The sequence below is a fragment of the Scleropages formosus genome, chromosome 22, assembly GCF_900964775.1.
Source record: "Scleropages formosus chromosome 22, fSclFor1.1, whole genome shotgun sequence".
In the NCBI taxonomy this organism is placed as follows: Eukaryota; Metazoa; Chordata; class Actinopteri; order Osteoglossiformes; family Osteoglossidae; genus Scleropages; species Scleropages formosus.
This window is the reverse complement of record NC_041827.1, coordinates 8,966,991-9,094,880: the sequence shown is the minus strand read 5'-3', so window position 1 is coordinate 9,094,880 and position 127,890 is coordinate 8,966,991. Positions and strand designations below refer to the sequence as shown.

The following is a 127,890-nucleotide window of genomic DNA, read 5'->3' as shown; positions in this document are numbered from 1 at the left end:
CCAGGATGGGACGCCAGTCCACTGCAAGTCACCCCAAGCAGGACTCAAACCCCAGATCCACCGGAGAGCAGGACCTGGTCAAATCCACTGTGCCACCATGCCCCCCATCATGCCTAAATACACACACACATTTTCTGAACCGCGTGTCCCATACGGGGTTGCAGGGAACCGGAGCTTACCCGGCAACACAGGGCGTAAGGCTGGAGGGAGAGGGGACACACCCAGGACGGGACGCCAGTCCGTTGCAAGGCACCCCAAGCGGGACTTGAAGCCCAGACCCACTGGAGAGCAGGACTTGGTCCAACCCACTACGCTACCGCGCCCCCCCATGCCTAAATATTGTTGAGTAAATCTGAAATAGTACAGTACCTTGAAAAGAAAAATGTTCAGTGTAATGAATGTCTTAATAATTATTACAAATCAGTGGATTGATTGCAGATCAGTAGAGTGCTGCTAATGAAAGAGTTTACTGTCAGCTCACAATCTCGTAGAAGAAAATAGGCCAATACAGAACCTTTAAAAAATCTGGCCTACAGAAAAAGTTTATAAATCTTTGGAATTATCTGGAATTCTCTTAAAATGTGATCAAATCTTCATCTAAGTCATAATAATAAAAAAAGACAAACAACATGCACAATATCTTTATTGAACAAATATTTTAAACAGTCAAGGTCATTGCTGAATAAAGTATAACATCAGAATTTAGATTTCCCAGTTTATCGAGAAGTACGTCTTTGGACTGTGACAAGAATCCCAAGTGAAAATGGGAAGAACATGCAAATCGTACACAGATTCAGGCGAATTTAAATTCATGTGCAAATGTACAGCCCAGGTGCTATAAGGAATCTGCACTATTCACTACACTATGATGCCACCCTATCAGTGTTTGTACTATACACACGTAGATACACATATAAGTATGGCATCCTATCACGTGTCTTCTGGCACTTTCTGAAGTCCTATTTTCGAAAGTTGTGGAATTTCACAGAAAGAGAAGCTGTTATCTCTGCAGGTGGCTTGGTGTACCTCAAAGCTTGAGCAGTGTTGCCTTATATGGGCAGAGTTACAAGTTTTAGGATCCAAGAGGAGGAGTTTCAGGTCACATAAGGAAAGTGCTAAAATACAAGGACTTGAATGACCCTTGGGTTGCTGGAGCAGACATCGAGGTAAGGACAAGAAAGAAGTGCAGAGTGCTGGCTGCAGTGGGGCAGGAAGAGTCCTGGCTTCAGCACAGCATGGTGGTGGGCACAATGGCTTCTGAAAGAGCAGGTTTAGGATTAGACAGAAGAGGAGGTGCACACAGCAATGGAGGAAGAACAGATGGCTAGGATGTAAGGGATGCCGAAGCACAAAACATGGACTAGGTGGAAACAAGCTCTGGAACTTAAAGTCTTGGTTTAAACACACAACATGTTCAATGAAATAATATGCTAATTATATCTGGTACTAATAATATGTAAAACAGGCGAAAGGCTAGGTAGCGATAACCACTCATCTCAGCAGGCCAATATAAAAGTTGCTATAGTAACCCTGCTTTACTGCTCAATTTGTGACCATTTAAAAACCACAAAAACCTTTCATACGGCTGCTCTTCATGCCGAACTTTACCGACATAACATGGTCAATTATTGTTGTATTTTGTCCAGTTCAGTAAAAGTCTAACTTACCATTGGTTTGTAACCTTTTTTGTAACTGAAAGTGGTAAATTAGGCATTGTAAAATTCACATCCTATAACATTTTAATTTCTTGCAATTTAAATTGTGGTTCAGTTTACATTAGTAATGTTAGTTTACTACAAATTTAATGTTTTCTGTATTAGAACCACATACCAAGAAATCTATGCATGTATGCATACTTAGTGTAATTACATACATGCATAACTATTTAAATAAGTAAAATAAAACCATTTTACATGGATTGAGAGAAATAATGTATTTATGCATTATGTCTGTGAGCTTATTGCTTGCAATGCACTTGTCTGAAGGTCAGTACACTGTTTGTTGAACTTTAAAGTGATCTAACTGCTGAACAAGACTATGACATAAAACACTTACACTGCATGAACTTAAGTTTAAGAAATTATGTAATAAAGGTTTGTTTCGGTAGACCAAACAAAATAAAAGGCCGATTAAACACTGTCAAATGAACAGAAACCTGGATGTTTGAAATGATTCATGTTGTTTTTCACTAACACCTTTTTATAAAACTGTAGTGTAACCTGTTCTGCCACCGTCACTGCCCTTAATTTAAAACCATGCCTTAAACGGACACCATAATGCCATTATCTGAAAATTTAATCATGAAAATATTTTGTTTTAATGCTGTTATTGTCCATGTTGAACTCAGACTGATAAAAACAATTCATGCTTATTTCATGACATATAGGCCTACACACCCAACTGATAATGGACAGCATAATTAAGTGACCTAATATGATTTGTAATTAATTGTTCAAGTGTCTATAATACATGTTTTATTTGTACGCACTGCCCTTCTACTTGAATCATTGCTGCTATTCAAAGTTTTCTTAAAAATACAATTAATATATACTGCAAAAAAGGACACGATTATGACATATCTTCTTGTTTTTCAGTTTAATGTCTTTATGCATTGACGACAAATTAATCAGTTCTAGTCAGGCACTAGCATTTTAAAGTTTGTTTGAGACCTTTAGTTTTCAGTGCCCGACACAACCACAGCACCGCCAAAAAAAAAAAAAAAAAAAAATCTCATCGCGATACGGAAGCGGAAGTGACGTATCCGGTGAGCTGTGACATGCGCAGTATGTTTTGGTCCTGTTCTCAGACGCTTAGTACCGCTGCAGTTAGTAACTTACGTTGTACGCAGTGCAAATTCAGTACAGATGCATACAAAGAGCTGTCGAAGTTACGTAAAGGATTTAATAAATCCGGCAAATTACTTGGGATTAGCATCGTATAAAGTGGGGTTGGATTAGCTTCAGTGTATCAAGATTCTTTGATAGTACGTAGTATTGTCAACTTAAATGATCAATGATCCTCTGCAAATTTTATGTCGCATATGTGTGTGATCGGTGGGAATACTTTGGAGGGTCATCAACAAAAAATTGTTTTTGTTGTAGTTACCAACACCACTGAGGTATCCGTATCCTTTGGCTTTTGTGTTGTATAGGACTCAAGTAAAGCAGGCTACCGAAATAATCATAATGCATACTCTCCCGAGTGATGTGGCTATGTCATGTGTTCATTCATTGTATATGAAATGCGTACTATTCATGTTTAGACCTGCTGTGTGTTTTTGCTTGGTTGTATTACTCTCTGGACTAACAAATTATAAATTAAAAGGTGTTGTAGGTAATGGAGATACTCTCGAAATGGTGTGCCGTGTGGGGCCTTTTTGTAAAAGGCGGATCTATTGATGTCCACCACTTTTTATGATTCTGTCTCGTGCTGTATTATACAAGCAACATGGAGAGTGGGGTCGGGATCAGATGCTGCAAAGAGAGCGCTGCTATCGGGCGCAAAGATATATAAAAGGAAAATGATCACCTGATTCACGACTAACTTGAAATTCAACAAATATTTATATAGAGCCCATCCAAAAATGTTGTCTCTGAACGTTTAATAATCGTATGCGCTTAACACAAAGCATGGACTTAGAATAATAATAATACTTAGAAGGGAAGCTCCAGCCAGGATCCTGGACAATGTTGGCTCCGCATGTTCAGAGCACATTGCAACTGAACTGGGTGTAATCTTAACTCTCCGGGTCTTACTGCAAAGTCATACCATACTGAAATCCGCACAGCGGTTACAGCCGAGCTAGGATTGTTATAAATATGCATTTAAAAAATCCCTATTCCATAATATAATAATGCACACACACACACACACACGGCTTACAAAAATGTTGTGCCCGCCCATGCAACAAAAAAGAAAGTGGCTTCACAGTATTTTAACATATTTTCTATCTAAGGTAGCTTATGTGGTTCAGTACTTAAGTTGTTTAGCCTACCTGTAAAACCTTTATGAGTTAAGAGACTTTCCTAAACGATGCAACAGCGGTCGGTGTGTTTAATGCGTTAATCGAAATGGCCAGCAGATGTCAGGCTCTCCCTTCACCGTTTTCTCTCAGGACCACAAATACAAGCAAGTCGACTTTCACGGTACAGTAATTCAACAGTACAGAGGACCTCCGCTGTACGGCGAACTCTCGTTCGTTATTTGTGAGCACGAGTCACTTTAACCCCGCATATATGAAGAGCAGAGCATCAAAAATAAATATTTTCACAGTAAAAATCATTAAAAGTTTAACAATAACTTTGCATTGTACAGGAGGAGATGGGAAGCCGCGTCCCTCCCGTGATGCATTGCGGCTGTGAAGTTCCTCTCTTTTTGCGTTCTTTATAGTCTTTGCTGTTCTTGTTTCACTCTGAGTGTATGTTTATTTGTTCAAAATGTAGTTCTTCTTAGTGATTTGCTTCGTTGTTATAAGGTCTTTTAGTGTTTTGGCCAACTTCATGAACTCCGTCGACGTCGACCCCGCACTGTTCCACATGATGCCGCTAACTTACAGTTATTTTGGCTGAAATAATAAATACTAAATAGTTGTAGGACTGACGACCAGTACGTTTCCGCGTCTGAGCGAGGAAAAAAAAGTTTTGTCCACGTCGTCAGTAGTGGATAATGTCCAGTTTGTGGTTTTACGATAACATTTAGAAATGCATTTCAGCAAGACAGAGGGAGACACAGATGACATGTAGACACAAGGTTCTGGAAGTCACCGAAGTGCAATCAGTTTGTGTGATGTCACTATTTAAACCAGCATACATTACATGGGTAGCTGTGTGTAGAATTGGTAGCGAGTACAATTTAAAACAGATAACATGAACAATAATATTACATGAGTAGCAGCATATATAGTTGATAGGAAATACAAAGGTAAATTTATGGGCTAGATTGGAGATCCAGAGAGAAAGGAGTCCAAAGGAGATGTTTTGAGATTCTTCTTGAAAGTCCAACATGACTGAGACAGGTGGATGTGGACAACTTGGTGAAGGAATTGACTTTTTCTCCGAAGAACAAGGCAAGATCACGTGTTGTGAGGGAGGAAGAGGAGGCCAGAAGAGGGAGGAAAAAGTGCTTCAAATGTGGTGTTGGTTGTAGGGTGCAGACTGTAGTTTGCGCTGGAGGAAGGTGGTTTTTGCTGAGTTAAGACTTCAAAGTGAACGGATGTAAGGGAGCACCGGCTAAACTGCTAACTTTGGTGGGACTTTTCTGCCATTGCTGTTCCGCAGTGTGGGGTTTGGGTTTCTTCACACAGAGTAGATCTTATGGGCTGGATTTGAGGCGTGCTGGTGTGGAAGTTGTATAAGACACATTTTCTCAGCCCATATTGTTATTGTACAGATGGGATCCTTTGTATTCACTGTCTGTAAGAAATGCTCATTGTTCTTGGTGCTTACCCATACAGTTTTTCTTGTTTTGCAAATACCTAATGTGTATATTTAAACTACTCACTCAAATTTATTAACTACATGTCCTGGACAGGGTTGCAGTGGTCCGGAGCCTAAATCAGAATCGCTGGATACCCTGTATGAGATGCCAGTCTATCGCAGATAACCAAAACACAAAGACAGACAGCAAGAGCAATGTAGAGTCACCAATTCACCTGGAAGGCAGGTCTTTGGACTGGGAAGAACCCAATGCAAACATGGGGAGAACCTGGAAACTCGACACAGACTGATTTCTCAAAGTTTATTTAGGTGTAATTTCAGTTTTCTCAGATGAAAACACCTGTGTTTTATGGGCTGCATAACTGATCTTCTGCCAGTATTTGATGTAATCTTAAAAAACTATTAATATTTTTACTAGCCTTGGATATATGCATATAAATGTCATATTTTTGTTTTTCTGCGTTGAATGTTTGTTGTACAGTGGTTCAGTGTTTCCTCTGGTTGTTTTTATGTTAAGGTACACAAAATATAAAGGTTTAAATCGTACCTCTAGCTATAGCACCCTTGAGCAAGGTACTTACCCTGAATGCTGCTCCAGAAAAATTACCCAGCTTTATAAATAAGTAAATAACTGTAAGTAACTTCTCACTATAAGTTGTTTTGGAGAAAAGTATCAGTTTTAAAAAAAGATGCTTGGCTTATACAATAGATTTGGCATTATATGTACTCTTCAGTGTTCATTGGCTACAGCTCCTCTAGGTTTGCGTGTTGGTCTCATAATGGGGAGAGACAACACCCAGGTCTCAGAGTAAATATGGAACATCGCACCTTCCTGCAAATGTCCTCATACCACAGTATCCTCTTGTTCAAACTGTTTACAAATTCTCAATGACTCTGATTCCTGCTATTGTTATAAGCATTATCTTTCATTGTTTGTGATTTATGATTTGACAACAGGCTAAGGTTGTTTACTTTTTGTCTCCACCTTAAATATTAAAGTAAATCAAAGTAAATAAATATAATACATATATCATAATACATAATATTATAATAATATATATAAAATATAACAGTAAATCAAGACACACAAAGCCATTCGTAATGACATTGCCTTTCAGAAAATGTATTGCACATATGATATGATATTGTATTTTCTATTAGATGTACGTCGCTTTGGAGAATGGAGCGTCTGCTGAATAAAGAAATGTAAATGTACTGTGCGCTTTATGACAATACGTTTCAACCAGACAGGTAAAGATTTCCGCTCCATGCGTTGGGGGTGCGGCTCAGCTTGTGTGGTGCCTGACGTCACCAGGCTCGTGCTGTTATACCTCGGTGTGAATTATCACTGTTAATAACAGCACACACGTGGTCGCTATCGATAACCGCTGGTTGAAATGCGGTCTGCGGTCTGGAGCCTAGACCGAGATACAGGGCCGGCGCCAAGCCACACAGTCACAGTGCGAACTTTAGAGCACAAATCAAATTGCATGTCCTTCTAAGTTCGAATTCTGGTAAAAATTAAGAGTTTCTTATGCAGGAAGAGAGTGTGTTTGAAGTGTTCAAAGTCCCACCGTTGTCAGCTTATTTTGTTTCACCTCTCTATATATATTATATATTCCGCGTCGTAAGTATATACTAGACTAGTATGACTCACAGCGATAGTTACTGTGGTAACGATAATTAAACCAAATGGGGTTTGAAGGTGTGTAAATACTATATATCTCCTCGCACTTCATGAACCCGGCGAATAAAAATAAATTTATTTTTTAATCTTAAGTGTTTAAAGGGAAGTGTTTCGTGTTCACATACATAGATAGATAGCCTAGTTTGTACTCTTTTCCGGAGTCGGAATTCCATGCTCGAAACGGTAGCTTTTCCATTATATTTTACATGGTCTTTTACGTTGCATTTGGAAACGTTCATACCGTAGGACATGATAATTAACACACGTGTGTTTGCGTCTAATTATGTCGCGGACGGACACGCGCGTTCATCGAAAACGGTTTACATTGAACGTTTACGTTACTGGGACATCGAGAGGCGGTAGACAAATCGTTTAAACGGCTGTCGTGGCAGCAGTGGTGGAAAAATCCGGCTCATTTTGCAATTTTAGATCGTACTTCTGCGTTGCGAAGTTGCAGCCAACGCGGCGGACGGGGCGAGCGAACGAAACGCCCACTATTGAGGCAGCGATTCCCTCCCATGACCGGGCGAAACTCCATTTCAAGGTCTCGCCCACAGCGAACTAGAGAGAAATCTCTAGCGACACTTGGGCTCTTTGCGGTCTCGCCACAGCATATATATTAACATTGTCCGCCTTGAGAGACAAGACCTGTGGAGAAAATGCACTCGGGAACTCTGGAGAGAGTGAACACACCGAGGAAACGGTCTTTATCTCGGGGAATGAGTGAGGATGAGTCACTTCGACACATAATAAAAGAGGTTAGTGACCGAGCAGCATTTTACTCGAACTGCTGCGTTCACATCTAGACTATGTTTCTAGCTCAGGCGCATAAAGCTGCTTTAAGTGGAAGTAAAGCCAGTTAGTATTGAATATTAATGTACAACTTCACTTGCTAATGTTGCTACAGAAGCAGGGAGTTGAAGCAAGACTTTACTGATGCTCCTGCGGTGCAGGCGACTTCCCAAAAATGGTTATTTACGTTATCATTTTGGTTTTTCTTTTACAAATACCGCATTTCTTTAAAAAGAACTCCCTTTGCTTTGCACAGACAGAAACACAGTGACGGTACTTGCTTTTTAGTCATGATTTCGTACGTCAGGCTGTAGTTCTACCTAAAATTGTAGCGCGTTTCAGGAAGTGAGCGCTGCGCCGGCGTTACTGGTTAAAACAACGACAGGGGCGAAGTAAACACAATGGTTTTTTACAGGCATCCGCGGAACAAGCCACAAGGTTTTTTTTTTTTTTTTTTTTTTTTTTCCTTTTTCTTTCTTTTTTTCCCCGCTGAATTTGGGGAATTACAACTGTGGCAGTGTTTGCGTGGACGTGCTGGTCAACACCGGCCTCGCGCGGTGATCGCGGTGCGCGTGCCTCCCAGCAGCGAGCGTTTGCGTGCGCGCGGCGCTCCCTTTAGTTTAAAAAAGACGGCTGCGGAAATTCCCGCTCAGTTAGCACTTCGGCATGAAGCGTGGGAAGTAAGAGTAGAGCAGTGCTGTCGCTTTTAAAACTGACTGGGCCTCATTCGTGTTTTGAGAAAGTCGCTGTGAATATATATATAATATATAATATATATATGCATCGCATTAGTTGAAGTATTAAGTTTCAAGGTGCGTTCACATGCATTGTTTCATTGAAAGGCCTAAGGCTTATGATCGATAACTGAGTCATCTGACACTGTGTAACACTGCGGTGATTTATGACACAAAAGCAGCCTCCACCACCCCCTTCAACAGTTTTCGCTACTGATACCAGTTTTAGCTTGTAGGTGATTTTCAAGTTTCACTCGATTTCGTTTATCTTCAGGGTTTATGACCAACCACTTCTTTCCTGTCACTATCCCACACAGTCAGGTTAACATCCTCTTTAAAATGGTATTTCTGATATATATTGGAGCCCTCATTTATTCGTTAAGCATCCTTACCCCAGGGTATGCTGCCAGGCAGCAATGTGTATTAAAATATTTATGATGTGTAGTGGTCATTCAAGTAGTTTTATTTCCTGAACGGTGTTGGAATATTTGTAATTATCATGAATTACCATTGTCGTGCAGCGCTCCAGTAAAGCCTCTGTTGTTCCTTATTACTATACCAACAACCATAGTTTACAGAGACTGTATTTCTCTGTTTGTCAGGCCAGAGTTGTGTTCCGTAGAAGCGTATTTAAATTTATAAAGGCGGTCATCCTCCAGCCAAGTGCACAACTTCCCCTGGAATGTCCACAAATTTTTGTGCTCGTGATATCTTGTGTGGTTTGATTCAGTAGTTAACTGAGTCAGTTATGTTCCAAGGAATATTAATTTTACTTTTAAACCTCATTTCACTCTGATTTACACTAAAATGGAGATGGACAGGAGTGATTGATCTGATAGACTTGTATATATTCTCTGATGCGTTAGTCACTGTTCCTGTGTTCTTCTATGACTGAGTTTACAGGTACAAAATGTTTTCTTATAAATGTGTATAATTACTTTGATGGTTGTTTAGGCTGCAAAGCAGGTTGTTGGTTATTGTTATGTAGATGCATGTTTTGAAGCATGTCTTTCTGCCATGTCACGTTCTTGGCACCAGGCAGAGAGCTCTGCCAGACGCCTGTCACGCGCAGATAGTCGGGTGGGCTCTATCAAGAAGCTGGACAGAGGAGAAAGTCAGGTAAATTGCATAGTTCTTGCATTGCTGTGTAAATGGGTTTATGGTACCTCTCTTACTCAGACAAAGTTGTTTCAGTGTTTATGTGCATATGTTAAATCAACAAAAAAGATGCGTAACAACTTTCCAATGGCAGAGTGAAGAGGACTTGGTTACAAGGATTCCTGAAATGGTAAATATTTTCTTTCTCGTTAATGAACCTGAAAGGCTTCACTAAGTCATTTAACATTTCTAAACGATATAAATGTATTATAAATCTCGCAGAGCTGGGATTTAAGTGTTGAATGAAGCACATATACGGTATATCTGTGTGACATGTTCCACTAGCTAAAATTGGTCATGGATATTTTACCTCACTGACATTTTGCTGCCTATGAAAATTGATAGTTGGAAGAAGTTGACAGGTCATATTTTTATTTATTTATTTATTTTTTTTTTGGGTACTGCTGCTGCTGTTCCACAGATTGCGTGGATATAGGTAGAAAGCTTGTTGTGCATTATGGCAAGTGGTATGGTGAGTCTCAGCCGTAATGTTTTCCGTCTGCAGCTGGACCTCCAGGAGGCGTACAATGAAGCGATGCAGGATGTTCGACAACTGGAGCTCCATCGAGAGGTGCTGATTTTTCAGGTTGGCTGCCTGCAGGATGCCCTCGAAGGGGCGGAAGAGATGCTTGCCGAAGCACAAAGGGAAGCCAGCGACGCTAATTTGGTACATGGTGTCAATTATACTGTAGGGTAAAAATCACTGTAGAAGTCTACAGGTATTTGAGGGTAAATCACTAAGGTGCCTTAACTTCGTGGCATGTACCCCTATAGGAGCTGGAGCGAGAGAGGCTGGCGAAGAGAAACCTGGAAGTCAAAGTGGACTCACTCATGCAGGAGTTGGAGAAACTAAGACAGGTTGGAACAAGATATTACACAGGCATACATACACATAGATGGCACATTTCTGTGTTTATCCTGGCCACATTAGTCTAAGCTGTAGTTACATGCTGTCAGAATCCACTGAAAATGTTATGTTTGTTTTGATAGGAGTGTGGCGTAGTGCGAGGGATAGACAGTTCCGGTGGCATGGAGAATGTTTCTCCGGTATACACAATTCACATTCCTTATTTGCTCAATTGTTGTTGTTTATGCAGAAACTGGTTGGTTGACTTTTGGAAGAGAAAAATCAATTTATGTACATAAGTAGCATTATATTGATTTTTAAGAGTTCAGGCATTCAACTGAAATGTTTTAAAACCCAGATAATGTTTTTACAAACTGATAAATACAATTTTTGGAAGTTGTTTCAAAATCTGAATACTTTTGTATTGTCTGCAATTACACGATTAATTTTTCTATTCTCGTTAACCAAGTGATGATTTAGTATGGAGATAAACTGGTGCCATGTTAACATTTTTGAAAATCTTGTGTAAAATCTATAATAAGCAGTTGTGCTCTTGAAAGAAAACAGCTAAATATTTTTAAAAGTTCTAATAAATGATTAATTGTGTTCCATTTTCCAGAAACTAACATTAAGAGCAAAATTACCTATTCAGCTATTAAGGCAATGACAATTTCCATTTATTTTTAGATGTCTTTTAGTTCTGTGATAAGGTGCTTTAGAAATTAAGTTTATTTCCCCCCAGAAATTGCTCACCCCCCCCACTTGTACTATAGTTGATTTAACATTTCAGCATTTAAAATGTGTTCACAGGAGAGGATGACCATATCAACAGTCCCTGTTGACATCCAAGTCAGGAATTCAGAACAGGAAAGCAACGTTGATGTGACAGATGAGGGGATGAGGGAAGAGGGTGATAGCAGAGGGCCTTTGACTCTAAATGAGGATCTGAAGAATAGGATATCTGCAGAAGAAGCTCTGCTCTCCATTGTACACCTGGATAATACCCCAAGTCCCTCAAGCCTTATACCTGTAGAAGGAGTAAATGAGACTCCAGAGAAGATGTCATCAAAGAAAGCTCCTGATGGTGTGTTCAGTTCCTTCCTCAGGAAACGAAACGAAGAACAGTCCCCAATGGAAGAAAGCAGTTCACACCCACCTCCACTTGGCTCATCTCATCTGGAGTCATCTGTGGACTCAGAGGAGGCTGACAATGAAAAGGAGAGTAAAAATGCTGAAGAAACAAAGGTGAACATTGAAAGCCCACTTGCTAAATTTCAGAGAATAGTCAACAAGACCTTTGCTCAGATGTCTTCTTTAGCTATTACTACCAGCCCTTCACAGGATGGGATCTTCAGGAGTGCTTCTGTAAGTCAAGGGAACTTGTTGTCAAACAAAAAAGTGATGAGGGACACTACTCCAGAACAGACTGATGCTGTGCCCCATGTAGATGCCCTGTCGGATGCCCAGTCTGAAACACTGGAAAATACACCCGATGTTGACACATCATTAACGCAGCCCAAACTACATGAGGAACCAGACCCTGCTAAAGTGGGCAATGAAGATAATGGGGCAGGTGTTCCCTACACTGTACCTGAAGAGCCTTTGGGCCAAAAACATGATATTGACAGCAGGGATCCTAAGAACCCCGATTCCTGTACTCTGTCCTGAAAACTGGCTTCTCTTATTGTACCACAGCATAATTAATGCTGCTAGGTATCATAGCCAAATAGAACTAGGAAAAAAAGTCTTTCATGTGTAGTGTTGAGCTAATACAACTTTTTTTTTTTTTTTTTGCTGCTGGTTAACTCACTATAGAAACACATTTTCCTGACTTTATATTGTCCAAAAAAAGGAAACTATTACACAAAATAGATAAGGTCCTCTAAATACTTTGAGATGCTGTAATGATTAATTCTATGAACAAAACAGACTGTGCATGCTAAGTGGTATATTGAAGTGTAGCATGTACTGTATGCATTTTAAGCATTCACGTTGATCCACACTGCTTTTTGAATTTTTACTTGCACAAACTCATGCACAGCTGTTGTGAAACTACTGAAAAAAGGAAAACCTTTTATCAAACATTGCTGGACTGAGCTGTTTTTCCTTTTGCCCTTTGAGCTTTCCACAGGGCACGCTTGTCGACACTATTTGTTTTCAGGGTTGTACTGCAAGTTTGTACTGAATCATCAGAAGCTGTATTTCCCTTGGAGGGAGGGTAAAATCCTCTAAACAAATTTTGCTGGAAACTGTGTATTCATTTTCAAAAGGGCCAAACATGATGTTTCAATGAAAAAGGACACAAGTAGAGCTGATTATAGTGTCTTATGTACTTTTTGGTATTGATATTAAATCTGAATGTACAGTATCTTCAAGTGCTATGGCCTTTGAATGTGTTAATACTAAAATAGGTCTGTTTGAAACACTGTTGAAAGGGTTGTCAGAATAGAAATATGGATATAAAGATGCAAACAGTGATGTGGGCTGGTAGTTCTGCACTAGTGACATAGCAGTAGACTGCATTCCAAAGTAGTTTTGTATGTCTTACGTAAACATTTTTTCCCATTTATTTACATTTTTCCTTAGATGGAATGTGAAGTATGTCTGATTAGATTGTGGTTTGCACTTGAAATCCAGATCTGTTCCACAAGGTAACACTATTTCACCAGTCATTTTTAATTGGATGCTATAACACAAATGGAACACACAATTTTTGCCTGGAAGATAACTGCTCTTAAGCATTTATATTAATAAAAGGGCTTAGTAAATGAACTGTTTTGCATCTATGCATTTTTAAATGTGATTTTTTTTTTTTAATGCAATAATGTTACATTACCAGGCTTGTATAGTTAGTTTTACATGTAGTAGTATCATGACATATGGGGGAAGTATGTTCCACAGAGGTGTTATGTCAAATATTACAATGCTGTTTGTAATGGATTAAAATGCTCATCTGTATGTCTTCTGCTGACTGGGACTAAAAGTGCAGTAGCAGCATGACTCATCAAAGCTGGCATTATTCCCCAGCATGTTATGCTTAAGTGAATACCACACTTTACTCAGATGCTCTTTATCAGCTCTACATCTGACCATAGCAGTCACGTATAGGTGGACATGCCTGGTTCACCAGTATACTTAAACCAGTACCAACTAAACACAAAACACAGTTATGAAAGGCAGTTTATTTTCATACAAGACAGGACTTGAGATTATTTTTTTTTTTAAACTTACATTAAATACCTAATGGAAATGTAATCAGCTTCCCCTTGACTTCCTGTTCTTAACCAAGGCAGGTGCTTTCTTTTGTATTTTTAAGCAGTTTATACACCATATTTAGTAAAGAAACCATAAACTGTAAATACTGTGCAGTATAAAAGTTAAAATACTGCAGTACCTCCCAATTATTTCTTCATGGGCAAATCCATTGTACATTAGTTATTGTAATATGCCTATTCCCTGTGGTAACTAAACACAACACATGTAGTAATACAATTTTTGAGTGATACATTTGCTTTTACACCAGTAGTTTGTAAATTGATTCTGTACATAATATGCATACTGGTAGTTATAGTTCAATTTTAGTTTGGGTCTCACTGCTAAAACCATAATTATTAATATTGCATAACAAATTTATGACATTGAATGTGGGGAAAACTATGGACTGGAAATAAGGATATAAAGCAGTTGATTAGCTATAAATACATTTTACCTATTATCTTGAAACTAACTGCAAATACATTTATTGTCCCTGTATGCTATGCAAGGTTCTAAATTTTGAGTTTGGTATTGGGGCAAAGCTGGGAACAAAGAATAAAATTAATTTTCCAAGACATAATTTTGCAGGAGATAAAATGTTTTTAGTTGTGAATCTATAGTTTTTGCCATCTGTTCCATTATTTAAAATAATTGCATTGACCAGTATCGTGACAAAACTGCATGCATCATTACCAAACTGCAATATTTCCAAAGTAGCCAAATGCAACTACAGTGGCTGTTAACGCTACTAAAGTAGAGGATGACCCTTTAGAGTAAAAATGGAGTGCTTCCAGGACTGTGTGTGCTTTAGTGCAAATATGCATTGGAGCTGTGCCTTTAATCCCTTTGTTATTTGTAACCATCTCTACCTGACTACCACATCTGGAAATGTGCATTTATAGGCTTCTTCTCACTACCTTGTCACTGAACTGTAATGCACCCATTTTTCATGTGTCTGCCACAAACTCTGCCGTCATATGACTGCTATTTGCACTTTTCCAGCGTGTTAAACTTGACGTGGATAAAATGTGACTAGGCAGGCAATCAGTTTTCACAATGATGATGGCATCGCATATGATTGTGAAGAGTAGTTTCAGACTTTACCCATGGCCTCCATCCACAAACCTCATCCAGCAAGAACAAATTTGTTATGGAATTATCTACAATAGTTCTATGCTCCACGATCACACCTGCTTCCATCCTCTCAGAATTGAAAAATAGGACCAACAAAGAAACCAATTATCCACTCAAACATGGTCAACTTCAAAATTTCCAAATTTTTAACAGTACAGTTGTTACTGCAATAAGCATTTCAATTCTGATATCATTGGTGAAGTTGAGGTTTAGATTACTGGCATCCACTTCGACAATGACCCGGGGGAGAAAAAGCGGACATGAAATTTCAGAAGGCATGTAGCTTCAAAGACATTTTAACCAACCATGAAGAAACCCAAAGGTGTTTCTTCCAAAAAGTGTTGCACAGACACAGAGATCAGGGTGAGTACTTGATAGTGTCTCCTGTCATTTCTTGAGGTCCATACTTCAGTAGACACAGCTGTTCCCAAAAGTCACATTCTTCCTTTACCAATCTGTGCCTAAAGATATCTGGTCAACTGCACTTTGGTAAAGGAGCTCAGGTGCACTGAGTCACAGGAGACCTCAGTTTGGGGGCATAATGTGAGACACCTAAATTTGTTCCCATCGCACATTCTCTTGCCGCCAAACCAGACATACAACATCCACCTGTCCCTCTCCTCCCACCCTCCCACAGTGTCCTCTTAGTTCCCACAGCACTGGCTCTTGTTGGCCTGGCTGGGCTGGTTCAGATCCACACCTGCTCGGCTACCCCGGCCTGCCACACCCCCTGCTCCAGCCTGGGGCTCACTTTTTGGCAATTTCTTGGCTAAAACCAAGAAAAACAACAATCAGTGGAAAAACAAAACACAACAATGCATCCACCAACTTCAACAATGCTTGAACTTTTGGTAACCTAAAATAATGTCATTGCAATTACATCAAAGATACAGGGAAACATTTTGTGGTACATAAAATGTACTACACAACACTATTTTACACAGGCATAAGATGACACTATATGGTATAGCGTGTCAATAGTTATTTCAAAAATTAGACTTGGGCAACACCTCGACATCACATTACATTTCAAGTAAGAAGTGATGACAAGTTAAAATCTAATGCTTGCATCATTAATGATGGCAAATCATTAAGTACAAAATAGCTCAACTGTTGTGGTCACATGCATAGAGAATGAAGGGAAAGTTTATCATGTTTCTAATCTGAGCAAACTAAGAACCGACACCTGTGCCACTACCAAAATGAGTTTAATCATGCATGTATGTATGTAACTGCATTGCTAAGAACTTGCCATAGCGAGGATATCGCATGCCTCCTAAACTGTGACAGCCAAATACATGGAAACAATGAAAATAAGAAAACACATTCTAATATTCTTTTCCTGTAACTTCATATACATTTTATTTGGAAACCATTCTGCCCTTCAAGATTTGTGGAAGGTCTTACCAATGGCTAGGAAAAGGTCATTGACATTCATGGCAGTCTTGGCAGAAGTTTCCATGAACAGCAGGCTGTTGTCATCTGCATAGGCTTGAGCTTCCTGCCAGAACCACAGTGGAAGTCAGACCCAAGCGAGCCGAGAAAAAATGTGTGTGAAAAGCTAGTTTGAACTGCAGCATCGCTTTAGCTTATCTATAGCATGCAAGCTGTCACGTCAAAAATCACTTGTTCCCGAAAATAAATGAATAAATAAAAGTTCTCTAACAGAGGACTTCAGTACATTTTAAACATATGCCTTACAGCTTCCCTAACTCGTAACAGCGAAGGATAGACAGCAGTGCACCTCATACTCCACCGCTCTCTTGGCAGACAGATCAGCCTTGTTTCCAGCCAGAGCGATAACAATGTTGGGGCTGGCTTGTCTCTGAAGTTCCTTCACCCAGGTCTTGGCTCGGCCAAATGTCTCCTTGCAAGGCGCCATACACAAAGATTCAAATGAGGAGGATTTGCTGGATTCTTATAAGCTACTGTTCAAACTTTATCCAATTGCCTAATCAAGCCATTATAGAGTGCACAATAAAAAAAATGGCAAAGCTGAACTGCATTTTCTTTTTCCATTTAACTGATGCCTTTCTCCAAAGCGATTTACAATATCAAGTTATACACACACACATTGACTGAAACCGCTGGTCGTGGTGAACTGGAGCCTAACCCAGCAACCTGGGGCTCAAGGCTGGGGAGACGCACGCACGCACACACCTAACCAGGACGGGATGCCAGTCCGCCACAAGGCACCCCAAGCAGGACTCGAACCCCAGACCCACCAGATGGCAGGCCCCAGCCAAACCCGCTGTGCCACCACACCCCCTAATATTAAGCTACTTAGTTGTTTACCCATTTATACAGTTGGGCAACTTTAGTGGAACAATTTTAGGGGAAGTACCTTACTCAAGAGTACTACAGCTGGAGGGGAGACTAGAACCTGCGATCTTTGGGTCCAAAGGCAGCAGCTCTAAGCACTACACTACCAGCTGTCCAAATTATTACTAATATACCAAGTACAATAGATGATACATGTACCTCTCTTGTCCATCACAACTGGAGCAATCTGAGCTACCCTGCCCAATAAATCCTATGTTCTCACAACACAAGAGTACCAGCTATGATGGACTGCTGTGGTGTTCCTGTAACAATGCAAATAATCACCAATGGGACAATGATACAGGCTACACTTAGGAACAGTGCCTATGAAAAAACTAAACTTCTAAGATTTTAAGGTTATCTTGAATAAAACAGTTCTGTACATAGTTGAGCAAATTAAAAAACATAGAAGAGGAGATGAGGTGTTGTAGTCCTACCGTATTGGTGATGTCAAACACTACGATGGCTGCCTGAGCTCCTCTATAATACATTGGGGCCAAACTGTGATAGCGCTCTTGTCCTGCTGTGTCCCAGATCTCAAACTTCACTGTGGTATCATCCAGGCACACAGACTGGGTCAGGAATGCAGCTTAGAAGATGCAGCAGCAGCAGGATGGAAATGCATCGAAAGAAAGAGGGGGGAAAAAAAAGTATGGTATGGTTAAAGAGGGAACAAAATATGAAGAGGAACTGAAGAGATTGACAGAAAAACTAGGATAACCAGTAACGAAATTGAGAAATCACTGCTTTTATCTGGAAAGAATTTTTTATTAACTATAAAACATTATTTGCAATAATGCTACATTATAAACTTGTTTTAAGGGCTTTAAGCATGAAATGCAAAAAAACTGAGGTTCTGCTTCAATTCAGATTTGTGTTACCATTCATACCTCCAATGGTGCTCTCCTGGTACTCATGAAATTGCCCTTTGACAAAGCGCAGCACCAAGCTGGACTTGCCGACTGCAGACTCCCCCAGAAGCACCAGCTTGAACTGGCAGACCTTGCTGGGCTGAGGCTGGCCGTTGGGGCGCACGGGGCGTCCTGCCATTTGGGTCGGGGGACGCTCTGGAGCTCACAGGGGAAATCCACGGGATCCACCTGGAAGGGCTTTTGGTGGCTGTCGGAGTCAGGAGAAAAGCAAAGAAGAAACATCATGATCCTACTGTAAATTCCAAGGCAGAGTCTGACAAATATAAAATAAAGATCTGTGCGCAAAAGGGGAGGGGGAAAAAAAAAAAAAAAAAAAAAAAAAACCATGCAGTCATCACCATGCTCTTAATCATAAATAAGATTTCTGAACTGCTTGAGGAAGACCTGCAGGTGAAGTTCACATTGAATATTTCATGGGGCGGCATGGTGGCACAGCGAGTAGCACTGCTGTCTCACAGCGCCTGGGTTGTGTGAGAGAACATGGGTTTGATCCCCGCTCAGTCTGTGTAAAGTTTGCATGTTCACCCCATGTCTATGTGGGTTTCTTGTAGGTGCTCTGGTTTCCTCCCACAGTCCAAAGACATGCTGCTGTTCAGGTTCCTCCATAGTGAGTGACAGAGAGAGAGTGTGTTCCACTGATGTGTGGGTGAGTGACCCAGTGTAAGTAGTGTATCTACCAGTGTAAGTCACTGCAGTGAATAAGGTGTGTGGTCTCATAACACTACATAGAGTTCATTGGAAGTCGCTTTGGAGAAAAGTGTCAGCTAAATAAATTAAATGTAAACTGAAATGTCAAAGTTCAAGCAGGAGCAATGAGTCAATTTAATTACTCCACACAAACAAAGTCAATGAAATCCAGTGGCGGTGGCCTGTCTCACCTGTACGACTTGCTGCTTCCCTCGAAAACAGCTGGTTTCGGCTCAGTCTCAGGAGTTGGGCTGGATGTTCTCTCACTCACTGCAGCAGCAGCAGCAGGTCTCTGTCACAAACAGAACAACACAGGCAGGACATCATCACTCAACACGGACACGGCGGACACAACACACTCACCAGCAGCAGCAGCAGGGAGTTGGGTGCCCCTCCGCTGCACCCCCGAGCGAATATGTTCACTCTTAGCACGTTGCTGCTCCCTTTCGAATACACACACTCCACTCCTCCTCTGGCTCCAGCAGCGGCCCCGCGCTGCGCTCCTAAGACTGCTGCTGGACCGGACGTGTGTCGGTAGCAATGACGACCTGAGCCCGCGACGCGCCGTCGGCGTTGCTCCGTCTCTAATTCTACTGATTGTGTGTGTTGCGGTGACAGAAATTAAACACGACCCCCACCCCGCCAGTCCGCCACAACAGGAGCTCAGCACCCCACCCCTCCTGAAGCCTGCGCAAAGACGGCACCGAGACTAGACGTGGGAACACGACTGAACACCTGGCATACGGGTATACGAGCGAACCCTTCAAACCAAAAAAAAACCACAAACAGTCTTTCTTACTCACCACTCGGCTGCTTTCTTTCCCCCGTCGTTTAAACGTCTGGGCCGCGACGTTTCTCTGCGTCTTCCGACGTGCTGGGTGGTGACTGACAGACAATTACTTCCACCAATAGGAGCGACCTTCTTCTTCAATTAGTTATTATAGTGTAGTGAAGGTACTCCAGCTCTCTGCTGCCCTCTACAGTACTGGAGGTCTGTGTACCAGTAGGGGAAAAACGGTGACCACTGTCAATAGAACGTTTTGATCAAGTAAATCAAATAATTAAAAAGGTATAAAATGCCCAAAAATCTATTGCATGCTACTGTGACTACAGTATATAACAGCTTCACAAAACTTAGCCGTTGTGCCTAAAATTTCATATGCTACATCAGAAAACAAAGTAGAACCATTTTAATTCAGCTGTCATTGCAGATGCAGCATAAAAAACCACGATGAATTCTCTTGGAAGAGCAGTTCAAAGTTGGGTGATAAATAAAACACTAAAAATAATTGGTTTAAATTAGGACATGACTGTTCAGTACTGGACTGAACACATATTTGGTCACAGTACTACTCATCTTACTGGGCTTTAGGGATGATCCTGCACAATGAACTGTTTTCTAATCTCTCACCAGGACCATAAAACAATGAAATTACTACAATGATTTATACAACCCAGCTGTGAACTTTCCCATAAAGCAGCATAGTAAAATGTCATAATATGAGGATAAATTAATCATAATGGGTTGACACAAAGTCATTGAAATGGCATGAAACAACCTATATATTCATATATTCTGCTCTATATCCACACATAATGTAGATCACTGTTTACACTTATGCTGCACTTGCGGAAATGGACGTGGGTCCAGAACTGGCCTGAACAATGTGTGGTGTATGTCAACACTAATTTTACCTTCAAAAAAGAAACTATGATCTGTTTGGTATGCCATAAATCCTTTTTGTCTTACTTTTTAGTAGTCCAAAAATTAATCACGTTGTTTGAGAATCTCGATTAATTAAAACGATGACTTTTATTTTTACATTATTTTTCCTGGTATTTAAAAATTGCGCATTATTCTCAAAAAGGCTTTGAAACGTAGGCTGCGCAATTAAAATAAAGACGTAAGGATATTCACTGTTTTCAGTGGTTTTATGTCTCAGATTGTCTCAGATGCTGAATTATTCTGGGAAAATTACTTTTCTTTTAAGTTTAAATAAGGTTGGTTGAGCGCTGCCGGGTTTTTTTTTTTTTTTTTATAAATACAAAAATAAAAAAAAAACACCAACAAACCCGGGACAGAGAGCGCTCTTGTTGGCCCATTCAGGCTCATGCTTTATCGAAACACAGAGAACCGACACGATGCTCATTGGATGGTAGCATTTCTAATAAACCAATCAACGTTCAGTGTCGGGAGGCCATCGTGAGCTCATTGAATGAGACTTCATTTAAAACATGAACGAGCGCAGCGCAGGTAGGGGTTTAAGAATTAGGACCAGAATTGGTATCGATGTATATAGTTGAATATCTCCCCCTTTATTTTTAATAGACTAATCAACAAAGATCAGTGTATAAATGTAATATAGTCTTGAAAATTATAAAATAAATACAGATCATTGTGCGAAAGTTATTCTCAATGTTTTCTACTTGTGAACTAAAATGGCGGACGTGTTTTGAGGGGTTAGTCACTAACTAAGTGTTTCGTGGATTTCCTGAGCCATTCTAGATGAGGATACATGGAAAATATTTATTAAATATATGAAATATTGTTATCCTAGTCCTACTAACTCGAGCGATGGAAAGTAACAAACTAGGTGTGCAGCTATGTGTCTAGTGCACAGATTATTTTCGCTGATGACATCATCATGTGTACGTCGCTTTGGAGAAAAGCGTCTGCTAAATGAAGAAATGTAACTGTAAAACCAAATGCGTACCGTTTGCGTGCAGACTAGTCATAAGCTGCGCTCAATCAATCAAACACGATCAGCGCGGTTTCACTGACTCTCATGTTTCCATTTTTGTAATCGATCAAATCGGTGTAGTGATGCCTGCTGGTCAGGCTAGAAGCGAATGTTTTCTTGTTCTGTTTTAATTTCCCCCTATAACTAAGAGCGGGAAAATGTGAAGCGCGTGGGAAGAGGCGCACGTGCTCGACGCCGGCATTGCAGTCACGTGTGTGAACAAAGTCGCATTGTAGCGAATATTATATAGTTGGTGTTTGTTTTTTTTTTAAACTCGGTATTAAAATGATTGTATTAGTATAATAATATATGTTTGCTGCTGCTAGTGTAAAATACGGAAATACAATACGGAGCGAGCGCATGGGGGTTACGTGAGGATACCTGCTGGTATGGTGGTTAGCGTTGCTGCCTCTAGGCCCAAAGGTCGCAGGTTCGAATCCTACCTCTAGGAGTAGTACCCTTGAGCAACATATTTACCTCCAAGGGCTCCAGTAAAATTATCCTCCTCTATAAAAGGGTACATAAGTGTAGGTATCCTAACATTATTGTAAGTCACATTGGAGAAATGCCACCAGCTAAAGCAATAAATGTTTGCTAATTTTGGATTTATCGCTGCTCTGAGTCACCTGGGATACATTTGATATGTGCTGATTATCCTACTTGTCATGCACCGTGTTCAGAAGCATCCATGCTTGGTAAAAGGATTTATTTATTAAAATTAAATTGGGAGTCACGTACACAACACAATAGGTGCAAATCCACCATGTGTCTGTTAAGGTCAGTGGCGTTGAGTGGGAGGTTGTGGATTGGGCATGTTTTTTATTTTCAGTATTTTAAAACAATTTTTATGTATTTACAGCTAATTTTAAAAAGAAATTAAACAAATGCTGCACTGCAATATGGTGTCATGTCTGTGGTCGACCTGCGTGCTTCCCAGGTTCAGCAGACGAGGAGAGCCAGCGCTGGACGCATGGTTATTTACTAATGGCTGGATTGGAGTGTTACAGAGGATTAATTATAGCTTTGCCTTTGCGTTTTACTTTACATTACTTCATTTCTCCAAAGCAACTACCTTCTGACACTATGTACTATTATCAGCCCATACTTTATTCACCAAGGTGACTTACACTACTATATATGCTACTTACGATGAATTAGCCATATATCAGTGAAACACACACTATGGGTGACTTAGATTCACCAATCTACCTGAAAAGGAAGATGTCAGAGTACCTGGAGGAAACATGCAAACTCCACACAGAGTGAGCAGGGATCAAACCCACAGCTTCTTGCACCACCTGGGCAGTGTGAGATACTAGCACTGCACTCTGTGCTACAGTGTTTTACAGAGTCTGCAGTATTTTGCTAAGTGAAGGGATGTATGTATTCAGCTTTTTATTGCTTACCAACCTATGAGCAGACTTCAGTGCTCACTGTGTTGATTTTAGGACTCAGTGTGTGTGTCGGTCTAAATAACTTGGGTATTATAAATTGTTTGTGTATTTTATGCATGCTACTATTAATTTAGGCCTTATTCTTGGCTGTCCTTGTTCCAGATGAATACATGAAGACCTCCATGGGTCCGTTTGGCTGAGTAAGTGTGAAAGGTGATCCTTACAGTTTTGACAGTATAACATCTTGACATCATGTATTTACTTTTTTGGTGAAGTTTAAGCATGTGCCTGGCTTAATTAGATTCCTTATCTAATTTTCAGACTTCCAGAATGTTATTACTTGATTTTTTTCCACTCTCATTAATTCTGTTCTGAAGTATCCGGTGTTTTTGTTACAGATCATTATGTGAAGATGAATATGAGCTTTCTGGCTTACTCTGAGGCCTGCTATAATCACACAGTAACCATGCAGACATGTTCTAGTGAGAAATCTACATTTTTATTCAGAAGTTTAATTTTTTGGAACACTTTGGCACAGACCTGCGTTATTTTGGTTCCGGTCTTGGGGACTCATGGGGCTACGTGCTTTTGTTGAAGCTTGGCCTTAACTTGTCCAGTTTAGCTTACAAAGGGCATGAAAATGTGTGACAAGCTGACTCTGAAGTGTTAGTGCTGGACTACAGAGATGAACATTCCCTTGGGTCTCCAGGAGTGGAATCCAAGATCACGGGCCAAAATGACCAACCTAGACTTGCAGTTTGTGTTTCTGCAGTAAAACAGAAATTCAGAATTTTGACTGCTCACTTTGTCCTCACATTTTCATCATTACATTCTGTTTTTCCTGCTTATCATGCTTTTTGAAAATACTGGATTGGAGCCCTTAATCAAGGCCTGTAGCTTGTTGTAGCTACTGGTTTCAAACAGAGGCTAAAAGTAAGATCCTTCCAACAGTTTGTTGGTTTTCTCCTGAATTTAAAGGGGGAGGCCCAGGTTGGTTGGAAGAAACAGTTGCTTTTACTTTATTTTACCCTCACTGGTAGCTGGTTTAAATTATGACAGCTGGTGTAGTAAGACGTGTAATGGTTAGGGCTGTTGCCTTGCACTTGAAAGACACAGGTCTGAGTCCCATCTCCTGCTGTAGTACCCTTGAGCAAGGTACTTGCCCTGAATTGCTCCAGTAAAAAATTAACCATCTGTATTGATAAGTAAATCATTATAAGTACTTTAAGATAAGTTGCTGTGGAGAAAACAGTCAGCTAAATAAATCTATGTCTGCTGGGCCTACACCAGCACACAGCTTCTACTTCAAATATAAAAAAGTTTGCAAGCAGAACACATGATGCAGATGTGTTGATACCTGGTCAATGGGGGTTGCAGGATATGCCAGTTCTTTCCATGGTTAACTCAAGTTTTGACTGGGATTGGTATTTCAACTGAATATGTTTCATAGTTCAAAATGTTTAAAACTGAAAGCCTTAGTTGAAAGCTCATTATTTCTGAGTCATACCAATTGATATTAATGGTAGAATAACTATCTTAATGGAGAAAATAATTGTTTACATAATTTAATACATTTTTTTTCTGAACGTAGATTTATTATCATTTAATGAAATATTTACATTATTAAATGCTGTATGTTTTAACACTCTAAAATGTTAAAAATCTAGAACAAAAACAATATGTTGTATGTTTAAAATCTAGAACAAAAACAATATGGTCTACCAAGAATTAAGGTTTATATGCCTGGTGCTGTCTTTTTGGTTTCAGATGATCATGAGAAGAGCTGCATAAGCCACAATGGTCTGTCTCTTTTGCAGGGTAACAGTGTAGACCTGTTCAGGTGAGAAATCTAATAATTATGCTGATACCCTTGCAAAGGGAGCTGTTACTCGCAGTGCCACTACATTTAGCTTTCAAGTCAAGTCAAAAGAGGCTTCATTGTCTTTTCAACCATATACAGCTGGTACAGTACACAGTGAAACGAAACAACGTTCCTCCAGGACCATGGTGTTACATAAAACAACAGTTACCGACATAGACTACACACAGTACATAAAGTGCACATCTGCAAGACTTGTGCAAACAAAGCTAGACACTGTTTTAGGCACAGCTTGAGAGTTCACTCTGAATAGTGTTTTGACTTTGTCATATTTCAGATTTCAGTCTCTGTTACAAATTATATCAAATGATGAAGTGAGGATTTGATAAATTATTTCTGCTCAAGAGGAGAAGCATTTGTAGCTTCACAACTTTACTTCATCTGCGCTTTTCCTTGATGAATTTGTTTTTTGAAGGTACTCGGCCCTTACTGAAGACCTGCAGCTTCTCGTAGCTGCTTGTTTCAAATTGAGGCCAACACTAATTCCTTCCTGTGGTCTGTTGGTTTCCCCATTTTTAAAAGGGGGTCAGTCAACTCAGTTGGAAGGAACAATTGAACATTTTCTTACCTGTTTTTCCTCATGTTTAAGTGTTTTAAATAATTTGTCATCTGTACTGTGCTTAAGGTCTACCCCAAGCATGAGTTTATGTGTACCTGGAATAACTATGACAGAGTGTACGCATATATTGATTTCCTAGTCAGCCGAATTCATTCTTCCATAGAGTAGTTTTAGGGATGTGAGACAGGTCTGCAGGTTGCTTAAGGAGTTTCATTTAACAGTTTACTTTCAGGTGATTACAAATTGTGTTTTGTGCAGAACCCCACTGATTTGGCCTGAATTTTGGATGTGTTTTTGCAGATCCCTAAGGGAAAAGGAGTACTGACTTGCTGGCCTTGATAAATGAGCCTGAAGAGATGCTGAGAGTGAGACTAAACCATGATGTTCCACTTCAGTAAGAATTTTGCTTTCACATAAACTTTTGAAAACTGTTCTGAAATGATGGAAGTGGTGGTGTATATTACAAATGTTGTTACAGAACTAGTGAAGAGAGGCATTCTTATAGCCTTTCTAGTGCCTAAGTCTTTATTAGTTTTAGTTTGTTTACTTTCTCCTTACCTAACATAATCTGTGATGGTTTTTCATAGATGGTTTTATGATTATTTTCCTCTCTTTTCGGCAGATTTGTCTTCGGTTATTTCTCCCACCTGGCTTTATGCAACTCCTTCCTGCACAGGCCCTGGAGCCACAAAGCTCAGAATAAAAATTTTCCTGTTATATGTTCTTTTAAGGACTGCTGAAGCTTGGACTAAGTGATGTGCAAAGAATGAACATTTATAGCTAAGGTGTTCTATAGCTGGTCCTTCAGTTCATTCCTCTTTATACAGTTCTGGTTTCATTTTTCATTTTCTTCATGATTTTGCAGACATTTACATAAATCTAACATTCATAGCCTTTTAACTATTTTTATATTCTGCTACAATAAGCTACAGCTCTGAGATTCACCGAGACCACTTCTATTTTGTAACTATGGTGTATGAAATCCTGCAGAAACTGAAAATAAAAATGTCAGATATATTTACTCTGTGCACTGAGTTTTTTATGCAGTAGGTTATAGTTGTGTGTCAAAACAAACTGTGGTTATGTTTTTGTAATGCAGGCGATTTTATGTTTGTTATGGTTATAATAGTTTTATAGACCTAAGCCTTAGGGTAGTTTTCTATATACATGGTACAATGTGTTTCTTTCCTTATTATAGGTTCTTATAATCTCCCAGGTGGAGGAACACACATCTGAGTGAAGGGACCTTGAGATGTAAGAACCGTCAGCAAACATTCTCCATACCTAGTAGTATGTACATCTTATTGGTGTTTCGCAACCGGTTCAGCTGTACTTCAGGAGCATCCAGAAGCTCTAAAACATAAATGACCTGAACCGTTCAAATTCCTGTCCAGCTATTCAAAGTAAGCAGATTGGATCCAGAGACAATTAGTATCTGAAATGATCCTTCGGAATGTCTCTTAATGGCTCTTACACCACACTGGGTCATGTAACAACCGTGGCTGCGCAACTGCTCAATTAAAAACATCAGCAGTGTTTAGAAATTCCAGTGTAAATACACATGTAGTACAATTTCCTCATTTCCTACGCGCGCATTAAAAGTAAGGGTCGAGGTCGGAGAGCTGGTGAGGGTCAGTGCGCAGGGAAGCGGCTCGGGTGGGTTCGCTTCCTGTTTACGGAAACGTCGCAGCACAAATGCGCTGGACGGAATAATAGGAGCGCGTTCCACACAGCGAAGGTAGTAGCTGCAGCGCAACGGCGCAGCGGCGATTTCCTTTCTGCGGGTCGCCTCGTTTCACAGCGTCCTTGTCCTTTCACGAACGTGGCGCTAGGGGGCGCTGTAAAGCAAGGGCGAATGGCAGTGCGCACAATGTAGGATGCCAGGAAAACGGGGCCCTGCCCTGGCTTGTTTGGGTGAGGATCGTAGATATGGCTGTTTACACATCGTGGTGATATTGAGGATAAAAAGTAAAAGGATAGGAATGAGAATATCCTGTTGTTGTAGGGACTGATGTCATTAGTGGGCAGAACACAATAAAAGCTCTTATCCTGTAATTTCCATCAAGTGCGTTTCCTCCTTTTCAAGTACCAGTTTAGAGTAAAGACAAATGGGTGGAGGAGTGGGCAGTTTAACTATGATTCTGTGTATAAAAGGATCGGAACGGCTTTAACCGAGAGAAACAAGACGTCAAATTTTTAATAGTCAAACATTTTTTATACATTACTAATGCGGTATTAATACTCATTTAGTCTTATTATTGCATTTAAAGTAACAAATTTCACTACTTGTCATAAATGAGTTAGTACAGTCTTTTGCCGTCCATTTAATATCTATGCGGGTATTTCTCTGAACTGGTCCGCTCAGACTGACGAATACGACCTGCTGTTATGGTAAATCTAAGGAAAACAACCTGATACGTATTTGGCACGTGGGTCATCAACAAAAATGTACCTGAAAACTTAATAATAACTGATAATAATAACTGCAAGAGCAGCTGGTTGTTTGCCATACGAAAAAAGAGCATGTTATTGTGTGTGTGTGTGTGTGTGTGTGTGTATATTTTCTATATAGTTATATCAGTTTATGATATATACTGTATATATTATATTCCCTATAAAACTGTTATCCTGTTTCTCGAGCGTTCCTCATTGGAGAAGTACAGTTTTAAAGTGGTCTTCAGAGAGCCGCCTCCACCATGACATCACTTTTCCTGCCGGAAGACTGCGAACGCGGAAAGACCTCCGCGAGGATTCTCCATCCACCGTTCGCGCAAACGGGAAATGCAGCCCATTTGCTGATTTAGCCAGAACACGGCACTGTAACTGTTCTCATTTTCGTGCCCGTGTCGTGCTGCATTTTGTACGCGTTATCTTGCACGGCAGACGCTGACAAATGAGGTGAGTGATAACTGATTTGTCGCTTATTTACCTTTGGTGCGGATTGCGGCGTAGCGCGAGCGATGCAGCAATTTCCCTGCAGGATCGCGGCTCGAGTCGTAGCGCTCGCGCCCGGATGCGACGCCGGCTGCTCTTTTCAAAACGACTTTTGTCACAGCTAGTTTACTGCAGTGATGCCCAGCACGGTGTGCCCCCTTTGTTTGCTTAATCGACAAAAGTGCATGATTGAGAAGCGTAGATTCGGCTAAGGGACGAAATAAGCTCTTCTTCTAACACATCAGGCAGTCTACTACATATACAGCTTTGCCTCAAATTCAATGTGAATGTCATGTAAGAACCAGAACGGCGCTTTCGCCTTTTCTCTCCCGGACTCCGTGACTGTGTAGCCGGGGCCTCTGCTCTGCTGGACACGGCTGCATCAGTTTGGACGCAGAAGCTAAATACTAAGCCTAAGGATATCTGAAATGTTGTCGTCACATATAATTTATTTCCTTTTACACAATGTAGGTGCCGTAAGTAGAATGTACTCCGAGCTGGTAAAGCGTGTTCAATGTGCTTCCCTGTCTATGTTTCTAACTGCATTTATTGACAGTAGTATTTGTGCTCCTCCGTCATCATGGGCCGACACGTAGTTACATACACTGCCCAATGCAGCAATGGCACTGGACTGGTCCCCTCTTGAAATCATCCTCATCATCCAAACCAAAGATTTTCAAAAACGATATCTGATATTGTGTCTCCGACTGCCACAGAGCTGTAATAGGTTTAGAAAATACTACTGTATATATCAGCGATATATATCATATCAGAGAAGCAGTGTATGAGGGAGTAGATGTTGAGCCTAGAGCCTAGTAAGTAGAGGTAATTCGAGCCGCTCCGCTGCACTCTGACACATTCTCACCATGTTTTTTTTTTTTTTACTTGGTTGCGATGAAGTAACAGCAAAGAGTCTGAATGTAAGAGTGAATGAAGACAAAAAGTGGCACACATGAGAACGTGCTGAATGTATAACTATGATTCAGAAGGCAAAGGTGCTTGTTGAATGTTTGAATAACATAAATAATAGCTGCTTAGTACGGGCTAGCTGGTAGTGCAGTGGTTAGTGCTGCTGCCTTTAGGTCCAAATGTCATAGGTTTGATCCCTATTTCTGGTTGTAGTACTTGAGCAAGATACTTATGCGAAATTAGCAGTCTGTATAAAATGGGTACGTAATTAAGCAGGTTAACATTGTAAGTTGCTTTAGAGAAAAGTGTCTGCTAAATGAATAAATGTAGACATTAAGCTACCTACCTCTACCGTTTACTCATTTATCTCAGCTCTCTCTGAGATGTACGATGCTTTGGAGAAAAGCATCTGCTAAGTGGATAAATTTAAACAAATACAGCCAGCTAATTTTACTGGAACGATTTTAAGGTTAGTACCTTGCTTAAGGGTACTACAGTAGTGAGTGAGGTTCAAAGCAGCAACCTTTGGATGTGGAGACACAGTTTGATTGTGTGAAATCGGCTCCTCCACCAGCTGAAATGTTACGTCTGCTGTAATAGTTTTGTGAAGCTCCTCAGAACATGATATTCTGGACAGCTGAGGCCAAGATGCTGGTACTGCTATTCCCAAGCATTGACCAGTAGATGGCCATTTGTGGCTTTCCAGATGCTCACCCCAACCATGACTCATTTCATGAAAATAAAATCAGGGAGCCATTTAACAAAAACTTCTTTCATTTTTTTTTTTTTTTTCCCTTCTGTGTTTCTTAGCTTGGAGCCTGAGCATGCAGAAGGTTTAATTACAGATGCCAGGCTCAGAGCTGTCAGTCCACTGTTGGTTTTGGGGGCTGACTTTGCCAAAAAGAAGACATCACCTCTTTAAATGCAGCTCATTATCACAGCTCTAACATGATTCAGTCAGGAGGAAAGTAACTTGAAAACTTATGTTGCCCCGTTTAATTGAAGAAAAACTTCTAAGTAAACCATTTTACTAGTCATGAGTAAAACACCTATATTATATCCTGCAAAGGGTGTTTGTATATATTACACACTGTAATAATAAAAGGATATTTTGTCATAGTTTTGTTTTCATTAGAGTATTATAATGTAAGAAAAATAGGATTGCCAGTTAAGACAACTTGTGCATTCTTTTATCTGCATGATCGCTGCTTTACACATATGTTGTTATCCACTTTGACTCAGGGATCCTAATTTTTTGTTGCTTAAGCATGGGAAGTTTGCTAAGAGGAGGAGAGACATGAACAGCTAGCCTTGGCCCCAGCAAATATCATTCTGAAGGAGTCATTACTGTGGTCTGTCATTCTTTCACCTTTGCTCCTTTTTTCTAATGTACGATTTCAACTTTGGATCTAGCTTCTTTAACTTATTTCCTTTATGTGCTGTGCTACATTTGGCAGAGGAACACAGTTTTTGTGCATTCCTCCTTGTACCTTTTTTGGTGTGTGTGTCTGTACCCTGCCCTTGCATACTGAAGCCTGCATTTGATGCCATCGCTTTATGTCTTTTTCTTTGTTGGGAGTCACTGGTTGTCTCTGTGAAGAGTTCACTGCAGTCCTCTTACCATCTGCGCTGTGGTCCCACCTTGCTTCTAATTCTGTCTCTTACCTCTTATGCCATTGCCCTGTGCTTCCATCGTGTGCAGATTTCAATTATTGATGCAGCCACAAAGCTCAAAACCATGCTGAAACCATTCTTTCCTGACTCTATTTTTGCTTTAAGCTGATAAGAGCAGTGTCTCTTAACAATAAACATTTTGACAAAAAAGAAAATTATTTCAGAATTTATAAATGTTTTGGTGGTAATTTTTCAATAAATTATTTTGAAAGTGTAAAGGAGGTTTCAAGAGATTTTGGTCCATTTCCAGGACTTTGCTTGTCCATCTTTAGATCATGTACTTAAGGGCTCTTAACAAAAGTTTAATTAAAGCATTGTTGAGAATTTTTTGCTTCTGAAAAGTGTATTTTTACTGATGCAGAATGGTACATTTTTTTTTTATCTTGCTTGCCCTCTTCCCTAGTTGCACTGTGTGGTTTATAATCATGTTGGAATCCACAAATCCTGCTTAAAGGATTTACCTCCAGCTGCAACAGAAGCATCAGTGACCAGAAATGTAGGAGGGAAGAGTGTTCTCACTTATTTTGCATTGTCTTGGAAAGAGTTATTGGCTAAAAAAGTAGTTCACCTACAAACAATGTGCATATGTAATTTTGGACTGGTGCACATTAAGAGCGATAAATATAGCTCTCTCCTACATATGCAGTTCCAGAAAAGAAAATCTTTTTTGTGATTTTTTTTTTTTAAATAATTTTGCCTTGATCTTGTTCTTAGCGCTCAGAGGTTTACAGCAAAAGCATCTTAAACCAGGCCTCTGGGAGCCCAGGCTGCTGGACAGGGGCTGGTGGCCAAGGTGGAAGATGTCTGGGTGGACATGGAGAGCTGGCCAACACGGCCCCCTCAGGCCCTTAGTGCGGGCTCTGGAGGTGGCCTAGGTGCCAGTGTGGGGGTGCTTACACACTCCACTAGGATTAGAAAAGGCTTCTTTCATAAGCCCTTTCATTTTCCCTGTTTAAATGTAGGACGATGTACACTTGAGGGTATGTAGTTCTGGAATCCCGCTGGGATGGCACTGTGGGCATGGAGGGGGGTGGGTCTGGGACGCCAGATCTCGCTGTTGAGCCTTCTGGAGGTGTAGTGGGCTCAATTCAATGAAACATCAATGAAGGAAGGTGCCCACTTGACAACCCCAACGAAGTGCACACGGTGGCTCCCGGCAAGGAGGATGGTGTTTGCCCATGATATTTTTTGTGAAGGGAATTGGTTGGTTTTGGGAGGGATGGTATATTGTGGCATGGTTGGTTTGTCTAGCCCCCTTGGTTTTTGGCACGAGGGGTTGAATATCTTTCCCTGTGTATTATTGTATGGAAGCTGCAATTGCTGCAGTCAGTCGAATGTGTGTGTACTGTATATACATACATATATATGGTAGGTAATCAAGAATGCTCTGTTTGAAGTCTTTGATTCAGTGTTTAGACTGTTAATTAGTAAATTATTTAATATGCTAAATGATGGCATGATTTATGCTGCACAGTGTTTTTGTGTAGAAGCACCACGTGACAAAATGTGATTCACCTCATGTATATTTCAAATTTATGCACTTTTTGTTTGGCCTCAGTCCAATGAAATGTTATATAATGCTGAATGAACAGGAATTATGTGGTTTACCATAAATACCAAACTTCTATAGTATAGATGCTCCTTGACTTACAATGGTTTGACCTAACAATTTTTCGACTTTACAATGGTGAGCTGGTGATAGACATTCAGTAGAAACCGTGCTTCAGATTTTGAATTTTGATTTTTTCCTGGGCATGCTATATGCGGTGCGATAGTCTCTCATGGTGCTGGGCAGTGGCAGCGATCCGCATCACCCAGTCTGTCATGTGGTTGTGTTTTGTGCATCCATAATGCCACAGAAATGCCCATTTGTGTCTCCTGCTACTGGTGGGAAGAAGAAGAGGAGGGCAGTTACTCTTGAGGAAAAACTCAAGATAATTGCCCAGCATGAAGGCGGCAAATCCATAATGGCTATCGCACGTATCCTAGGCTATGATGTTCGGTAGGTTAGGTGTATTAAATGCATTTTTGACTCACAATATTTTCGATTTAGAATTTCGCGGAAACTAACCCCATCGTAAGTCGGGGACCACCTGTACGTATAGCATACAGGACCATAGTTAACCATGAAAAGTTATTGAACAGTTCAGTGGTAAGTCTTCCCAGATGACTGTTAATTGACATAATTTTCTTTTGATCACATTAGATGAAAATATAGAGAAAAATAACAGTTTGAAAAAGGAGTCAACATCTAGCAATGAAAATCATTTTATGAAGGTCACTGTAAATTTCCCTGTGACTTTGATATAAATGGATCTGAGGACAGACAATACATTTATTTTCTGACTTTTATAGCTATGCTTTTCTCTATCTTTACAAAGTGTATGATCCCTAAAAAACTATTTCTCCCATTTTCTTACCAACTGTGTTTGGTCACACACAAAAGTGTGCATTACCTGAATGGGTAAGAGAATACTCTTAGAAAGGTATGTTCTGTATATTATTTCTCTCTTTTTTTACACTTGGTACACACACACACAGGCTGAAGCTGCTTGTCCCAAGTGGGGTTGCAGTAAGCCGGAGCCTAGCAGCACAGGGCATGGGGCTGGAGGGGGAAGAGACACGCAGGACGGGATGCCAGTCTGTCACAAGGCACCCTAAAGGCAGGACTCGAACCCCAGACCTGCCAGGGAGCAGGACCTGGCCAAGCCCGTTGCGCCACCGCATCCCCCTCTTTTTTACACTTGGTAGCTGTGTTAAATTCATACCCACGTTTTTTACTCTGTAAATTGTAAGGAAAAAAAGCCTTTATCCCAAAATTGTGCACCCTGCTGCTGCAGGGCATGGTGCAGAAAATATTACTGTGAAATATATGTGCATACTAAATGATGTTCTTAAAGAGCTAGTGCTTCAACAGTCAAGTCTTTAGGAAAGGAATATTTTGGATGGATGGCCAGTTTTGAGATTGAGCACTTGCCTTTTTTTCGGGGGGGGGGGGTGAGTTTGTGTGTATACAGGCAGGCATTGCAGAGAAATTGCATTAACTGTACTTTGTGTATGGCAAGGTGCCAATTTTAAATATTGATTTGTTTTGTTTTATAAATGCAGAGCCTCTGGTAAATATTGAAAATGGATGTTTTAATTCTTAGTGAGCTGCAAGCTGTCAGTCTAAATTTAGACCTTGTTTGATTTCCATAACCCCTCCTCCTTGGGGTGTTTGACATTTGATATTTGACATTTTCAAGTATTAGAAATCTTATTTGTTTCCTGTCTGAGGACACAGTGACTGGGATGTAGAAATGAACATTTATACATAACACCATGGCTTTGATTCAGTTTAGCTGGCCATCTCTGAGCAAACACATCATCTTCGAGAAGCAAATGGAGAAAATTGGAGCAATTGTCTTTTGGCTTGAAATAAACTGCTACATATTGTTATGTTGGGTAAGCAGTAAATTAAAATATAGTAAGAGGTCAGTGCTGGAGAATATATCATTTTAGAGATGTTTTCTTAATAATTTCTGGGGACTTCAACTAGTGAAGACCAGTGAACTAAGGAATCATTTGAAATGCACCTGATTCATGATCTTGGCTAACAAGAGGCAAAAAGCACACCTAAACAGGGACTAGGAAGGTTTTTTTTATGGCATCCCACTTACTGAAGAATAATCTTGTTGCAAAGAAATGAATTGTGTGTTGGGAGAATACATAGATTAATATTAAGGTAGTACTGTTTCTCAAAGGGGGGTGCGGTGGCATGGTGGGTTGGACCGGGTCCTGCTCTCTAGTGGCTCTGGGGCTCGAGTCCCGCTTGGGGTGCCTTGCAACGGACTGGTGTCCTGTCCTGGGTACGTCCTCTCCCCCTCCAGCCTTACACCCTGTGTTGCCAGGTTAGGCTCCGGTTCCCCGTGACCCCGTATGGGACAAGTGGTTTCAAACTGTGTGTGTGTGTCAAAACATGGATACAGCAGTACCAACAACTGATTGTGCAGGATTTCAGAAATTAATGATTCTTTAATCCTTCTCCTTTTGTCTGTTTAGTTTTGTTCCTTTTTGATGTGTAATTTTAATTTTTAGAAAAATTTGTGCCATCTTTATGACATTTTTGTTTACTAAGGAAAGGCAATATTTCACTATATTTAGTTAATATAGAGTTATTTATGTAATTCTCTTGTGATTATTCAGAGGTAATTGTACAGATTTATCCTATTCTGACTGATGGCAACATGAAGTGCGTAATATACTTAGATTTTAGTGCCACTGATTTCTGTACTACACATTCTTATTGTATTTGTTTCTATTGAGAAAGAAAATGTTTTGAAGATTTCGCAACTTTCTGAGCTATTATTAAATTTGAACTGGCCTGTACAGGTTTTACTCTCATTTCTCCATCTGTTCAGGAGAAACACAAACTTTATTAAGTGTATTCTGACAGGGACTTCTGTGCACATTGTTTACTGTACTTCCCCAACTTCTGTGTATGTTATTTCAGTTCTTCTGAAATGAGGAAGCACCAGTTTTTTTTTTCCCTTCCCTTCTTTACACACACTTTCTACACAGAGCAGTTAGTACATGCAAAATATCTATTAATCCCTGTATAGTGCATGCAGCTCAAATTCTGTGTTCACCAAATCTGCACTGGCATACAAGAAAGCCTTTATTATATCACAAGAGGATATGTGTGGTTGTGGCACTATTGCTCTTCAACAGAGGAACATCTCTGTTCTCTCACATCTGCTCTTTGACATTCTCTTTACACCGGGAGGGGTGTAGTGGGGGTCCTGACTCTGCGTCTGCTTTCAGGCCTTTCAGCCAAAGGCAGCCTGTTGAGTCCAACACGTGGAACACGGTAGCAGAACACCCAAAGTGCAGCCTGCAGCATTCTTGAGTGCTGTGTGATCCAAAACGGTACACTTCTACAATCTGTAACATGTCACATTTTCTCTGGAGTGGTTTTGGGGTCAGAACCCCAAATCAGGGGCTGCTAACCCTTTTCCTCATGGGTCATATACCATTGTGGTTTTTGTTGTTGCTGCACTCTTTATTATCTGTCTTGATATGCTTTCTTTTTAAATCCCTAGGTGACAACTCCTTTTTCAGTCTCATTACACTTGCACTTATTTTTATTCATTTGGCAGACACGTTTCTGTGAAGGCGCCATACATCTCACTATACAGAACTGCTTTCAACAACAGACGTACTGTGTAGCTTTGGATACACACACATAATAACCAAAGCACAGCTTGCCTATTCATTCCCATTTTACTAGTGTAAATTACTCAAGTAGCTTCTGATAGAAACGAGATTCAATGAGCAAATATGTTAATAATCTCAGCAGGTGAGAGACAAATTTATGTTGCTGTCAGGATATTGGGAGGGGAAGTGGGTCAAAGCTGGTGGAGGAGGTGTGTTTAGAAACCCTTCATGAACACTGGAAGGGATTCATCAGTTTTGGGTCAGAGGTGGTTTGTAGCTCCAGATAAGAGCAAAAGTCATTGCTCGATTTTCCAAACCGAGGAGGTGTTTGCTGATAGAATGGCTTTCGTGCTCTGTTTTTGATTGACATTCAGCAGAATAAATTTGCATTTAATTTAGTTTGCTTATGCATCCAGTACTGGTTAATTGTTTAGCAGCTTGATACAGTTAATTCTTAATTCAGGACAGTATTACTGTACCATTATTATTCAGCTGGGGGGCGTGGTGGCGCAGTGGTGCAGTGGGTTGGACCGGGTCCTGCTCTCCGGTGGGTCTGGGGTTTGAGTCCCTCTTGGGGTGCCTTGTGGCGGACTGGCGTCCTACCCTGGGTGTGTCCCCTCCCCCTCTGGCCTTATGCCCTGTGTTGCCAGGTAGGCTCCAGTTCCCCGCAACCCTGTATGGGACAAGCGGTTCAGAAAATGTGTGTGTGTGTGTGTGTGTATTATTCAGCTGGACAAAAGTACACTTAGATACACCAATAGGTCAGCCTATAATTTCTCTTGTTACAACACAGTTACTTCAATCGACACACCAGTTGTGCCAAGTGCAACTGCCCTGAACATCTCCTCCTGTCTCACAGTAAGTAGTTTACCTCCTGCCTTCTCCCCTGCAATCTTCCCACCCTCCTCCTTTTCTGTGTTACGGTTGCCATGGCTCTGTGTCAGAAGTGCAGTTTTGGAGGGGTTTAGCAGGGGGAAATATTCGGCAGTTACTTCCCAGTGCCGTAGAAATATGACAGGAGCGCATGACCTGCGGGAAAGCCCAGACCTCCTCCAGACATTATTACAGAGCTGCTGTTCTCACACGAAGGGCAGCTCCGTGCCAGTTAAAGTTATTTACTCTTTCCTTCAGTGTTTGCCTCCTCTTTTCCTCAGCTCCTTAGGCAGGGTGGTGGTGCTGCTTCAGTATGTTCGCAGTGTAAGCGGCACACTGGGCAACCTTCACCTGCTGCAGTGTCTTTTTCTATGTGTATATGCATTTTTTTAAACTTCTCCAATTCCAAAAACAAGGCTGGAAGAAATGTTCCACTGCTTTCTAAAGCATGAAGTCAAGGAATTTAAATTATACCTCCCCCAACCATTTAAATCAATAGACTAAGCTGTTTTCTTATTATGACAAGTGTAAAGGTACTTTTGAAGTTCTATGCAACGATATAACCAGCAGGACAAATCCCACACATACACAGGGAGAATATGAAAACTCCACACAGACTGAGTGGGGCTCAAACCCCCATCCTCACACACCACTCTGCTATTGTGAGACAGCAATTCTATTCACTGTGCCACCATGCTACCTTGTGATATAGTGTTCCAGAGTTGCCTGTATCCATAGATACCCATAGACCTCTGTTCTTCTGTTGGATTTAATTCTTACCCAAATGTAGGCTAATCAGTTTCAATAATTCAATTCAATTCAAGAGTTCGCCATGTGTACAGTAAACAGTTTGTTACACCGTACAATGAAATTCTTACTCTGTGAATCCTCTCAGCAGCCTATGATGTAAATTATAAGGACATAAGGAAAGAAAAACACAAGGAGAACAGAGGGTGTAAATCACAAATTTAGAAAAATTACTATTAGTGCAAGGTCACAAATTACAAAAATGACTAAAATTACGATTAGTGCAAAAATCCAAGAAACAAGGTTATGTGCGTATATAAAGTGTGCAGTGCGCAATGTAAACATGGAAGTCGTATGTGTGCAAAGTCCTGCAGAGGTAGATTGGATCTATTCCCAGTTGGGGGGGGGGGGGGGGGTGTATTTGTGTACGCAAGGTATGCGGAGGTAGTCTGTGGTCTCTGATGTTATTGGCGTTGTGGATGTGTATGTGTGTGTTGGAGCGATGGGGGGTAGTTGACCCTCTCAGGCTCAGAGGGTGAAGTGTGTCTGCTGTGATGGGTGGAGAGGCAGTTGGATGGATGTTGTTCACAAGCCTTATGGCCTGTGGGTTAAAACTGTTTTTCAACCTTGAGGTCCTGGCTTTATCATTCCTGTAGGGTCTGCCTGTGATGGTAAGGGTGTGAAAAGGCTGTGCTGGGGATGACTATTGTCCTTGATGATGTTAATGGCTCTCCTGATGGTTCTGGCCTGGTATAGGCTCTCCAGTGACGGTAAGGATGTTCCAGTGATGGTTTGAGCAGCTTTCACCACTCGCTGTAGCGCCTTACGATCCTGTACTGTGCAACTTCCAAACCACACTGTGACAGAGCTGGTGAGGACACTCTCGATCGCACGCCTATAGAAGCTTCTGAGGATTCGGCTTGGCATGCCAAATTTCCTCAGCCTTCTCAAGAAATGCAGACGCTGACGTGATTTCTTGACCTGTTGTGTTGTGAGACCAGGTGAGATCTTCAGTAATGTGAACACCCAGGAATCTGAAGCTGCTCACCCTCTCCACCACTGTCTCACCAATATGCAGTGATGAGTGTTGCTCCCTCCTTCTCCGTGGATCTATTATCAACTCCTTTGTTTTGTTGACAATAAGAGCGGTTGTGTGAGAGAGAGATAGAGAGAGAGAAAATATGTCAGTTTCCATGAATTCATAGTAGTCTGAACAACCACAGAGGTGTTTCAGAAGTTCTCGGCCTAGTGGTGCTCTTGTACAAGTGTGCGTCACCTTCCCAGCTTTATAGCCCTTGAAAATCCTCCGTGACAAGTGGCTTGAACCAAATAGAATCCATTGTCAAATAAACAGGTTCTTTTAAATATGGTATTCATCTCTGGGTCAAGCTGAACTGAGTGTTTGGAGAAAATATGCATACAAAATGGGCACAAGGTATTCATTTCCTTTTTGTTTCCAAATATATTTAAATCCAACGTGCCATCCGACTTCAGCAGTTTACTCTAAAAGTGCAGTCGCGAAGAGCAGTGTAACGGATGTATAACTCAAACGCTCTTCCATCAGTTAAAAGGGAAATGCAAACGTAGGTTGCAGCTAAAATGAACCTTCAGGAAAAATAAATGCACAGAACATTACTTCATATGTTTGCTGAGTGCGATCTTTAGAAGATATGGGTCAACTATCAGGATTTTGCCGCACTAATCACAGCCAGACCGTTTCTGTAAGGGGTTCCCAACTGCCGGTTGTACCCTGCCTGCGAATCGTACTGAAGTTGCTTTGCAAAAGGGGCGACTGTGCTCTTAAAACAACAGGGCCATTAATCCAGTCCTTAAGCGCTCACATGCCACAGAAGATTATTGCTTGCAGATGTGTGTGTGTGTGTGTGTGTGTGTGTGTGTGTATGTGTGTGTAAACCCTCCTCCCCATGCTCTGCCTTTAAGAGCCTAACTGTTAGTGCAGGGTCAGAGTTTGCCTGTAAGACGTATGAGTGAATAAAGTCACATGGACTGTTACAAGTGTGTGTGTGTGTGTGTGTGTGTCATGTGGTTACATTTTTAGGTTGTGGGTTAATGTTAATCCTGATTTTTCAAGCGCATTTATGGGAAATAACACTGCAGTTGAAGACATTGTTTGGAGACCAATATAATAACTGGATTTATTTACTTACAGTAATGTGCAAAAGTCTTAGGCACTTAGATGTTTCACAGAAAATATTTGTTTAAGATGGTTATTTAATGTCTTCTGCATTGGTGTCGATGAGAAAGAGCATATTTTAGATTTCCAAGCATTACTTTTGCAAAAAAGTTACATATGACAGTAAGGCTTTGTATGTCGTTGAAAGAAAGTACACACACACACACACACACACACACACACACACACACTGCATGAAACCAGCCAAGCCTGTCACGCCCAGCGGTTGGTGACAATGGATGGTTACTAAGCTTTGTAGGAAGTTTATTAATTAAGAGCATTATTTTTGGAAGCATTCTCACTTTGCAGCTTTTTTTTTTTCCCCCTCCAAGTGCCTAAAACTTTTGCACAGTACTGTATTTTACCTGGTGATGAAAACCACATGCTTCCTTGCTGTATTTCATCAGAATAATTTAACTTGCTTAGTGATAACTTGTAAAGGTTTTTTTATTGCCTGCTTCCATGAACAGTTTGGCAGCTCTCAGCCACAGATCCTCAAGAACGGTTGTTGAGTTGCATGTAATAATTGTTACTAAGCGGCTCAGGCAGCTTAAAGTCGGCACCAGTGAAGTGGAATGCGGCTGGGATGTTCTCTGCCCAGCTGGGGCTCCGTCGCTGCGGAACTGCTGTGTCTGCCATACAGATGTGCGCATCTGCCTTTCTCCACTGCAGCGGTGGGCTGAGCTCCCTGCTGACGTAGCCCTGGCTGCGTCACACTCGTCGGAGCGTGGACGGGGAGAATCTGTGTATTGTAGTATGCGGCTATGCAGCTAAATGGCAAAGAGTGCGATGCTTGCACACACACACACACACACACACACACACACACATTTTCAGAACCGCTTGTCCCATACGGGGTCACGGGGAACCGGAGCCTACCCGGCAACACAGGGCGTAAGGCCGGAGGGGGAAGGGGACACACCCAGGACGGGACGCCAGTCCGTCGTAAGGTACCCCAAGCAGGACTTGAACCCCAGACCCACTGGACAGCAGGACTGCGGTCCAACCCACTGCGCCACCGCACCTCCTTGTGATGCTTGCGCTTTTTCCAAACATGATGGTGAATGCAGTTGGTTTCAAAATGAATGCCATGCCGTGTAGCTAAATGCTGTTCAGTTTGTCTGTGTTTCTCCTGCCTGTTGTGCCGCAATAATAATATAGTAATAGCAACACATGCATTATTGGCAACGTTTTCTCCTAAATTTACATTTACTCTTATTCATTTAGTAGACTCTTTTGTCCTCAAAGCGAACACGGTTCATGGGAAATAAAGGTGCATTTCACAACAGGTGAAGAATTTTAGAAGCAGGTGCATTTTTTTTTGTTTTTTTGCCAGCACATATAGCAGAACAAACTCTGCAATTGTGAGTTAGGAAATACGAAGATGATTGCGACACATCTTGTATTGCAAATGTATGGAGCAAGTCAGGAGAAGCATGTGTGGAAGAAATTGGTTTTGAGACGCTCCTCGTATGCTGAAAGGGATTCGGCTGTTCCGAGGGAGAGAGGGAGCTCCTTCCACCACATCAAAGCCTAAAACAAGAACTTGTGGATCTTTGCTTTTGGACCCTTCTGATCGAGACCACCAGGCAGCTAGAAGTGTAGGAGTGTGGTATTGTTGCAGGGGTATAAGGGAATGATCAGATATACATGTAAAAAGTATGCAGTATTTGGAGGACTTGGAACAGATTGTCAGACGAGAGCTTTCTGCAATCATTTTCACAGGTGATTTATCAGATTTGTGTTCAGCTACCAGGCGCTCTAGAAAAGTAATGCCACTATGGTTAGAATAGGAGCTGGGTCCTGCAAAGACATTTTGTGTGACCTCCACAAATTAAAGATCATGTGTTCTCAGATGGAATGTAAGGGAAGTGTCCCTTCAGTTCATAACAAACAGCTGTTCATGGAGGTAATGGTCTGAACTTTCATCATTTTTCTATCCAATCTAACATCTTCCTAATTTTATTTTTTTTGCCTGTTTGTTTACAGATTTCTCTTCCTCTCCCAGCGATCATCGTCTTCCCTTCTGACTCTGATGCGATAGCAGTGCATGCTGCGGGAAGGACAGAAGTATGGGACAGGTCTCTCGCAATACACGCTGCTGTCTGCTTTCCCAGCTGCCAGAGGCCTCGTTCATGCACTGCCTGAGACCCACGTAGCCAGCGCTGCAACCTTTAAGGTAGGCTGCAGCATTGAGCTCACTTAGCTTCCCTGAAGTCTGTTACTGTCAAGTTTGACTTGAGATTAATAATGTTTTAATCCTTTTTTGTTGTTTTAATCCAGGGAAAAATTTGTCTGAAGTAAAAATGAAATGAGGGAAGGTGTCAATATGTTTTATTCTCTCTTGATTATGATGAGATTCTATCTGGCGAAGCCTCCGTACATAGTTTATTTTTAAATGACAACGGTTTAGTCTCACCGCCGTACAAATAAACGTTGGTTGTGGTCTGTTCTTCTGGCCCTGTCCCTTTTATACCCTTCCTCGTCTGTTCACAGGAGATCCTCATACCAGTCAGTCAGGGTTCTAATAGTCTGATTAAACGCCCAACCCTGTGTTGATACCGGAGATTTACACCTCATTCAGATGTCCAGGTCTCAATAGTGGAGCTTCCACCATAATGCTGATTTATACTCTGCTTCCCCAGACACTGAGAGGCCCACGGTCTGAACTGGAGCACAGAGAATGGGCTGGGGTTAGCTTTTTAACAGGAGAAATGAGCCCTCGGTGTAAATTCGGAGAATGCCAATGAGAATGGGTGAGCTGGAAAGAGAAGATGCCATCTGTTAATGAATTATTTTAATTTGAGATTCCACTTGATGAATTATTCAAGTCACTTTCAAAAGAAGGCAGTTTCCTTCCTCCAGTCTCTGTTTTGTTTGTCTTTGTGTGTGGTTTCCTTTGGATGTTTAACTCTTCCTTCATCAGCTAATGGATAATAGTGCTGCCAAATGGACTAAAATTTGTAACAACAAGAGAAGGCTTTAATGACTGACAGTTGTGATGTTGCACTGAAACATGTTGTCATCAAGAATATTTTAATGAAGCGTGATAAGGGTAGCTACAGCATGATGTTGGTGCTTCACTGTTATGAAAGGCTCTCCGATGTAGGGTGAACACTTGGTGCACGTGGTAAGTGTTTTATTAACGTAAACATTTGACATCATTTTTGGGTAAGAGTTATTTTAAGCGAGCAGTCTAGAAGAATGCTTCCTTTTTCAGAGATAGCGGTAAAAGGTAAATGCAGAGAAGGCATTGCCCACAGTGTTTTTGTGCCAGGTGGACAAACATGAGTGTTGCTGTGCCACAAATGCTATGCAGCAACTGGGGGCCCTCAGGAAGCGAAACATTCCAGAAGTGAGTAGCCGGGTTGGTATGGATCTGGGACCAAAGTGGACTGACCACCCTATATGGTAATTTATGGGCCAGCAACTGCCGCATGGCCCTGGGTTACAGCACTTCCAGGTTTGCTGGTAACACGGTACGAGTTAAATGCGTTTGTTTGGCTTTGCTTCGTTTTAAGTTCATGGGCCCCATCACTTTTCTGCAAGTTCCACAGTATAAAGCAGGAAGTAAGAGTTTGTCACTGTGCTCATAGGTGGTTTATGTCTAGTAAATATTAGATTGCAGAATTAATTTCCAGTTAATGTCATTCATCTGCAAAAGAGAAATGTAGGAAAATGTCTTAATGCATCCATGCACTGTACAACTTACTTGTTCATATCCTCTTAAGTTAGTTTGTAATGGCTTGAGTGACATGTTGAAGCTGGCGTTATGGGATGTGGAATGCCAGTTAATAGTTTTTATAAAGCAGTCAGTTTTTCTTCCAGTATTTTTGTGAATTTCCACCTTAAAAAATAATACGAAAAGATGTTCATACACGATTTAGTAGCTCACTGACTTCAGTGTTAAGTTCACCCTTAAGTGCTTGGAGTGCTTTTTCCATCAATTTTGGTTTTGTTCTGTACTTCAATCTGCACGACACATGAGGGGGAGAGTTTTTGCAGAAGTGGTTTTATTTATTCAGTCGGGGTAGTCCCAGCAGTTTGAAACTTGGAAGGTTACCGTCCTCCTTAGTGTTGCTCTTTTCATATTAAAACGCAACCTGACAGCCAAGGCAGCCGTGGTGTTTCAGAGTGCAGATATGGATTATTCTAAATGGCTAAAGGAGTGTGTCAGACCTGTGATCTCTCAGGGTAGCCCATCTCCGTTCGCCCCCCCCACCCCACCCACCATCTTGCCTCCTGACAATTGGTTGCACTTTGATCTCAGACTGCTGTTGTCTCCTCGTTCCTGTTTATTTATTCATTCTCATCTCTCTCCCGAGCAGGGTCCTTTAATTCCGTTATGCCTCGTTACTGGGGTATTAGTAGCAGTCGGGAAACATTCAGGAAAAAAGGCATGGCCTAGGATTTAGAATATCAGCACCTCGCAGGCCGAAGGGTCCAATGCGTCGTCATCGGGTCGGCTCCCAGAGAGCAAAGCAGCCCCCTGCTGCGCCCCTGTAACAAAGTGCTTCTTTATTTCTGTCATGCTGTAAAGCTGCAGGGCATATATATTTCAGAACAAATTTGTGAATCATGCCCATTAACACACCTGCAGGGATCTGGTAAGCAGTGGGGTGGCAGGGTTACAGGAGAGGACCTGAATACAGAGTGAAAGCTCCTCCGTAAGGTCACATCCACAATTGTAACAACTCTTGGGCAGGTCAGAGTAATGCTAAATTTAGCACAGAGGCCTTGAATTTAAGGAAGGCTTTAATTTTTTACCCGCAATGTTATGAGACTCTGTATTTAATTAAGATGGATTTGAATAAGCAGCTGCTTTTCACTGGCTTGGCAAGACTTGTTACTGGATAAAGTTTAGTGCTGTATTAGTAATGGTAGCATTGATCAGTAAATCATTCATTTAGGGTCTTTATTCATGGAAATGCGCATCGTTTTATTGTCTCCATGGATGTAATTATGCAGAAACGATCCATTCCTTTTCCATCGTTTTCACAAAGCATTTATGCACCCAAGGGTCAGTGTGATGCGTTGGGCATGGGGCGGAGCATATTGGGTTGGGTTCCAGACCATCACAGATATGCACACTGTGACACGAAGGCCATTTTGGTGGCACCAGTTAACCAAACCTATGTCTTTGGTCAACGGTAGGAAACCCACACAAACATGCAAACTCCACACAGATAGACAGGGCCACACCATAGCCCACACCTGGAAACTGTGAGATGGCAGCAAGACCCACTACACCACTATGTCACCCTGTAGAGAAAATAGCTTGCATTAATCCGGTAACTTTATTCTTTTTTACACTTTCAGACTTATAGTATAAATGAGTATCTTTAGTTCATATATCCTTAGATATGTATGAATAAATCGAAATCCTGCTGTTATTGTCACATCCAAGCTCGCATCACAATCGACAGCACCTGACACCAGTCAAGCACCAGACACCAATCAGTACACATACCCTTAAAAGACCCTCCCTATTCATTCCCTTGCTGATTCTCACAGAGACAACCGTCCCGTCTGCCCTATGTCCTGTTCTTTCCATCCCTTGCTTCCTGTCTCAGTTCCCCGGCTTTCGACCGTTCACCTCGTCCCCTGACCACATCCATGGATCCTCGCTCTCATTTGAACGCCGATCGATCAACTCTTCGCCCGTCCCCAACTACGAGAGCTTGCCTGTTCCCTTGGTTCCTGACGACTGATCCTGCGCTTGGGTCCAGCCGCCCCCGCGTCCTCGGTTCCGCGTGACAGTTGTGTGTATGATGTATCTTTGCAAAATGGGATAAAACACCGCTTAGTCAGGGATGTCTTATTTCAGCAAGATCTGACGGTACTGTGACTTACAGCAATAATGACCCATTTTTCATATGGAGAGTGTTTATCCACAGACAAAGTTATACACACATACATTTTCGGAACCGCTTGTCCCATAGGGGGTCACAGGGAACCGGAGCCTAACCCGGCAACACAGGGCGTAAGGCCGGAGGGGGAGGGGACACACCCAGGACGGGACGCCAGTCCGTCGCAAGGCACCCCAAGCGGGACTCGAACCCCAGACCCACCGGACAGCAGGACTGCGGTCCAACTCACTGCGCCAAGTTATAATACAAATAAATTGGAGAGTGGATCTGTGTGCGCGCACGAATACGCGTGCAAGCACGTGCAAATTATGATCGGTCCCTCATGGGATCGACTTCGGTTCATGTGTGAGTGTGTTTGTGCTGTCCCCTTCTGCTACTGTACAAACTGCTTAAATTCTCCTCACTCTAATGATGGCTCGAGTATAGCGTAAAACGCAGGATTCCCACTTTCTCTTATTTTAAGATTAATTTTAAAAAGGACAGGCTACCGGTGTTATTTTTAGGCTGACGTCTCGAAATAGTTTCTGCAGATAATTTTATCTGATGTGTAAATACGTGTGGTGATGTTTGTCGTATTTTAAATATGGTTGTACTGTGGAAGATAATTATGAACAAGTGCGCTTCCACAGAGTAACTTTGAATGTGTTGATGAGTAATTGCCGCAAATGGCAGTAGATAAGCTCACTAAAGGAACGTCAAAGCTGGGGAATAAATGAATCCATTAAGTTATTTTTAAAATTTTGGCTGCTTAGCACGTGACACTTATCAAAATGAATTATCTTACAGTTTTGCCTGCTTTTTTGAATCAATTCAGAGTTACACCAGTTTACCCTTGGAAGCTGAACTGAAAGGTCCCCATCATTGATCACTGTGCTATGTGTGTAGTCTGATAGCCTAATAGCCAGTTCATAGAGTTTTGTAGTATGTTGTACACGATTTAAGGAAAAGAAAGTGTGTAAGTTTGCTTTAAGTGTCTGACTGAGACTGAAATGAAATGATGTATCCTGCCAAAGGTACCCTACCGGCTCTGGTGACTCAACTGTGCAGCTTATATTTCTCCCATTTTGTTTTGGTAATAAACACACAGTTTTGAATAATTGTTGTTCATCTCAAGTCTCTTAATCCATGCTGCGAGCCTGGTTTTCGAGCCCTCCGTGGTATTAGATGAATGGGCAGAGGCTATCTCCGCTGCTCCATTAGAGCCGTGTTGCTTCCTGTAAGGTCCTGCATGCGGTGCCACGTCTTGAAGAGGAAGGCGCACACAAAGAAATCGGGATTGCCCTTTCGTAACTGCTTTTGTTTATTGAAATCTCAATTTAAAGACAAAAGGTGCTCTTTCAATAAGGCTGGGGGGGTTTGGGCCCTTATGGTGTGTATGGTGTGTGTGTGTGTGTGTGTCTTTTTCTGTACATCAAGGCAACAAATCCACATCTGTACTCCTTCGGCAAAGCTGGGGTTACATAAGGGCAGTGGGACAGAGTGCTTACCCGTGCTACAATGGACCAAAGGTGGCCAATGTATTGAACATGAGTCCTGTGCAGCGTGAGCGTGCCGGCGGTGTAGTGGCTGCGGTGGTGCTGTGGTGGGCACTGCGCTCGTAGTCAGGTCAACGGTGACGCTCTGTCAGACTTTCTAGGTAAACGAGTTTCCCCACTTGTCCTGCTGGCCACCAGGACGCTGCAAATGTTTTACAGTCCTTGGACTTTGTTTGTTTGAGAAGCTCCTTAATCTTACCAGTGAATATTTTGTTAGAAAGGGGATTTTTTTCGATGGGGAATTGCACTCGAACGGCAAAGACATCAGAGAAGAAATTTGGGTTGGATATACTTCAACATCATGTGTTACCTGCTAACAGAAACCGAAATCTTTGGACGAAAGCAGTTTAGAAAATGTTATTCGGCTATAAGATAAACAATGGCTGATTGAAATCCCTCCTACCACCACAATGTACCACTGTAAAAAAAAAAAAAAAAAAAAATAGCGTGGGTGTTGTTATTGATTTTCAGTTACGATTTGCTCCAGTTCCTTTCGCACCCTTGTCTCTGTCAGTATTATAGCGCAATCTGCCAATTTTTTTAAGTCAAACAGGGCATGAAAATCCTCTTAGTTGAAACCGTGGCTTGCGCAGCCAAAGCTGAATAGCCTGCGAGATGCCATTGAGTCGGGCAACCAGTCGGATATCCTCTCCCTTCCCTCGCTTTGTTTCTCGTGTGGCATTGTTCCTGCTCAAGGAGCAGCCATCTCTTCCAGGCTCTTCAGCAACTCCAGGGTTAATAGCTCCTATAGCTCCTAGCGGTGAGGCGGAGGGGGGCGCAGGGATGGGGCGGGGCAGGGGGGAGGGAACCGGTCCACAGCTGTTGTAGTAGGCTGGCTCTGTCGGACGAGGAAGCCTGCCTCTTTCTCTCTCTCTCTCTCTCTCTCTCTCTCTCTGCTCTCTCTATCTGCTCTCACTCTCCTCTCAACCCCTAGAACAATGGGGGACACGGCAGCTGCTGCAAACAACAGGAACACACGCGGGCTAAGGAGCGCCGTGCTACGGCCTTAGGTTCCACACCGTAATGAGGAACCAGCTCTGAGCGAGAGGAGACATCCAGTTTGGAGCGAATGACACTCTGCCGTTGTGACAGATCGCTGACGCTTTCCCTCCGTGTGCGTTAGTCATGTGGGACTGGGGGTCTGCACTTCCACAATGCTGATACCGGATGTTCCGGGAGGCTCACGATGAAGAGTTTCCACAAAGAAGGAATTCCAGACTAGAGGAAGGAAGGTACCTTGCTTGTTTTAACCGGGGTGTTGGGGAGGAAGAGAGATGCTGTGTGGCTCTGCACTGGGGGGTCTCTCTGTGTTTGTGGCTGTGTGCATCTTGTTGGCTCTCAGGGCTTTGTTGTGGTAGCAGGACAAGGAGGGCAGAAAGAGTCGGGGTGAAGGGTCAGGGCTCTGTAGGGAACCCCCATTCTCACCCCCTGTCCCGGTTACCTTCCTGAGCGCAGGGCCTACAAGGGCCGTTAGGTGGCTGCTGCTAGAAACATAGGCTAATTTTCAAATTTTGGAATGACGTGAAATTGAGTGCGTCTTCCTTGTCCATCAGTCCACTGAAACTGTTCCGCACGCATCATCCTCACATAGTCGCCCACTGATTTCGGGAAGGCAATGTGCATGGTATGGAAAGGAATGAGCGCTACGGAAAGGAATGTGCATCTTATCATCGTCGTTTGTCCCGCGTGCGGAATCCCTACACTTGTGAAAAACGGCCTTTCGCATTTGGCGCTTCGTGTCATTCAGGCAGTGAGGTGAGAAACTGGAAGAGCAAATATGATGCTGAGCATCGCTTCGATTTCCTCAGCCTTCACAAGGGCTCTCCTTTTGTGTTGCGTGAACCTCGGTCGAAGGGTCCTGCCTGTGAAGTGTCGCGGGCGTCATACGCAGTGGATGCGATGCGGCGGCGCAGCCTTGTAAACAAATGTCCCGTGTGTGAGAAATATCTCTTCTTAATTTCTGTCTGTCTGTTCCCGTGTTAAGTGTGAGCTCCGGAGCCGGTTCTGTTTTTCAAAGCAGACTCTTAAGTTCTGCTGAGACTGACATCTTTGCTCGGCTGCCTTTGTGAACCTGCTTGATCGGTATACAACTGGCTGAACTAGAAAAGGCCACTGATAACGCTTGGAGACCACAGTTTACCTTACTAACTCAGCAAGCGGATTCAGTTCTAAAAAATGTACGGTTCGATTAACCTTTCAGAACAAAAAAAACAGCACGGCGGCAAAGTAGGTATCACCGGCGCCCCGCAGTTCCTCGGCCGTTGGTTTAAATCCGTCTGCGTGGAGCGCGCATCGGTTTTTTGTTCTGCGTGCTCTGGTTTCCTCCTACAGAGACACGTTTCAGCGGAACCGGTGACTCTGAATTGCCTGCAGTGTGTGACTATGTGAGCGTGTGTTACATTGGGGTTTTGATTGCAGCCCCATAGTGTATGTAGCATTGCTAGTCGCTGTGGACGAAGGCATCAGTTAAATACACAATAATAATAATAATACTAATAGTAATAACAACGTGTGTCCATTAATGAGTGTGTAATATTAACTACTCCTTTGTCACTTCAAAGTAGGTAACTGAGAACGCACTCCACATGAGGACAGCAGGGATAGCCCCTACAGAGAGTAAACAGTACATGACCTGTCCACGAAACCTGCTTACTGGTCACCTTATCACCTGCGCTCTCTGCCATCCCCCTACCGCTCGCTGTCCGCTGACGTTGCTGTCAGCAGCACATTTCCACGTTAGTCAGCCTCCGGGAGCGTGAGACGCAGAAGGAGCTCCGAGGTGACCAACATGCTGGAGCCCTTGAGTCACTGGTCTGGCTCAGGAGGCTGCTATTTAAACGGGAGTAAGTGGAGGCCTCAAGGCTGTTAGCACATTAGGTGGAGCTGCCAGAATCGCTCAGAACTGCAAATTAAATGGCACCAGTCCTTTATTGTGGAGCGCTGAAATATAAATAGCCCTTTTCCATTAGGTATAAACATGTCGTATGAAATGAAAAGCTATCATGTGGAGCTGGATTTATAATTTGCTTTAGACTCTGCGGTCAGAATTGGAGGTTTAAAAAAAGACCTCGGTTGGCTCGACCAAAAATTTCCTCGTAGAACTACTGCTGCAGCGGGAGCGTTTTATTTAACTTTTGCGGTCAAGTTTGTAGATGCTGTTCTGTTACAAAAACGCCTTGACGCGAAACGGTGTCCTTGTTTGCGTTTGTTTTTGTTGGCACGTTCGTTTTAATGGACGGTTTTTGATGGAGCTGAACTTCTTTACGGGCACTTAGGTTTTATGAAGTGCAAATGTTATTTTGTGCTCAAATTAAAATGCACACGTTTAAAGCAGTCCCCAGAAATGCATTCACGGCAGAAACATTACATGTTGACAGTACAGCTGGCTTTTGTCTGAAGGCAGATGGGGAATTCTGCTGACTCGACAGCGACTCTGTTTTCTTTTCTCTGCAACCGCAATTGCTAATGATGTATAGGCATTAATTAGGCCATGTTTCTTTTTCTTTTCTTTTTTTTTACACAGATGTTCCATGAGTTTATGTGTGTGGTTTGTCCATTGTTATGTTCAGAGTTGGACAGTTTTTTTGAGTATCATTGGTGTCCCATTTACTTTCAACACATCGCTCTAGCAACAAATATTCCTGGGTGCCACATGGTAGTGTTACATTTCCATTTTTTTCATTTACCTGGCTCTTTTCTCCAAAGCCATTGTCTATGTCAACAGCTGGTAGTCTAGTGGTTAGAGCTGCTGCCTTTGGACCTGAGGGTTACAGGTTTAAGTCTGGCCTCTGCCTGTAGTACCCTTGAGCAAGGTAATTACCCTAAATTGCTCCAGTAAAATTATCTGGTTGTATTAATTGTAAATAGATGAACAATTCAAGTTGCTTTAGAGAAAAGTGTTTGCTAAGTGAATAAATGTAAACAAATACAGCTGGGTAATTTTACTGGAACAATTTTAAGGTAAGTACCTTGCTTAAGGGTACTACAGTAATAGGTGGGGTTCAAAGCAGCAACTTTTGGATGCAGAGGCAGCAGTTCTAACTACTATGCTATCGGCTGGCCCGTTACAGAGGGACTTTTGATACACATTATACACCTGATCATAAAATAAAATTTAAGCAACTATCCACTCAGTTTGACTTAGTGGTGTTCATGAGACCCAAGTGAATCAAATTGTCTGTAAGAGAAGCAAGCAATCGTTTTCAACAAGACTAATAATATAAGCCAGATGTAACTTAATTATGAAATCTGTGTCTTGTGAGGCATTTTGCTGCAATTTGTTGCAAAGGGCATTGCTGTACGTCAGATATGTCTATTCCAACTTTCTTATTCTTTTTCTGCATTGGATCTATTGTATTCCTGCTATTGGGTCTAAGTGCATAATATTGGCTCAGTATAATGTAGTCAATCTCTAAGACTTTATTGTTCTTGATTAGCATATGACTGGAGTTAGACACGCATGCAAATGTTTGATGTTTTACCCTGACAGTTACATAGAGGACCCCTCCTATCTGTTCTCCTTCTGGCTGATGGGAGGGGTGCCAGCCGTTTGATATTCTGGCAGAAGGAATTGCTAATGCCCCCCTCCCCACCGTTATGAATTCCCATGTTGACTGGCATGACTAAAGATGTCTTGTGAGTATGTCTTCAGCCAGGGCTTTGGTTGCAGCCCCACAGGTCTGATTTTGCCATGCTTCGTCTGTTTGTACCTAAGGGTGTCTTAGTAAGCGAGTGATTCACAAGACCTCACCACCCAACGCTGTTGACCTCCTTTTGCATCAGAGCAGACTGTGTTTGAGAGACACTGCTTAACCTTTAAGTTACATTTTTAAACTTAATTCTGTTGTTTACATTTTGTCACATCAGTGATCATCCGAATCAGGGGTTCTTAATCAGTGGCCTTGGATCCCTTGGGATACCATGGATCAGCTTCAAGGGTTCTGTGAAGCGCAGGCTTACTTTGAAAATAATACTGTTGTACTAAATAAAAGTTTAACAGAAAAATGTTGCTGTGCTGTTACTATTCATGACATAATTCTTTGTGAATGTAATCGATTTTCAATGCAACGAACTGCGTGCAATAGTTTCTCTGAATTTATTTATGGACACTTTTCTAGGTAGGGTCCTTAGCTTTTGTCAGATTTTTTTAGGCTTCTGTGGCCTTGGAAAAGTTAAGGACCTCTTATGTAAATGATTGTCTAAAAGGACCGATCCGTTTGGTTTACTGCTTTTGGCGGCAATGCCTCGTTTTTGCTTTTGTCAACAACCAGCCAACCAACTAATGTTGCCCTCACATTCTTGTTGAAATTACAGTATGATGCTTTTGACTATTGCAACACTGTGTGTGAGACCAGAGGTTGATGTGAAGTCACACCAGTTTGCAGCCATGGTCGCTTTAGACCTCTTAGAACCAAAGATGGTTCTACCTGGCTGGTGGCATTCTAGAGTAAGGATAACTGCAGGGTGGGGTGGCAGATGCTCTAGTCTGATAATCTAATTTAGGGTTGAAAAGATCTAAATGGATTAACTGTTCATCCCAGAGGGCTGTCTGAGGGTGAGGAGTGAATACCGTGACTGTCAGTGAAAAGTCCAAGTGAAACAATGGTGTGATATGCCATAAATCACTGTTAATTCTTGCCACTACTCTTAGACTACTGGGTAGTCAGTCTCTGTTACTTCCTATTTAACTTCTTCCCTTTCCCTACATGATTTGTTTTTCTTGTACAGTAAAATGTAACCTCTTCACTCTGATGTGGTTGTTCATAATTTAATTTAAGATCTATTGTCAGACCCATTAATTTAGTCCTAAAAGGACTTCAGATGGGTTTCTTTGACATATTTAATTTGACACGTTTTTACCTTTCTCCTTTAATCAGTTAAATCGATAGTGATGTGTTATGATACTAGATTTATGAAGAACTAATATGTAAAAATAAATATGGGTACAAACACTAAATGTTTTGCTGAAATTCCCTTAAAAGTCTGCATGATGTGTTATATGTCATTTAATGTACATTTTTTAATAGAACCTGACAAGGAGTATCTTCCTTTCTTTCTTGACCATTGTTGATTTTAAAAACTGAATGACCGCTTGCTGTGGGTGAAAGGTCTAAGCAAACCTGTCTAATGACACACTGGCACAGTTTATACAACGTTGTGTGATACATCTATCAGTTATGTGACCGTGAAATGCAGACATGACACTCTGTTAGGGTGGGTCAGGGTCCGGTCAGGGTCCAGTCCAGCTTGTGTCTTGCTGGATCAGCAGGACGGAGAGGCTTCAGAAGCTGGGTCAAGGCTCTGTCTCACAGCCCCCCCGTCAGAGCAGGACGGGCTGTCATGGGTCACAGCGCCACAGCACCAGAGACTGACTGTTACAGTCCAGTCTAGGGTTGGACTTCAGCACAGGGTTATGGAGACTGACTACCAGCAGACAGAAGCGCACCAGATTGTTCAGAATGCAAAAGGATCAGCTTTACTGACCATTGGTATGTCATAAGCCATCTCTCCAGGGGTGAGGCATGCCGACACAAACAAAATTGAACCCTACTCTCTGTGCCACTATCTACCCCATACAAATAAACAAAAATACACCAGTCTAACTTGACTTCTAACTAAAGAAAAAACAGGAGAAAATGACACTCATCCCCTTCCAGCAGTTGCTGGTTTACAATGAATTACTTACATATATTTAGACAAAATACACAGTTGAGGCATTTACCACTCATTCCCAAAATAGACAGGTCAGCTGGAGCACCTGAATAACAACAGGAAGACCAACATCTTTCTGGGGTAGCCAGTCTCCCTCTGGTCCAGTAGCCATGTGACTTTTCAGTCATTTTCCATCGCTGCTGGACAGTCACAGTTGGATGTCGATTCGTCTTCCCAGCTTCACCTGTGAAGAGAGAGCGAGAGAGACATGCCCACAAAGCAAAATATTACAGGCCTTTGACCGTAATACTGACGCCACCCCTCCTTATCCATTGTGAGCTTTCTGATTGCTTTCTGAGCACCATAAAGTGTGATAAGGGGAAGGGAGGAGGCATATGTGGAAACATTTTTTCTTTTCTCCTTTTGGTTCTGCCCAGGTTGTGTCCTCTGAAACAGAGACTGCAGAAAGCGGTTGGCCAAGGGAGACATTGCTGCTTCTGTCTGTTCTACGCTGAGGGAAACCAGACCCGCAGGTGTGCTGCCGTCTCCTCCTCCCTCCCTTCCTCCTCCTCCGCCTTCTTGCACCTCCTTTGTCCTGATGCTACAAGATGGCAGTCTGCGTTTTTGCCCTTTATGTCCTTATTTACACATTTGCTCTCATCATTATGGAATTTTTCATTGACTCGCCCATTATTACAATAAATAAATCCAACCAACGTCTACAACCGCTTCTCCCAAGTGGGGTCGCGGCAAGCTGGAGTCTAACCCGGCAACGCAGGGTGCAAGGCCAAAGGAGGAGGCGAGACACCCTGGACAGGACACCAGTCCACCGCAAGGCACCCCAAGCAGGGCTGAAACCCAGACCCACCACACAAAAGGCACTGGGCAAACCTGTTGTGCCACCGCATCCCCTAGTAAATAAATGCTAACAAATACACACACACTTTCTGAACTGCTTGTCCCATACGGGGTCCTGGGGAACCAGCGCCTACCCGGCAACACAGAGCATAAGGCCGGAGGGGGAGGGGACACACCCAGGACAGGATGCCAGTCTGTCGCAAGGCACCCCAAGCAGGACTCGAACCCCAGACCCACTGGAGAACAGGACCCGGTCCAACCCACACCCCCTGTTGCTAACAAATAATTACTAATAATTCTTAACTGCACTTCAAAACCTATGAAAGCACTAACTGCTGAGCCTCTGTGCCACCCCATACTAAATTAACAAATGTATAAGTTTAATCTTTCTTAGTTATCTCACCCCTTTCTGTACTCTGTAAAAGGAGCATTTTTCCTTTCATGTAAACAGAGGACATGCGGAAGGTAGAGGAGAAAAACTGAGATATCTGTTTTCTAGTTGCTTATGAGACAAACATTTTTGTTTAGACCCTAAGGATGGAATACACAGTGAAGTTATTGATCGGAAAAAACATTTTGCTGCCATTAGAAGGCCTTTAATGTATCCACCCGAGGCAGTCTCTTAACTTTATCATCGGTGAGACCTGTGAGTTATTTGCTGCGAAAGTACACCAGCCTCAGTCTCAGACTTGACAAATTTTGAACTTTTGCCTACTCCTCCATTAGGTAAGTTTGTTTGCTCGAATTTTCCAATTGCTTTACATATTAATAGAGGGATCTGCAGGAATACTTCTGCAGCACAAGCCAAACTGATGAAAACAGATGTTCTAACTGCCACGTACAACCAGCGCTAGGTTGTCATATCTACAGAAGACAAGGAAGATGTTAGATGCTCCTTTTGGCGACCATGTTCAGTTTCTGTCTGGGGACACCGGTGACAATGTCCAACATGGCTACTCTGGGGGAAAAAATTCCAGAAAGTAAAGGTTATGGGTTAAAACACAGACAGAAAAATGACAGTGGTCATATATTGGTGCTATATGGTTTGGAATCTCACACATTGTCTGGAACCCCTTGTCCCCGAGCAGGGTCTCGGTGAGCCAGAGCCTAACCCAGCAACACAGGGCGTAGGACTGGAAGGGAAGGGGACACATCCAGGACAGGACACCAGTCTGCCACAAGGCACCCCAAGCAGCACTCAAACCCCAGATCCCCCAAAGAGCAGCCCCTAGCCAAATCCGCTGCACCACCGTGCCCCCTAGTTTGGAATCAGGAAATACATAAATAAATACATAAAATTACTTTTATAAAACAAGTCGTAATTTTATTCAGTTTAATTACAGGAGCACTGGACCACAAAATAACTATTCAGTATGGATTCTTGAAAACTGCACGTGAAGATAGGCTTTGCATATTGTGCTCACGTTGTGCCGTGGCCCGCAAAGTGCCTGTCATTATCAGTGAGACCGTCCTGATGTGTCCCTACATCGTTCACTACTGTGTCTGCCAGTACATCTTTGCAGTCAAAAGTTTAACATAGCTCTCACACCCTTTCTGGCAGCTAAATACAGATTAGGGCATTAAACCTAGTGAATGTGTGAATGGTGGAGTACTCAGTCATGCGATTAGGAAACAACTAGAGATTACCATTAGTCATTCTTACTGTCCGAGTCATTTATTTTTATCCCGCTCAGCCATCGAAGGGAGCTGTTTCTGTACTACTTTTATAGTATGCAGCAATCCACTGCATCTGTGCTATAATACTCAATGTGATATTTTCACACACAAGGATTCTTGTACTATGGCAGCTCTACGCCATTGTGGTCAGTATGACTCAGACTGAAGATCAGACTGAAGACTGATCTTAATGGGCTGCTCTAAAAGGGTGGATTAGCACAAATAAATCTCTGCAGCAAAGTCAGGCAGGAGGGATGTGATCGATGCGTGCGCAATCCTGACGGAAATAGACGAGGTCCGCACTGATGACTGCTTTCAATTAGTACTGACTGGAAAAAACACAAGGCCTCAAGTCTGGCTGGGGACCACATTAGATCAGAACAAGGTGGCACAGTGGGTAGTGCTGGTGCCTCACAGCTCCTGCATTCTGACATGGGTCCAAATCAGGCTTGGCCTGTGTAGACTACAGAGCATGCTTCCCCATATTAGTTTGAGTTTCCTCTAAATGCTCTGCTTTTCTCCCATGGTTTGAAGGTGAACTGGTAACTCCAAATTGCTCTTATTATGCATAAACATGTTACATGCATTTAGTTAGCGGACACTTTTCTCCAAAGCAACTTAACAATATTAAGTTACATATACCCATTGATACAACGGGCTCATTTTACTGGAGCAATTCAGGGTAAGTACCTTCCTCAAAAAGGCCATAGCTGGAAGTAAGACTTAAACCCACAACCTAAGGGTGCAAAGACAGCAGCTCTAACCACTAGACTACCAGCTATCCCTTTAGGGGGTCTTCAGGAACAGCTGATAGCCTAGATCTTAGACATTAACATTGCTGTTAACATTACCATTGCTCTGTTGTAGAAATTAGTAAATTTTTCTAGATAATTTAGTTTGGTGTATCTAGCGTTTTGCTTCTTCTGGGAGAAAGGTCAGCTAAATACCAATTAATAATGAGCGATCATATCTTACAGAACGGCTAGCAGGGGCTTGTAATCGGCTTCCCGTTAGTGCACTGACGGCAGTCTTTAGATTCATTCAGATCATCCGTGGACTCATCCGTTGTCACAAAGTGCTAATCCGATTCAGAAGGGCGATGATCCGGTACAAAACCCCAAGAAGCGTGAGGCACAAAAATACGGGACGTTCTGGGTGGGAGGGCCAGTTCTTTACAGGGCAGGCACACAGATGCTCACAGGAAGGGAAGTTTAGAGCCACCTACGTACCGGAAACTGTACACCTTCGTGTGGTGTGAGGAGGGGAAGGTACCGTACTGCGGAGGAAGGCACGCAGTCAAAGGGCGGACGAGCAACCTGCACACAGACTGAGCCAGACCGTGGTGTGAGGGTCACATCAGCACCACATACACTCTACCGACACGTAGTTATTCAGTACTACGTTCTTATATTTCTACTCATTTTGTTCCAGCACATAATGCTGAGTGTGTACAGACTGCTTTTATTTGGGACTGCTGTCTTGTAATAGTGCATCTTAAACAGTCATTGTGGGGGGAGAAAAGCTGTACGGTATGTTGGAGCCTTGACTTTTTTTGTTTTTTGTTTTTCTTTTCCCTCTCCTTCCCTCCGCAGATGGAAATGTCTGAAGAAACAGAGCTCCGAGAGTGTGACGAGGCTTTTGAGTCAGAAGAGGGAGACATCGAGCCGTATCTGGACGAGCCCGAGAGCAGCAGGGAGCTGCTGGAGAGGCTCCGGGAGCTCGAGGTGAGAGAGTCTGCTTGTGTGTCCAGCAGCGGAAGGGCCCTCATAATGGCCCCGTGCAGCTGCGCTTCCGCTGGGGCCGCGGGTGCTGCACCCTGGTGCTGGAGGGCGGCAACCTGAGCCGCTTCTCCAATTATCTTAACGGCTAATGGCTTCTATGTTGAGCATTACCACTAAATTTGCCCAGTTAGGGAATTAATTAGTGCACACTGCTGTCCTGCAGCAGAAGGGGTGAAGACCTGTGATCTAAAGGGCTGTCTGAGCTGTAAAGTGTGTGCTGTTTGTGTGGGGTGGGGTGTTAAGTATGCTGATCTGAGCTATTTTTCTTCCAGGAATCCCATGAATCCAAGGGCAAGTGCTTTTTATAAATCTCTTTTCCCAGTTGAATACAGATGTAGCAATCCTCTGACTGCAGCAAGACAAAAAATGTAAAAAACAGAACCTTTTTAATGGAACAGAGGGGAAAAACTACTGAATAATAAAAGTGTGTCATTGTGCATTAGTAGTCAACGTTTTACACTGAGGCACATGTTCAGCCGTGAATGAAATGTACGGATTTCGATGTTGTGGCTGCTTCAAGTGCAGCTGTTCCACCTTCTGTTGATTCCTCCTCTGTCCACCAGAGGGCTCCCTCTACAAGTCTGCGCTGAGGGCTTTTTTGCAATAAAAAATGTTGAATTGGAATAAAATGAAAGATAGAAGTTGAATGCTTTTTGTAAATCTTTATTAAGACTGTTTGCTTTATTGCAGCATATCTCTTGGTCTGCCATGTTAGACTTTGGAAACTCAAACTGCGCTATTATGCATCGTGACAGAAGGCTTTGACACATTCAGTGGGGGTTCGTTGCCGGCGCCGCCAGCTGCTGCTGCCTCTCTCCACTCTATGCTCACTAAGCACTTGCCAGTATCTGAGAATTAACTGCTGGGGGGGTCAAAGCTGTCTGTTAGTTCATATTAATGGTGTAATGATTGGCTTAAGTGCACCAGCTCGGTGAACTGGGACAGAGTTGCTTTGTGTGTTGTGCTCTGTTAGTTCCAGCGCTACAGCGACTAGAAGCCACATCACAAAAGTTAAAAACACAGAGTAATAATAAATGATGTTGCACATCACTGTTCTCTTCCGCTGTGTATGTATAGGTACATCTTTCAGATTTGATCATGATGTATATTGATGTATAGGAGGGCACAGCTGGTAATGTCGTAGTCAAAGCTGCTGCCTTTGGGCCAAAACATGGCAGGTTTGAATCCTACCTCTAGCTATACTACTCTTGAGCAAAGTACTTACCCTAAATTGCTGCAGTAAATTTACTAGCCGAATAAATAGGTAAATAATTGGAAATACCTTAACGTTGTAAGTTGCTTTGGAGAAAAGCATCAGGTAAATGTAAGTCGCATTTGCATTGTTACAGAATGAATCAGTGTAGGTGTGAATGCATCTGCCCCTTGTGTGCCTTAATTCTTGTCTTTTTTTTTTTTGGCTGGGAACTATCTTGAAATATACATTTGCTTACCTGATCTACGTTTTAAAAGAGAACTTATTCAAAATGTGGGGAAAGACTGAAACTGTCATAGTGCATGTGAAATCTGAAGGCCTTCGAGTGTGTATATAGTCTTGACAAACTGACATGGCCAGACTGGACTACTGGAGATTATGTACATTTAAAAAATTAAACAAAAATAATCACAACGAAAACTATTTCGATACATTTTGACTGACACCTGACCAATTAATAAATCTGAAAAAATTCCTGTTGCTTATTAGTCTGATGCTTTATTATATCTTTTTAATCACTTTATGAGCCATTAAGATGGTCTTAACCAGTTTTATACATATTTGTCACCGTTTTGTTTCAAGAACATCATTCTGAAGTATTTCACAATATAGCCGAATGTCTGCCTACTGGGAGATTTGGTCTGTTGACCATGGTGCAGTACAACAGTCTTCCCTTGCGGATCAATGCCTTGATCCCGTCTTGTATGTCTTTTATTCTAGGCTTTCACCTATGTGGCTATAACTTCACACATGCTCCCATAGGGATCCAAAGTCTTCCGCAGTTTCTTAGATCCCCAGTCTCCTGGATTCAGGGAGCACATATAAAAAGTCCCTGGAAACCACTGAACTCTGAAGTGTTATGGGAAGTGTTATATTGAATTTGTTTAATACTGCCTTTTCTGTAATTGGATGCCCTCCCGCCTGGGATGTAGCCAGTCTTCTCACCCAAGTGCAGAGGATGGGAGGAATTCCAAATTGCTTCCCTCTTCCTTTTGTCAGCCTGAACTAAACCCCATTTCTTCTCTCACCTTGCGTGGCTTCAGTACTATATGGAAAGCTGGGACCGGCTGCGTTTGAACACTGAAATATTGACATATGAATCAGGCTTTTTAATGCACTGTTCTTTTTTTTTTATGTGTTTTATGTTCTCTGCCTTGTTCCTATCTGAGGATCATATGATCATATTCTCTGGGATCGGGCTCTTAGTTTTCTGCCTTCAGCAGGCTCCACTGCATTGTGTACATTGTGAACGCTGTGATCATTAACGCCCTTGATCCTCGGCAAGATTGCTTGCGAGAGCGCTCAGATTGGGGTCCGTGAACCCCGTTGGGAACCCTGGACCAATAGGCTTCAGCTGAATGTCACCACACCTAATACGGCATGTCGACTGTGTGTCTTTACGACCCTTTGGACCCCGGGTCTGGTCGTCATACTTAAGTTGGCTTTTGTCTGATGTTGTCTCGTTTAAAACCACGAAGATGAGCAAATCGAAAAGTGAATCTGTACTTCACTGTGTAACGTCAGGGTTATCTTAAAGTGTTTGACTTGTGAGCAGAGTAAACTAGTGGAAAACCGCTCATCAGTTTGCTGTCATTTTGTACAGGTTTGGAATGGAGCCGACCTCTCCCAACAGGCTCTGACATTATCTCTTGCTGCGATGATTATTAGTTTCTGCGATGCGGCTGCTCGGCGACTCTGTCCCCTGAGCGTCTTGGCTGCCTCAGGAATAGACAGTCTTTTCATCATCTGGGGAAACACAGCGAGCGCTTGCTATTTGATCAGCTCACCAGTCCCCACCTATCAGAGAGGGGGAAGCCGTCCGTTTTCAAACCCTTCTCCAAAGATCTTCCTTAGTGCTGTGTCCTTTGTTTCTCAAATTCTCCATGAAATGAAGCCCTACAGATCCTGGGAATGGTTTGCCAGTCATGGGTTATTTTCTTCTTACAGAAAATTGTGGACAGAGCAGATTTGCATTGAGGGGTGTGGAGACTGAGTGTGTTTGTGTTTGTGTGTATTCTGAAGGGAGAGTCCCACAGGATTGCTGCGAGGTTTAAATAAGGTTCTTTAATAAAAAAATCAGCAATCTCTCTTTGAACCCCGCAGGCAGAGAACTCGGCCCTCGCCTTGGCAAATGAAAGCCAGAGAGAGGCGTACGAAAGATGTCTGGATGAGGTGAGTCACGAAGGGCACTGTTCGATTGTCTGATTAATTCTCTACAGAGATGGCTGAGGCCCTTGCCAGTGATTTTTACATATATACTGTATATATTTTTTTTTTTTTTGGCACAGTCTGATGGATTCATGGATGAAATTACCCGACTGTCAGAGTATTTATTGTCGTTATTATTAATACATGTCACAGATGTTTAATTTGGTTCTTTCCGTTTTTCAAGGTGGCTAACCATGTGGTACAAGCCCTGCTCAACCAAAAGGTGAGGCAGCAGAGTCACAGCATCTGCACGTCCACATCGATTTCACAGTGACCTATTCAGGCAGTGAAAGATTTTATTAATTTATGGTCTAAACCCTGGGATAAAATGTTACTCAGCAGAATTTTAATGGCAAGAAATTGACTGTATCCAAAAACTGCAGTTCGCAAATGAGAAGTCTTAATCCATGTTGTAACCGAAAGGTGTGGAATGCAGTTAATTTTTATTTATTAATTTATGCTTTCGAACAAACGTGCACTTTGCCGGGGAGTCGTGCGCGCTCGTGTAAATAAACTACACGTTTTGATGGGCGTGTATGTCAGGACCTGCGAGAGGAGTGCATTAAGTTGAAGATGCGAGTGTTTGACCTGGAGCGGCAGAACAGGACACTGACGGAGCTCTTCCATCAGAAGCTGCACAGTCAGTCCAGCACAGCGCAGCAGGTAAAGCATCTCCCGGCTGTGTCGGCACGCCCATCCTTTGCTACCTTGTAGTTTCCGGTGTTGGAACTACCCATGTATTGGTGTGTCCGCTGCGTTGAAGCTCCCACTCTGTGGATGACCCACTTTGTGGAGTAGTGCAATACCGCAGTGAACTTCTGCATGGCACATTGTTCCAGCTGTGGTAATAAGATTTTTGCATATGTGGGTTCAGCTAGAGGTCTGAGCCTCACTTAAAAGAAAAGAATATTATTGTTCTGAGACATTTTATAGGACTTTGCAAATGACAGTTAATTTATCTGGTAATTGCACTACTATTGTTTGTGATTTTCACAACACATAACACAATGTCTAACTTGCAATTTCCTTGATGCTTGTTTGGAGAAAAGAGCAAAACCTACAATCTTGGCTTTTAACAATGCTTCGTTTTGATTTTCTTGGCCCACCAAAATGGAACAAAAAAGGGCATACAGAGAAAGGAAAGCACCCTTATCGGAATTACTGTGCCCCTTTTTGTGCTCACAGTTACCTTGTTAAGAACAACAGCCACACCAATTCACAGGCATGCTGCAACCCTCTGCTGGTCTTCACTCCTTGTGATGCTTCGTCAGGCAGTGTAACACGATCGGAAGGGGCACAGTTCACCTGAACCCCAACCTCACACTCCTGAAAAATACAAGATACTTTGTGTTTTGTAACGCTCCTCATCCTCCTTCCATAGGATGCTCAGCATTTTACCATTGTGCCACTCTGTCGGCCTCTTTCATTATAGGTTTGACAACATACATCTACCCGTGCTCTTGCCTTGTTATATGTGCTGTAATATTTACATTTATTTATTTAGCAGACTGTTTTCTTCAAAGTGACTTCCAATGAAGTCTATCAGCCCACACACCTTATTCACCAAGGTGATTTATACTGCTAGATACACTACTTCCAATGGGTCACTCATCCATACATCAGCGGAACACGCTCTCTCTCTGTCACTCACACACTATGGGTGAACCTGAACAGCATGTTTTTGGACTGTGGGAGGAAACCAGAGCATCTGGAGGAAACCCGCACAGACACAGGGAGAACATGCAAACTCCACACAGACTGAGAGGGAATCGAACCCATGTCCTCTCACACCACCCAGGTGCTGTGAGACAGCCATGCTGTCCACACCTTTCATTTTTCTAGGATACAGTGTGCTGTGTTAGTTACCTTTCAGGTCTGCTCACCCAAATACAACAAAAGGTAGGCAAGTATATCAAATGGTTGCTGTTGAATTAGCATGTGGCTTCGGAGCTAATAGGCGCAACATATAATGCAAAAAAATAATAAAAATGAATTCATGTTAAGCAAGGTCTCTAAAGAGGAATAATATTGGATTTCTGATTCAAATGTCCATCCAAGGGCAGATTTTAATATATAGCAATTTATAAAATATAATATAGTTCAACTGTAAATAAACAGAATTGTATCCGGCACCATGCATGAAAGATGCAGTAAACAGGCTGACTGAAGAATTTATTTTTCTTTGTGCCTCTGATGGTCTTGGTCACCCTTGATATGGCACCATTGAATGTTTTTCTCTGAACAAAATGACTTGGGTTCTTCTCTCCCCCTTTCAGTTTGTTGGAGCTGGTCCACACACATTCTTATCAGCTGTATTTGTATTCTGTAGACCCTTCCAGAGATGGAGGAAGAAAGTCGAAATCTGGCTGAGACATCTGAGAGTAGCATTTAAAGTAGACGTATTCAGACTGCATTTGCCATGAGGGTAAACTTGCACATTCCATTACTGTGCTGTAATGTTGTGAAAATGAGACTTTCCCCCCTCCAATTTTATTTTACTTTAATACACTGGGTCTCTACTGATTGGAAGGGGTCACGATTTCCAATAGGTGCTCACTTGGTGATGAGTGTTTTGCATATGGAAATCTAGTGCCAACTTTCTGCTGGGAGAGTAATTATAAAGACAGATCCTATTGGGAGTCACAGCCTTTCTTGTGTTTTGGGGCACAGGTTAAGAAACAGGGATTTTGGCCAGGAAGTTATTAGCTGGCAGTAGTTCATGTAGTTTGTGCACTTCAACAACAGCTGGATTGTAAGTGGTATCACGGGTGGCTCTCCTGAATTTCATGTACAACGTCATCATGATCCATACTGACATTTACTGTAATAGTCATGGTTGTTTTTCCTACTCTAATTTAGTTGTATAACAATTACTTACCCTGTCAAACAATTAACTCATTGATATTTTTGCCGAGTGAGCTCAAGGACACAGCAACAAAGATACTTAATCCGTACACTGCCGTCTTCCAGCAGCAGAATAGTTTTCATTACTAACGCATAACATGAAAAATAAATTTGCCTTGTCCTCCATGCGTTGTCGTTCCCTAACACTAATTAAAATGATTTGTTTTACAGCAAGCAAAATACAGTACATACATGTGGAAAACCACTGTAACCATGTGTATCAACGAGGGTGACATTTGGAATTATTGTAGCTCTTCTCGTGATATTTGAAATCTCCGTTCTCAAGATGTTTTTCTTTCCAGGAACATCGTTTTCATTTTCACTTTGAATAGCAGAAAGTGTTAGTTTTGCGTTGTTTTCCACTCTTTCTTTCAGCTGCTGCAGGCATCCCACACAGAACACCACACCGAGACCCAGCTTCAAGGTCCTGACAGGCTCACCGAAGCACACAGTGAAGCTCAGGCCAAGGTGAACAGTTGGCTATTGCTCGTACTCCAGGCCCACACCAACCACCGCTGTTGCCACCCCTTCTCTTTCTGCTCATGACACACCGCCAAGAGCATTCTGTTTAAGACGACACCTCCATCACATAAAATCCTATTGCTTTTCAACAGCTCAGCTAAGAACCTCTTGGGGTCCCAATGATTCGCTTTTATGTTTTCTTTTTAAATGGTCTGACCTCATTACTAGAGCCCTGAGGCTGAAGTGCAGTTCCTTGCTGACAAATGTAAAGGGAGGGAAAAAAAATGGTTTCAAATGATTTGTGCTGCTCCATCTCCGTGATGAGAGGGCAGAAGAAGTGTCAGATTGAATAGAGATTTTTGTTCTCCATTCTCAGCACAATTTCTCGATCTCTTTCTCTGAAGCTGTGTTGTGATTAAGCCATAGCTTTGCAGCTTTTTAGTCCCTTTGACAAAGAATCTTGTTATAATCTTGTCTTCCCATATGTCCCAGAATTCTGTGTATATTCTTAAGATACTGTTGTGGCTTTTTGTCGTTTTAATAGTCGAAAATGACCAGATTGCCAAACATAAGGCATTTTGTCTTCTAATGTGATTCTGAAGTTCATTGATTCCAAGAACCTCATGAAGCTTTTTCTTGGAAGGACTTCAGATAATCAGAATCAGTGATGATTGACTGTGGTGTAGGGCTCTCATATTTTATAAATGTACCTGCAGGTGTTATTGTGTATTGTGTAGTGCGTGGTGTGCGCATGGTCCAGTGGGTGGAAAATGGGAAAAGACTAGCATATTCAGTGTCTGCCATGTGCATAGACTGTGCAAATAGCAGACTTTTGGCTTATGCTGGAAAATGTTGCACAGGATTATTTATTATAACAGGTACACCAAGCCCTAATAAATATAATGAGGTGCCACACAAAGGAAAAACAACAGCTTATGAAAATATGTACCCTTTGTTCATACAAGGGGCTCATTATTCAGTACAAAACACTGCACTCACCTCAGAAGCCTGGTGTAGTGGCATCTCCCAATTTCAGAAACGCAGTTTAAAATGTTTAAAAGGGAGCATTTAAGCAGCAAATAAAACCCACACAATGCTGTACACCTGCTGCAGTAAAGGAGCCTTTTAGAAGTAGTGTGTTTTTGATTGAAAAAGAGGAAAATGGAACACTGACAGGTGAATCACTACAAAATGACAAACACACGATGTCTATGAAGATAAAACAGCAGCTTTCTTAACAAAATAAGATGTAAGCAAAATAAAAAGACAACTAAAAGAGACTTTGAAAAGACATTACTTTCCTCCATTGTTATTATGGGGTTTCCCCAATAATAAAAATCTTTTTTCTTAAACTGAAAAAACTTCAAAAAAAAAAAAAAAAAACTGTTTAAAATATCATACGAATTAACGTGAGCCGCCGTGTTGTGTCTAGGGTGTATCCTGCCTCACATACTATGCTTCCAGGATGAATTCCAGACCACTGCAGCCTTAGACTGGACAAACAGTCATTGATAATGAGTGCATGAAAATATAATATTAAAATACAAGCTAGAAACAATATTTTTTGCTACAAATACTATAGAATAGGTTAGTGTTAACATTATCATGCATAAAATTTAACTTGAATGTTGTTTTTAAGGGGGGGCATGGTGGTGCCTTGCAACAGATTGGCGTCCCGTCCTGGGTGTGTCCCCTCCCCCTCCAGCCTTATGCCGTGTTGCCGGGTTAGACTCCGGTTCGCCGCGACCCCGCTCGGGACAAGCGGTTTTAGACAGTGTGTGTGTGTGTGTGTGTGTGTGTGTGTGTTGTTTTTAAATTATTTATAGGTGATCTTTTTATCCAAGAGATGGTTATTATTATTTTCCCCTTAAGAAATAAACGTATACACCCAGTAAGTGTTTTTACAGAACAAATTAACCATGTTATATGAGAAATTAATGCATAAATACAAAGAGACTGGTTCCTGTATGTGTTCCAGCACTGGTTCCTTTTTCCTTGTTTGATCTCCTCCTTAGCATCTGGATGTGCAACAGTGATAGAATTTACCTTGAGAGTTGGACAAGTACCATGTAAATTCACTTCAGATGAGCTTGGTAAAGAGACAACTTCAGCATTGTATATTAGTGACCATGTACTGTAAATGTGTTAAACAATGATCAAACAGCAAAAATGTCTAGTGAAACAGTCTTGCTTTTGGGTTTTCACCTAAATTTATTTTTCTATTTCCTGTCTTATGTATTATTTATGAGGTCAAAATTCACAGGGGAGTCATCTTTCACAAATATTTAATCTAAGACATATTTTATATGTTATGTGTACTCTGTTCTTTACTTCTTCCCTTGGTGTTGTGTTATGGATAGTCAAGAGGCTGGCTTACTTATACTGTATTTTCATCCATTTCTACACTTTATGTAACTCTAGTGTCTGAGTCTGGTAAAATGAATTGTTTTGAAATTGTTTGGTATTTATTTCCCATGGTATGTCTGAGATTCATTAAAATTGCTTTCAGAACGACCAAACAGAGATAGATATTGAATTTTGTTCCTTTACTTTTCTCAGCTGTTTTCCAGTGAGGTCACTAGTATATGCCCATGTCAGAATTAAGAAAGATAAACGTCAGAATAAATTAAGTCAATTAAAGGAGCCCTTTCTTTTTGTTTGTGGGTCTTTTTGGTTTCTTTCATAACGGGACCCAAAGACATGTATCAGGACCTCACCAGTTATGAGTTCATAAGTGGTTTTGAGTATCTGTCAGCTAAGCAGATGCATGATATGAATAGCTGTGTTGCACCTGTTCTAATGTACTTAGCTGTAGAGACCCATGGTATGCCAAACTATGAACCATAATGTTGTGTATTCCGCTGGTGTTTCTTGTTGCAGAATAACGAGGACTCCCTATCGAATGGCACAGCAGACACTCGAGCCCCACCCACCTCCATGGAAGCTCTTTCCCCATTTTTTAAGAAGAAAGCACACATTCTGGAGGTGCTTCGCAGATTGGAGGAGACAGATCCTCTGAAGTTCCATCCTTGCCCAGGCCTCACTTCTTGTCATGAATTTAATCAGGCCCTAATCCCTGCAGAGGCTGTCCTTGTCCCCAGTGGTATCTCCATGCAACCAAAGGCACACCAGCCCACCTGCCGCCATTCCTGCTCAGATTCTGACATACACGAGTACCCAAATGGTGAGGGGACACTGCCGGAAGATCACAGCCTGGAGCGTGAGAGCTGCCAGTCATGTCTAATGCTCTCCCAGAAGAGTTTGGCCAGTGTATTGAAGTGTAACCAAGGCCAAATTGCCTCACACAACAGCAGAAGTGAAGAGCTCGGTGGGCTGAGGTGGTCAGAAGTGCATGGAGCCTCTGCGCACAACACAGACTTCCAGACAACTGTCCCTCTTGCTGATGATGGAGACAGGATTTGTGTGCTCAGCACTTCAGCAGAACAAAATAGTCTTTTCCCAGGAAACAGGGACAAGAAGTCTGAGGAGCCCCCGCAACTTGGAAGCAGAGATGGTTACCTCTATTCAGGACTTAAAGATGCTGGCCTGAATGACGCATCTAACGGAGAACCGAAGGACACCCCAGTCCTAGGAGAGTCTAAGACCTCAGATCTCCATGAGAGTTGTTCCAACAAGTTGTCTACCTTTGCTTTTGTGCTGCAGTGTAAAACTCCACGGAGTGAAGCAATTGATCTTCCTCTAACAGAGAGTGTAAAGCACATTAATACTGGAGATGTCCAGGACTTGAGCACAGGCCAGGTTGATGGAATGGATGAGTGTTACTTTGAGGTTGCTGCTGAAGCAGCTAATGTGAAAAATGACTTGTACACCATTACTTCAGACACACCAGTTCCTGAGGTGACTGACAGCTCCCAGAGTGAATATTGTGAACAAGAGGGTAGGGAGAGCAAAAAGCTTTATTACTCCTCTAATGAGGCATCTGTCTTCAAAAAAGTAGCAGTAGATTCTTACCTTCCAGTCCCTGCACTTGAGAAAAATGGCACAACGCAGCAGTCTCCTGTTGAGAAAACAAAACTTGTGCTTAGCCCCACTTCTTTTAATGAAATCAAATCCTCACCAGTCTCCTCTCCGTCCAGGCTGCTGAAGTTCCTCAAGATCCCCACAATTGGAGAACGAGCACAAGCCACAAATCCACTTCGACTCAGCCCTCAGCTCACTCGTAGTTCTAAGATCCCCTGTCGAAACAACAATTATGAGGTGCACCATTCTCCTGTTACAGGCCGTAAAGCCACTACAACTGAAAGGGACAGGCAACCTCAATCTTCAAGGACTGACTCCTACCCCGTGACACATTCTGCTCCCACCTCCCCACCAAAGCCTGAGGATTCGTGTTCACCCACTGCCAGAGAAATTAATTTCAGTAGTCACTCTGCACCAAAAGCCAGCCATAGTTCCAAGATGGTTCAGTCTTCTCAGTCACAAAGGGGCTGCCAGAAGATGCCCCATTATGAGAATGTCTCTGATGTTTCTACATCCTACCATGTAGATTCCTCTCCTCAGTTCTTTGAGGGGCAAAACGCATCCCATTTCCTTCCCTATTCCCAAAGTGAAAGTTGCAATGAGGATCAACCCAAACTGCTAGAGGAGAAGATGCTTAGTCATTCTTTCCAGCAACCCAGTGTGTCACCCACAGTTGACCAACACTGTGATTTCTCTCCCTCAGATACTGACACTGACACTGAGAGTGCAGATTGGTATAAAATTCATGATCACCACGGCCTTCCAACATCTTCTGTGCCCCATAAAGTCCAGGGTTCTGAACTTCTGCCACCCCAAAGTGGTGCTCAAAGAGGTGAGCCACCTTCCAAGAAAAGTATAACTGGGAAACCACCAAGTGAATCCAGTCATCATTTATTTAAGGAACGCTTGGCAGCTCTTGGTAAGCTGAAAAGCACGGAGGATTTGAATGTCAATGCACCACCCATGGACAAAAAAGATTTACAATGTAATGTTGGTAAGGCGGTGTCCTCCTCCACTGGCGAAAAAAGTAAAACTGCTGAAAGGCAAAGTGATCATAATGCAGCAGAAAATAAACAATCAAAATACACAGACTCACTTGATGGTAAACCTTACCACAAGCATAACCCTAGTAACCATCCCATCAAGTTCCCAGGACCTATTCAGCAGTATGAGTCAGGAAACAAACCAGTAAACACCAGCTCTCCAGCCACTAAGACAGAGGTAGAGACTTTTTCCTCTAAAATATATGTAGCAAAGGCAGAGGGCCCAAAGATAAAGGTAAACATGCCATCTTCATGCTCAGAACCCCCACAGGTTTTGCGCAATTACATGAAATGTAGCACCACACAAAACCCACCTTACAGTAGCAAAACAGCCCCAAGCCCTCAGAGTAGTCCCACTAAGGTCCCATCGAAATCTCCTTCCAAACCTGGCCAGGTCTCTTCCAACCCCAGAGCAGCTAAACCTTTCCAGGATGACCGTATCTCACAAAAGCCGTCCCCTCGAGCAGAGGACAAAAATAGACTCACAGCCAACAAGAAGAAGAGCTCTGCCTATGCAGAAAATCTTCCGCCAGCTCCTCCAAGGCCATCAGAAGTCCTCGATGACAGAAGACCCTTTGCTTCTGGTCCTCAATCAGCTATTGAACAGAAGGTTATGAAAGGCATTGAAGAGAATATGCTGAAGCTGCAGGAGCAAGATCGTGGTCACATGGCAGAGGTAAAACAGAAGGCTTCCAATGGCATTGCTAGCTGGTTTGGCCTCAAGAAGAGCAAGCTTCCAGCCCTTAATCGCAAACCAGAAATGTCCAAGCTCAAGCTCAGCATGCCATCTGCAAGCAAGGAGGCCAAGGCTGCTGCCAAGAAGAAACTAGAGGTGGAAAGTCTGAACATCTCCAAATTGATGGAAAAAGCTGAGGATTTGCGCAGGGCCCTAGAGGAAGAACGGGCCTATGTGAATGGGGTAGCACTGGACCGTCCCGGGAGAGGTCATTCCTGTGAGGTGGTGATGGATCAGGCCCAGGGACAGCTGTCAGTCATGTACAGAGGAATGTCATCGGACAATTTTATGCAGCAGCTGTTAAACCGGTTAGAAAAATATTAAATCATTCCCTACATTTTTTCGTTGCTTTCTTTAAAAAACAATCACAACAATCTCATGCAACACCTTGCTTTTTTACAATTCCATTTTATTTCAAATAATAGTTGTTTGTAGTTCCTCTCATGTACCTGTCTATTAACCTACTCTTTCGATATCTGATTAGAGTGGATGAGCGGGACAGTACCAGCTTTAGCTTGGCTCCCCGACGTCTCTCCTTTGACTCCAAGAAGTCCCGACCCCTTTTCGGCCATCAGAAGAATGGCATCAGTAATACTAAGAGCAAAGAGGAGATGGAGAAGGTGCTTCAATGATTATTAAATGGCGTGTGCATCATAAGTAGGGGTTGTGTTCTTTTGTTTTATGTTGCAATGGTAATTAATACTATGAAAATTATATGACTTGATCTCATGACATTTGTACCTAGGGTTCTGATTTGGTCAGTAAAGATGTTCCATCAGATGACAGCCTGGCAGAGTCCATAAGTTCTCAACATTTCACAGGTAAGAAAGCAACTTGGTTAATCCCATGAACCAGTCATAAATGATGCCTGTGGTAATTTCAGTTATTTAGCCTTAAACAAGCTACCGGTCTTCAACGCCACTTTGAAAAACAGAATTTATATTATGATCTTTCATATCCTAGACATTAATTTTAAAGTATATGTTATCACTTTTCACAAAAGATATCATTACTATAATGCATCCAGGGTTGTTATTTATAATCAAATGTCTATATGTTTTTGAGTAACTTTTTCCACAGCACCCCAAAATTGTCATGTTGTTAATTTTGAATAATGCACAAATACTGTTAATATCATAACAACAGTGTCTCATTATTGTAACAGGATCTTGCTGAAAATCTTAAAGTGAAAATGATTATTTAGAAACATGTTGATGGGTCTAGGATGATGTTAGCAAAATTTTGCTATTTCACAGTAGTTGTAACCACTGTGAGCAAAAATACTAATAACTTCTCATTACTGTAACGGACAATTTTCTCATCTGGTTTGGTTTAAAATTCATGAGACTGACTCAAAGGGGGGGCGCGGTGGTGTGGTGGCGCAGTGGGTTGTACCGGGCCCTGCTCTCCAGTGGGTCTGGGGTTTAAGTCCCGCTTGGGGTGCCTTGCGACGGACTGGCGTCCCGTCCTGGGTGTGTCCCCCTCCAGCTCTACGCCCTGTGTTGCTGAGTTAGGCTCCAGCTCCCCGCGACCCCGTATGGGACAAGCGGTTCAGACGATGAGACTCACTCAATTACATCTACATTATTAGCATTAAGACATACCTTTGAGTGGTCTTTACAGATTTTAATATCACACAGCGCATAGCACAGAGTTAGGAGGTGGTTAACATACTGTTAGTAGATCGCCCGGAACTAGAACCGCCAGGGGGTTCACACAGACCTGGGGTTCAAGAATGCGTTCAGGCTTAATTCAGACAGTTCCACCTCAATTGCTGGAGAAATATGAAAAATGCCTTGACGACATTTTAAAATGTGATTTGCATAAGCTTTCTTCTGCACTTACTGTGATCAAAATTGCAGGAGGAATGCAAAATAGAATCGGTATTTTCCAGAAGTTCAGTAGACTGACTTTTCCTTGGTTTCTCCAGTTTTGCAGGCATCATTTTGTGCTTGTTTATATTTTATTTTGCATTTTATATATAGAACATACAGTATAATATTGTTCCCCAATCTCTGTAACTTTATGTACAGTTGGCTCCCTGTCTATTGTATATTTAGGAGTATGGAATGCAATGTTTTTGACAGACATATAAAACTGCAAAGCACTTTATGCCATGTAATTTGGTTGTGTCACCTTATGCAATTGATGTAAGCAACTGGAGCAGCACATACTTCAAAATCTGAAACATATGGTTTAAGATTCATTACGTATCATATCCAACTGTAAAGCGAAGTTAAAATTACCATGTTATTTAGCATTAGGTGAAGGAAAAATGTCATTTTTAAACGATAATTTCTGGGGTAGACTTAAATCATATAGCAAGAATTTTTTTTTCCCCTGGTAAATGATTTGGACCAGAGTCAGTAAAATATAATCTCAGACTGCATGCAACACCAGTCTGAAAGATGTGTTCTAAACCAACCATTTTTCATCACACATCATTCCTTCAATATACTAAAAAGTGCTATGTGCCCTTTATTTCATTTTTGCTACTAAGATGATTGTCTTACTTCGCAGCTAGAAATTGCTTGTTTGACCAAAATGCTCAGTATACATTTAAAAGAAATGAAAGGCAAACCTTTAGAAAATGTTGTTGGCTGGTTAACAAGATAATGGTTTGTATGAGTTTTAGTATTAAGTGCTGTCTAATGAGGTAATTTAATTAGAATTTAAGTTTTATTTGAATGCCATTTTAGTTTAAATTGTATTAGTACCATTTTTACTGAAAGACAGCTGACTTCATGATGATCAGGTGCTGTGACATGATAAAACATTGGTAAATATTAAAACAATAGAGAAGCTAGGCAGAGCTGGTTAGATCATGAGAGGAAATGTTGCATAGGTTGCAAGTACTTCTGTTGATCTATCAGCTGCTGCCACACCTAAATACTGACTTGTTTTATAGCTGGAATAATTCAAGTTATAGTTTTTAATAAAGGGTAGAGTAGGAGGACTGCGTTATGTCTCCTGTAGTATCTGAATATCAGTTAAAGCTAAAGACACTCCCTGTAACCCTTAGTTGTCTGTGTTTTTATTATATTAAAGTGTACATATATATATATATATACAGGTATTATTTTAGTTTTTTAATGAACACTGAAAACATGCAAAAGGAAACCATGCTGACCGAATCTGAGTATGTTAGATTACATAATCGTACAACTCTTAACAAAGTCTTTTTCTTTTTAGGTTCTGGTTCTTCCATGCGCACTCTTGACAGTGGCATAGGCACCTTCCCTTTACCAGACTATGCTGGTGGCGCAGTGGTGAAAAGTGTCCCCAAGTTTAAGTCCCAAGGAGAGCAGGAGTTCCTTAGCTCCCAGGGTAAACTCGGACCGGTGACAAAGGCCCCACGCAAGGCCCACACTTTAGAGAGGGAGCTGTCGGCCTTGGAGGAAGTGAATACCTGTGCTTTGTATGGCTCTGCACTAGAGGAAAAGGATTTGAGCATTCAACTCTCCAACACAATCCACGAAGGTCAGGCAAACTTTCCCTACACATTTTCATAAAATGAAACCTAGTATTACAAGAGTACTGTACACCTGGAGGTATTAAAGATGTGTGTCTTTTGTGTTAAAATAACTCTCACGCTGTCAGTCTTTGCGGCATGACAACTCTCATGCACAAATTCTTTCCTAGGAACAACTAAACTTCTTCTGTAACTATTTCTCTTCAGATGTTGACGATTACGAAGCTGATATGCAATCTCCGCCCTCTAAAAACTGGACTTTCCCAAACCTGAAACCGACAACAGGGCCCACTGACATGTACCTGGGTGTCAAAGAGGAGACGGAGACAGCTCCCCATGGGACACCCTTTAGGAGGGTCAGTTTTTCACCTTGAGTGCAGAGAACTTCATTATTCTACTGAGGAGATAATAATGCTCAGCTCTGCATGACTGAAGGCAACTGTCTTTGTTCAATACAAAAAGACCAGCAGCAAATGGCATGGATTTCTGTCCCCAGTGGCTCCTGTAGTCTGTATGAGTGCACTGCATGCAGAGCAACCATTTACCCAGTCCTTACCTGGGAGAGACTGGAGATACTGCCATATTAAGTTGTGCTACAAAATGTGGAGCTGAGCTGGTTGGGCTGCGTTAAATATTATTCGCAGTCTGGTGCTATAAATGTGCTGAGGTTTGGAGATGGAGGAGGCAGCACCTGGAGGACGGAAATCGCAGAGGGAAAGTAGTGTCTGAAGAGGCTCTTATGGTGTCATTAGTTGCTTTACTTTCATTACTGTCCTACACTGAGATATCAAGCACAACAGCTTAAGGCATCTTTGGCTATAAATGAGAATTATAAACTTGACACAAGCTGGAGGGAATCGTATGTCTCAACTGTTGATCGTCTTTCGCTTTTTTTAATCGGCCTCCGTTGCGCTTGAAATTCAGCGTAATTGCAGCTTTAAAGAAAGTGCATTTTGAAGAAGTGTCTTTTTGTCATTGCTCTTTCCATTCTTTTTTCATACCTCAGGTTTGCATGTACTTCCTAACACGTTTCAGGGTTCTTGGCCCTATGTTTCCATTTATTGAACTTTTCCTCAAGCTCTAAAAATAACTCCGAGGAGCTCAATAACTGATGCCGTACTCACAAGGAGTTATATAGGTATTGGAGTTGCCAGTGCACTGACAAGAGAACTTCCTTTGGTGCAGGGAAAAGAGAATCATTCTGTTCAGACATTTTAAGCCATTCCTTCTTGCTCCTGTCCTTTTCTTCTGGTTCAGTTGAATTTTAAGGGTCCTGCTCCTCTGGATTCCTGTCTGATCTTTGCACAGGCATCTAGTAGTCAGTGTTGTGAAACGAATATCCTATCAATTGCATTTCCAAATAAATGAAGTATTCGCACTTTATCAGATGCAAACATATATATATACTAAATCCTGCTTTTTAAACTAGGGAGAAGCAATACATGTATAATGTATATTGAAATGTAGCTGACTTTTCTCGGGTCATGCACAAATAATTGTGTGGGAAAACATTTCGTTATTTGGGTGATATATTTGTCTAGAGCACCTTACATCTTCTGTGTTACAATGCAGTAGTTACAAAGTAGTACTGGAGGAGAATGACATGTAAAGTGACAGCAGAATAGTTCTAGTTAAGTGTTTTGTCTTAAATGTAAAATTGTAAATTAAGAATCTAAATGCTTTATGTAAGATGAGGGGCAGCAGGTAGTGTGGTACTTTGGGCTGTCAGCTTTCATTCTGAAGCTTCCATGTTAACACTTAGCAAGGGACTTACCCTGCATTTATACAGTAAAAATAGCCTGTTGTTTAAATCGAGATATCAGTAATTTGCTTTCCTTGCAATTTTCCTTGACACATCTCCCCCAGCCGAGTGTATCATTCCAAGAAACTGGTGTGCCATCTTACAGTATACGTTGAGTATGAGTTGGTTTCTGAATTTGTGTCGGAAAAGCATCAATGATGGTGTAGTTCTCAGGTCTGTTGGCAAATAATTCTACCACTTTGGACCTAAGTAAAGGAAAGAGCACTGGCAGACAACATGACTAAGAGCTGGGAAGATCACAGAGCACTGTGTAATAAAGGAATAAAGGGTGCAGACAGGAACATGCTGGGAGACCAAGTAATCGGGGTAAACTAAAGTTTAGCTATTTAGAGTACAGGCGGTCCTTGACTTTGTCCTTGAAAGGACCAGGTTGTAAGTCGACTTCGTCGTAAGTCATAAATCCCCTTATACGGCGTAATATGAATTGAATGAATTAATGTTTTGAGTCTTTGTACACTATGTGCTATATTGTAATGACTGGCTTTTTTTTTCTATCACATGTAATAACTCTGATCTCTTTCTTCTTTCTGGGTTCCTGACAACCTCATCTCTAGAGCGCAAGAGCTTGCGGCCCCCCTGCACCTCATGAAGCTGACCCTGCCAGCTTACCGCTTCCCCCTCAGGTTGGACTAGGCCGCCGAGGCAAAAGTCAAACCCCTATAACCCCAGAGAGGAATAAGGATGGGGGTGTAGAGCTGATTAAGGAGCGGCCGGAAGATATCCTCTCCCCGAGTCGCCCCCCGGCGCTGGAGACCCCCGAGTCTCTCAGCGACTCATTATATGACAGCCTTTCCTCCTGCGGCAGCCAAGGATGACACATGTACATACAGATATAAACGCACACGCACCACCCACAAACATGCACAGATGTATTCGTCACCCCTGCTGCAGCACATTTGTTTAGAGCAAAAAAGAGGCACACAGGGGGTCATGTCCATGGCTGTTGTGACTGCTGTCACCCTGGAGGACCTTGCCTTGGCTACACACACCCTCACACGTGAAAGACAGAGGACCTCATCCCACGCTTCTCCTCGGGCTCACTAACATTGAGCCTGAAGGAGCGGATGTATGCTGCCACTGAGCTGAAGGAAAATGCTTTCCTTAGACACACCTGCACTTCCCTCCATTAGAGAAGGATAGGTATTTATTCAGCAAATGGGGTCCACGTCCACTTGAAAAATATCATACATTGCAGAAATCACCTCAGGACAGTGGGCGATTTCATGGAATGATTTTAGACTTCATTGTAAAACAGATTTCAACATTAGCCATAAAACATTGGGCAGCCTACAGTTTGACTGAAACAGATACTACCGCACTAATTTGTCTATTTTCCTTTACCTTTTTTGTAATATGTTGTTATGATTCAAAGCAAGCTTCCATCCATTTATTGTTTTCAGTATTTTAAAATGTGAATGTCACTGTTGTGTTTTACTTTGCTGTTTATTATTTTTTTAACTTAAGAGAAAAATTTTTGCACAGAGACTGACTCTGTTTTCTCCAAATAAACAAGTTAATGTCAGGAGGTCTGTGTGTGGAACTAATTTTTATATGGAAGTTAGCAGTAAAACTGATAAATACGGTCATGAGGCTGGAATGGCACATGATGCAAAGGTTACAAAATACCCAGCAAAGATTAAGTTAAGATGGGAAGTGAAAATCCTGACTGCATTGCACTGGTGCATATGTTGCTCAGAGAAGAACACATTGTCTCCAGTCCACAGCGCTGTACTTCTCTCTTAGCGATCTCAAGTAACCTTTAAGTCACATGAAAAAGACTTTTCTATTCTAATGACTATTTTATAGCAGTCTCATGTCACTATGAAAACATTATAAAACATCCATATCTCGCTCCTGTCTATCATTCAGATTAGTCTGAAATGATTTTGTGAGGCCTCTAAGGAAAACACTGTTGAGCTGAAATGGAGTGAATTACTGTACAAAATGTGCTTGTTAATATGAAGTGACATTGTCAAGCCAGCTTCTGTACCAGTGGGTATGAGAGGTAAAGTTCCGCTTCCCCTACCCGTACTCTTACACTACATTTACATTTATTCACTTTAGCAAACACTTTTGTCCAAAGTGACTTCCAATGAACTCTATGTAGTGTTATGAGTCCACACACCTTATTCACCATGGTGACTTACACTGCTAGATACACTACTTACACTGGGTCACTCATCCATACATCAGTGGAACACACACTCTCTCTCTGTCACTCACATACTATGGGGGAACCTGAACAGCATGTCTTTGGACTTCTTACATATTTTATGAGCAGGTTCTAGTAAAACAGTGAAAATAAGTAGAGATGTATGTGTAATAAAGGAACAGCATATAGGAATTAAATGTATACAAACAGTTACAACTGACTGGCTGCAATAAACACAACCAAAAAAACCACTCAGTTTCAACTTGCTGTTCAGTCAATTGCATTATGCATTCAAGCATGAAATGCTGTTATCTCTGTTAATGTGGTGCTTTTGCTAATTGGAGGAACTTATTTTCTTATAAGTTGTGTTATGTGAGATGGCCTGCTGAATGTACATTTTTACTTTGAAGTGGAAGAATTTGTGCACTACAAGAAAAACTCATTACAGGATAGTGAGTTGATCAGCAGGGTTTAGACCAGCGGAGATTGAATGAATACAAAACAGTGGACCCCAAATTCAGAGAGTCTTTTATATTCCTGTAAAGCTTTTAAAGGTTTTGTAGGGGATAAACCAAACTATCGATACTTAACCTGCTCTTTGACAATAACTGTAGTTGAAAACCATGTAGATGTATTTTCTTTAGAGAAAAGCAGCTGTAAACTGCAATAGGAACATTTTGGCAAATAGGCTGTTAATAAAACCTGTGAAATACATGGATTCATTATATTCTAAAGCTACAAACAGGATTGTATTAGTTTTAGGTCTTATAGCTATCTACAGAAAACACATTTTTATATGACGTTTCCAGGGGCATACATGAACTTTTCAATGACTGGGGAATTAAACTAATATTAGCAAAAGTTACAGAAATACTTGGGGGAGTTAGGCATTGAACATGGGGGACACCCCTACCTTGCCACGCCTATGAATGTTTTGCAGGTACGTTTGCAGGGTTTATACAAATGAACATGTTTTGACCTTTTGGCCAGATCCTAAACTGCACTCTTTGGAAGACTTACTGTCTCAGCAAGTTCTCTGTTTTACATTAAAAATTGTCTGGTGTTCACAAAAATACATTACTGTAATTTTAATATCCTTATACAATAGATAACAGTGAAACCTCAAAAAAAGTGCTTTTTTCATTTTAATTACCGCTTATGTATCGCACTTATAGCCAAGAAAACAGAAACAAAATCCTGTCCATAAGTAATATGGAAACTGATTTATTCTTTTTGAAAGGAAAACAAGTGAAAATTGGGCAACACTCAAACTTTTTAAATTTTGTAAAAAGATTTAAATGAGCAACACTGTATTTATGGGGCAATAAGTATGAAGCAGTTGCTCATTATAAAATAAGATTGTACAGAACTAGAGGGTTGAGAAAGAGCGTTTGTGATTGAAACAATAATGTCACTTTTTAACTGCTGATTGGATGGCATCTTGCACATTCTGAAAATCGTTAATTACTTTTAATACAGCTTTTAAAATGACAGATGTGAACATATTTCATCAACTCTGTAGAGTGTATAATGTGACCAAGGGAAAGGTAGTTTAGACATTTTACTGAAACATACTGCAATACATAGAATTGTGGAGAGCTTGCGTCACAAGATCTTGCATCTGAAATTGTTGCCGAAGCTCAAAGGCGCGGGAGCAGATTACAAGGCAAAAGTGCGTCCCTTCCCTGTTGATTTATTCAGCTGAATGTTCAGCAATGACACATTTGGTGCAGGGAGCACATCGTGGTGGAGTGTACACAGCAGGAGCTCGAGAAGCAGGCCAGGAGGATGTCGCTCTTGAGTACCTTCTCCATCAGCCAAGGCCTCGTCCTCTTACTGTTGTTGGACTCTGGCTCTGGGGTCATGTCAAACTCAGCCTTCCACTCTCATTTCGCGTTGCTCTTGATCAACATTGGCGTCATAAGACTGACTTCTCCTTGACCTCTTTAAGGTCAGCTAGGCAACTAGCGTTTGGGTACCTTCAGCTGTATCACAGAAGACTTTGACAGGGAGTTCAAGGGTCGATTTTAAGTCCCGTCAGTGACCGTTGTTCAGGAATGTGGTCTGACCCCATGAAATACAGTATCTATATATATGAAACGGATATATATGTGTATATATATATATATATATCTGTAATAGAGTGCACACTGCAGCTGCAGAAGACAAATAAGAACTAGTTCACCCAACGGATGCATCACACCTTCAGAACACTAAAGAGTGGCGTTTTTTTTGGGACTATTTGTGTTTACAGCTGCAGCAATGGCTCAAAGACATGAACCCAGGCAAGCGTTTGCTGTAAACGACGAGATCCGCCCGCCGTGCGCACTGCTGTTTGCTCCGCAACGAACGAACGGACTGTTTGTGTTGCCTGAGGAGGCGGTAGCTGCGCGCGCTGCCTGAAGGAAGGCGCTTTATAGTTTATTGATGGAACACACGTAGCAGACAGTCTCCGCAGCCACAAACACACCTGGCTGGTGCAGAGACACACACCGACACGAACGTTAACGTTTTAAGCCAGCACTGACTGTGCCAGTGTGTCCTGGGCACGTAGTGGACTCGGTGCTGCGGCTGGAGCGCTGGGGACGGACAGCGGAAAACGGACATGATTTGATGGTGCTCAGGTGACACAACCCTCAGGACACTTGGAGAAGCCGGTCCCTCGGTGAAGACGGCGTGCCCGCAACTGGCACTCCAGCACAAGACACGACGACATGTTAATAATGAAATAATTATAAGCACCGAGGAGAGAACTCGTCTCAAACATGAGGAGCTAGATCAGTGGAAAGCCCGCCGCGTTGCGAGCGTCGCGAGCGAGGGAAGGAGGAGCAGAGAGGCGCGCGCGAAGCAGGACTGAGGAGAAGCCCTGCATGGAGTGGCGGGAAGATGAGCGCCTTGATGTTCGTCGCCACTTTCTCTACGTGTCTTTTCACCTCAGGTTTGCCTCAACTTTTTCATCTTCTCGTTCCCGGAACTTAAACGGTTAATGTGTTTATTATTGGCATATAATAATAATTTCACGCCAGCGCTAGGCGTTAAGGAAATGCATGATTTTGCACATAATATTACTACTTTTCCTGCTGTGTTGGACGATGTTTGTTCGGCCTCGGTGTTAATAAATCGTGTTATTACACCACACACAGCCGTCGTTCCACGCTAGCCTAGACTCTAGGTCTGTTTGTTGGTTTTGAAATACGCCGTATAACGCAACAGATAATTGTTGGCAGTCTTTAACAGCGCGTGCCTCTTCATGCACTGCCCGCACACAGTTGAAAAACGCGTGGGACGTCGTGTGTCATCTGTCGTGTGTGCCGCTCGCGCGAGGCTCGTCTTTCGGTCCCTCGTCAGAATTTCGGATGAGTTTCTCCTCAGCGCGGCGCTTCTCCACTGTGGACCACTCTCCTGCTTTTGCACAACTTAATTATTATTATTATTATTATTATTATTATTATTATTACTGAACGCGCAATAAGAGGTGAAGCGCATAATGACATGGTTTTTATCTCAACAACTTGACTACAGATTCAGCACCGTCCTTTTTATCCGAAAAAGTGCAGCACTAGTTGGATAAACTCATAATCCTTTGCACATTGTGGGACCCTTTTTTATCATGTCACATGATTAGAGGTGAAATGTAGCCTGTGTTCTAATGGCAAAGCAGTATCTCCATGAAGTGGTCTTTCTACTTTGCTTTACCTGCTCTGACCGCACTGGTTTGCAACTTACAGTGAGTTAGCACATGATCAGTTGCACAAAGTGCACCCGTCGGGGCAGAAACTGAAAAAGCCTGGTTGAATCAATATTTATTACTAGTGACTTACTGTATTGGGCCACGCAGGAAACTAAGGCGAAGTCCAGCAGCGGTGTGTGAGATGACAGGTGCAGCTCAGCGCGAGCGAGTCGTGCTGTGCGGGTGCGAGGAGGCGCGAGGAGACACCATCCAACAGAACACGCCTCTCCTCCATGCTGCCAACATGACGGAGGAGCATTAGACCCAGCAAATGGCCAGGGCAACAGCTTCGCTTTGTGGGTTTCAAATTACATAAAGTTGCACGAAGCGTAAATACTCCGTGCTGTATGTATAAATCTGCTCCGGCTCCTGAAAACACAAGCACTGAAGTGGAGCCTCGCCAGACCGAGGAAGACGCGCCACCTTGTGGTCGGGCAGCGCACCTGTCCTCATTGTGTTTCCCTTGTCTGTTCCGCTTCGTTTTTATTGGGGGGAATCTCAGGTACTGGGGAGGCCGCTTCTGTCGGTGCTTATTGTTCACGTGTCACTCACCTTTAAACGTGCACTTCCTTGTGGATGTGGGTCTGTGATTTCTTATGCAGAAGCGTAAGCGATGCACATTTTGCTCCATGGGAGCGGACCGAACCATCTGAGTGGTGCATTTTGCCGTCTGCGGTGGTATTGCAGGACTACAGGTCTGCTGCTCTGTGTCAGTGTGCTCTTTGCAGATGCAGTGCTACCACTGTGAGGAGAGTCTCTTGGAGAATGACTGTTCTGCTCCTCAGTTCATTGTCAACTGCACGGCCAACATTCAGAATGCCTGCCAGAAGGAAGTAATGGTGGGGACCAACGGTGAGCCCAGCCATGTCCTTCATATAACCTTGTCCTTGTAACGTTTTGTAGATTCACTTTAATGCCTCCAACTCTTACGGTGACAGGGCTGCAGTGATATTCTGTCTTTCTAGCAAATGTAAAATGTGCTACAAAGGAATCCCTACACAACTACTAAAAATGATTAGGGTTAAAACTGATTCATCTTTGGCTGAGGGTATATTATTTTGGCATTCTGTATTTTCACAGACTGATGAATTATATCTATTATTTATGTATGACCTCACTCATAGGCTTACACAATTGACTGTGAATTATAATTAAGAATTTTAAAGATTTTTTTTCAGGTATGTAAAATATACCTAACTTCTGTTAGTATATTTTAGCTTTTGTGTATTTAGCAGAAGTTTCTATTTCTCTATGTATTCCAGATAATTGTAAATTATACAAAATTCCTGGGAAGAGAGCTCTACGCAGGGGGTGTGGTGGCACAGTGGGTTTGACTGGGTCCTGCTCTCTGGTGGGTCTGGGGTTCGAGTCCCACTTGGGGTGCCTTGTGACGGACTGGCATCCCATCCTGAGTGTGTCCCCTGCACCCTGGGTTAGGCTCCAGCTTGCTGCAACCCTGCTCAAGACAAGTGGCTTCAGTCAATGTGTGTGTGAGATATATGTGACCATATTTATGGCACAGAAAGGTTATGAATATTTTTTTCAAGTTGAGGACAGTACTTTGCTTAGTTCTGTGACTGTCAAGTGCTGAAAAACTGTTCTTCCACTGTCCCCAACAGGTGTCTCTTACCGGAAGGCCTGTGCTTCCTTCACCACCTGTCTGATTGTGTCTGCAGGATATCAGTCCTTTTGCTCACCTGGCCACGTTGGCTCCGTCTGCATCAGCTGCTGCAACACCCCCCTCTGCAACGGGCCTCGCCCTCCCCGCATTTCCAGGGCTCATGCCCTCCACCTCTCCTGCCTCCCAGTCCTCCAGCTGACTGTGTACATGGTCAGCAGACTGGCTGTGCTGCTGTGACCACAACCACCTGGAGATGGGAGCAGGGCAAGCATCCTTGAGTACATGATATTTGTATATCAGGCATTCCTCAAGTTGAGTTCCAGGCACACGGAGACAGAGGTATCCTGTTGAGGCAGAAATGCATGCACACAAACTCAGTTAAAATATGAAAGCAAAGTATAGTTCAGAGCACTCGACCGACCAGCATTCACCCATTTGTTTTACATGACTCGGTGAAACTCGTCCAAACCTGAGAGGTCCGTGAAAAGCTGGCATAGCTGTAAACACCGATCGAGCAGGATCTGCCATACTTATCCATGTTTCACCAGTGTCTCTTTCTGCTGTAGTCCGCTGATGCAATCAGCAAGTCTCTGCATGGAGCAGAGGACAGTACCACTCCGACAGTGCAGAACGGGAACTCGTTTTCTCGCTGAACTAAGATTCGCTTACTGAAACCAATTACTTCAGATTTATCTATCATGTTACTAAGTGCCACCGAATTGAAGTCAAATTTGGTGACCACACAGCGTGCCTCCAGAATTTGCTCTCCACCTCGTTTCTGGTAGTCTTTTTTTCCTTCATACTTTGCAAGCATTTATTGTCTTTCCGATAGAAGTCTCTTGTCCATGAAAATATGAGAAATGTTAGTAAAGAAAGCTGAAAGCAGAGGGTATGTGGTTTCAGTTACTGTTACAATTAATACACTTTAAAAAATTATGAAAAATGAACACCATGTAAATGTTGCCATGTCGTTAAAGTAAAATAAATGGTTGCTTTATGACATTTTCTTCACAAAGACAAGTGAAATTACTTTTGTTTGCAAAACCTAATCTGCATGTGACAAGGCGGTCATGTTTAGCAAGTGTTCACAAAGTACAAATGATAGCACTGAAATGTTTAGTTTGTAGGATGGCCTTTTTAGACTAAAATTATTTGCACTGTCAAAAATGAACTGCTTACCTATTGCAAGCAGACTTACTCCATATGCATTATAATATAGGTCACAGAACAAGAACAATAATTAAAATTTTTTAAATATTGTAACTTACTTTCACCCAGAATTTTTGCATACTCAGTACAAATAAACTTTACACAATGTTAATTCAATCAGTTTATTTTGACAAATGTATACCCTTTTATTAATTAAGCAAAAATGTAATGGCAGTTTCTACTGAAGAAAAAGTGGTCTCCTCACAAGTGTTAACATATGCTTTTCTCCCATTTCTAGAGAGATGTGCATAACTGATGCAGATGTGGTAAATAATTCATATTGGCACTTCCAAGGAAGAAAGACTTCAAGTAAAAGGGAGATATGTATTTGAAATGGTAACTTTTGAGCTCCTCTTAAACTTAATATAGTTTGTCCACTCAGAAACTTGAACTACACAGCTAGCCTGATTTAAATGCAGGGAGAATATGGGTGATTGTGAGAATGCACAACAGGAATCATAATATGGACAGTGTATATGACTGGTGACCAAAAAAAAAAAAAAAAATGGCTGCAACTGAGAATATGCTTCTCTTCCCCATCATAGATGTATATACCTTCTTCTGAAGTATTCTACTGGATCACTGGAGGAATCAAAACCTTTTGGTAACTACAGTAGATGGGCAGGCAGTGAACTGTGAGTGGCTCTTCAGAACCGAAGAGATGAAAACATTGTGAAATGTCACTAAAGATATGAAGATGGCATGAGATTTGTTATTCACCTCATACAATTAGGCTATTCAGAACAGTGCACATATTGCAGAAGCGTTATCGAAAAGTACATGCTTTCAAACAAAAAACATTTGCAAAACAAGTCATTTGAAAAATATACACTAGCTTTTCATAAATCTGTTACACGCAGGACCAGGACTGTTGAGAGTACCACCAGCAAGTCACAAACACCAGTGTACAATCAATGTCTAACAGCAGTAGTAATTTTAGCCAAGATGTACAAGGGCAAGGAGGACAAACCAGTTCTTATAGATCACAGAGAGGTGTGTCTCATCCCTGGCATAAAGATGAAGTATAGACAGTCCCTGCTTGGCTGCCCTTGCTTCACCATGAATTTAACATTATGTCAAATGGGCAGAGAAAAGAAACCCTCAAAAATATCTTTACGCTATGATGCAAAACCAGGCTTATTTACACTAAAAACAACAGTACCCTACTCTTTACCGAAATGGGCACATTAAGCTCAACCAAAAGCCAACCACTGGACAGACTTGGGCACTGCATTTTCATACAAGGTTTTCTATACTTTATATGATAGAGGAAGAATACAGTAATAGCTCTTCAGTGCTTAAAAAACTGCAATTTCAAATGTTCAAAAAACTGAAAACTAAATAAATTGCGGTCAAAATCAAACTTATGAAATGTGCTGGCAACAATTTAGCATTGATCCAAATAAACTATACAAATTCACATGCCAGGTTTCCAGAATAAAACAGAAGAGTCAACATACAATTTAAGTATGACTTTCTTCGAAGCCAAAATCTAAATTCAGCTTATTTGAAATTAAGATGCTATATCAAAATACAAAATCAAAATAATCTAAATAAGATGTTAAGGTACTATTCCTGGTCAAAGCTTTCTTCTGTTTTTAATGTTATTGTAGATGAAATGACCATGTCAGTTACTTCTTTTCTTTCTTCTTGTCCTGCGAAAGGAAACACAGAACAGAGTAATTAAAACATGATAGCAGCAAAGAACAAAAGTCACGGTGGGACACAATGAAAAGTTATTCCAAAAACAAAAAAGGTTCACACACTTTAAAATGTTGCCTAAAAAATGCATTAAAGCTCACTGTATGACTTCACAAACATGACTGACTAGTTTTTCTCCAAGTGGGAGTATAATGAGTTTGAAGACAGTCAAGTGTTAGTTCACAGAAATTCCTCCAAATGCATTTTATTGGGTAACATAGCGGTTAGAGCTGTTGCCGTTGGACTCAGAGGTTGCAGGTTTGACTCCAACCTCCAGCTATAATACCCTTAAGCAAGATACTTACTTTACATTGCTCCCATAATATCACCCAGCAGTATAAATAGGTACAGTTTTATGCAAAAGTTTGGGTGCCCCCAGCCTAATAATATATTTAATTAATTTTGTATGGGAAAAGTAACTGCCGCAGGAAACGGTGCATAAAAGAAAAAACATATTTGCAACTTAATACAGTTACTTTTTATTTCATGAACTTTAAAACACAGGAACAAAAAAATAGTAATTGTAGCATGTGCAAAAGTATGGATACCCTAGTTGGAATCTAGGCTTCCTCCTGATGACAAAAGCTGCATATGGAACAGTGCACCACCACTCCTGTGTCAGCCAAACCTTCCTGCAGGTGCTTTGCAGTCATATGAAGGTTCACCTTTGCCTTTCTAGCCAACATATAAGCAGTCCTCTCAAAGTTCTTAGTCTTTCAGATCTCACCTTGATTTCCACACTTCCCCTTAACTGCCATTTGGAAGCATTCTGCTATCGTTTTACAGCCTTCCCGTGTTAAAGGCATCAGTTAGCTTCATATTCAGATCCTCACTCAGTTGCTTACAGGACCCCAAAGTTTGGAGTATTAGGGGATCTGTTAAGCTCTGCAATTGTCAACAGGTGACAACTCCTAATGGCTATTAAGATCTAATGAGGTAATCAGGGTCAGGGACCTTGCAAAAAAAGTATCACTGGACAAATGGGTTTGCAAACTTTTGCACATGCCACAATTACTATTTTATTTTTTTCTATATTCTAAAGGTCACAAAATAAAATGTAACTGTACAATAACATTTCCAAATGTTTAACACACTGTTTCCTACAGCAGTTTGGTACTTTTCACTTACATATTTAGGTAATTTTGTAATTTGACCGGGGTACCCAACTTTTGCATAAAACTAAACTGTAGGTAGCTTAACATCGCAAGATAAGTGATGCAATATATTCCTTTTTCTACTTATTGGTGCCACACATTGAGACCATCTGCAGTGTCTTTAAAGCATTCAAGTTGTATTCTTTCCCCTAAGCAGTTCGTCTTTAGGTGTTACCAGTGTAACCTACTGACATGTTCTGCTTTGAGTATTAAGCTACATAGTATACATTTAAGAGTTTTATCACAATAACTTTTTCCTTGCTTTTACATCAGTGTTCTGCAATGCCTTGTCCTGCATTTTGGTTTTTGAAATGATAGCAATGATAGCATACAATAAATGACCTTACACACATTACAAGTCTTAGAGACCATCCAGTTTGAACAGATACCAGCAAACTGAAAGTAAAAACATCTATGCAGATTTTAACAGCTTTGACTTGTCAAAGAGTTGATTACACAAACACAGCTGTCCTCAAACCAAGCTGGTGCAGTAAATGTCCATGGTCAATGGATACATATACAGAACTTATCTACTGAAAGACAAATATTGCACTAGACATTTTGAGCTGGTTTATTTATTACTACAGTATTAAAGACACTGCATTTCAATAAAAACCAACAATTTTTAAATGCTCACAAATAAGTCAGCAGAACCAAAAAGATTTTGGGCAACATTGGTATGCATTCAATATGTTACAAAATCCTAAATGATTGTCAACAAGTTTATCAATGTGTAATTGCTGCCATGAACAAAACATACAGACTTACTTAAAGGGCTTGAATGTAAAAACTCTACTCTTACACTTCTCAGCAACTTTCAATCACAAAACGCCCGAGAGAATAAACTTGTGCCACCGGAAAAAACACAAAACTAACTCCTCTTAGATCTGTTGGCACTAGTGAGAAGATAAAACAAACCACACCAAACATGCTAGAAACTGGATACTGACAGGAAAACCATGTGATGCTGGAAATAAAGTACTGATGTTATACAGAAAAGATTGGACATTTTACTAGTAAATTCATCCTCACATTTATACTGGGGTGACACCAATATTAAAATTGTTAGTTCTCAGAATTATTCATTTTCATTTGTCTAACAAAATTCCTAAAATGCAGTCATTCACTATGAGAAATATAACAGTTCAGTTTAAAAACCATGACCTAACAAGCTACTGTTAACCTACAAAAATAAGTTTGTGCAGGGCAGTGGCTAATGCAGGGCCCATTAACCTGTGTGCAAACTTACAATAGCTTGTTAGTCATTTTTAAATAAGTTGTATGAAGGTAGGCTGCTCATAAGTGAATTACTGATACTTTGTGCACTGTCTTCATATTACTGTAAATGCACAACATTCCATGAGCACTTACCTTTTCGTTCATAGCAAGGATGACCATAAGCTTCCTGAAGATGGTCACAAAGTCAAGAAACAAGCCCACACAGTGCCTGAAAAATTTAATATGACATGATCATGAAAAAATTTTGTAGCACAGAAACAATTCATTTTCCTCAGTTTCACATTATTTAATGAACACTTCCATCACTTTATTCCAAACTTAAAACAATTTGGTAAAAAAAAAAAATTGTCTTGCATACAAAATAGTAACTATATACTGCATAAATGAACAAATTACACAAAAATTATCAAAAAACAAACAGTATATATGCTGAAAACAAAAGAGCAAACTTTACAAAGTAACTTTGATCATTCTAAGGAAATACTGTTTTGAACATATGTGCCAAAAGTATTCTTAAAATTTTGGATTAGTGGGCCAGACAAACTGCAGAACCACTTGAGCTACTTCACTAAACACATCAAGGTAGTACTGGGTTTAAACCCCATTTTGCTTGAACAGCATGAATTAAGAAAAAAGTGCGGAACATCTTCCATGGCTTTCCTGCCTCACAGTTTCTCAAGATTTCTGGACAGCACATTCAATCTGCTAATATCTGTTTGCACTACATCACTCCAAAGATGTTCCATTGGCTTGAGAGTTTGTAATGACATTTTCCCCAACAGCAAAAATTCCAAGAACAGGCAATTACTTAAATGTGAAAAATTCTAACGCATTCCAAAGTCACCCAAAATCACTCTTAAATGCCTAATAGCAATAAGGAAGAGTTGCATGACGGAGTGAAAGAGAGAAAAGGAAGAAAAAAAAAAAAAAGATTTAAAAGTCTGTTTACCTTAATGCACACCAACTGACTTAGGGCAAATGTGGGACAAGGAAGGCAATGGGGTTACATTTAACTTCTGTATGTTTATCACCAAGCACATTTTGAACTTTTCCCTCAATACATGTTGTGTTCACTGCAGCTCTTGATGAAACCTAAAGAGATACATCTTGTCTTTCATCACATTCAGTGCACCTTAATACCTCAAATTTTAGTGCCAAGCTCTTACATTTCACCTGTTTCTCCACTTTTCCTGTGAGTTTTCACCATAGCTTAACATTCATTCACAATAATTTGCACAAAGAACAGAAATCAGAAAATTGAAGCTCAAAACCACATGAGTGCCCACCAGTCTTCACAGGATGACACGCCTTCAAGTCGAGTACAAAACAGTGTGAGTTCACATTACCCAGAGAGTCCACTTCACACAGCCAGCCGTAACAATTTTCAAATGCAGTCTCAGTTCACATGGACTGGATGCCTCTACCCAACTATATAGCCATGAATTTTGGCATGGACCAAAAAAAACACCCTGATATTCACATTATGGAAAAGTGAAAGTCCAGATGGTGAACGTGTGAATATTAGGGGTTGAATGTACTTTGTGTCATTCAAATGATGCTCACTAATGGTAATTTAAAAATGTGTGCCAAGGAAACATTCCTCACACCATTACACCACTATCACCATCGAGACCAGCCGGATATCTCTGTGGATTCCTTTTATGGTAGTTTTTGATCTTGCCATCAGCATGCTACAAAACACAGAGCAAGGAATGTTTTTCCACTCACCAGTTCTTCTAACTACATGTGCACTGGCTATTAGTTTTGTGGTTTGTAGTGCATCCACTTCAGACTTTGATGAGTTGTACACTCAGCTGCACATCACTGTTGTACTGAGCAGTTAGTTTTACACTTGTGGCCTTCCTGATAGGTTAAACAGGTGTGCAGGGCTCAAGTGATGGTTATCCAGCTGTCCCATACAGGTAATTTGCTTAAATTTTCATAGATTGGTAGAATCATTGATACTTGTCTGATGGACAGGTGCACAAGAAATGAAGAAAGAAATCTGATGCAAAATGCATCACCTGTATTTTCATTTTTCTTGCTACAAAGTGCACAAATGTGTCAAAAAATCAAGTCCCTATACCTTTCCATTTTTGCCATGTTAGTGTTACATAATCTCTATTTTAGTGCCTCATTTAAATTTATATTGTATAATTAAAATTTGTTCAAGTTTTTTTGGTATAACTACAATAAATGTTTGAGTTGCTGCCAAATGTATCAATTTAAAATGAGACATTTGTTTTTACGATACATTTCAAAAATGGACAGGTGTCACATTTGATAGGGCAGTTAAAATGTAAATATAAATGCACCTGTCCTGTTCACAACAAAAAAAAAAAATAATGTTGAGCCCTGGTCTGGCTATTCTCCTCTGATCTCTGTAAAGTTTTGACATGAAGTCATGTTTCAGTGCAGTCATTTCTGAGATGCTGGAACTAGTGCGGCTGGCTCCAACCATCACGTCATGTTCAAAGCCTCCTGGATCTCATCTTGTTCATTCCAATGCTCACTCAAACAATAACGACTTCTTGACCCTGTCTGAACGCCTTATATTGAGAGCCAAAACCACGCAACTCACTAGCTGGAAAGGTCTGTGCTGTTTGTGGAAACAGCCAGGTTTACCTAATACAGTGACCAGTGAGTGTACATGCAAACAGAAAATGGTGCAAAATGCAAGACAAGCAGAGCAGCAAAGGACTGCAAAACAGAATGAGGACATGAACCTTACCAGATATAGTCCTTGTCTCCCATCTCTGCCTGCTCAATGATAAGCTGAGTGTCAAAGAGCACGAAGCCACACATTATGGCGAGTCCAATGTACATGTGAGCCTGTAAATACACAACACATCATATGCCATTCTTTGGGGCCCATGTAACGTGAATAATAGTCAGAAAGCTAAGTCTTCTTTACTGCCTTACTTTACACAGGGCTGCTGAGCCAGTGAAGATGTTAATCAAAGACACCAGGAACAAGATGGAAAGTCCTGACATGAGCACACCTAAAGGGACAGAATAACCCACATGAATGTTGGAAGCTATCAGAGCACTCATTAAAAACTGAAACATAACCATGGTTTATCTCACACAGTAAGAACGTAAGTGTAAAAGGATATCAAGTCTTTTTTTATAAAAACTTAGCAATCTTCCCTAACCGCAACCCCAAAGTAAAAGGTACTGGTTAAGCCACTGTACTATTACTATTTATTCACTTAGCTGATGCATTTCTCCAAGATGACTTGCAATGTTAAGCTCATAAACTAAAGTACTTACAATTGTTTGCCCATTTACACAGCAGGGAAATTTTTACTGGAGCAATTAAGGATCAGAAGCTTACTGCAGTTGAAGCAGGAATTCAAGCCCTGGTTCTCTGAGTGTAAAGTGACCGCTCTAACCACTACACCACCCACTGCTAGTGATTAACGGTACTGAAATTGATTTTACCATTTATTTATGATATACTCAAAGGATAACCAGGTTTGTTTAAAGTTGTGAAGAAATAATACAACATGTATCTGAGGCACATAAGGGAAATAAAACTATCCCCACTGCAGTGTAAAGCTAAAGCTGTAAGAAACACCTGTCCATGAGTGAATTCTAAAGAATGATGATTAAAAACAATTTACTTGCTACCTGCCAAAAAACATTTACAGATGGCATGGCAGCAAGAGCAAAGTCATAATCTCAACACTGTATACTGCATTTGAGCAAAGCATCTGCTAAAGGAATAAATGTAAAGGAACAGAGTTACCAAATACAATGCAAATAACAAAAGAAAAACAAACTTTGCAAAATAGTAACGATATGGTTTTACGTTCAAAATCTTACATGTAGCAATGTTTTGTTATTGTTTTACTGAATATTATGAACAAACAGCATGTTAGTGCACTTTTACCTCCCAGGAAGAGATAGGTTCTGCGCTGAGCATACAGGGCACTCAGAGTGAAGCACACAAATATTACTGAAGTGCCCAGTAAGGCTGTTACGATGATACTGAACAAAGACAGAGGAAACAGATTTAAAACAGTCCCTCACATGAAAAGGTAACACTAGTTTAGAACTCTAGGACCGTGCACATATTCTATGAAACAATATGTAATAAACATGTGGTATGAGTATCAATATTTTAAATATACTACATTATCAGTAATGGATGTTACCTTGGATTAATGGTAATGACAAAGTCCAAAACCGGCCCCAGTCCAACACCTGATAGCAAGGAAGAAAGTATTGTTGCTGCTGTTCTATATAATGACTCAAAGACAATTGTTATAAACGCCTCATATTTGTACTAATACTCCATGTTTACAATAATTATCAACAGCTATGATTATATTACCAGTGAAGAAAGCAAATGCTGCAAGGATGGCCAATCTCCTCTTCTCAGTCTCAGAGTTATGGGGCGTCATCGATAACCAAAGCATCATTGCCAGGGATCCCATCATGGATAGCATTCCTCCCTACCATATTTAATCACATGTATTAAAATGCACAGTTCAGCTATTCTACCAATGCATTGCATTCAGAAATGAACATTTAAGTTCCGGCTTTCTTTTCTTATCAAGACAGGAACAAATTTTACCACAAGTACTAACTGAAGCAATGGGAGAAGTTGGTATGGAAAGTAAAACATACAGAGACCAGAGTTCAACTCCACTCCTGTAAAAGCTTATTGCTCAGGAAGGTTCAACAATACAGAGAGTTCCCCTTATTAAATGCTACTACAAACTGCTAAAGCATTCTGAATGAAATCTCACCTGGAAAAGTCGTGTTACAACATGAACGTAAGAGCCAGCAGCAGCCACAAACATGCATACCGCCAGAGTGGAGTACACATTCTTCAGGTGCTGCTGGGTGGAATAAGAACTGTGCAAACAGCCAACAGAGAAACATTGGAAATACAAGACAGGATGCGAGCATCTGACAAATGCAAGCAGCATTGCTCTGTGCCCATAAAGGCAATAAAACTTATTATGTGGGTATAAAGCATCAAAAAAAATAAAATCTTGGAATTTTCAATTGTCAGCAAGACTGAACTTTATACAGAATTAACTTTGTTAATGTAGAACAGTGCATTAAGAGAGAAATCTAAGTGGCAACTCGAGTAATATTTTAAATCGACAAGGAATGTTACTGCTACTCACTTTTGAACTTGTTTTGAACACAAAGGCAAATACTCACATTTGGGAGAATTTAAATAAAGCATCAAAGTTGATGTTTCGGTCAAACACGTTCATTTTCGAAACTTTTTTAATCTTCTCCAGAGACTTCCTGTGAAAGAAAAAGAAGTTGTTTTTTCCTCCAGTCATTTCTGCATGCATGACTGGAACACACACACACACACACACACACACACACACACATTTTCAGAACCGCTTGTCCCATACGGGGTCACGGGGAACCGGAGCCTAACCCGGCAACACAGGGCGTAAGGCCGGAGGGGGAAGGGGACACACCCAGGACGGGACGCCAGTCTGCCGCAAGGCACCCCAAGCGGGATTCGAACCCCAGACCCACTGGAGAGCAGGACTGCGGTCCAACCCACTGTGCCACCGCACCCCCTGACATGACTGGAATAAATCTTTGAATTTCCCCAAGTTCAGTTTATATATGATTCCTAGTACGAATAAAAATGTAAATAAAATGAAAGCTAACGTTTATAACTGGAACCATAGCCAGGTGAGAAATGGTTCCAGGAGGATTATGTAACATGTTCTTGCACTAACTACACTTCTTAGTGCAATAACTGATGCTTAAGAGTCATTTTCCCCAAACATTACAAATTGTGTGTCTTTTATTCAATAATTTTACAGATTAATGCAGTGGACATTCAGGTACATTGACCAAAGACTCTTGAATACTAACAGTCAGATCAGAGTGAAAAACTTTAATGAAATGAAACACCTAACAGAACTAGAAAAAAATTAAATGGGGGAAAAAAAATGAACTGAACTCTTATGACCACAACAGATGTACCGGTCAAGTTATTCATGAGTTGATCTATCACCAGTGAATTTGCACAAATACATATTGTGGATTTGTCCAGGATACATCATTAATGCACAGGCAAATGAGATATTGCTCAGTATTTCAGACTTGTCCTTTTAGTGACACACACTTATAGAACTTTATGAGGGAGTTTGAAAGTTTCCAATTAACACATTTACACAGTCTACACAAGAAAACACACATACAGTATATTAAAACAAGTCATCTGGCCATGTGTAGTATTTCAACTGCACAAAACTTGTAACAGCCACTCAATACAAACATAAAAGCTAATCAGCTCAGTCTTCCAAGGTTCAGGGGTCCAATCACTGAAAGTTTCCAAAGCTGCACTGTGTACGAACCACCGAAAAGGAACTATTTCCATTTAACATTTCAAAACACTGCGGCTTTATGCAACACCTGTTGACTTATAAAAACAGATACAGATATGTTTTGTATTCCTCTTGAACGGGCACATGCACTTTTTACTCATTCTAGTAAGAGCACTGGCCCATAGTTTACAGAATAATTACTTAACCCTGACCCTGTTAAGGAACTAGACATAACCAAAACATAAGCTCAGTCAATTCTAAAAGGACAATGTCTGATATACTTTTGAGAAAGGTATACATTTCTTTAAGCAATACATATATCAGCATAAAAGGGTGCAAGTGAGTACCTAATTACTACATTAGGCTACGGCACTTAAGTTCACATTAGAACAAATTATATTACAGCACCGCAATCACATGTCCCAATGTGACATGTTCTGAAGTGTTATTGCATGTTTTTGATCAGATTACTCTATATGAATGGCAGAGTACACAGGAGTGTAATTCCCTAGATCACGGCAGGCAGCATGCCTGGCAGCAAATCAGGGTGTTCGAGTCTCTAGACAGTAACATTAACGATGAAAGATAATGGTAATTTTTTTTTTTTTTTTTTTTTTAAACAGCACCACAACATAAGGGCAAAGTGTGACACCATTCAATACAGCTCAGTACATGTTTCACAACACAACAAGCTTCTCAGGGGGTGACACAGTGTTTACTCCTGCCATCTTCTTGTAATCTGAAAGTTTTTCAATGAAGTCCCACTCCTGCTGTAGTACCACTGAGCAAGTTACTCGCATGCAATTGTTATAGTAAGAATATGCTGCTTCATAAATGGGTAATAGTAATGTTACACTACAAAGTTTCCTGGAACAAAAGCAATAATAATCAGTTATAACATGGCACAGACCGAGACCAAAAAAGACAAGGACTTTGCTCACCAGATCCAATCTCAGTGTAAGGTCATATACAGTAAAGAGCACATGATGTTGCCAAGTCATTAACCTAAACAGGACATTTACATTTATCCATTTAGCTGATACTTTTTCTCTAAAGCAACTCACATGTTAATCAGTCAATAGTTATTTGACCAATTTATACAGCTGGGTAATTTTACTGGAACAATTTCTAGGGTAAATACCTTTTGCTCAAGGGTAGTACAGCTGGTGGGGAAGATTCAGACCCGCAACCTTGGGGCCAAAGACAGCAGGTCTAACCACTACACTACCAGCTGTCCCAGTTAAATGCAGGTAGGTCACATACCCAACCCACACTGTCTACTATACACAGAGAATGACGCACCGTGTGTCAGTGTTCAGCTTGGGGAACCAACCTGTAGCTTCCTCTGTACCTGACAGTTGTACTTGTCCCTGCAAATCTCTGTGTACCTGCACTGTCCAGCTGAGGTGTGAACATGATTCCAGCCATGTCCTCAATCTGACCATATTGGCTCCATGACATGGACAGAGTTGAGTCAGGGCACGAGCCTGGCGATAAAACACTCCTCAGAGAGAATTAATTATTAACTCCTTTCTGAGGAAAGACTGCTTAGCTTCCCCAAAGGCAGAGACGCCGATCTATGAGGAGTTTAAAACAAAGAACAGGTTTTTATTTATGCTGTATTAACTGCGTTATTGTAAGAAGCATTTTATTCTGAGAAGGATTACGACGCGGACGTCGTCGTATTAACCCTGTCCCCGAGGCGAGGGCAGTTTTAAATTCTCTCCCTTCGGTTTAACTGGCTGATATTTCGCTTTCACCGTGCCGCATTCATCATATGAACCCCGTCTCCTCTTCTTTAACATGCGAACTCGTAAAATATATTAACCGAAACCTTTGAAAAGCATGTACTAGCTGCAAAACCGTTTGGCAAAACGGGCGTCACTAGTAGGACTCGAGCGCGCGGCGCGACGCAGCTCGGATCAACTCGGTCCTTCTCGTTCTTTCCAACTGACACGGAGATTCTGACCAAACAAGCGTGAAGTCGAACATACCCCCACCAAAACACAGACACAGCACCTTCCATTTTTCGTTACACAAAACACGGTGACGTACGCTCAGAATGTAGCGCTTTACCCCGTTCAGCTGATATGCCTCGTCCTGGGAAACCGCATAACACTCACCTGCGCCGTGATTCTCCTCTCTTCTGTCACGTAGTCTTCCTCCGGGCACTGAGCTGTGCGTGATGACGTCATGCTCGTGCTCGTGACTCCCCGCGGTTGTGCGACAAAGGCGCAACTGTTGCGCGTATTGCGTGAGAAATTTCTAAATGGACAAAATAACCGTGCAGTGACGAAGTAAACTAATTATTTCTTATTTGTGTGTCAGTATGCCCTGAAAAGGTTGCGGTGACTTTAGTACTCTTAAATTAATAGCCACTTTAATATAAAATCTGCTACGTCTCCGGCTTGATCAGATCATTTGATAAGTCGTCCTACAAATAAATAATTGAATAAATATATCAAAATTAGAACATTTTGCTTTTAATATGTTGATATGACGTACTCGTATATTATATTAATATTTTATGTTTAGAGCAGTTTGTTGGATACGCGTTTTAATGTATTTCATCCAAATGGCATGATGATGATGATGTGGAGAAGTGTACACGTCAAGAAGGCCGTACAAACAATTGCGTTAAAACAGCATTTATTGGATTTCGGAAGAAAGCTGAAGCAAACAGAAGCTATTTTTCCTTTATGCATGGACTTTTAAAAGACAAGCAACACGAGAACACTTGTATAGAACAAACGTGATACAACAGCTCAATGCAATGTGTTAGAAGAGCCCTCTGCTCTTCTTCATGTTTAGCTGTTTCCACCGAGGAAGGCTGGCAAAGTTGTCTTTGGAGATTCCAAACACAGCACTGAAGTCCAAGTCTGAAAGGTATTTCTAGAGAATGAATGGTCAACAATGAAGAAAATAAATACAATTTTTAAAACTACTGTACAATGAATGAAGTAAATACATACTATTTCTAAAGCAGATACCATTCTTCTGGAAGGATCCAAGGAATAAGTGCATAAACATGGGATGTACTATCCATTGGGATGGATCCTTTTAGTAAATCTTTTAACACTCACACACTGTGGCCAGGCCTACCTCCTTTTGCGCAGGGTCTACCCCCTTTGGCAGCTCAGTTGCCGGCTTGTTGATCAACATCTCTGGGGGGTAGTTCTCAAAAATCGGATCGTTCTCCACAGCAGAAGAGCTCTTGCTGTGATTCTGATGGAAGAAAAGTAAGATCAAAGTCAGTTGGTGTTCCATGGCATTTTCTACAACTTTTCATAGTCCAAACGTCTCAAGAGTCATTGGCTCTGAGCCTTTTATTCACAAGTTTGTACCACGGTGGCTAGTCTGCTATTCATATTAATGCACTTACAGTTGAGATTCTGGTTATAGATGTGACATCTCCAAGTTCCTTCTTCAGCTGCTCATAGGTCTTTCCTCCCTGAGAGACAGTTGGTGTTTGAAACATGCACGTGTACAATATGTTAAGTCGGCCTCTACAGTAAGTGACAAATGAAGCGGAATTTAAAAAAGTGTTCCTCACACTCCATTTTGAAGGGTCCCAGGCAGTGAACCATCCTGTGAATGTGGGAGGCTCAAATCCTTGCTTGACCAGGAGAACAGGGGTGTCTGGATCCCTGGAGCCTGGGTGGGTATGCAGGTACTCCTGGCTGATCACCACTGATTCAGTGCGTTCTGTCTCATTGGCATCATTTCCCAGCCAGAGAATTATCTGAATATTCAGAGGCAACCAGAAATTCATACATGACAAACAAGTCTAAACTCATTTGCAGACACCAATTTTAAACCAAATGAGACGTCTTTCTGCGGGTAGCGTAATATAAAAAATTAAGTGCTTCTTCTGTAGTGCTTGTTTATTTATTAGGAATGGCTCTGCTATTATATCTGGTTGTATGACTGGGTAAAGTTGGCAGATGTAAACTGTGCAAGCTAGTTTGGACAAAGCAATTACAATAAACCCATGGATTTGGAGATTTTTAAATTCAGTTTTGTTTCGTTTTCAGAAGTACCTGGTCCCATGTGTCTAAAAGCATGATATCATCCTCACAGAGATCATCCTGGGTGAAATGGGCTATCTCAGTAACAATGAAGCGTCCTGTTTTGTTGGAACACTCAAAGAGACGGGGGTGATGATCTACAACTGCTTGTTGTAATCTTAAAAGAAACAAACAGGCAAAATAAGAAAAACATTAATACACAAAGTATTTATTCTGCCTCTGAGTAAATATTAGAAAATGAATCTCCAGTATACAGATATGAGTTATGGATAATTCCAATTTAAACATATAACTGAACTTTAAATAAAATATGCAACTGTCCTTTGGCACTGTCTAAGGAATATTGGGAGATATTTCTAACATTATTCCTATAATCTAGAGATGTACTTCTAAGGCAGGCTCTTTAATCATTTGCTAAGAATATCAAGGTGAAATTCAAGGCTCCTTACTCTTTGTATTTTTTTCCTTTACCTCTTATCACTGGCGTAAAGTGCCTTTCCACCCAGGAGGTTCCAGAATTCAATTGGCTCCAGCCCTTCTGCGACAGTTTCCTCAAAACCCAGGCCAATAACAGAGCTGACCTCCTTTGCCATAGCCCGCTCATCTCCACTGGAACCCTGGGGCATTAGACAGAAATTAACACAACAGCATCTGCCTCTTTCTCAGTTTTCCCATCGTACCTCCTCATTTGTATAGTTGTTCTCACCTTCCCACACCACAGGTACCTCCCAGTCTGACTTATCAAAAGAAATACATCATTGGAGTTCAGCGAGGCAGCAACTGCTGGCACCTCAATAGCCTTGGTGTTCAGTGGCTCTGAACCACAGACCTGGAACAAACGAATTGGTGGCTCTGGCTCCACCACCCCATTCCTGGAGGTTCCACCCTGAAGGTCAAAAGAAAAGCAGGCCAGATTGTCTGTCCGAAATAACTAATGGAGAAATTAAACTGTATAATTTTGGCTCGCCGCGGCCCTCGCTCGGGACAAGCGGTTCTTGGCATTGGATTTGATTGGAAATCACTGTTGTGAGTGTTTGCTCCCTGTAAATGCTTGTACTGAATGATCCTGTTAGAAAGACTCACCTCAAAGACAACCATTTTGCCCTTGAACATAGCCATGAAGTGGCGTGGCTCCTTGCCCATTGTGACTCGCACCTGCACAGGTTGTCCACCGTACGTCTGGTCCAAAATCACTGCCTGATAGGCTGAAGCAGCTAATTCATCCTGAGAAGCATGGCGGCCCTAAACACGAGTCGGAGTTCATAGTTTGACTGACAGTCATATCCCTCCTGTAGCCCATACTAGGTTTTCTCCTAATTTATTTAAAAAAACAAGCCTAAACGTAGCTACTCGTGTAATGTCTACGGGTTTATATGGTGATATGTGACAAATTTACTGTACTCAAGAATCACGTCTGCATCCAGATCTCTCGTTCTGTTGGTGTAATGCACTCTGGTATTGTTCTCTGAGATGTATGTCGCTTTGGAAAAAATATCTGCTAAATGAATAAATGGAAATGTAATAGAGAAACAGAAGAAAAAACTTACTTGCCAGATGTACAGGAGATAGCTTTTCTTCATGTGAACCTCATAGGTGTAGAGAATGAGGTAGCAGTCTCCACCATAGAAGTAGCCATACCATTTTGGTTCAACAGGAGCTAATTCCAGATTTTCGATCCGCCATACCTGCATACAGAGTCGTTTGTTACCGGTTCAATGTTGACCAAAAAGGCTTCGTACTCTGAATATACCACATGAGTTGCTTAGGTGTTATGATGTGCATTGGCTTGCAATCTCTTGATTTACCTGCACTTCTCCAGAACCGTCATCTACCATGCGTTCCTGAGCTGACACATCTGGCATTGCATGCATCTGCGTGGCATCAAACTTCGTCTGAGCGACCTTCGCTGAGGGGTGAATGAAACAATGATACTGGCACTAGGAAAGTTGCAGTTTGTTAGATCTATGCCACCCTTAAGTCATCAACCACAAAAGTGGCTCTTTGAGTTTGCAGAGATACTAAAGAAAAGTGCGAATACATATTTTGCAGCAAAATAAAATATTTTTCCGTTTAATTATTATTCTGTGGTTGCATCTTTATTTTAGCTTTTACTTTTTTGTTTGAAGTTATCAAATGAATCAGTGGCAGTTTACAAGACAAGTAAAAAGTTCTTCGGTATGACTCTGCAGAAGCAGAAAACAGTCCTTCCTTTGCCGTAACGCTCCTTCCTTACCCACTTTGCCAATGGTGTGTGTCCTGCCGAGACCCACTGTCTGATCCTTCACCCTCCAGCTCTGAAACAACTGCTTGAAGAGTGCTGACTCTGCCCCATCATTGACTGTCTCCACATTGGTAGTGATGGGGTAGTTCTTCATCTTGATGAACTCCTATGCAATGGGACCCCCCGGCTCATTTTTAGTAGTTGCAAACAGAAAATCCTTACACCTTTACAGTACTTGGTCTCCCCAGTTGCTTTTCGTAACCACGTCTAAATCTGGACATCTAGACCACAACATTCTTTGTTAAACACTGTCAGAACATTTTGAGTAATAGTTACCATTTTATTGCCATTTTACTTATTCTTAAGACACAAACTGCCCCGCAATATTCTTTGAAAGAAGCTCTGGAAAATATATTTAACCCTAAATATGACAGTGTCTTGTCAAGATACCTATTTTATTCCATCTGAGTTATTAATTGTGCGGCATACTTGTGTTTCTCATTGAGATTTAATTGATAGGATCATAAAGATATTTAGACATTTAATAAATCAAATCAAAAATTGAAGTGTGAGGCTGGAACAAAATATAACAGCAAATATATAACAAATATAAATCTTGAAGCCAGTAAACTTGGCTGTGCTTTCTATGTCCTACACACCAGAGCTCTGGACATGGCTGCCTGCCTCTCAGCCTTGTTAGCCCTCTTCCCCTTCCACACAAAAATCTTCACTCCTCCCTGATCGAGGATGTAGCAGTCCTGCACAAAAGAAACCAGATGGCATTTCCCAGAAATAGCAGTAAAATTTCTCCCACAGCCTACCTGAGAGCTTCTAGACCCTGCATGGCTTCACGGTGTTTAAACTGGCATCCTTATTTTTCGATCAAGTCATTACCATAACACTTTATTTATGTCTTCGAGTCCTGCCATACATTTACAAAAAGTACAATGCATTTTTATAATTCAAGCATTTTCCAAATGTGATAGGAACTAACGTCGTGATTTAGCAGATCCTGAATCAATGGTCTTGTGGCAACCTCTGTGACCTTCATTTTCCCATCTGCATCAGAAACCCTTGAGAGGAAACAAAAAGGGTTACACTGCCATCTTGAAAAATCATTCACTCACAAGTAATTTCAAGCAGTTATATATCCAGGGTGGAAACACAGACTAATATATGAAAATGTACTTTGCTTTCGAGACATGTGTCTGCGAAATGAATAAATGTAAATGTACAGTAGATGAAAAAGAGAATAAAGGATGGCGTGAGCCACTCACTGGTACAGAGTGAGCTGGGACTTCTGTTCCTGGTCTGCTATGTCATCAGGTGTTCCTTTGGGCAGCGTAACAGTTCTCTCTCCAAGGATGCTCATCAAGACCCCCATAAGCTCAGGGCAACATCCTTCATTATCTCCCTCAATCACAGCAATGTCTGCTCGACCCCCCCTCTCCCGGTCTCGGATATCCTTTGCCAGCAACATACCCTAAGAGGCACAGGCAGTACTTTCTCTGCATAAAGTTTACAATTTGTTTATATTTTTTTATTATTTGATATTTTTATTTGTTAAAACTCGTCCCGGATTGTTTAGTGTAACTGACAGGGAAGGCTCATGCCAGGATGGCTAAAGCAGTTTTATGTCATACATTTATGCATGAAGCACCGTACCTTGAGACGCTCCTGTCTGTTGCTGTCAGGTCCGTTCCACTGAATGATGGCTTTGCCGGTATCCAGCAGAAATACATCGCCAAGGTTGAAGCTGCTCCAACTCATCTCCACCTGATCATTTGGTGAAGCAGCATGCATCACAACATGTACCCGACTATAAATCAAGTCAGTTAAGCATGGAGAAGAAATTATAACCTTCCCAGCAAGTAGTGTGCATGCATATTACAAAGTGCTTTCAAATGTAAACCCATTATTAGGAATACAGTAATTTACCCCTCTGCAGTGTTGCAATGCCCACGAATGTGGACGTTTTCTTACAAACACTACCGTTCCCGTGAAACGTAATCCCATGTTAGGGCACTTTCTTAACTAGTTTCACAGTAAAATAGAACAGATTCAATGTAAAAGCTAAAATCTTCTTGTATCTGGGAGCTAATCTCTCTTCACAAGAGGAGCATTTATAGTTCACGTTTTTTTCTAGTAAATTAAGTACAAGGACAATGAATTTTTCCCATATAAAAATTTACAAGGCTTGCTAGCCATGTGAGGTAGGAGTCCGGCACATTCAGACCTCCCAGTGGCAATGCAAAAGTCTATTACAAGTCCATTAGAAGTCCATTAAAGTGCAAAATGTTACATTTTACACCTGTGTTGAGCATCCTTCTGCATCCTACCTCCTTGGCTGTGACCCGCTTGTTCCCCTTCACGTGCAACAGGCGCTTTATATCATATGTATTGGTCTCTATGTGTCTCATCCCTGATGCCACGCCACCTTTTTTATATCTGTGAGAAAGGATATGAATTAATGTAAAAGGCTGTAAACGTATCTCAACTGCAGTATGAAGGGTGAAGGTGTCTGGAAAAGCGAAGTAGTGAAATAATACAGTGATGATGATGATGATGATGATGCTTTCATTCATTTTAAGTGCTCACATGATCCCTTGCTTGAAGTACCCGCGGAAGGCATCCGACTCATGACTTTGCACTTCCCTATGCTGGATGGGCACGCCCCCCAGGTACTCGTCCAGCTGTATGGTGTACACAGCGGCCGCACCCTGCTCGTCTTGGCTGGACTGGGAGCCAATCCAGTAGTGAATGTCGTACGTCAAAGAATTGCTCACCTTCTTGGTCTGGAGAAGGGAACAATGTCAGAAAATTTCCATGAAAATAACAGAAACACGCAGTCTGTAGCTGATGCACATGTAAATTTTTGCGCAAAACAAACTTAATGGGACGACAATAAAACGACACTTGTAAGACAGATGGAACAGCGAAACACAGCTTCGTTCTCTACGCGCTGTGTGTGTTTTTATGTAGATTTAGAGAACTTCACGACATGCAGATGACACGAAATGCATTTTTGGCATTTAATTCACGTCGTTTATGCTTGGCATTCTTGAAGTGCCGCTTAAACTTAATTTCCTGTGCACGAAGCATAACTGACTCACTCGACACAAGACGACTGTGAGAACCCGGTGACGTGTCATGTGGGCATCCCTGCTGTCTTTGCTGCTAACCAAAGAGTAAATAGGGCTAATAAGAAGACAAGCGCAAGATAAGAGACAGGGCTGAAGAATAAGGGCAGAATTGACCCCGGGCAATGAAAGAGAGCCTCCCCAGCTCAGGCTCTGGTTTCACGGTAGTGCTCTGTTAAGCGGCAAAGTAGGAATTCTCAGAAACACTTACTGAGAGCAATATGTAACAGTCTCCTTCAAAGAAGTTCCCATAGGACTTGTCAGGGATCTGAACCAGCTCCATTTTCTGCATGAGAGGAAGAAGCCATCAGAAAATAGCTGTTTCACGACACCCAACCGCATTGTCACATCCACCCACACATTACATTCCCAAAGCAATCTGTTTCCACATTACCTCAATACGCCAGATTATGATCCCTGGGGTTTGGGTAACTGCGCGGAATACGTAATCCATGCTTCAGGTGATTTTATGCAGGTTAGCCTGGCTACGAAAAGAAAATTGCATTGATACAATCTGCCAGAGGTTTATGAGTGTCAAGGAAGACCCATAGGAATATTAAATTATTCCTTTTATTATCAGTTACATTCATACTTTTATTCCAACTACTAGTTTGCTTTCTACAGCTCAGAGTAAAAGAGATGTATCTTGTCAAAATTAACACACCCAATCTGGGAATGTCAAATTATTGAAAAGCTTTGCTAGCAAATACAAAAATTCCCAGATCAAATAAAGGTGTATCAAATATTGATAAAGTATGCTGTAAAAGCAGGGCCCACACCATGCATACGACTGAACTGGCAGCAGATAAAGCAACGATGTTGCCTTTGCAACAAATGTATCCTTCCTACATCTGGGTTCCTGTCCCTCGGCTCCTATTATATATCATACATTTCTGGCTTCCGAGTCACCCGTCACATCAGTTCATATCGGTTTTACACGCTGAAACCGTACACTCCGGTCTAATAATCATTGCAGGTGCTTCATGCTAATAAGAAATCTCAAAATTTCCAGCGCTACCAAAATGCAGTATTTGAAATCTCATGCTGTAATACTGAGAACATGCATATGAGATAGCAGTTGTGCATCGCAGAAAGTGATATGTAACAGGACAATGGTACCTTGAAGTTGACAGTAGAAGTGAGGCTGACTTTGGCTCTTCCCGGAGCTCAGGATCAAGGTTGCCGGCCAGGGGTGAATGGACGAGACTGAGACCAAGACCCCATGACGTTTGAAGGTCTCATCACCTGAGTCCTGACAGATTTGCCTGAGTTTGCATGTTCCGAGCCTCTCCTATCTCTCGGACCAATCGGCGATTAGGAAAGAAAAAGATCTCCATCCCAGCAGGCAAATGAGGAGAGCGTAGGCATACAATCACGTCCAGAACTGTGCGTGGAAAAGGGAAGTTGAGGGGATGGAGACTGCAGTGGTACTAATGCGTTGTGCCAGGAAATGGAGTCCATTAGCCTGCGAACTGGTCACAGAGATATTGATTTGTGTTTCTGTTAAATTATTAATAAAATAAGGGCCAAGCAGGAGGCACAGACAAGAGCCTTCCCATCAGCCACTGGGAACATTTAAACTTTCGAAAATTACAGGAGGATATCATAGGTGGAATATAAAAAAGTAATATTTTAATCAAATATAATAAAATACACCTGTGAATTATAATATAAATCACCCTTTTATTTTTGGAAACCACTTAGGAGTATGGGGACAGAGTAATCCAAAGCCAAACCAGGAAAACAAAGGGCACAAGACATCCTGAAGAGTATGCCAGTCTATTCTACAACACACACACACACACACACACACAATTTATGGTCACAAATTCACATGTCTATGCACAGTGGGAGGCAACCAGAGCACTCCAGAGAAGCCACAGGAACACAGAGAACACTCCATACAGGCTGACCTAGATTCAAACCCACATGTCAGTCCATAGGCCAGGAGCTCCAAGGCACCAGCGCTACATACTGTGCCACGGTGGTGCTCATCACTCTGTTGGTGACAGTACACACACGAAATCTGGAAATTAAACGGCTCTTGTTTTCAGAAATCTTTCTGTATATTCCAGCATTCTGTATCTTTCTGTCTTTTCTTACATAATCTGTGCTCAGTGTGACATCGCTGATATCGCTTTGAACAAAAGCACCTGCTAAATGAATAAATGTAAATATTTATACAGCGGGTGGCGCGGTGGTGCAACGGGCTTTGCTGGGTCCCGCTCTCTGGCAGGTCTAGGATTCGAGTCCTGCTTGGGGTGCCTTGTGAGGGACTGGCATCCCGTCCTGGGTGTGTCCCCTCGTGCCCTGTGTTGCTGGGTTATGCTCTGGTTCGCCGCAACCCCACTCAGGACAAGCGGTTGTAGACATTGTGTGTGTTTATAGCTAACCAGACACAATGCATTTTTATAAAAGTGTTCAATTAATTGCATGCATTAATAACCTGCAGTTTATTGAAGCACATAAATTCTAAAAACATACCAACTCATAAATTGTGAGTTTAATTAACCAAATGCTTTGCAGTGACCTGTTTTGGGTTAAGCGCAATTCGAAGAAGGCGTTTAATCTTTAGATGTACATTTATTTAGAAGACACTTCTATTCAAAGCATGTAGTGTGTCATTGCACACAGGTAAAACAGACTAAAAGACACGTAGTATTACAGGTTATAAACATAAAACGAGATTCAGACAGTAAAAATTGTTGCTCCCTGTTCTGGGGTACTGTAGTATGTGTTTCACATCAGCCTAAAGACATGAATGCTTTGCTGATAATTAACTACATGAAGTCTCATCTCGATATGCTTTGAGCGAAACTCAGAAGACTGCAAAAGTGTACCACACTACAGTATAGAGGGTTATTGTGAGACCATGTACATTTGCATATTTTAGGAGCTTTATTTACCCGGGCTCTTGTGTGCTATGGATAAATCTAAGTTACTGTACTTGAACCCCCACGAGCCCTCATGTAATACCCTTGCTGGCAGAAAAGTGCTCCATTGAGCAGGATGCATGAAGACAGAACAGCCCTGACATGGCACTGTGAGACAGCAGATACCCGAGAGACTCCCACTAAACACCGCTGTGTGTTGTGAGCAAAACTGCATATGTCTGGATTTGCATGTTACTTGTGGTCAATGCAAAGTTGCTCCGTTCGCCGTCTTCACAGCCTTATAAAGTCACTGCTGATGCAGGTCGGAAAGGCAGGGATGTTGCCACCCACAGGGAGCACGGGCTCATCAGCATGTTCAACAAGTCCACGATATTTACATTTGCTCAGCACACACAAAATTCACAAGTATTAAATCAAGGTTTTTATTACTTCTTGAGCCATTTTTAAACCACTTTCAAAACTGTTTTTTTTTTTTCCAAAAACTCCAAAAATACAGTATAGAAATATATATTTCAAGTTTTTTTTAATACTTAAAATCCTAATACAGCATTTGGAATTCTGTGAGTGGTATCAAGAAAATAATATTGGCCTGGTTCACACTGCGTACTTGATGCTAAAGCCGGTAAATAAATTAACTTAACGGTCTGTCATGGGGACTGGACCACGTACAGTCAATTTTACACGGAGTGGCCTGCGGCAAAGTAATTGCAAAATGGTGCTTATGGGGCAAAATGAGACTGTGTGAGTGACTGATTGACCAACTGCTAGAATCAGAAGCATCAGACAAACTTACACTGGAGAGGAAAACCAGCTCAGTTTGACTTCCTCATTATAGTTACATTAGAAACAGAAACATTACTGACAATTCATGTACCAAAACTTCACATCGCTCGGGTCGTGAGGCTACAGGGAACTTCCATGAGACTGGGATACGTTGAAAGGTCTGCACTCTTCCCATTCATTCACTCAGTTATCATTTCCACAAAAACTGAGCCAAAACTACAACTGAATGACAGCAGATGCAGTTTAAGGATCAGGAGTTTAAAATGAGCTTTGCTACTCCAAAGTGAATAACTAGAACACAACTGACACTTAGCTACTCTGTGGAGAGTTTTGATTTGGTTTCCTTGCCGAAATTAAAAGCAACGAGACGTGTTTTACATTTATTCGGCTAGCTCACGTCTTCCTTCAAAGCGACTTACGACGATTTACCAACTTACACAGCTGTGTAATTTTACTGGAGCAATTTAGGGTAAATACCTTGGTGAAGGGTACTGCAGCTGGGATTTGAACCTGCAACCTTTGGGTGCAAAAGCAACGGCTCTAACCACTATGGTACCAGCTGCCCAATTTTCACCATAAAACCTCAGCCTGGTTATCAGCACTGTTCACCAACTCTACCCAGTGTGGTAGACTCAAGGTAGGGTCAATGTGTACACAGGAAGGACTTGGTTCAGGAGTTAAAAGCTTTTTATAACAGGCACAATAGTTATGGTAATCACATTGTTAGTATGCACATTTTTTTTTTTTTAATTAGCAATATTACAAAGCTCTTTTGGATATCGAAGTAAAGCAAAATGCGCCCGTGATTTGTAGAAAACAATACATCTGAACCATAAATATCTGATTGTTCATTTTACTCACACTGTGCAGTACCTAACGAACCCTTAGCGTTGAGAACCCGGTGACACTGACCAGAAATTACCTGCAACCAATGCAACACACAACAGTAGGTTTGGCCGGGTGACTTTCTGGGACAAACACTGGCAATGGCATCAATTATATCAACCCACATTTTTTTTTTTAAACATATTTCAGCTATTTTGTTGAAAATAAATACCAAAAGGTTTCGGCTATATTTCAAATTGAAGAATTTGGTCCCCAGTGATGACAAAGCACCTTCAGCAAACTCTGGCTAAGATTTACCTTTTTGAATTTAGTTAAACAGATACAGTACAGCATCAATTTCATATTATTCAGCTCATTTCTTAATACCCTCCACCATGTCCCACCACCAATGAGTAACAAAAGTATTCTACAAGTGACAAATCTTGATTGCAAAAAACAGACATACATGCTTATAAATGTAATTAAAACCCCTTTTTGATTTGATATGAGAGTATAGTATAAATTTAGTCAAAACTTGCCTACAGGGTCCCTTCACAGAAATTTTTACCGAACGTCACCTGAAAATTGTACATTGCAAAAGCGATTAATCAAACTTAAGTGAAAATGATTTCCTTGAAGAAAGAGATTTAAACCACCAGGTGAGATTTTAAAGAATTTATAGTTCAAATGTTTAAGAATATATTGTATATGCGAGGTGATGTTTGTCACTCGGCCACATGCATAAATGCCTTAGGCACTTACCGTTATGTAAAAGTAAGCATGTGCTCATTTAAAGAACAAAAAGGCTAACACACACCTCCTGGGTGGTGGAAGTGCTAAAGAGCAAGGCATTTTCAATGGGAGTTATCCCTGGGGTCAACAACATGTCAGAATGGGTTCAACTACAACCAGAAAGAACTACAGAGACCAAAAACCCCTTTGACATTATGACGCCCTCCTGAAATAGCCCTGAAATCATCATCACCAGGTATTCAGTCCCATAATAAATGTAAATGGACACAAATCTGTCACAAAGGCTGGACATCTCCAAGGCAAGCAGAACTGCTGAATGTTACCTATGAATGGAGTAACAAGTGGTGTGAAACCAGGTGTGTACACTAATGCTGATTTACAGTAAGTTTCTGTCAAGCACACTTGTACTTTCTTTTAAAAAAAAAAAATTTAAAAAAAAAAAAACATGATTCCTGCAAGGGCAAATGCTTAATATGTGAGGTAACGCAAACAAATTATTTTGAATATCATTCTATGCTTCTGCTTGTTCCACCCAGACCCTATGTGCTATACTTTTTTGGAAAAGTGCAAACAAAAAAAGTTAAGAATTTGGATGCACTATATTTGGCCATTTGCATAGAGTAAACCTTGTGTAGTAAATATCTAGCATAATACTGTGGTCTGAACCCTCAGACTGTGATGGTCCCTAACAGGAGAAAATGATCCTCACTGAGAATATTCTCTTCTTTAAAAAAAAAAAAAAAAATTAAAAAAAATAAGAGTACAGAGGGTTTGTATGGCTGTTCTTCCTTGTACTACAATTAAACATACCTATATTTTATATACTGAACAATAACGGACATTTAAAAATATATATAAAACCTAAAAATAAAAATAAAAAAAAACTAATATGAACAAAAGTTTTAATCATGCTGAGATTCCTAAAAAAAAGGCACAGTGATGGACAGTCAGGGGCTCTGGGACCCCAAGTTGTATGCCAGGCCATACTGGTTTTGTGTTAGTCCAAGCAACCCGCAGTTCAGCATCTTTTGTTTCCTTGAGATTAGTTAAGGCAATCTATGAAATGAATTGCTTTCCTGAAAACAACCCAATATCCCAAAAATCGAGCATAAAATATATACGTTTTCTTTTTTGCTTTATGAGTTTTGCGTTGGTGTTCATCACCCATGACACAGTATAAAGAAAGTCCACGCTGTGATAGTGCTCTAATCAGTCTCAACTGAGAGAGATAGTGCTTTAAAAAGTCCTTTTTTAAAGTGTGAAAACTACCGAAACTTTCAAAAACAAAAACTTTTCCTCTCTTCGTTTTGAATGCGACGGACTCTGTGTCGGGAGGTTTTTTCTGCACACGCGTGCGTTTCCACCGGCGCCGAATGGCGGCGTGCTCCCGGATCAGCTGGCCGCAGCACGAGCTGTCGCAGGGGTGCAAAGTCCACGGCGCAAACAAAGAGCCTGCGTTCCAGGAGGGTTTGGATTTTTCCAGAAGCGAGACACGGTCTGCTCGAAGGGGAGGGGCTGCAGGCCTGGGGTCAAGGGGCTCGCAGCTGCTGGAGTTTGGCATAGACGTCCTCCGCCTGACTGAGCTCCTCGAAGACAGGCAGGAGGTTGAGCAGCTCGGTGTCCTCCGTGTCATCGAACCAGGACACTACAGGCACCTGAGGACACACAAACAACAGAACACACTCACTTCACGGTTGACCTGCTACCATCTGGTGCTGCATTTCAGCCAACGTTAGTTCATTTCACCGCCATAAAGAACGAGGGGCTCCGAAAGGAGGTTATCATATGGGAGGAACCTTAGTGAAAAGATCTTTAACTAAAACTTCTGGGTCCCCCCCCAGTCCGGATTCTATTTTAGAGGACACTACGGGATGCTGGTTCACTACTCCTCAGCGTTTGAGAAGGAAGCTTCTGACAAGAATATGTGGTTCACTCAAGAGTCTAAGTTTCTTCCGCAACAAAAAGCTGGAATTTGGACTGAATGACTATTCAAATAAATTTGGCAATATCTGGTCCCATTTAGATAAGTTAGGTAGAGCTATATTATAACCTATATGAAGTGTTGTACAGTATGTAGTGGTAGTTCTTCAGTAAACACTTTGTTACTATGTAGTTGTGACCCACTACTATTCCATTTTCATGTCAAAAAAAAAAAAGTTAATCGTCCATTGTTTGTCAGTGGGTTTGAGATATTTTACACTGACAGAGGATCCAGTGAATAAACACCAAACAACTCCCATCTCTGTACTGCATCAACAGACAATGACGACTAAACGCTTTCACTGACTCAGTTAAAACTTTTATTTTGTGTTTTTAGTGCTTTGTGATGCAATAAATAGTTTATGTCCTGCAGCAGGCAAGCTTTTATCAGAGAGTACCACAGGTGGACCCTTGAACTCTTCCTTAACCATTCTGAAAAACGGCTTACCATCTACTGGGCGCAAAGCCCATTTCCTCTAGAAGAAGCAACTTTAGTAAAACGAATTTTGGATTTTTTTGTCTTTCCATCTTCATAGGAGCCATTCATTTTACTAATGATATCAAAATGTTTAAAGGCAATATCCCCCCCCAGTAAAGTCTCTGCATGCTCAATACTATAACAGATCAGGAGCAAAAGGCAAAAAAAAATGACAGTAGAAAGAATAATGAACATGCAAGCGGCATGCAAAACACGGTGACCTCAGTCATACCGGCCTCAAATATGCAAACCCTACACTGGTGGTCTGCACTATTTGTAAATACAAGCAAGCCACACCTAACACTGTGACATTAATGCCTTAAAAAGCTACAAAATAGACCAGTTAGCAAACAGCATGAGCGCAAATCTTCCAGAGTGTCAATTATTCATATGTGTGAAAGAGCAAATGGAGACCCAGCAAAGAGTGGCAACGCAGTTCTGAGATGGACTGCAGTTTGCAAGAGTGTACTTTATGATTTTTGTTTACATTACATGCTGTATTCTGAATGCCCAACATCGCATCCTTGCCCAAAGATGCTCTCGTTCTTCCTGCCAAGAGCGAGGGAACTCACAGCATTCTCAGGGTGGAAGATGTAGGAGGCCGGGGAGTTATCCAGGATGAGCGTTCTGTGGAGATCCCGGCCCAGCCGGCTCAGGTCCTTGACATAGCAGCCCTGGTGGAAGACGCAGGACTCCCGGAAAAGTCGGGCCCGAAAGACACCGCTCTGATCCAGCAGGTCAGTCACCGGGTCCGCGTACTGGGAGAGTTCGGGGCAGAGGAGAGGAGGCGGCGAGGGGTTGGGGAGGGGGAGGAAAACCAACAGGAAAGGAGGGTAAACAGGCAGATAGGGAGTTGGAGGGGCTCTTATGGAATTCCTCCAAGTACTGACAAGGGAGTCTACTGCAGGAAAGGAAACCCAGCAGGTGTACATGAGCGCTAGTTATATTCATCTTAAAGCCTGCAGTCCTTATAAAATGTGCACAGCTGCGTGGTGAGGCTCTCGGTGCTGATCACACCGCAGCTTCCAGGTGAATAAGTGCAGGAGAGGAAGCGAAAGGGAATGCCACCAGGCTGGTGGGGAGGGACAAGTCGGCAGGACATTGGACATGTTGGCTCACAGTCCCTCCGCTGTAATTACAGCTGTGCTGATTAAAAACAGCTAAGACTTAAGTACTCTTAATTTAAAACTGTTCATTACATTCATCTTCATCATCATCCTCCTTTACTCATTTTACATTCCTGCAAATTCAGTGACCAACTTGGCATAATTCCGTTGATGAATATTCCAATAAAACACAACGAAGCCCTAAAACAAATTAGCCACTATCAAACCAAGCATCATATGTATGCCATTAGATGTGACAAGGATTGCAATACACAAAACAAATGAATACGTATAATGATTTTGGGTTATTAACACTAGACTAATAAGAGAATAAGGCAAAGCGGTAAGCGATGCACATAAATTCTGAAATGTACACATCTTTTCATTTTTACATTACACCTTTACCTTGGCCAGGCTGGCAGTGAAGAGGATGCATTCGAACATCTCTCCCATCCTGTGAAGGAACTCGTCCACGTGCGGCCTCTTCAGAACATACACCTGGAATGCAGCGCCATACGACAATCCCTGACTGCACCAGCATGTGACACTCAACAAAAACCATCATCCTCTCCAAAATCCACTCTTCATCCTGACAGCCCAAAGAAAACCAACACAAGCGTGCTGTACGTGTCATAATCCAGGTGTTCCGGGGAGGGGGGCGGGGGCACAGACCACCTTACGAGACGCTGTGTAGGAGTGCTCTCATCTGTCCACGGTGATGGCAGCCACCTCCTGAAACAAGTAATCGAGAATAGGCCATGCTGGTGGGAAGCAGCCTATCCTGGATTACTTGAACCAGGCAGAGGCCATAGATCTTGAGCCCTTGGTCAAGTGTAGAAGATGAGCAAAAAAAAATAAATAAAAGAAAAATCTAGGCAATGAGCTGAATCTCAAGAGTTTCTCAAATCTGACAAGTAGACAATACAGCAAACACATTTACTCTTCTGTGAATTAACCTATTTTTAGTTAGAATTGTTTAAAAGACCATTATTGTAGAGTAATCTTTTTTTTTTCCCTTTTTTTCAAATGACTAAAAGTGTCCCACAATTCAATCCCTTTTCAGTACCACGTTTGGACTATTTCTACAAAAGTCGCCACACGGGTAGATGGTTCCCTTTGGACAGAAGGGGGCGCACGACACACACACACACACACACACACACACACACACACACACACACACACACACTTCCTTCATGAGCCTGGTCTGGACTTCCGAGCACAGCCTGACAAACCCCAGGTACAGAAACATTTCCGCTTTGTTGACCTCAGACCAAAACAACCAAATATGCTTTTCATGCACCCACTCTTGCAGTAGCAGGACCATCTTTGATTTTTTTTTACATTTACACAGTGTAAAGGTGAGCGGTCCTACCTGGTGCGTCGTCCCCTCGATCTCCACAGGCACAATGAAGTCTGCGTTGCTTATGGGCTACAGGGCAGAAAGCAATACAAGTGTTGTAACCGCTTGAGGAAATGTCCCAGGATGCACTTCTGATCGATGAAAGCACAAAGGTTCATCTTCTCAGACTGCATTTACATTTATTCATTGAGCTGACGCTTTTCTCCAAAGCGACTTACAATTACAAGCTTACCGATTATTTACCCATTGATACAGCTGGGTAATTTTTATTTTAACTTAGGGTAAGTGTCTTGCTCAAGGGTACTACAACTGGAGGTGGGGATCAAACCTGCGACCTTTGGGTCCAAAGGCAGTAGCTCCAACCACTGTGGAACAGACTAATGATGCACATCTCTGAATGTCACCCATCTAAGTTTCCCTGTGTATGTGTGTGTGTGTGTGTGTGTGTGTGTGTGTGCGTGAGAGAGAGTGAGAGTGTGATCTGTGATGGACTGACATCCCATTCAGGGTGTAGCCTCCCTCATACCCCACGTTTCTCACACCAACATCCTGCATCAGGACAACAGTTGCCGACGATAGACAGCTGGAAGCTCCCTCCACAAAATGACAAAGACGAAGCAGAATACCTTGAAGGAGCTGTGCACCAGAGTCTCGTCCAGGTCGATGACCACACATATCTTGTCCTGGTCCTGGGGGGTCACCTCAGGCAGCAGACAGGTTCCTGGGACCTTTTCGAAGGACCGGGGACGGAGGCAGTAAGACGGCTGTGCCGATGCAGAGTCACGTCACCGTGACGCCGAAACATGTTTGCTACCCTCCAGCAGGAGACCAACAACACCAAATCTACGGAATTCATGGACCTCGGGAGACTGCAGGGGCATCCGTTTCAACATTTCCAGCCATTCTGACATCGTTACTTACATTTATGTTTTCCTGACAAGTAAGCCAATTGACACGTTTATTTCAAACATATAAGCCTAAAAACATTTGAAATTGCTGGATCACACGTGCAAAAGAACAAATCTAACTGGATTCCACTTTGTGCAAATGTACGCATATGAATTTACATTTTAAATTTGATTTTAAAGACCAGTTACTAAGGATGTACTTTAAGATGGTTTCTTTTCCCCCTGTTCTCTTATTGAGCAGTACTTACACACCAAATGACACTTTCCTCCAAAGTGACTTACAATGTTAATGTAACACATCTACAGTTATTTACCCATTTATACAGCTGGGTACTTTTACTGGAGCAATTTAGAGTAAGTATATTGTTCTAGGTACTACAGCTGGAGGTGGGAATCGAACCTACAGCCTTCGAGTCCAAAGGCAGCAGCTCTAACCACTGCGTTACTAGCTGTCCCATACTCAAAAGTCATATAAAAGACAGCTGGAGAAAACCTAAGGACAAGCATAAAGCTCGGAGGACAGAGAGTTGGACAGGGGCGCTGCGGCCACGAGCCAAGAACCCACCGCCACCGACACACGCATTCAAGTCTACAGTCCCAACGCCACAGGAACGTTTGCCATGACATTCCAGACCAGATCCCCAAGTGGACCGCGCAACGGTGCATCCGAGCGCACTGAAACATTTCGAAAGGCTGGAAAATTTGCTTCTGAAACGTAAATTTATGTTGAACGTAAAAATACATACGTGAACGTTAAAATCCGCTAGGATCCTCACGCAAAATCCAGAGTACGAACATCTCTCCGCATTTAAACGACTCGATGAGTGCTTTAAGACTCTTGTGGTGCTTATTTTTACTGCTTTTAAAGTGGGATTTCCATATGTGAAAACACCCAGAGCCACACTTTTTCCACTTTGCAAGTACGATACTCTTAAGCACACCTTACTTATTTCATTAAAAATGCAGTACCGTTTACCTCTAAAAGAACTTCCAAGTTCTTACTGAAATTCATGAATACCACCGATAATGACTGTTTTATGCAGTGTTTGCATACATACAGTAACTTCATATAAAATTTCTAACGGCAACAATTTAAAAATTTTATCCTCTTTACTTGAATTTCCGAGAAAGTTGACGGCCTCTTGCATCATGAAAAGAGAAGACCAACAAACTAGCGACACACTAATACTACGGCAGCTAAGTGGCAAAACTGAAGTACCGGTCAAGCAATTACAGAACCGTTACGTATAGCGAAGTTGGATTTATGTTTCTGAAATGTCATGAACAAGTATTATTTCTATTTTTCCAAACTCTGCGATAAAACAAAGTTATGCAAGTAAATGCAAGCGGTAACACATCGAAAGGAAGCCATATTTGGACTTCGAAAGCTGCGGAAGCACCGGGGCTGCGGCTTCACGCGACTCCAATCGGAGATCAGATGTTACGTCAGCATTCGGCAACGGGCGGGAACGGCGGCGTTACCTTGGCGACCGTCCCATTGTTCTCAGGCGGCAGCAAAGTATCCTGGGCAGGGGGCGGCGGCTGAGGGGCATCCTGTGCTCGGAGGCAACAGAAAAGCGCTTTGAAGATATTTCTGCTCCGAGGCTTCTTGGGGGAAGATTTGTTCCCTTGGCCTGCGCGAAGAGAAAACAGTCACTTGATGGACCTTCCCTCAACACCCACCCAGAAGACCTTTAAAAGCCCGACATCACGGGCCCTTTCCCACAGCTAGACACTATTCTGCAGCGCCACACGTCATCCGTAGAGGTTTTTTTTCCAGGGGGAAGCGAGAAAGGAGTCAGCCGAGGAGAGGGTCCACGGTAAAGGCGAGCGCACGCACCCAGGAGCCGTAGCAACGCCGCCGGCGAGCATGACTACAGTAACGCTGGACGAGGGCCGAGCGCCGCCGAAGACTCCTCCGATCACGCGCCGCCGGGGGGTTGACGGAAACTGGTGCCGCTTCTCTCGTTTGCACACTTCACCGTATAAATGAGCATTAGATAAATTACCCCTCGTTTCCGAACAGCTATTCGCCCAGCGCTGGCAACGCTACACTTTGCCAAGATGAGAGACTACCGGCTCCCTCCGTACACGGGAAGGCACTCACGTGGTTATTTATAAAATAAATGACAATCTTATATAATTTTTTAAAGTCACTGAGCAAAGATGACAAAAGAATTTCTTTTTTCACGTGGAAAAGAAAAAAAAAAAGTGAATTTTATTGTAACCTGAAGTTTTGCTTATTTGTTTCTATGGGTTTTAGCAGAATAACACTACAGAAACTTTTACTTCAGTGGACCATTATAATCATGGGCAGGAGACTGCAGCAAGCGTTTAAAAAAATTTTTAAAAAAAAACCTTAAATATACTTAAGTTTTACTGACTTTACTGATTTTTTTCTTCACTTTTTATGGTTGTTTATACTCTAGGTTCTGTTTCTGTCCTCTTTACATAAATAAGCTTAATATTGTTGTGGTGCCATCAACTGTTAAGATAAAATTTAAACCAAACATGTGAAAATCACATGGCCTCTCCTGCAGCTGCCCCGTTTCTGGAGCAGGATGCTACCAGCTGGACATTAAACCCCACAGATCACTATGCAAACTGGGCATGGAGCACATGTCCAGCACAGCAAACAATGACGGGGTAATTCTCTCCGTTCACGACAACCGCGCTGTAAAAGCCCACTTCTTTGTGTACAAGGATACAACAACATGCAGATGGATTGATAACCCCAATTACCATAAACTGCCATAAAAATAATTAAAAAAAAAAAAAAAAAAAAAAAACTATATGAATTACTACAACTGTAGTGTACAAAAAAATAATACACTGTTCAGACAATCTGCGAATAATTAAACCGGGGTACGATGAGACACACCACACTGCAGCCTGCTGATGGTTATGAGTCGCATCCCCTTGACTCTGAGCACCAAGAGGGGCTTTGTTCTTCTCCGTGAGTCACGTCTGCAGAACCCCGGTTCCACACAGCATGCAGACATAAGCACGTGTCACCTTTCTCATCTGACAAACCTAAGCGACCGCTTAGCACCCTTCCCACGAGAAGGACCCACAGCAGGAGATCCGACAGCAGAGCACCTGTCCAGCTGCTGTAAGAGAACGAGATGTTGGCTGAACTCTCCCTTCATCAAAATGGAACTGGAAAGCTGAAAACAGTGCAAACGCAAAGGTTCAAATCCAAGCAACGAAAATCCGAGGGACACTTTGAAGATGCTCCTGCACGGCACGCTGCAGAAAGCAGAGTCGCAGCCAGGTGAAAGCGCGGCAAACCTTCCCAGCTCCAACATGCACCGGGCGCTTCCCACCAAAGTTGCTGAACCCCTTCGCTTTCCGCCCGCTCGGTCGCGAACGTGCGGGCACGACGCACGCAAACAGAGCTGTGGAATTCCTAACGCAGCTTTCCTACTTGCGCTTGGACAGCCGTCGCCCTTGACTGAGCAGCCTGCGGTGTGCGACAAGTCCCCCGTGCGTCTTAATGGCGTTTTCCCAGAAAACGCACACCCGGGGCAAACGATCACGCGTGTGACAAATGTGAGTTCTCGTGGCCGACACCTGAACACGCCATCGTTCGGAAATGGGAAATCTCCGAACGCGTCGGTATTCGCTTCCCCGGCTGCCCCTTGGCGGCACGCAACTGCAGCTCATTAAAATTCAGACATGCTTATGCAAACGTTCGGGGCCGCTTCCCTTGGTGCGTTTATCGTATGGCAGCCAAAGAGTTAAAGGAGTTTCCTAAGTAAGAGAAAAAAATTAAATGCTATATGCCGGACTCTGTTTTCCACAGAAAGATCTCCAGTCACTTAAAGATACGCTTCACTTGAAGAGCATCTCTCTGTCTATTAATATGTGTCCGAGTGCAAATAAAAATGGCATCATTGGAGGAGGAGCATTTCCCTACTGACTTTCGGGAGACACTTTTTCTCATCAGCTCGTCACTTTCGGAACCAAAGGAGGAGACAGAAGAGCAGATGTCTTTTACGTGGCTCTGCATCGAGAACCAGCAACGTACCGGGCAACGCTATATAAAGACGGCAGAAACGTTTCAAGCTGGAAAACCTTCCAACGGCTTCACTTCACTGGCTTCAGCTCTCAGTGTCACTTGTGCTAAAAAAAAATAAAAACTAATTTCAATACATTCAAACTACTGTACCAAATTCTACACTTCTTAAAGTCTACTGTGCGTATTAGACGTTGAAAGATACTGGTGTTGTAGGTACTAATAACCCAAAATTTCCTTTGTTTCTAGAATGAGTTGACAGACAAAATAATATTAGTAATAGAACATCTATTAAGAGTAACATTATTCCAAGTAACGACACTGTCAAACGCAGCTATTCTGTAAAGATCTTTATAATCATTGCTGTTGAACATTTTTTACATCAAAGCACAACTGCTTGGAAACAGTAGTTAAAGTTTGTGGCAGATACATATGGATCAGAGCTCATCTTTGGGTATTATTGCAATAAGAGCCCAACTGTCCTGGTTGAAGACATTCACTGCTTTACATTAAGACGGCAAACAAAAGAGGCAGTCTACTGAAAGTAATCCTGTACTCATTATTGCATGTTTCTGGATGTTCTTCTTGTATTGTTCTGGGTGATCATCTACTTTATATTATTGGAGATGTCTGCAATGCATACTAATCCAACGTTAACCCCCCCGTAGTATTAAAACTAATGTAGAGAAATATAACATTTTGATAAATCTATTAACACTTCCTAACCAAAACTGAACTGAGTGCAAACAGTATCATCTACAGATGATCATGCTGCCAAAACTTGAAAGCAATTTATCCCTCAGGGCAAATCGTCAGAATGCTGACTGCTTTCAGCTCTTCTTTGTCCATTTTTTTAGCTTTCTTTTAATAAAAAGTAAAATAATTTGAAGAGTACTTTTCAGTTTACCGTAATCATCCCCTGTATGCTGAACGCAAGCGATGTTGCGTGAAACAACACGAAGACAAAAAACAAGACACACCGCAGGAAAACGTGACGTAGAGCGAGGGAACCTGCGGAAAGAATTCTCGAGAGCCCGACTCCCTCTGCGTCCACCGAGACGCCCTCTCGGATTAACCGGGGTATAATCCGGACCCTCCGCTCAAACACTTTCACCGGGAAAAGCGGGAGGCAAGACTTCTGAGACAGAGACATGGGGCAATGGAGCACAACGTGTATTTTATTCTGAAAGAGGAAGAAAAACACCGTACTGACACGTGACCACAAAAAACATTCACTTCATATTCTAAGTACTAATTTACCCGGGGACAAGGAATGCGGTAAACGGTAATTGCGATGAGAAACAACGACATGTGTGATTGGCACTCAAAGCCAATAATCTGATTAATTTGCACAGAAAAGTCAGAAAACCGATTACCGCTTCTGCGCAGTCACGGATTTACTGCGCCTGCTTTTTCAGCAATTATTTATTTGTCTCAAAGGAAGTAAAACAAACAGCGCTGAAAGGTAGCAGAATGCAGTAGACTTGTGTGGGCCAACTTCGGTAGGTTCTCTAAGGGGACATGTAAAATGAGCTGGCCATCGTGCGCCAACACTGTGACAGTATCGAACTTGAAGGGATGCTTCAGCGGCGCAGAAAATTAGCGGAGCACTAGGAGCAGCTTTGAGACTTTGGCTATTTGGAGCGTTACTAACACATACGCACCACGCCGACTTTCAGGCTCAGTAAACCAAAGGCCGCATCGCGTTTTTCTCGGGATGAGACGGATCAGATGGTACGTGAACTTATTTTAAGATTCAAACCTGATGTGGCCGCACAGATCGGCGCTTACATAATGACAACTGCTCCTGGCAGAGCCTGTTCTAAGAACATCTATAAAAGTATTTACAAACTAATTATGAATTCAATGGTTCACTTCTATGTCTTTGAAGAACCACATAAGGAAGAGTGGAAAAACCACAGAATAGATCAATACATTTTTTTCCCCTAAAAAAAAAAATGGCATAATTGGCATAATTTAAAGCACATCAACATTTATTTATTTAGCAGACGCTTTTCTCCAAAGAGACTTCCAATGAACTCTATGTAGTGTTATGAGTCCACACACCTTATTCACCATGGTGACTTACACTGCTAGATACACTACTTACACTGGGTCACTCATCCATACATCAGTGGAACACACTCTCTCTCTCTGTTACTCACACACTACGGGGGAACCCGAACAGCATGTCTTTGGACTGTGGGAGGAAACCAGAGCACCTGGAGGAAACCCATGCAGATACAGTGAGAACACGCAAACTCCACACAGACTGAGCGGGGATCCAACCCACGTCCTCTCGCACCACCCAGGCGCTGTGCCACCGTACACATTTAGCACAACGAAATGATTTGACTACAATCTGTTTCTATTCAAATGGAACTAAATCTCAATTCCAAAACAATCAAATTTAATAACGGCGTTAGAGATGATGAGTAGTTGTAAGCGTACCATTTAGTATTACTAGAATTTTTACGCAATCCTGGTGACGTAAACGTGTTTACTTCCCCGCGTGAGACACGCACTTGAGCATGGCCTCCCGACAAAGACATGGTAACTCCAGCCGGGACCGAAGCAGAAGGAACACCGGACACGTGCAGTTATGGAGTCCACACACAGAAGACAGAGCAACGTGACACCAACACATGTACATATGTATCACGCTCAAGTAGGATCCCAGAAAAGGACCGTAGCACTCAACTACAGCTTGGAACGTGGTCCCGCTCAAAGCAGCAAGGGCACGCTGGAAGAAATGCGCACGTTCGCCATGCAAAGCTCCATCACAACGTCCCAACATTCACCAAGGGTGCCGAGATGACAACAAGAAGAGAGCGATGAAAGCAATAATGACCGCATATCACCGAGAAACCCTCCTACTTGAATTTATTTTAACATAACGTCAGACACGGAGTACTTATGACCGTAATAGGACCGCTCGTGTTCACAAACTGCTGAAGAATTTGCATGAAGAATTTAAGAAGTGTAAAATTTACAATGGCTCTCCTGCAATCTGACAGACATCTAAAGACAAAATATTAGCCTGAGTACATGTCAATGTGAAAGCCAAATGCAACTCAAGAGAAAACAGGATTCATAAAGGAAAAATGTTTTTCAAGATAAAGTGCAAAAGGTGCCTGTGTGTGAACATTAGAGCGGAATTGTTCTTTCCAATTAATTAATTCTAATGACATCTTACAGTTTGGTACACTTTGCATAATAAAAGCAACTTTTAAAGTTTACGATGCCAAAATGGGAAACTACTACAAATGTTATGCCATTGCATGTCTTCCGTTGCAAATATTTGTCAAATGTAAGTTAAGCGGAACACAACATTAACGAAGGAGCATCTGTAAAGGCTTTAAGACTTAAGTGACCGGTGTTTACTAAGGGAGCGCAACTGCTCTTCCATAATCGTGGAATAAACCTCCATAACTGCATTTATATGCGATTCCATGCGAAAGCAAAGATCAACGTCCATCTTTCCCCCAAAGCAATAAAATACCAGTGTTCACGTGAAATAAACATGTATACATGAAAATGTGATCATCTGCAAAGTCACTACAAAGTTGTTCCAGTGACTAACAAATGGATATTTTATTCCTTTGTCTCTCAAATGACAATGAATGTAATAAAACATTGAATGAGAAGACAAGAAGAGTGATGGTTTTCGTGCTTCTGCTGAGAAATGAAGACAGAGCCCCCTCCCCTCCCCTTCGGGGGTCAACATGAATGAATTCAATTAAAAAGAGAAAAAGAAACACGGTTCCCTCCCTCCAGCGGTTTCCAGCTGCTGTGCTGCTAGTAGTGATACTGAAACAAACAAACAAAAAAAAAATGAAAACAAAAATCTGCAACACCTGACAAATTGTAGTAAAAAGTGGATTGAAGCGGGACCACATCGTCTGCAAGTTGCAAAGCCTCAGTCTAGATCCACTCTGACATGGGGCCAAACACGTAGCTAAAACGGCTAATTAAAAGAATGTTTACATTCCTGTATTAATTTCCAAACGTAAACACGCAGCCTGAGAAAATATATTATTAGCGGGAGCAATTCAATATTGAATATATTTCATTCCAGCAGTCGTAAGAGACCAAAAAAAAAAAGAAAAACACGAGACGAAGTGATGTAAGGCTACACACGGTAAAAAATTACATGCAGACTATCACACGTATGTAAATTACTGGTGTACACACACAACATGATTCAGTGTGCATATGCGCGCGGCTATGCAGAGGAGAGCGCGCTCATACGGCGATGCTCGAGGCTCACGCGCCGCGCGCGTGCACACAACCACGATTCGAGTCGACGGATTTTAAATTTCTCGCAAAGAGTAAGAGAGAAGCAGCTGCCCGCTCGCCTTAGTTAGTGCATAAAACATAAGGCATCACAACTTAAGCGCCTAAGTACGCGGGAGCTCAGGCGCGCCGAATGGAAGAGAGAGAAAAAAAAAAAGCGGACATTTTCGAAACGAAGCTGGCCTCAGCCAGTTCTCCCTCCATCCATCCATCCATCCATACGCGCGGCCCCGCACATGATGAGCAGCCAGGCGCGTTACCTGTTTTCGACTGCAGCGGAGATTCCTCTTTTTGCACTTGTGTGATGATAGAACTTTCCATCTAACAAATGCGCGGTCCAACAACATCCAATCAGTTTCCCCCGCACGCGATCGCTCGCGTTGTGTCGCCGTCGCGTCGATCTCCTCTGCCGTCGTGTTATTTTTTACATGGAGTCCGTTTCGTTGTTGCTGTTGTTGGTCTTCTCGTTTCCTTGTTTTCTGCTTCTCTTGGGTGAGGCTCGTTCGGATGCCCTTCGTGTTGCTCTCGTACGGTTTCTTTACCAGCCGTATATTTGTGTACATTCCCTCCTGTCGTTATGAAAGCCCTCGCTATTGCTCCAACATGGAGAATCCAGGCGAAAAAAGCAAAACAAGCGAGGAAATGGGGCAAGGGGCGGTTTCAAGTTCCCCTTACTACTGATAAACAACCCCCCGAAACGCACTTTTGGCAGGGGAAACGAAGCGCCGAGCGACTGGAAAATGGCCCTTCTTCAGGTTCCGAGCGAGCGGCCATGTATTTGTGTTGAAATTCGTGCGTTTTGGACATTTGGGGCTTTGTTTTTGCCATTTTGGAGACTTCGCGGGTGCCTTGAAACTGCTGTTCGTCGCGGATTGGATCCCGTGGAAGTGGGAGTACCGAAGGCATTCTCCGCGCCGCACGCGCAGCGTCAAACACATTCCAGCGCTCGCTTTGTTGCAGGCGCTCTGCTGTGATAGAGCGCTGAACGATTCATACCTGTAACTCCGTGTGTAGATTATTAACGAAGACTTATCTATATAAGTCGTCGTCGTCCTGCAGTTATTCCGTCGCCAAATAAGACTCGATTGGGCAAACAGGCAGTTTGGTGAACGGCTTTTCCAAGTTTCACCGCTAAATCTATGTGGCATGATGACGTAATAGGGTTGTATATTGACAAAGTGCTCACCATTTTGTGTGTGTGGTAGGACAAAAGATTAATTCGGTTACCGTCCGTTTTAATGACCTTGGTTAAAAAACACCCAAGGACTGTGTTTTTGTTCAAAAACATGTTAAACGAAGAACCTTGCTGTCAAATATAATCGTGGTACTAAGCGTAATAAAATTGTGATGGCTGTATTAATGTAGAAGTACTGTATATATTTTAGTTAAGCACATGTTTATGTGTATAATAAACATTTTTTTGACCCTAGCCCCAGTTCTGGCCTTTCAGCACGTTTGAAAATGATACCAGTGTCTATAGCAGGGATTTCCAGCCATTACTGAAATAATTTACTAGAGGGTCTCACCTGGTCTTGAGCTATGGATCTGATCCAGGTTTCAATGTACTTTCATCACATGGAGACTTCAGGCTCTGAAGAACCACAATTCACATGTCCTGTTCTGTATCATACATCTTTCATTTATGTAGTATAGCAACGATATCCTTTACAGGCTGTTGCCTTTTTATGCCCTTGCTTTCTTGTTGTGTAACATAAAGGATGAGTGTAGCATTTGCAAATGTCATTAAATAATTTTTTAAAAATTCTAGATTAAGGTTTATTTACGGGATGCTTTGGATGTACAGCAGATCTTTGTTACCGAAACACAATTTCATATCCTAATTAATTGTGTATTTTTAGTTTATGTTTCATTTCCCATTTTTGTTAAAACCTACACATTTCTATTATTGGCATTTTTTTTCGTTAACTTCATTAATATTTTTTCAAGTGAGCATAATATGACCTGTGGTGTCTACTTATTGTGGTCAGCAGTAACACTTTGGTAAAAACAAAAATAACCCTGACATGCTCCAGAGGAGAACTGAAAGTGAAAAACACCATGGTGTTGGTGCGGTGCAGTGTTGTCAGCTTACCCTGGTACTGCACTCTCTTACCAGGACTGTGTTTAAAAAAAAAAAAATAGGGTAGTTGGGATAGCAGCAACACTAGTGAAGCAGTGTGTGCTGTGCTTCAGCCTCAGTAAAAACAATTAATAATTAAGTATTGATTAAGTATTATCACATGTTGTTCCTTTCAGTACAACACCTAATGGGACACAAAGTCAAACAGATCTGACTGTGTTTGAGGGAGGAAAAAAAAAAAGGCATGCAAAGATAGGGCAGCAAAAGGGCATGGGTACAGGGGGTATTCTGTGCAGCAGCTGTTTGTGCTGAAAAACCTTTAGGGTCTCATGACCTCTGCTGTCTTTGAAATGTGATGCTGGAGTGAGAGGAAAGGTTAGATTTGCAGAACAACCTAGAGCAGCTTGAGTAGAATCATATAAACAAAGATTAAGAGTCTGCTCAACTGCTTCGGGCCCCGGTCACAAACAAGTCCGTTCCTGTACCACGTAATGGTGGAATATTTGTTGTTTGTCAGGGCCGTACGAGGCTCAGCTCACAAAAGTCAGAATGAAAAAGCAGTGAGTTGTTGTCTTTCAATTTAGCTGACACAGACAAACAGGTATGAATATGACGGTTCTGATTTAATTGTATAATTTCACGAAGGACAAGTGACACATCGGCTTCAAGATTGTTTGTATTCCGAGGTGCCCTTCTGCACACCAGCGTTGTACTCGGTTATTATTTGCTTACCCGTGGTCTGCCTCTTCACTTGCACAAGTCCTGCCGTTCCCCTTTGACCTCTCTCGCTCACATGTGCTCACGGAACTGCTGCCGACTGGACTTTTTCTTTGTAGAGATCGGACTTGTGATTAAAAAACTCTGTAGTCTATTATTCGAAATCTAAAATTAATCTAATTAATTAGATTAATTAATCTAAAATTAAGTGTTAAAATCTATAATTACAAATGTTTTATGATCAGATTTCTGCTAATTTTGTTTAGAAAAAAACACATATGCATTGATTTATATATTTCTTTTAATAATTTAATCATTACAGTTTGTTTTAATGTACTTGAGTGCCATGCTACAACTTATTGTAAACAGTAGGCTAGTGCTTGTACAAACTATTTTTTCTCATTTGTTTCCACTAAATGGTCAGTGCAGGAGCAACTACTATTATACTCATAATGAAAGTATTCACCAGTGTGTACAGTGCAAGGTTTTCAACTGTCGCTTGAGAAATATAAATTTTTTAATGTTCACATATATTTTAAAATGGGGGAGCACATATTTTAGTGGTTAGAAAAGTCTCCATCTTAAAGAACACAGGTTCAGATTAAACCTCCCACTGTACTAATACTGAAAAAGGAAATAGCCCTATATTGCTCCAGTAAGAATAACCCAGCTGTGTAAATGGGTAATAAATTTTAAGTAGTTTAACACTAAGGTGATTTGAAGTAGATTCTTTTAAATTAACTTCAAGCAATAAAAATGCACTTACTGACAGATGTATAAATATATATTAGGAATAAACAGAGGGTATATACAGAACAATAAACTATTTTTCCTAGATTTTATTAACCAAGGCATATAGAACAGCAGTTTCACTCTCG

General features: G+C 41.7%; 7 protein-coding genes, 1 long non-coding RNA gene and 2 other non-coding genes across 15 annotated transcripts; 6 read left to right on the top strand and 4 right to left on the bottom strand.

Moving 5' to 3' along the window:
* Nucleotides 1-7,378: 7,378 nt before the first annotated feature.
* On the top strand, nt 7,379-13,425 carry LOC108918524 (leucine-rich repeat flightless-interacting protein 1). Of its 2 annotated transcripts, XM_018725875.2 has the most exons (7): nt 7,379-7,880; nt 9,687-9,767; nt 9,901-9,936; nt 10,312-10,473; nt 10,581-10,664; nt 10,797-10,853; nt 11,464-13,425. In XM_018725875.2, exons 1-7 carry the CDS (start codon nt 7,782-7,784, stop codon nt 12,319-12,321), a joined length of 1,377 nt encoding a protein of 458 aa, XP_018581391.1. In that variant the 5' UTR covers nt 7,379-7,781; the 3' UTR covers nt 12,322-13,425. The 2 variants fall into 2 exon arrangements, with proteins under 2 accessions (XP_018581391.1, XP_018581392.1); XM_018725876.2 differs by lacking the exon at nt 10,797-10,853.
* LOC108918525 (ras-related protein Rab-5B) lies at nt 12,517-19,894 on the bottom strand. The gene is made up of 7 exons (XM_018725877.2): nt 19,787-19,894; nt 19,175-19,275; nt 18,255-18,483; nt 17,802-17,953; nt 16,787-16,909; nt 16,450-16,543; nt 12,517-15,811 (listed from the first exon to the last, which is right to left on the bottom strand). Exons 3-7 carry the CDS (start codon nt 18,412-18,414, stop codon nt 15,687-15,689), a joined length of 654 nt encoding a protein of 217 aa, XP_018581393.1. The 5' UTR covers nt 18,415-18,483; nt 19,175-19,275; nt 19,787-19,894; the 3' UTR covers nt 12,517-15,686.
* A 1,282-nt stretch (nt 19,895-21,176) lies between these two features.
* On the top strand, nt 21,177-26,573 carry LOC108918340 (uncharacterized). The gene is made up of 5 exons (XR_001964842.2): nt 21,177-21,237; nt 23,281-23,318; nt 24,886-24,958; nt 25,857-25,950; nt 26,179-26,573. It is a non-coding gene; the product is annotated as an uncharacterized LOC108918340 (long non-coding RNA).
* Nucleotides 23,992-24,128, top strand: LOC114909377 (small nucleolar RNA SNORA2/SNORA34 family). The gene has a single exon (XR_003797262.1). It is a non-coding gene; the product is annotated as a small nucleolar RNA SNORA2/SNORA34 family (small nucleolar RNA).
* Nucleotides 25,417-25,551, top strand: LOC114909378 (small nucleolar RNA SNORA2/SNORA34 family). The gene has a single exon (XR_003797263.1). It is a non-coding gene; the product is annotated as a small nucleolar RNA SNORA2/SNORA34 family (small nucleolar RNA).
* Nucleotides 26,574-27,749: 1,176 nt separating the features above from the next.
* LOC108918414 (nck-associated protein 5-like) lies at nt 27,750-77,827 on the top strand. 2 transcript variants are annotated; one of them, XM_018725597.2, is made up of 15 exons: nt 27,750-27,947; nt 28,197-28,454; nt 42,073-42,262; nt 54,577-54,672; nt 58,267-58,398; nt 61,772-61,840; nt 62,061-62,099; nt 62,420-62,539; nt 65,156-65,248; nt 68,123-71,310; nt 71,487-71,622; nt 71,748-71,823; nt 74,195-74,482; nt 74,682-74,830; nt 76,851-77,827. In XM_018725597.2, exons 5-15 carry the CDS (start codon nt 58,267-58,269, stop codon nt 77,109-77,111), a joined length of 4,551 nt encoding a protein of 1,516 aa, XP_018581113.1. In that variant the 5' UTR covers nt 27,750-27,947; nt 28,197-28,454; nt 42,073-42,262; nt 54,577-54,672; the 3' UTR covers nt 77,112-77,827. The 2 variants fall into 2 exon arrangements, with proteins under 2 accessions (XP_018581113.1, XP_029103825.1); XM_029247992.1 differs by lacking the exons at nt 27,750-27,947; nt 28,197-28,454; nt 42,073-42,262 and adding an exon at nt 48,665-48,720.
* Nucleotides 77,828-80,743: 2,916 nt separating this feature from the next.
* On the top strand, nt 80,744-85,686 carry LOC108918485 (ly6/PLAUR domain-containing protein 1-like). The gene is made up of 3 exons (XM_018725785.2): nt 80,744-81,386; nt 82,893-83,030; nt 83,798-85,686. The coding sequence occupies exons 1-3, from the start codon at nt 81,335-81,337 to the stop codon at nt 84,034-84,036; spliced, it is 429 nt and encodes a 142-aa protein (XP_018581301.1). The 5' UTR covers nt 80,744-81,334; the 3' UTR covers nt 84,037-85,686.
* Nucleotides 85,687-86,250: 564 nt separating this feature from the next.
* Nucleotides 86,251-97,623, bottom strand: tegt (testis enhanced gene transcript (BAX inhibitor 1)). Of its 3 annotated transcripts, none has more exons than XM_018725782.1 (10): nt 97,546-97,623; nt 94,284-94,373; nt 93,860-93,968; nt 93,442-93,562; nt 93,263-93,311; nt 92,998-93,095; nt 92,025-92,104; nt 91,834-91,934; nt 89,235-89,310; nt 86,251-86,663 (listed from the first exon to the last, which is right to left on the bottom strand). In XM_018725782.1, the coding sequence occupies exons 2-10, from the start codon at nt 94,337-94,339 to the stop codon at nt 86,640-86,642; spliced, it is 714 nt and encodes a 237-aa protein (XP_018581298.1). In that variant the 5' UTR covers nt 94,340-94,373; nt 97,546-97,623; the 3' UTR covers nt 86,251-86,639. The 3 variants fall into 3 exon arrangements, with proteins under 3 accessions (XP_018581298.1, XP_018581299.1, XP_018581300.1); XM_018725783.1 differs by lacking the exon at nt 97,546-97,623 and adding an exon at nt 97,478-97,528; XM_018725784.1 differs by lacking the exon at nt 97,546-97,623 and adding an exon at nt 97,499-97,520.
* Nucleotides 97,624-98,066: 443 nt separating this feature from the next.
* On the bottom strand, nt 98,067-106,010 carry avil (advillin). Its single transcript, XM_018725432.2, has 20 exons — nt 105,931-106,010; nt 105,206-105,296; nt 105,023-105,097; nt 104,270-104,466; nt 104,011-104,119; nt 103,337-103,447; nt 102,949-103,154; nt 102,666-102,744; nt 102,331-102,429; nt 101,684-101,837; nt 101,256-101,356; nt 100,998-101,135; nt 100,534-100,692; nt 100,157-100,336; nt 99,922-100,067; nt 99,463-99,607; nt 98,976-99,164; nt 98,805-98,873; nt 98,525-98,647; nt 98,067-98,314 (listed from the first exon to the last, which is right to left on the bottom strand). The coding sequence occupies exons 2-20, from the start codon at nt 105,263-105,265 to the stop codon at nt 98,201-98,203; spliced, it is 2,454 nt and encodes an 817-aa protein (XP_018580948.1). The 5' UTR covers nt 105,266-105,296; nt 105,931-106,010; the 3' UTR covers nt 98,067-98,200.
* A 2,098-nt stretch (nt 106,011-108,108) lies between these two features.
* On the bottom strand, nt 108,109-125,254 carry ctdsp2 (CTD (carboxy-terminal domain, RNA polymerase II, polypeptide A) small phosphatase 2). 2 transcript variants are annotated; one of them, XM_018725914.2, is made up of 7 exons: nt 124,476-125,254; nt 117,384-117,535; nt 115,620-115,757; nt 115,006-115,062; nt 114,036-114,128; nt 113,097-113,282; nt 108,109-111,721 (listed from the first exon to the last, which is right to left on the bottom strand). In XM_018725914.2, the coding sequence occupies exons 1-7, from the start codon at nt 124,534-124,536 to the stop codon at nt 111,596-111,598; spliced, it is 813 nt and encodes a 270-aa protein (XP_018581430.1). In that variant the 5' UTR covers nt 124,537-125,254; the 3' UTR covers nt 108,109-111,595. The 2 variants fall into 2 exon arrangements, with proteins under 2 accessions (XP_018581430.1, XP_018581429.1); XM_018725913.2 differs by having other exon boundaries at nt 115,620-115,721; nt 124,476-125,248.
* Between the last annotated feature and the right edge of the window lie 2,636 nt (nt 125,255-127,890).

Bases quoted from the DNA above. Each gene is read 5' to 3' on its own strand.
- ctdsp2 (XM_018725914.2), bottom strand. From the start codon at position 124,536: ATGGAAAGTTCTATCATCACACAAGTGCAAAAAGAGGAATCTCCGCTG. The intron at 115,758-117,383 runs GTAACGCCGCCG...GCATCGGCACAG, and splicing joins ACAATGGGACGGTCGCCAAG to CCGTCTTACTGCCTCCGTCC. The intron at 114,129-115,005 runs GTAGGACCGCTC...GCTGCATTCCAG, and splicing joins TCGAGGGGACGACGCACCAG to GTGTATGTTCTGAAGAGGCC.
- LOC108918525 (XM_018725877.2), bottom strand. From the start codon at position 18,414: ATGGCAGGACGCCCCGTGCGCCCCAACGGCCAGCCTCAGCCCAGCAAG. The intron at 17,954-18,254 runs GTATGAATGGTA...GCATCTTCTAAG, and splicing joins CCAGGAGAGCACCATTGGAG to CTGCATTCCTGACCCAGTCT. The intron at 16,910-17,801 runs GTAGGACTACAA...GCGCCTTGCAAG, and splicing joins TGTTTGACATCACCAATACG to GAGACATTTGGCCGAGCCAA.
- tegt (XM_018725782.1), bottom strand. From the start codon at position 94,339: ATGAACGTGTTTGACCGAAACATCAACTTTGATGCTTTATTTAAATTC. The intron at 93,096-93,262 runs GTAACATCCATT...GTCTTTGTTCAG, and splicing joins GTCATTACCATTAATCCAAG to TATCATCGTAACAGCCTTAC. The intron at 91,935-92,024 runs GTAAGGCAGTAA...GTGTATTTACAG, and splicing joins GCTCAGCAGCCCTGTGTAAA to GCTCACATGTACATTGGACT.
- LOC108918414 (XM_018725597.2), top strand. From the start codon at position 58,267: ATGGAAATGTCTGAAGAAACAGAGCTCCGAGAGTGTGACGAGGCTTTT. The intron at 61,841-62,060 runs GTGAGTCACGAA...CCGTTTTTCAAG, and splicing joins ACGAAAGATGTCTGGATGAG to GTGGCTAACCATGTGGTACA. The intron at 62,100-62,419 runs GTGAGGCAGCAG...CGTGTATGTCAG, and splicing joins AAGCCCTGCTCAACCAAAAG to GACCTGCGAGAGGAGTGCAT.
- LOC108918485 (XM_018725785.2), top strand. From the start codon at position 81,335: ATGAGCGCCTTGATGTTCGTCGCCACTTTCTCTACGTGTCTTTTCACC. The intron at 81,387-82,892 runs GTTTGCCTCAAC...GCTCTGTGTCAG, and splicing joins TACGTGTCTTTTCACCTCAG to TGTGCTCTTTGCAGATGCAG. The intron at 83,031-83,797 runs GTGAGCCCAGCC...TGTCCCCAACAG, and splicing joins AGTAATGGTGGGGACCAACG to GTGTCTCTTACCGGAAGGCC.
- LOC108918524 (XM_018725875.2), top strand. From the start codon at position 7,782: ATGCACTCGGGAACTCTGGAGAGAGTGAACACACCGAGGAAACGGTCT. The intron at 9,768-9,900 runs GTAAATTGCATA...TTCCAATGGCAG, and splicing joins TGGACAGAGGAGAAAGTCAG to AGTGAAGAGGACTTGGTTAC. The intron at 10,665-10,796 runs GTTGGAACAAGA...TTGTTTTGATAG, and splicing joins AGTTGGAGAAACTAAGACAG to GAGTGTGGCGTAGTGCGAGG.
- avil (XM_018725432.2), bottom strand. From the start codon at position 105,265: ATGGATTACGTATTCCGCGCAGTTACCCAAACCCCAGGGATCATAATC. The intron at 104,120-104,269 runs GTGAGCACTTAA...CCTTTCTCACAG, and splicing joins TACTTCAAGCAAGGGATCAT to ATATAAAAAAGGTGGCGTGG. The intron at 99,608-99,921 runs GTAAAGGAAAAA...GTTTCTTTTAAG, and splicing joins CTTTACGCCAGTGATAAGAG to ATTACAACAAGCAGTTGTAG.